Source organism: Pan paniscus, chromosome 19, assembly GCF_029289425.2.
Source record: "Pan paniscus chromosome 19, NHGRI_mPanPan1-v2.0_pri, whole genome shotgun sequence".
In the NCBI taxonomy this organism is placed as follows: domain Eukaryota; kingdom Metazoa; phylum Chordata; class Mammalia; order Primates; family Hominidae; genus Pan; species Pan paniscus.
Genome location: NC_073268.2, coordinates 91,496,354 through 91,618,249, shown reverse-complemented (window position 1 = coordinate 91,618,249; position 121,896 = coordinate 91,496,354). Strand labels below are relative to the sequence as shown.

General features: G+C 55.4%; 4 protein-coding genes across 65 annotated transcripts; 1 reads left to right on the top strand and 3 right to left on the bottom strand.

Moving 5' to 3' along the window:
- Nucleotides 1-222: 222 nt before the first annotated feature.
- Nucleotides 223-49,399, bottom strand: LLGL2 (LLGL scribble cell polarity complex component 2). Of its 8 annotated transcripts, none has more exons than XM_008965849.5 (26): nt 49,271-49,399; nt 31,570-31,674; nt 19,192-19,289; nt 17,096-17,177; nt 16,707-16,822; nt 16,004-16,162; nt 12,244-12,406; nt 11,957-12,089; nt 11,614-11,668; nt 10,914-11,068; nt 6,734-6,951; nt 6,588-6,655; nt 6,296-6,449; nt 6,102-6,206; nt 5,176-5,468; nt 4,921-5,083; nt 4,331-4,481; nt 3,647-3,763; nt 3,366-3,532; nt 2,147-2,411; nt 1,794-1,944; nt 1,452-1,480; nt 1,172-1,219; nt 937-979; nt 764-822; nt 223-561 (listed from the first exon to the last, which is right to left on the bottom strand). In XM_008965849.5, the coding sequence occupies exons 2-26, from the start codon at nt 31,642-31,644 to the stop codon at nt 554-556; spliced, it is 3,075 nt and encodes a 1,024-aa protein (XP_008964097.1). In that variant the 5' UTR covers nt 31,645-31,674; nt 49,271-49,399; the 3' UTR covers nt 223-553. The 8 variants fall into 8 exon arrangements, with proteins under 8 accessions (XP_008964097.1, XP_003813333.1, XP_034798775.1 ...); XM_003813285.6 differs by having other exon boundaries at nt 4,933-5,083; XM_034942884.3 differs by having other exon boundaries at nt 223-558; nt 49,271-49,379.
- A 959-nt stretch (nt 49,400-50,358) lies between these two features.
- On the bottom strand, nt 50,359-59,463 carry TSEN54 (tRNA splicing endonuclease subunit 54). 4 transcript variants are annotated; one of them, XM_034942891.3, is made up of 11 exons: nt 58,771-59,463; nt 58,220-58,384; nt 58,058-58,121; nt 57,895-57,978; nt 57,484-57,582; nt 56,085-56,137; nt 53,598-53,699; nt 52,771-53,396; nt 51,757-51,817; nt 51,313-51,429; nt 50,359-50,830 (listed from the first exon to the last, which is right to left on the bottom strand). In XM_034942891.3, the coding sequence occupies exons 4-11, from the start codon at nt 57,958-57,960 to the stop codon at nt 50,680-50,682; spliced, it is 1,275 nt and encodes a 424-aa protein (XP_034798782.1). In that variant the 5' UTR covers nt 57,961-57,978; nt 58,058-58,121; nt 58,220-58,384; nt 58,771-59,463; the 3' UTR covers nt 50,359-50,679. The 4 variants fall into 4 exon arrangements, with proteins under 4 accessions (XP_034798782.1, XP_034798781.1, XP_054957503.1 ...); XM_034942890.2 differs by lacking the exon at nt 58,771-59,463 and adding an exon at nt 58,525-58,620; XM_055101528.1 differs by lacking the exons at nt 50,359-50,830; nt 58,771-59,463 and adding an exon at nt 58,525-58,620 and having other exon boundaries at nt 51,757-51,842.
- Nucleotides 59,464-59,577: 114 nt separating this feature from the next.
- CASKIN2 (CASK interacting protein 2) lies at nt 59,578-75,127 on the top strand. 4 transcript variants are annotated; one of them, XM_034942880.4, is made up of 20 exons: nt 59,578-59,774; nt 60,963-61,460; nt 66,883-66,934; nt 67,487-67,584; nt 68,039-68,184; nt 68,277-68,372; nt 68,458-68,588; nt 68,758-68,866; nt 69,242-69,350; nt 69,520-69,614; nt 70,098-70,359; nt 70,478-70,599; nt 70,691-70,751; nt 70,865-70,956; nt 71,422-71,532; nt 71,624-71,725; nt 71,857-71,995; nt 72,130-73,605; nt 73,694-73,916; nt 74,214-75,127. In XM_034942880.4, exons 2-20 carry the CDS (start codon nt 61,367-61,369, stop codon nt 74,302-74,304), a joined length of 3,609 nt encoding a protein of 1,202 aa, XP_034798771.2. In that variant the 5' UTR covers nt 59,578-59,774; nt 60,963-61,366; the 3' UTR covers nt 74,305-75,127. The 4 variants fall into 4 exon arrangements, with proteins under 4 accessions (XP_034798771.2, XP_034798772.2, XP_034798774.2 ...); XM_034942881.3 differs by having other exon boundaries at nt 59,656-59,774; nt 60,921-61,460; XM_034942883.3 differs by lacking the exons at nt 59,578-59,774; nt 60,963-61,460 and adding an exon at nt 65,317-65,443.
- Nucleotides 75,128-75,299: 172 nt separating this feature from the next.
- Nucleotides 75,300-118,680, bottom strand: TMEM94 (transmembrane protein 94). 49 transcript variants are annotated; one of them, XM_063599402.1, is made up of 33 exons: nt 117,760-117,873; nt 117,034-117,217; nt 103,138-103,267; nt 89,870-89,989; nt 89,419-89,546; nt 88,991-89,127; nt 87,268-87,470; nt 86,491-86,642; nt 86,014-86,116; nt 85,720-85,806; nt 85,032-85,148; nt 84,625-84,681; nt 84,230-84,334; nt 83,928-84,080; nt 83,531-83,692; nt 82,594-82,909; nt 82,281-82,454; nt 81,793-81,895; nt 81,470-81,687; nt 80,578-80,759; nt 80,352-80,490; nt 79,987-80,102; nt 79,743-79,842; nt 79,312-79,420; nt 78,915-79,104; nt 78,579-78,656; nt 78,188-78,273; nt 77,528-77,609; nt 77,065-77,213; nt 76,850-76,944; nt 76,666-76,759; nt 76,306-76,476; nt 75,300-76,126 (listed from the first exon to the last, which is right to left on the bottom strand). In XM_063599402.1, the coding sequence occupies exons 3-33, from the start codon at nt 103,159-103,161 to the stop codon at nt 76,054-76,056; spliced, it is 4,023 nt and encodes a 1,340-aa protein (XP_063455472.1). In that variant the 5' UTR covers nt 103,162-103,267; nt 117,034-117,217; nt 117,760-117,873; the 3' UTR covers nt 75,300-76,053. The 49 variants fall into 49 exon arrangements, with proteins under 49 accessions (XP_063455472.1, XP_063455467.1, XP_063455468.1 ...); XM_063599397.1 differs by having other exon boundaries at nt 83,483-83,692; nt 83,916-84,080; nt 117,760-117,871; XM_063599398.1 differs by having other exon boundaries at nt 80,578-80,756; nt 83,483-83,692; nt 83,916-84,080; nt 117,760-117,871.
- Between the last annotated feature and the right edge of the window lie 3,216 nt (nt 118,681-121,896).

Here is a 121,896-nt window from a genome sequence, read left to right as displayed (position 1 = left end):
GACTCAAGATGGTTCGTGCTTGCCATGTGTTCCCAGAGAGGGAAGGCACCGCCGGGCTCAGACAAAACGAAGCAGTTTGATTCACACGGCTCCCCAAGTGGATTCTCCTGACACCGGCCCAGGCCAGGGCTGGAGCCTCGGGGGACAGGCGGGGTACCGGCTCCCACTTTCCATTCACATGGAAAATTTCTACACAATTAAAATATTAAAGTAGTGGACCAGTCAAGAGGTAATAGGTGTTTATTAAAAACTTTTTCACCCAGAGGCAGTTAACATTTATAACTTAAAACCCAGCCCACTACAAAAAGGGATGGGAGCAATAAAAACTGTGCAACATTGACCAAAGGACCCAGACAGACGAGGCCCGGGAAGGGCAGCCCAGGGGACTGGGGTCTCTCCTCTCCCGAGGCCCAGAGCAGCTGCATTGTGGAAGCCGGGATGCCCCCAGCCCCTGGCGGGGCCCTGTGCATCGGCCTCTCCGGCTGGGGCAGGGACCCCCGAAAGGCCATCAGTAGTAGTGTGTGCTCATCGCGCAGCCTGGACGCTCAGCCACTCACTCTGCTGAAGGACACAGAGGGACAGCTCAAGATCACCCTGGGCAGGACGGGGTGCCCCAGCCGCCCACGCTGAGCCCAGACATGGTGCTTTCCTGGTCATCAGGGCACGTGTCGGCCCCGTGGGACCCAGGGGAGTGGGGCCGGGGCTCTTCCTCCCAGCCCTTCCCAGCACGGTTGGCAGCTGCACTCAAGCCCAGAGCCCCCACCTCCGCCATTGCTGAGGCTGCACCCCACGGCCGCTCGATGTGAACGCCAGTTGCCGCTCCTGCACAGGCAAAGACAGGGGAATCATGACCTCAGGGACCTCCACTCTCAGCGCTCCCCTGAGCCCTCTGGCAGAGCCTCGGGCCCACCCCAGCTGGCCTGGGCGGTGCCTCACCCGCGGTCTCCCTCCAGTGTGCTCTGGATTTCCTTCAGGACTCCTGCAGGCCGGGTGGGAACAGAGGCCCACTGAGGCCCTTGGGGCGGCTAGCCACAGCCCTTCCACCCCCTTTCTCCGTGGGTGCCCATGGATCTGTACCCCGCCTCAGGGCAGTGGCCTGCCCAGCCTCCCTTGACCCTGACCCCCCTTCCCCACCCCTCCTGCCAGCCCCACCCTCTCCCACCCAACTCACTCTCATCACTGAGCAGAGCGCGCTCCATCACCAGGCCGGGCTGCTTCTCTGGAAGGTAGAGGCCGGGTCAGGGCGCCCCGCCTGGGCCCTCCTCGGCCTGGCTCGCTCTCTCCTTACTGAGGTCAGGATGTGGAAGCCCAGGGCCCAGGGCTGGAAGGAATGCCGTCTCTATTCCCAGCCCAAACACTACCTGCTCACTCGGGACCCTTCCCTCCCGTCCAGCCCCAGGTCTGGGCCGGGTGTGGCCCAGGTGTGCATGGGCCCAGGAGGCCTGTCTTACCCTCGCCATCACTCTGAGTCCCTGAGTTCCTGTGGGGGGAGAGACAGTGAGGACCAGGGCCCCCGGGCTCCCTGCCCGGCTCTGAGAGCCCTGGTCCCATGAAGAACAAGTCAATGGCACAGCCTGTCCTGAGCAGGAGAGCCTGGGAGGTAAACTGAGTCCTGCCCTGGACTGCCAGCTTGCACAGGGGCAAGGGGCACGCAAAGAGGCAAGGAGAGCCAGAGCCTGGGAGGGTGGGCTGAGCTTGTGGGGAGGTGCCTCCAGCCAGGCAGCAGTGGGAGCCTCAGGGTATCTCAGAGAGGGCAGGGAGGGGCGGGAGAGGCCTCTGGCCCTTTCACTCACCTGGCTCGGCTCGGGGCCTTCTTGGGGCCCGCACCGTTACCAGGGCGGTGGTTCTTGGTTTCTGCTGAATCCACCAGACACCGGGGCTCCACCAGCCACTTGGTGGAGAGAGAGAAGCGCTCAAACTCCGAGGGTGAGATCAGGTAGAAGCCTGGGGAGTGGGAGCAATGCTAGCGGCCTGGCCTGGCGGCTGCCAAGGCTGCCTCCCCACCTGGGGGAGTAGGGGCTAGCGCTCCCTCGCAGTTCTCCGCTTAAGGCCCATACAGTCTGGCCGTGGCCACAACACCCCTGGCCACCCTTCCCGTCCGTGCAGTGCCCGGGGCCCCGACATCCACCCAGCCCGGCTCAAACACCTTGGCCATATTTGGTGAAGACGCAGGAGGCGATGCCACTGACGTCCTCCCGGCGGATGCAGCTGTAGCGCACCTGGGGCTTGAGCAGGGGCAGCGAGACCACCTGGATGTCGCCCAGGTTGGTAAGGACTGCCAGGTGGTGCTCCCCGTAGTCCTCGGCTCGACGACTGCCGAAGTGGGCCACGCTGACCCGACGCACTCTTGAGCCCTCCAGGGCCGTCAGCTTCAACTTCAGCTTGGCACTCACCTTGGGCAGCGTGAACACCTGGGGGCGTGGGGTGGTTGTTCATGCCCATGGCCAAACCAGTTCTCCTGCCCTGTGCTGCTGCTGCTGGGCCCTCCCCTCCCCGCATGCCTCCCGGTGTCCTGACAAACCCTTGGCTCTCAGATGCACAGACACGGCCTGGGAGGATGCCGAGGTCACTGACTTCCCTGTCTGGATTTTTTTTTTTTTTTTCCTCCGAGATGGAGTCTTGCTCTGTCGCCCAGGCTGGAGTACAGTGGTGTGATCTCGGCTCACTGCAACCTCCGCCTCAGGCAATTCTTCTGCCTCAGCCTCCCGAGTAGAGCTGGGATTACAGGCGTCCACCACCATGCTGGTTTTTTTTTTTTTTTTTGAGACGGAATCTCGCTCTGTCGCCCAGGCTGGAGGGCAGTGGCGCAATCTCGGCTCACTGCAAGCTCCGCCTCCTGGGTTCACGCCATTCTCCTGCCTCAGCCTCCTGAGTAGCTGGGACTACAGGTGCCCGCCACCACGCCTAGCTAATTTTTTTGCATTTGTTTGTAGAGACGGGGTTTCACCGTGTTAGCCAGGATGGTCTCGATCTCCTGACCTTGTGATCTGCCTGCCTCGGCCTCCCAAAGTGCTGGGATTACAGGCATGAGCCACCGTGCCTGGCCCATGCCGGGCTATTTTTTTTTGTATTTTTAGTAGAGTCAGGGTTTCACCATGTTGGCCAGGCTGGTCTCGAACTCCTGCCCTTGTGATCTGGCCTCCCAAAGTGCTGGGATTACAGGCATGAGTCACCGCGCCCGGCCCCCTGTCCTGCCTCAGTGTCCTCACACGAGACTCCCCCCTCACTTATTTCCTGTACTTCTGCAGCCCCTCAGACACCAACTGCAAACAAGACTGAGTCCCAGCCATCATTTTTGCCCAAGGTCCGAGCCTCCTGGATGTCCCGGGGAGTCCCAGGGAGACCCGCCGCTGCCCGTGTGGCACCTTGAACTGCTCCTCTGATACGACGAGCAGCTGGTGGCTTCCCTGCATGTCAGGGCTCTTCGACAGATCATGGGCCACTTCGAGGGGCTCGGGAAGGGGTACGCTGTGTCCGTCGAGCACCAGGATGCCCACCACCGGCGCCCGGTGCATCAGCTGGATCTCCTTGGCTAGGGGGAGGAGGTGGGTGTTGGGGCCGGTGAGGGGGTGGCGGGGCTGGAGCCACTCCCTGGACCCAGCCCAGGCAGCCCGAGCACCCTCTGCTCTCCCTGCCCAGCACTCACCCTGCTCTGCCCGCACAGGCTCATCCATTCTCCGCTCGGCGGGGGGCACACGCAGGGAGAAGGCATAGATGGTGCCCCCATTGGTGCCAGCCCATAGCGAGGGGCAGTGCCGGGAGCCTGCCGAGAAGCCATGTTTGGGTGTCTGACCCTTAGCGTGGGAGTCGGGTGGAGCTGGGCAACCAGGGTTTACTCCCAGGTTTTCCCTCCTGGGAGAGGCTGGAAGGCTCTCTGACAACCACACAGGCCCCAACATAGAAGACCCCAATCCCAGCTCAGCTCAGCCCTTGCTGCGATACAGCAGGGGAGAACCAGCCAGGGAGAGACACGTCCTCTGGAGACCAGCAGGCTCGGCTGTCCCCGATCGTCACAGCTGCTCTAGGAGGAAGCTGTCACTCCCTCATTTACAGAGAAGCAAGCTGAGGCCCTGAAAGGCTAAGCGATGGGTCTGAGGCCATGCTTCTAAAGGGTGCTACGGCCTGGATATAAAGCCAAGGGAAGCTGACTCGGAGGCTGAGGCAGGGGAGGGGAGTAAGCAGGCAGGGGCTGCAGTCTGCCCCTGCTCACAAGGGGAAACCCTCTTAGCTCCTACCAGCCAGGCAGGCAGCAGCCCCCGGCATGCCCCCAGGTCAGGGGGTGTCTGCTGCCCACTGCCCCCTGCCCCCCAACCCCAGGCTGGCCACTCACTGTCCCTCAGGTAGGTGTCAGCAAAGTACAGGGTCCGGACGAAGCCTGTGAAGGAGTCCTCTGCCGAGCGAGCCTCGATCTTGCGCTGCACAGGCGCCAGCTCCATGTTCTGGAGGCCTGGCCGCTCAGCCTTGGCACTCCCCTCCTGCGCCTGCAAGGGGTGGGTCAGCCTGAGGGTCAGCTCTGGACTCCCCTCCCCAGGCACAGTGCTTCGCTCAGTGCTGATCCTTGCATCGGAAGGCAGGCCACAGCCATGCCAGCCACCTGCCAGGCCTGCGTCTAGAGGGACCCTTGTCCAAGAGGGAGGTGCCCTTGGGGGAGCCTGCCTGGGCCCCCAGCATGTTGTAGAGAGAAAAAGGAAATCACTAACGTTTACTGGGGATTACTTCTAGGATAAGCATTACAGTTACTGCCTTTCTGCTCAGGAAGCTGAGGCAGAGAGAAGCAGCGTGACCTGTCTGAGGTCACACAATGCGACCTGGACCCTGAATCTTGTTTGTAGCCTAGCAAGCCTGGGGAGCAGGGGCCGTGTGGCCCCCCTGCTGGCTGCTCTGAGCCGAACCTGGGCGCGTGGCCGGCCGCAGCCTCACCTCAGGCCTCACCTCTCCTGGGGGGCCAGCCGGGTGCCGCTTCCGGCTGGACACCCGGCTCCGACGCATCCGGCGGAATGACTGACGCAAGGACTTCTTGAGGGACTTGACGCGGGAGAGTGGGCCCTCCAAGGCCAGCTGGTCACTGGGGTGCAGTGTGCACCTTGGGGGGATGGCAGGCTGTCAGTGCTGCTAGGTCCTGGGAGTCCTCGCGGGCCCCACTCCCAGCCCCGGGACCCAGCTGCCCCTGCTCACTTAACAAAGACCTGCCGCCGCTGCTGGTGGTCAAAGAGGCCAAAGCCATGGCTGGTGCCGAAGGCCACGAGCCGCCACTCAGAGTGCAGGGCCAAGGAGGTGACCACAGCCGGGGGCTGACACTGCACCAACACGAAGGGCTGAAAGCCAGGCTCAAAGCGCACGGGCCCTGAGCGGGCTGCCAGGCGCTCGTGCCCCTTCCAGCGGTAGCCCTCTTGGTCCTGCAGCAGGTCGGCCTCCACCTGCTCCACAGCCTGCTCCGCTGCCTCGTCATTCAGTTCCAGTACCAGCACCTGCGCAGGGTGGCAGGTGGCTCAGCAAGCCCTCAGCAAAGGGACGGCAAGGCCGCAGGATGCTACTAGTGGGGACAGCAAAGGAGCTGGGCCCAAGGCTCAAGGAAGGACAAAGGCCTCTGTCCAACCCCAGCTCTCCTGCATTTTTTTTTTTTTTTGAGACAAGTCTTGCTCTGTTGCCCAGGCTGGAGCGCAGTGGCACAATCTCGGCTCACTGCAACCTCTGCCTCCCAGGTTCAAGTGATTCTCCTGTCTCGGCCTTCCAGTAGCTGGGATTACAGGCACGAGCCACAAATGCCTGGCTAATTTTTATATTTTTAGTAGAGATGGGGTTTCACCATGTTGGCCAGGCTGGTCTCGAACTCCTGACCTCAGGTGATCCACCTGCCTTGGTCTCCCAAAGTGCTGGGATTACAGGCATGAGCCACCGTGCCCGGCCCAGCCCTTAATTCTGATTTCTGGAGAAGAAACAACCATCCCAGGGACCTCCCGTCAAGGGGATCAAGCCACCTCCATCCACCGGAAAAGCACAGGACACAGAATGTGCGTTAGGCAGGTGGTTGGCTCCTGTCCCTGCTGTCCCCAGTCATCGACCACTCCTCCCAGCTCCCCCTCCCCAGCCCAGCCTGCTACCTGCCCTGCCGTGCCTGCCACAGCCAGGTAGCCGCTGTACTTGCAGAGGAAGATCTTCTGGATGCCCAGCCGGGGGTCATCACTGTAGGGGTCAAAGGAGCCCACCTGGAGAAGGGGAGGGGCCCTGTGAGCAGCCACGGGGGCTGGACCCAGCTGGCCTCTGCCCTTCCTGGGTCCCAGGCTCCTGGCCTGACCTTGCGGAGTGGGGGCCACTCGTCCTCGCCCTGGGCACTGAGGTTCTCGTTGGGGTCCGTGTCGGTGAGGAACACGCGCACAGTGCTGAGTTTGTAGAGCAGCCGCAGGCAGACACCCGAGGCATCCCAGAACCGCACCGTGCCATCCTCGTGCCTGTGGGCAGAACCCGCCTGCCAGGCGTGAGAGGGATGCCAGCCGGGATGCCCAGGGGCTGGCTCGTCCACCTCAGGGCTCTGCTCCCACCCCACATATCCTACTGGGAAGAGGAGGGGTAGCATCAAAGTCCCCTACCCTGTGAGCAGCAGGTCCCTCTGGGGTGGGGCTGGGGTCAGGCTGGTGCCACCATCAATTGGCCACTCCTAGAAAAAGAGACCAAGAAGTCCATGGGAGAGTTTGGCTTGCGGTGGGGCTGGGGCTGGGGCCAGGGCCGGACCTACCATGGTGGAGAAGTGTGCGTTCTGCCGGCTGCCGGCGGCAATGATCCGCTCCCACAGCTTCAGTGGGATGTTGGAGACGTGGTGAGAGCAGGTGATGGCGGAACAGTGCAGAGAAGCCAGGTAGGGCAGCTGGACCGGTGGCCAGCCTGCTGTCTGCAGGTCAATCACCACCAGCTCCTCCTCAGCCAGCACCACCAGGGCATAGGGGTCGTCAAAGGCTGGGGTACAGGGCAAGGGTCAGGGGCCGGGGCCAGGAGGAAGCTGCCCAGCTCTGTGGAATCAGAAGCTCCAGGGTTGGAGCCAGGGCATCTGCAGATCCAGAAAGCCCTGTTCTTGGCTGCTTGAGCAAAGCCTTTCCATCTCCAGGAGGGCAGCAGGTGTGGGCAGTAGCCCTGGCTCTGCATGCAAAGCTGCTGAGAGCTCCCTGGCACAGGGCTCCTGGGGGGATACACCTGGCTGGAAGGCAGGGTCCCAACCAGGATAGGCACCCCAGAGGCATGCAGCTGTGCCTGCCAACCCTCTTCCCTGGTTTCTCCTCCATGGGGCCTGCTCTCCCTGCTCAGATGCACCTGTCAAGCCTCTCCCCACAGGCAGCAGCATGCGTGGTCTTCAGCACACCAGTTGCTAGGGGTGGCATTTTCTTTACTGCACACAATCACCTCACCTCACTCAGGCCTGGACCCAGCTAGTGCTCAATAAATGTGCGCTGGACGATTAAACCATTTGTCTTTTTTTTTTTTTCTTTTCTTGAGACAGGGTTTCACACTCTGTCGCCCAGGCTGGAGTACAGTGGTGTGATCTCGGCTCATTGCAACCTCCACCTCCCGGTTCAAGCGATCCTCCTGCCTCAGGCTCCCAAGTAGCTGGGATTACAGGTGTGAGCCACGATACCCAGCTAACTTTTGTATGTTTGGTAGAGACAGGGTTTCGCCATGTTGCTCAGGCTGGTGTTGAACTCCTGGGCTCAAGTGATCTGCCCACCTTGGCCTCCCAAAATGCTGGGATTACAGGCATGAGCCACTGTGCCCAGTCTTTTTTTTCTCTTTTTTTTTTTGAGATGGAGTCTTGCTCTGTCACCCAGGCTGGAGTGTAGTGGTGCGATCTCAGCTCACTGCAACCTCCGCCTCCCGGGTTCAAGCGATTCTCCTGCCTCAGCTTCCCAAGTAGCTGGGATTACAGGCACTCACCACCACGCCTGGCTAATTTTTGTTTTTCTTTTTTATTTTTATTTTTTGAGACGGAGTTTCACTCTTGTTGCCCAGGCTGGAGTGCAATGGCATGATCTCAGCTCACTGCAACCTCTGCCTCCCGGGTTCAAGAGATTCTCCTGCCTCAGCCTCTCGAGTAGCTGGGATTACAGGCATATGCCACCAATGCCTGGCTAATTTTTTATTTTTAGTAGATACAGGGTTTCACCATGTTGGCCAGGCTAGTCTCGAACCCCTAACCTCAGGTGATCTGCCATCCTTGGCCTCCCAAAGTGCTAGGATTACAGCTGAGCCACTGCCCCTGGCTGACGCTGCCTCTTTGAAGCGCTTGTCTTCCCTGCTACTCTGGGGTCTGCTGCCCGCTGGCTGCTCCCAGGTGTTCTTTGCCAGATCCCCACCAAACTCCATGCCTCCAAGGCTTGAGGGTGCCCAGGCTCAGCTGTCCCATGGCTTCTCTTCTGTCTTCCTTACCACCTGGGCAGCCTCATCAGGGCCCCTGGTTTCACATCTCTTTTTTTCTTTAAACCTCAAAATCATTGAGCAGCCTTCACACATCTCTGCGTGGATGACTCCAAATGGACACCTTCCCGATCTCTCCCCTGAACTCCAGACCCATAAGCCCCAGTTGTCTACTCAGCATCTCCCTTATGGGTCTGGAGATCAGAGGAGACATTAAGTCCTCAGACTTGATTCCCGCCCAGCTGAGCTTGCTGCACCCTCTTGCCACTACCTTCTCCAGGATTCCTGGTGCTCCCAGCAAACCCTCACGTCATCCTTGACTGATCTCTCCTCCCCTCATTTACCTCTCCCTAGACAAGGGGCCAAGAAATTACAGCCCGAGGGCCAGATCTGGCCTCCTGCCTATTCCTGTCAATATGGCTGTCCTGGAACACGGATACGCCCCTTGTGTTGTCCATGGCTACATGTGCTCTGCAATGGCATTAGGCTGAGTAGCTGTGGGGAAGAAAGCCACCCAGCCCTTTATAGCAACAGTCTGTGAGCCCTGACCTGGCCCCTCAGCCAATGCTGAATGTTAGAAAAGACAGCGTAACCCCAGCCACCTCCTGCCAGTCCCATGGCCTGCACCGCAGCCCAAGCTGAGGTCACCTCTCCCTCGACTCTCACTGGGCTCCCGTCTTTGCTCCACTCCGTGTTCCCCCCATGGCAGCCAGACAGATCCTTCTGGAGCAGAGGCTAGATCATGGCACCCCTGCTCAGGGCCCTCATCTCCCTCAAACCCCAAGTCCTTACCGTGCCTCCACGGCTCTATACGATCTGGCGCTGGCCACATCTGGACCAGCACGGGGGCCATTCTGCCCTCTCTTCGCCCCTACCTCATTGGAGCAAGCCAAGAGCCCTCCCAGCTCAGTCTGCACCCCAGGTCCCTACAGGGCAAGCCTTCCCTCAGACTGTTTCCGTGTCTGCGCAAATACGTCCCCTTATCAGGGAGGCCTTGCCAACCCTTGTCTAAACCAGCACTGCTGTCCTCTGCCTGGCTTTTTTCTTACCTCTGACATTATCTGGCAACCTGCTCACTCTGTCCACATACTCAGATCTAAGTTCCATGGGAACAGGGGCCTCATCTGTTTCTAGAACAGGGCCTGGCATATAGCAGTTGCTCATTAAACAGGAGAGCCTACCAGGGACAGCTGGGTCACAACCCGGCACAGCAGAACCATTACATGAGAGCTTCAGGGTGCCCACATATCATCTGAGGGAAGCACCGCTCATCAGGCACCCACCTCCTGGCCTGCGGGACTGCGGGGAGTTGGGGACACAGAGGGACAATTGCAGGAAGGTGGCCTGTCCTAGAAAGCCCCAGCAGTCTCGAATTTGTAGCTCAGCAAGTTTCTTCCCTCCCTTCCTGACCTTTCCGCTGGGAATCAGGTAACTCAGTTAGCCCGGGGAGTGTGGCCACCATAGCCCAAGAGGCCCCCGCTCTGTGCCAACATGGCCCAAATGTTGTGGAAAGAGCAGAGCTGGGCCCTGCTCTCAGCATCCAGGGTGTGAGGAGGGAGGAGAGGCTGAGAAAGAAAGAAAAGCAGGTTTGGGGTTCCCCTGAACAGGGTAGATAGAGGCCGTGAGTACACAGCCCCGCTCCCTCACCTTTCGGCCTCAGGCCCTTTCAGGCCAGCGTCATTAGGAGAGGGCCCTCCCTCCTGGAGAGCTCCTGCAGGGCTCCTCTCCAGGTTTCAACATCAGCCCTTTCTGGTCTTGCCTGTCACACAATTTACGAGGCTGACTCAGGGCTCTGCCGGTCCTGCTGGAGCTCCAGGAGGCTGCACAGCCACCTTCTGCCCTGCCCAGAAGGCGGGCTTTGCCATCTCTAAGCCAGGACCCTCTTGCCTCAGCGGGGTGGGTGTTAAATCCAACAGTACAGATCAGCCCCCTGTGGGCTAAGTCTCATTACAGTCTGGAAAGGGCAGAGAGCCCGGGGCAGACAGGAGGTGTGGCTGGGCTGGGTCTCTAGCTGGGGAGGGTGGCAGGGAGGCAGAGAAAGGAGCTGTAGGGCTTGATGACACTGCACCTTGGGGTGCAGTGAGGCTAAGGGACTCAGGACAGTGGTAGGCTTAGGAACATCTGTGCAGAGCCCTTTTTTTTTTTTTTTTTTTTTTTTGAGACACAGTCTGGCTATGTCACCCAGGCTGAGTACAGTGGCATGATCCTGGTTCGCTGCAACCTCCACCTCCCGGGCTCAAGTGATCCTCCCACCTCAGCCTCCTGAGTAGCTAGGACTACAGGTACGTGCCACAACACCTGGCTAATTTTTTTATTTTTTGTAGAAACAAGGGTCTCCCTACGTTGTCCAGGCTGGACTTGAACTCCTGGGTTCAAGCGATCCTACCACCTTGGCCTCCCACAGCACTGGGGTTACAGGCAGGAGCCACTGCACCTGGCCCTGTCTTTACTGATGGCCCTGCCCCACGCCTCCCACACCTAACCCTGGGCACCCACTCCCGAAGCTCTCCTACCGGCTGCAGGGTCTGCCTCTGTGAGGACAGTGAAGTCGATGACACGGGAGGTGAAGTCGAAGGCCGTCTGCTGGCCATCGTGGATCACTGAGATGCAGTGGCGGTCCCCGTAGCTGGCCCGTGGCATGCCACCCTGGAAGATGGTGAAGGGCAACCTGGCAGGCACAGAGAAGCGGCAGTGGGCTGGGGCTCCTGGCACGGCCTCAACAGCCACAGGCCGGCAATCAAAGTGACCACTCAGTCAAGGTCCCCAGGAGCAGGGGAGACTGGACCCCATCTCCTTCCAACTGCTACAGCCCAGGAGGACTTGGGGGTAAGGTGAGGGCATCCAGGCTGGGGGCTCTGAGTCTCAGCAGCCACTCCTGCCTCAAGCTGGGTGCCCCCACCAATTCTATTTGAACATCACCCAGAGTGATTTTGTCTGAAGAAACAGGGCTGCCACTAAAGGAGTTTGAGACCTGCTGCTCAGCACCGTCTCTCTGGGAAGGTGGAAGAAAGGAGCAAGAATGAACTTGGCAGGAATTGGGCTGCTGAGAGATGTGAATAGCATCTACCCTGTCTCCCCTCCCTGGTGTCCAAGACCCCAACACAGAACCTGAGAGTGTTCACTGGCACCAACTTCCCAGGCAGAGGCCTAAGTGACCTTTCCAGCCCTCCAGGAAGGCTCTGGAGAGGAAAGAGGACCAGCATGGATACCTACCCCTGCCTAGTGGTCAGCCAGAGGATTCTGGTAATCGCTTTGCAAGGAAAGGGACCTGAAAGGAAAGGAATCGGCTTGAACGGATCCTCAAACTCTCAGACAAGTGTCAGTCCCCACAGGCACAGATCCCTCTAGCTCATGCCACATCCACATGGTAGACCTGTGCTTGGGAATCTTGCTCTGAGAAGTTCCCCAAGAAACTGGGTGAGGCGAACCCTGCTGTGTGGCTTTGGACAAAGCCTTTACCCTCTCTGGCCCTGGAGTTTGCTTCAGAATTGAGCAACCTGCACCTGAATCCAGGAGGCACTGGGGGTGGGCACTGCCCGGCGGGTGAAACACTGACCGTAAGGCACGAGGCTGCGGAGGGGCTCTGGTTGCTGGGCTTCGCTGGACACGGGCCACTGGCAGTAGCTGCCATCAGAGTGACAGCTGACGAGCAGGCGGCCGTCCCGCTGCCACCAGATGTTCTCCAGTTGCTATGGAGGAAAAGGAGAGGGACAGAGGGCAGCACGCTGGACCGAGGTGGCATTCCCATCGCCTGCACCCCATGCCTCTGCACAGAGCATGTATGGGCCATTTGGGGCCCTGGGAGAGCAACATGGCGCCTGCCATGTCCTGGGCACTGCCTACCTGGCTGCTGAGGAAGTGGTAGAGCACGCGGCTGCCCTGTAGGTCCCAGATGACAACGAGGCCTCGGCTGTAGCCGATCAGGATCTGGTTGGGGTCTCGAGGGTGCTCCTGCAGTGCCTCCACCATCTCGAACACACGCCGGTGGCGGGCCTCCTCTGGCAACCTGGGCGAGGGGAGTGCCGTGAGCCTCCGATGCTGTCCACCAGGGGGAATGGCCCCCAGCATGGCACAGCCATGGGGCTCCCTATGCAGAGGTGGCTGCTCCATGTGCCAGCATAGAAATATGGCTAGGGGCTGGGCGCAGTGGATGGCTGAGCGTGGTGGCTCATGCCTGAAATCCCAGCACTTTGGGAGCCCAAGGTGGGCAGGCCACTTGAGGTCAGGAGTTTGAGAGCAGCCTGGCCAACATGGCAAAACCCTGTCTCTACTAAAAATATAAAACATTAGTTGGGCGTGGTGGCACATGGCTATAATCCCAGCTACTTGGGAGGCGGAGGTGGGAGAATTGCTTGAACCCAGGAGGCAGAGGTCGCAGTGAGCCGAGATCGTGCCACTGCACTCCACCCTGGGTGACAGAGTGAGACTCCATTTCCAAAAAAAAAGAAAGAAAGATGGCTAGGACATGTCACCAAGGGGAGAGGGGCAGCATGTAGAACAAGACAGAGACATGGACACGACCTCCAGTGATGTAAACACAGGCGGTAAAATTATAAGGCAAGGCAAGGCAGTGACTTCTGGAAAAGTCAATGCAGGGGCAAGAGGGAGCCTTGACTAGGAAGGGTGCATAAGACCTCCGGAGGGCATCAAAGTTCTATTTCTATGCCCGGCAGGAAGGCTGCAAGGATGCTCTACAAGAATCTGTTAAACTGTACATTCATATTCAGTGCATTTTTGCAAAACGGAGTGTTTAATAATAAGTTTTTTAGCCCCATAAAACAAAACTCTGTGTGAGTTGGCCTGGCCCTGGAGCCTTCACCCCTGCCCTGTCTCCAGGCCTGGAATGCTGCCGTGAGGGCTGGAGGTGTTGCAGCCAACAAAAAAAACCACAAGGCAGCAGGCACAGGACCAACAGCCAACAGCAAGGATGTGGGAAGTGGACCCAGCCTGGACCCAAGCCACACTAAACCCAAGCTCTCCACATTATCTATATCTGGCACATCTACTGCTAGCACTGACCTCACTGGCATTAGAATTTGAATCAAGAGTGAGAGTTGAAGGGGACTTTAATGTTCAATATTTAATTTTTTTTTTTTTTGAGATGGAGTCTCGCTCTGTTGCCCAGGCTGGAGTGCAGTGGTGTGACCTCGGCTCACCACAACCTCCACCTCCGGGGTTCAAGCAATTCTCCCTGCTCAGCCTCCTGAGTATCAGGGATTACAGGCACCCACGACCACGCCAGGCTAATTTTTTATATTTTTAGTAGAGACGGGGTTTCGCCATGTTGCCCAGGCTGGTCTCGAACTCTTGATCTCAGGTGATCCACCTGCCTCCGCCTCCCAAAGTGCTGGGATCACAGGCGTGAGCCACCGCGCCCGGCCTAATTTTTAATTTTTTTAGAGACAGGATCTCATTCTGTCACCCAGGCTGGAAGGTAGTGACCTGATCATGGCTCACTGCAGCCTCCAACTCCTGGGCTCAAGTGATCCTCCCACCTCCCAAGTAGCTGAGACTGCAGACGTGTGCCGCCTTGCCCAACTAATTTTTATTTTTTGTGGGGAGAGACAGGGTCTTGCTATGTTGCCCAGGCTGGTCTCAAATTCCTGGCCTCAAGCAATCCTCCTACCTCAGCCTCCCAAAGTGTGAGCAACTGTGTCCATCTAGATATTCTTAATAAATGCAAATAATGTCTTTACACAGATGAAAACTGTTAGACAATTAGAGGGCTTCCAACTTTTTGCCATTAAAAACAGCCCTACAATGATCATTCTTATCCTATATCTTTAGGACAGAGACTTCTCAGAGACAGAGTTATGAGACTAAAGGGTTGCACGTTTTAAAAACTTAGATAAGTGTCATCAAGAGGACGAGAATTTAAACTGCCAAAAGGGGCTGGGCGTGGTGGCTCACACCTGTAATCCCAGCACTTTGGGTGGCCGAGGTGGGTGGATCACCTGAGGTCAGGAGTTCAAGACCAGCCTGGCCAACATGGTGAAACCCCGTCTCTACTAAAAATACAAAAATAAGCCGGGTGTGATGGCGTGCACCTGTAATCCCAGCTACTCAGAAGGCTGAGGCAGGAGAATCACTTGAACCCAGGAAGCAGAGGTTGCAGTGAGCTGAGATCTTGCCACTGCACTTTGGCCTGGGACAGAGTAAGACTCTCTCAAAAAAAATGTTCTTTTCTTTGTTTTTTTTTTTTTTTTTTTTTTAATAAATAAACAAACTGGGCCAGGCGCTGTGGCTCATGCCTGCAATCCCAGCACTCTGGGAGGCTGAGGCGGGTCAATCACCTGAGGTCGGGAGTTCGAGACTAGTCTGACCAACATGGAGAAACCCTGTCTTTACTAAAAATACAAAATTAGCTACGTGTGGTAGCGCATGCCTGTAATCCCAGCTACTCGGGAGGCTGAGGCAGGAGAATAGCTTGAACCCAGGAAGCAGAGGTTGCAGTGAGCCAAGATCGTGCCATTGCACTCTAGCCTGGGCAACAAGAGTGAAACTCCATCTCAAAAATAAAATAAAATAAAATATAATATAATGTAAATAAACTGGCAGGAGGGGCTCTCAGGGCACTTGGGCCCCCCCGCCAACTAGATTCCCGCCAGCTAACTACAGGGTGAGGCTGGTCACTGGTGTGGCCACCTGCTGGGGCGCAGGTCCCATGCCGTCCTGCCCACAGGCTGTGTCCCACTGTGGTACCTGTCATCCTGCAAAGTGTTCTGCTCTGACCTTGGGCACACTGCCCCAGCCCTACCCTGCTGAACGGGAAAGGCAGAGGTCTGCACTCAGAGGGACACAGCCCCAAGTGGGAATCCTCCCAGCCCAGTCATGCCCTGCCCTGGGCAGACGGGCCCTGCTTCATCACCACCCAGGGCTGGAGAGCTGGGCTGGTCTGCTGCAGGAGTGTGTCCCAGGCCCAGTCCAAAGCCTTGCAGGGCCAGGGGCCCAGCACCCTGGCCTCCTCCTGCCCCTTGGAACCACAGATCATTCCACCATGACCGACCTGGCCCCAACATGATCTTGTCAGATGCTATCTCCTCTCTTTTTTTGGGCCCCATCCCCTTCTCCCACCCGGACCTGATCCAACTCCCTCTCTATTGTAGTATCATCAACAAGGAGCAAAGCTTCTGAAACGATCTCAACAGACCCACACGCCTGTGGCGGTCAAGGCTTTTTAGCCACAGAGCCTGCGAGCAAATGGAACCTCAGCAAAGTGCCCACCGCACAGGGTGGCACCAGGAGCTGCCCCAGTGACGCAGGGAGGTCTGGGCCCGACTTCCCCGCTGCAGAGCCCCTGGGGTTCTGAAACCCATGGCAAGTGCAAAGGACACTGGACTGACAGTCGGTGACATTACACAGTCATTTGGGGCCTTTAGACGAGGGACCCTCAAAGCCCCCTTTTTAGTGCTATGATGCTAACCTATGACAGGCCAATAGGTTCTCAGTAGGTGACAGGTAGGAAGCCAAGAGCCTCCCCTGCTATAGCCCCATGGAATTCCCAGCATAGAAATACAGCTCCTGATAGAGTCCTGGGACCAAGGGGAGAAGCCATGCCTAACTTGAGGGGATGGAGTTAACAGCAGCCGGGCTCTGGGCTCACCGCTGCAGCACCGCGTCCGAGCTGATGGTCCGGTCCTCCAGCGCACGAAAAGCTGGCAGCTGCACCACAAACACGTTGCCACTCTCGGTGCCCAGGTAGAGCAGCTCGCAGGAGGAATGTGGCAGGACCACGGTGATCTGCGTGGCACTGGGGGCAGCCCTGTGACACGAACAGCTGCCCGTGAGCCGACCACTGCCCAGCAGGGGAGATGCCATGGACGGGGTCCCCTGACTCCTCGGAAAACAAGCCCATAAGGCCCTTTAATGAGGTCATAACATTTCAAGCCAGGACAAACATTGGTCGCTTTCTGCCAAGACAGGAGACAGATGGCAGAGAGCCTGGGCTAGGAGGCAGGAAAGACGCCAGGGACCCTCCAGCATAACACAGGGTGCGGATGGAGGAGGCGGAGTGCGGATGGAGGAGGCAGGGTGCAGATGGAGGAGGCGGAGTGCGGATGGAGGAGGTGGGGTGCGGATGGAGGAGGTGGGGTGCGGATGGAGGAGGCGTGGTGTGGATGGAGGAGGCAGGCTGCAGCCCCGCCCACTCCACTTGGAGCACCTGAGTGTGGCGATGCATCGGGCCAAACGCATGCCAGGCACTGCCAGGGGCGCAACAGGCCTCACAAAGGGTGAGCTCACTCCAGAGCTAAGGGCAAGGGTCAGGCTGGGCTGGGAGTGGAAGGGGCTGGGGATTGAGCCCTTACCCTGGGGGTCCACGCAGTGTGAAGCTCTCATCCTCCTGCAGCTCCGATGCCCCGCCCTTGACCTTCAGGCTCCAAAGGTGCAGGCTGTTGTCATCCAGCAGGGTGACCAGCTGGCACTGGCGAGGGCACACGACGGGAGCATGTGGTCTTGCTACCCAGGCAAGGCCTTTACACACTGGGGCCACCCAGCCCGTTGTTTAAAAGACCCCCTGGCCACTCCCAGGGTGGCCCATGAGCCCCAGCTGTGGAAAGGGAGGGGGTCCCAGGTCTTTCCATCAGCAGCAAACCCAGGGCCACCGAATGCCAGCCTCTCCACACCAGCCCTGCTGGAAGCAGTGAAGGCAAGGAGGGCATGGAAGTGGCTTCCTGTCCCACCCCAGGTCCCTCACCTGGCCGGGCAGGAGGTGGATCTGCGTCACCGCGTTGTTCTCCCGGTGCAGCCCCATGAACTCCACGCCTGGGGCTCCGTAGCTAGGAGTAGGCTCAGGAAAGCTCTGGAAGGTCGGACACCATCCCCTGCCTGCCTTGAGTGCTAGGCCCTCGGGGCCCATGTGCAATGATGCAAACACAGAGAGGGGCTGCCCTCCCCCGAGGCAGCAGGACCCATGCATGGAGCCTAGGGTGGGGAGGAGACACAGCAGCCCTGGCCCTGGGGCACCAGGCCAGTGACCTGACCCCTGGGAGATTTTTCCCAGTCAGGCCGGTGGGAGCAACTCCATAGAAAGGTGAAGCCCTACCCTGGCAACTGTCAGGCTGCCACCCTGATCGTGAGCCGCAACAGACATGTTGGCTGTCGCTTGGTAGCACCTGTGGAAAAACACATGGCACCCCAGGGGGCCTATCACCAACAGCCTTGGCCCATAAGTCTTGGCACCAGGGATTGGTAACTAGAGTCTGGCTGTGGCCTGGCAATGATTAACCAGCCGAGGGAAGGCTAAGCCCGCAGCAAGGCCCTGGCCCCCTGTGTACACCAGCCCAGCCTGGAACTCGAGCGCTCCATACCCCTCCCCCACACCGGGCAGAGGGGAAGAGGGAGGTCAGGCTCTGCTGGAGGTGGCAGCCAAGCTATTGGAGGTGGTCCCTCATCTCTCAACTCTCTTGGGCCCTGTCCTGAGGGGAGCACAGATCAGACTGGCGGGGTGCCCAACCTGATCCGGTTTTTCATCTCTGAAAACACTGGGAGCCCCCAGTCGGCCAGAACCAGTGCTCTGGATAAAAGATGACCCAACTGGACAACATCCAGCCTCAGGCCGGGGAAGGACTGTCCCTGCCAGGCAGAGCCCTCTCCACTCTCTGCCGCCTGTGGGAGTCGGGGTGGAATTTGGAAGATGGCTGCCGAGCCCTGCTCTCCTGGCCCAAGGCCACCCCATCTCTGCTTGTGGATAGGGCCCTGGGGCCAGTCCACCTCTGATTCTTATCAAGATAGGTTAAAAAACAAAACTGCAGGCTGGGAGTGCAGTGACTCATGCCTGTAACCCTAGCATTTTGAGAGGCCAAGGCAAGAGAGTTGCTTGAGCCCAGGAGTTCAAGACCAGGCTGGGCAAGATCGCAAGACCCTGTCTCCACAAAAAAAAAAAAAAAAAAAAGTTTTTGAGACAGAGTCTCACTCTGTTGCCCAGGCTGGAGTGCAGTGGCGCAATCTTGGCTCACTGCAACCTCTGCCTCCCAGGTTCAAACGATTCTCCCATCTCAGCCTCCCAAGTAGCTGGGATTACAGGCATGTGCCACCACGCCCTGATAACTTTTAAAATATTTTTAGTAGAGACAGGGTTTTACCACATTGACCAGGCTGGTCTTGAACTCCTGACCTCAAGTGATCTGCCCGCCTCAGCCTCCCAAAGTGCCGAAAAAATTTTTTTAAAATTAAAAACATCCCTAGCGACAAGAGGGGTCCCTGTAACTTGCTTTTCTGGTGGTGAGGTGGGGAGCTGGGGAGCTGAGGGAGGCAGGGGCACAGAAGGGCCTAGGCCTTGCTACTGGCGCACCAGCCAGCCACTCACTGAATGATCACTGGCTGAGACATGGGCATCAGGTCCTTCCCTCTGGATCCACCAATACAACCCCTGCAAAACAGGTCTCTGAGCCCCCCAGCAGCCTCACCCCCTGCCCGGGACTGGGGGATTCCTGAAACCTCCAGGAATAGGTGAGAGGGGAAACTGAGTAAAGAGAGCAGACTACATGAATGGTCCTGAAAGGACACAGGGGACAAAATAAGCCTGTATCTCCTCAGTCCATTTCAAACCTCACTGTCCTCCTGCAAAGGACAGGGTCGCATCCCACCAGGGATGCACTCATGCCCAGGTCCCTGCTCCACCATCAACCATACCCGCCCCATTTTGGAATAAAATCATGTTCAAAACTGGAAATCAGGAAAGTCCCTCATTTTATCCCAACAGCCCATGGGCAAGGAAGGAAAAGATGTCCCTCCCCAAATCTCACCCACCCCAAGGCCCTGCCCGAGTGGGAGCGAGGGGACGGAGGATACAGCTTGATGGCTCCAGAACGGGTGCCGATGGCCAGGATGCGCAGGGACGGGCTGTAGCCGAGGGCGCTGGGCTGGTGCGGGAAGCCATGCTCCACCGTCTGCAACGAGAAGCACGCGGGGTGGGCCTGTAGACCTGTCCCCTTCGCGCCACCATGGCTGCTGGAGCTGCAGCACCAGACGGCCCAGCAGGAAGCAGGGTTTCGTTACCTTTCCGGTTCCTCCCAGACACCTGAGTGTTGGAGCCTAACCCATATTTACCAGGCCCCACCCACTGTCCCTTTGTGACTCTGCCCTTGGCCTCATGGCCACCCCTGCGAGCTGATCTTCCCCGACACCATACCAGCCTCTCAATGCTTTCCAGGAACTGACTTGGTGCCTCCACCACGTGCACCCTGGGTGACGGACCCAGCCCTCCTCAGTGGCATGGGGGCCTTATGGGTGTGGGGTGGGGAAAGTAGGGGGAGTTTGGAACAATGGAGACACCGGTCTCTCGGGAGAAAATCTTGGTTGCACCGCAGCTCCGGGCTCACCCAGGGGCCTAGAGTACCGCGGAGGCCCTGCCCTGCTCTGGGCTCTTCCAGGTCCCTCCAGGCCCCAGTCAGCTGGGTCTCACAGACTCTTACTGTCACCAAATTCCAACCATCTTCCCAGAAAGGGAATTCCTGGAGTGTCGTTGCACATACGTGTTTTTTTCATTTATTACAGAATACACACACACACTGTGAAAAATCTGGGAGGTATAAAGACATTTAAGAACAAAAATGGAGGCTGAGGCAGGAGAATGGTGCGAACCCGGCAAGCAGAGCAGCCTGGGCGACAGAGTGAGACTCCGTCTCAAAAAAAAAAAAAAAAAAGAACAAAAATCACCCAAACTCCCACAACCAGAAGTAACCTTGCTAACACCTAAGTGTACATCCTTTGAGTCTTCTGCACTTGTGAATGTTTGCACGTCTATTTATTTATTTATTTATTTTTGAGATGGAATCTCGCTCTGTCGCCCAGGCTGGAGTGCAGTGGCGCGATCTCGGCTCACTGCAAGCTCCGCCTCCCGGGTTCATGCCATTCTCCTGCCTCAGCCTTCCGAGTAGCTGGGACTACAGGTGCCCGCCACCACACCTGGCTAATTTTTTGTATTTTTAGTAGAGACAGGTTTCACCGTGTCTCTATCTCCTGACCTCATGATCTGTCCGCCTCAGCCTCCCAAAGTGCTAGGATTACAAGCGTGAGCCACCGCACCCAGCCAAAAAAAAATTTTTTTTTTTTTGAGACGGAGTCTTGCGCTGTCGCCCAGGCTGGAGTGCAGTGGTGTGATCTCAGCTCACTATAAGCTCCGCCTCCCAGGTTCACGCCATTCTCCTGCCTAAGCCTCCCAAGTAGCTGGGACTACAGGCGCCCGCCACCACACCCAGCTAATTTTTTGTATTTTTAGTAGAGACGGGGTTTCACTGTGTTAGCCAGGATGGTCTCGATCTCCTGACCTTGTGATCCGCCTGTCTTGGCCTCCCAAAGTGCTGGAATTACAGGCATGACAAAAATTTTTAATTTTTTTTTTTTGAGGGTCTCACTCTGTTGCCCAGGCTGGGTGCTATGGCATGATTTCAGTTCCCTGTAGCCTCGGCCTCCCAGGCTCAAGTGATCCTTCCACCTCAGCCTCCCAAGTAGCTGGGACTACAGGCACGCAACACCACGCCTGCCACGCCCGGCTACTTTTTAATTTTTGGTAGAGACAGGTACTCGTCATGTTGTCCAGCCTGGTCTTGACCTCCTAGACTCAAGCGATCCTCCTGCCTTGGCCTCCCAAAGCGCCGGGATTATAGGCGTGAGTCACTGCAACCTGCCTAAAATGGCTTTTTTTTTTTTTGAGACGGAGTTTTGCTCTTGTCACCCAGCCTGGAGTGCAATGGTGCGATCTTGGCTCGCTGCAAACTCTGCCTCCCAGGTTCAAGTGATTCTCCTGCCTCAGTCTCCCCAGGAGCTAGGATTACAGGCACCCACGACCATGCCCGGCTAATTTTTGTATTTTCAGTAGAGATGGGGTTTCACCATGTTGGCCAGGCTGGTCTTGAACTCTTGACCTCAAGTGATCTGCCCGCCTTGGCCTCCCAAAGTGTTGCGATTACAGGTGTGAGCCATCATACCCGGCCTAAAATGACTTTTAAAACATCTAAAGAATATTCTTTACCTGGAGATATCCTAACTCACCAGAGGTTTATTGTTGAGTATTTACTTTGTTGCTAGAGGGTTTGCAATCCAACAACCATGTTGATGGCATTCTTGGACTCCTATCTTTGTCTGCACCACTTGAGTATTTCCTGGGGCAGATGTCCCAGGGATAGAATTGTGGGTTAAGAAAGGTATGAACATAAACCCGCTACAAATTTAGAGTGATAAACCATCTTCAGGAAGGTTTTTAGTTCAGTTTCTTAATCAGTTACCCCAATCTGACCCCCACCTCCCACCCCGGGGGATAATGACCCTGCAGAGCTAGGTGAGAACAGCACAAAGCAATGCTATGTCAACTGATTGCTTTAAAGACTTAAAAAACAACCACAGAGACTCTGCCTTGCAGAAAAAGGTCCCAACAATGAGGCAGCCTCCTTAGGCCCTGGGCTTTCCTACTTTGCAGCACTGCCAGGCCTCAAAGCAGCAGAAAAGAAGTCCCTGGTGAGATCTAGCAATGATAGCTTAGCAAACCCTGCTACCTGCCTCCCCCATCAGTCAGTCTAGTCCAATGGCTCTCACAAGGAATCCCATGCTGGGGTCAGGCAGGGAGGAGAGCTCCAACAAGTGCCTATTTTGGGGGATGCCTGGAGACAAAAAGGTCGGGGGAGATGGGGGGTGCCTCAGGCCTGGCTCTTTGCTAGGAACAGGGCCTGCCCTGCAAATGGTCATACCTAAATGGGATAGCCAGGGTGACAGATAGGGCCCAGCAGCGGCCCCCAGGCCAGCCCAGGTCCCTGTTCAGCTATGCGAAAAATGCAGAGCCTGGAGAAGCCCTGGATAGAGATAGCTGAGTGTCTGGAATGTAAACATTTCCCAGGAAAAGGGGAGTAGACAGTGGGATAGGATGTGCAGGACAAGCTCCCCCAGGGGCCCCACCAGACCTCAGCCAGCCCCAGGTTGCTGGGGCCTCAGGAAGTCAGCAGCCGGAGCCGTCTCCCAGGACAGCAGCACTTTCCCAGCAGCAGAGGCAGCTCAGGGAACAGCCTCTGGAATTTGGAGGACTCTGGTGGAAATGCCCTACAGGAGCCCGCTGGCCTGGCCAGGAGCAGGCCCCATGCTCCGAGCTGCCCAGAACGGTAGCCATGAGCCCCATGGGGCCACCAAGCACTTGCAGTATGGCTCATGTCACCAATGAGGATTAAGTCAGTTCTTGGAAACCCTTCAAGTATGTCTGGAACAACTCGGGTTCTAGAAGAACAGGGGCTGGACTCAGGCAGGCCACGCTTCAAATTCCCTTTTTCCACTGTAAATCATCCAAATTCTAAATACAGATCTAGTACTTCCAAAAAAGATTTAATGTCTGAACTGAGATATGCCGTAAGTGTAAAATACACCTAGATTTCACAAATTGAGCATTCAAAAACACAAACTGAAAAAATCTCATTAGTAGTTAATCACACATCAAAATATTTTGCATATGTTGGATTAAAAGGAATATATAATTTTTTTTTGAGATAGGGTCACGCCTGTCACGCCTGGAGTGCAGTGGCACGATCACAGCTCACTGCAACCTCCGCCTCCCTGGTTCAAGTGATCCTCCCGCCTCAGCCTCCTGAGGAGCTGGGACTACAGGCACACACCACCACGCCCAGCTAGTTTTTGTATTTTTAGTAGAGACGGGGTTTCACCAAGTTGGCTAGGCTGGTCTCAAACTCCTGGCCTCAAGTGATCCACAGGCCTCAGCCTTCCAGAGTGCCAGAGTGCTGGGATTACAGGTATGAGCCACCTTGACCAGCTGGAATACAGGATTAAAATTAATTTCACTTGTTTAAATAATTTCATAATGCAGCTTCTAGACTTTTTTTTTAAAGACAGAGTCTCCCTCTGTCACCTAATTGGAGTGCAGTGGTGAGATCTTAGCTCGCTGCAACCTCCACCTCCCGGGTTCAAATGATTCTCCTGCCTCAGCCTCCCAAGTAGCTGGGACTACAGGCATGCACCACCACGCCCGGCTAATTTTTGCATTTTTAGTAGAGATGGGGTTTCACCATGTTGGCCAGGCTGGTCTCGAACTCCTGACTTCAAGTGATCTCCTCGCCTTGACCTCCCAAAGTTCTGGGATTACAGGCGTGAGCCACCGCACCCAGCCAGAATATATAATTAAAATTAATTTCACGTGTTTAAATAATTATACAATGCAGCTTCTAGGAAATTTTAAATCACATACATGGCTCATATTATATTCCCATTGGCCTCGACAATTCCGCACACCAGCAGGAAGGTCAGGCCACAGAGAAAACAGCCTGTAACTTTTTGCTAGGCTCTCAGGCCACAGGTCAAGGGCGGGCAGTTCTTCTAACATTTCACCAGAGTCACTACTCCTGTTCGGCTCAGCATCTTTCCTCTAACTCAGAGGAAGACAAAGGGTTGGGCCCACCCTTCAACCACCCGCATTCATTTCTCATTCCCTTCAAGCCTTGGAGTTATCGTGGCCACCCCTCCCTCCCATCCCTACCTTCTTTTCCAAAGGCTGATTTAGAACAGGGACTGAGTCAGACCCACTAAGCTTTGTATCCCTTCCTGCCACGTACAAGGCATCTGGTCGTGGATGAGCTGCTGGGCCTCCCTGAGCTTCATTTCTCATCTAATAAACGGGATGATACTGGTGACTGCACTGGGCAGAGCTGTCCTTGGATTGGAGATGATGGACCTGAGGCCACCCTGCAGCACACACAGGCCTCTGCTTCCTTCCGAGGCTCGCATTGTTCCATAGTATCACCTTGGGCACTTCTCCAAGTTGGCAACTCTGGAGGGACCAGGGCTCCCCCAAAACCAAAATAAGGGCAGTGACCTTCACAGCGACTCTACCTGGACAGGGCCAAGAGAATGGTTTCATGTGTAAATGACGTGTCTCCCAGGGGATTCCTCAGGCAGTCCTATGAGGACAGGGGCTCGGGCTGGGCAGAGAGGCAGGGGAGCCCTAGGTTAGTTATGAGAAGCCCAAGGGATCTTGTTGGGAACAGGGAAGGGATTGGGATTTGGGAACAGGACTAAGAGCAGCTAATAGAAGGGACAGGGAGAAGCTAGAAACCCAGGGCCTAGTGTCCTGAGGAAACCAGTCAGGGAAAGAACGAAGGCTCCATGGGCACCTCTGGCTGTGCCCCAGTTGCCCCCTAGTTTGTGTGTGTGTGTTTTTTTTTTTTTTTTTTTTTTGAGACAGGGTCTCACTCTGTTGCCCAGGCTGGAGTGCAGTGGTACGATCTCAGCTCACTGTAACCTCCTCCTCCTGGGCTCAAGTGATCCACCTGAGTCTCCCGAGTAGCTAGAACTACAGGCATGCGCCACCACAGCTGGCTAATTTTTGTATTTTTTGTAGAGATGAGGTGTCACTATGTTGCCCAGGCTGGTCTCGAACTCCTGGACTCAAGTGATCCACCTGCCTCAGCCTCCCAAAGTGCTGAGATTACAGGTGTAAGCCACCGCGCCTGGCCTGCCCCGCCCCTTACTTTGGTGCCCTTCCCACCCCCTTGGATCCCACCCCCAACTCCTACCAGCCTTGTAAGGCTTAGCTTCCCTGCTGCTGAACAAGGTCTGTATCACTTAGGTGGTGACTCCCCCCTTGTTTAGGGTTCAGGAACAGTTCCAGGTCCCTGTTAGAGGGAGTGCATATGGCCTCCCTAAAAGGAAGTACCCACCTGAGCACAGGAGGTTGGGCTCAGCCCCAGGGCTGCCTTCCTGCAAAGGTACACACAGCAACCCTGAATCGCGGCTGCACTCAGGACAGAGGGCGGGACGGGGCACAGCCCCTGGGTGGTCAAGGAATTCCAAGACCAGCCCTCCCCAGCTATTCTAGGACCCTAGCTATCTCTCCTCAGATTCAAACCAGGAGGGTGACCAAAGCTGCCTGGCAGCCACTGGGGCCTCCGAAGCACGGCATCCAGCCTACCCGGCCCCGCCCACATCTGATACCTGGCTCAGGTGACCTCTGCCAAGGGAGGAGAGAACAATGAACTCTTTTGACAGGGGGGTTGGGAAAGGAGAGCAAAGATTTGCAGAAGCCGCCAGACTGCAACATTAGCCTGGAGTAGGGGAGAAGGCCCGTCTCTCCTGGGCTCTGGGACTCCGGAAGGGGAGGGAGTGGGCAAAGGCTGGTTGTCAGAGACAGTGGGGACTTCATCCTGCCTGCAGCCAGGGAGGACCCTGCCCAAGGGCTAGGACCCGAGGAGGAGTCCCTGGCACTCCTCAGGGGGTGGGAAGGAGGCAGTGGTGGGCACCAGGCCCTCAGAGGCTGCCCAGCGCCGTGGGGGAGCACTCCTGCCTGGCTGGGCCGCTCTGCCCGATACTGGCTGGGTGTGGCCAGCTCAGATTCCTGGCAGTGGCAGCAGCCTGGCCCTCCCTGTGTGGCTGCTGTCACCTGACACCAGGGGCCCAGCCATTCGAAAGCCAATACAGAACAACCTGGCCCGCAGGGGCTGCTGGGTCAGGAACACACTGTCTGTTCAGGGCCTAAGGGGACAGGGGAGGGTGGGCACGGGCAGGGAAGGCCCAGGCAGGTGCTTCTGCGGCAGCCGGGCAAGCACAGCAACCTGTTTGCCCTGATGGGTGTGGCTGCTTGGGGTGCGCCTGGGTTTGGCCGAGGGGAGCGAGCCGGCTGTGAGCAGTTGTCCAGGAACGGGTTTTACCTTGACTTCTCCAGCAGCACTTCCTCCCTCCCGAGGTCCCATGGTTCCTTCCCTTGGTACTCAGTGGCCCTGTCCTGGTGCTGCAGCTGACTTGTCTGTCTGTCCACCCCTCCAATAGGCTTGACGGCCCACCATATATAGCAAACAGTTACTTCACTGGTGAACTGTGAAGGGAGGTGAAGCCACCACTCTAAGGCCACACAGCCAGACCACAGGTGAAACCAGGACATCCTCACCCCAGCCAGTGCCCCCGCCCCAGATAAGCTCCAGCTGTGCAAGCCCTGGGGGCCTTAGTCTCCTCCCCTGCAGAATGGAAGCAACACCCATCCTGAGTTGTTGTGAGGGTGAAACCACAACAAGGCAAGTCCTGGTAAGGCGTCGACCTGTGTCAGGCACCGTTTGAAGCAATTACACTCCCTCAGGGATCATTATGATGCTGTTGGAACTCAGGACATACCACCCCAAAACACCACTGTAGGAGACCAGAATGTGCTACCCCAAAATATACTTCTTTGGCTTTTTTTTTTTTTTTGAGACGGAATCTCGCTCTGTCACCCAGGCTGGAGTGCAATGGCGCGATCTTGGCTCACTGCAACCTCCGCCTACCAGGTTCAAGTGATTCTCCTGCCTCAGCCTCTCAAGTAGCTGGGATTACAGGTGTGCGCCACCATGCCCGGCTAGGCTGATCTCGAACTCCTGACCTCAGGTGATCTACCTGCCTTAGCCTCCCAAAGTGCTGGCATTGCAGGCATGAGACACGGCGCCCGGCCACTTCTTTGGCATACTTTGAGCTGGTTATTCTCAGAAAGTGCAGACATGGGAGTAGCTCTGAAAAGCTGTCCTTTAGCCGGGCGTGGTGGCACATGCCTGTAATCCCAGCTATGCGGGAGGCTGAGGCTGGAGAATCCCTTGAACCCGGGAGGCAGAGGTTGCAGTGAGCTGAGATGGTACCATTGCACTCCAGCCCGGGCAACAAGAACAAAACTCCGTCTAAAAAAAAAAAAAAAAAAAAAGGAAAAGAAAAGCTGCCCTTTTGTAAAATAAATTTACATCCACAAAGGAAAGCTACATTAGTCAAGTACAGGAGGAATATCCCTCATCTAAAATGATTGCGAATAGAGGGTTTTAGATTTCAGAATCTTTTGGGTTTTGGAATATTTGCATTATACTTACCGGTCGAGCATCCCAAATCCAAAATTTCAAAATCTGAAACGCTCCAGTGAGCATTCCCTTTCAGTGTCATGTTGGCACTTCAAAAACTCAGATTTTGGAGCATTTCGGATATCAGATTTTCTGATCATGTATGCTCAATCCATATCTGTATCAGGAAGAAGGCTGCTCCAAGGCAACTTTTATTACCCAGGACCTTCTCTGCATAACAAGACAACCTTCATTCACCTACACTTCCTCCCCTCACCTTCCTGTAACCTGGTCACACTCCACCCCAGTCCTCATTCTTTTTTTTTTTTTTTTGAGACAGGGTCTCACTCTGTCACCCAGGCTAGAGTGCAGTGGCATGATCTCAGCTCACTGCAATCTCCGCTGCCGGGGTTCAACTGATTCTCTTGCCCCAGCCTCCCTAGTAGCTGAGACTACAGGCATGTGCCACCACACCCAACTGATTTTTGTATTTTTAGTAGAGATGGGGTTTCGCCATGTTGGCCAGGCTGGTCTCTAACTTCAGACCTCAAGTGATCCACCCACCTCAGCCTCCCAAAGTGCTGGGATTACAGGCATGAGCCACTGCGCCCCGCCTCTTGTCAATTTAATTCATAGCCCAGCCAAAGAACCTAGAAGGCTGGAGCGAAGCCAGTTTTTGCTCCCCTACAATGCCCATTTTACAGATGAGGAAACTAAAGAACAGAGAGGATAAGTAATGCGTCCACTGTGTCTTACACAGTGAGGAAGCATCAGAGCCCGCATCTAGACCCAGGTCATGTGGCTGCAAAGTCCCTGCCCCTAACCACTACCTGGCCCCTCTGATGCCTGGCACATAGCCCTCGGTGAACTGGAGTTACCGCTCTGACAGCCAGTTCCTGGCAGAGTTCAGAGACTGTTCGCAATCACAGATCCTCTGGAAGTACTGAAGCCAAAGAAACAAGACGTCTCCCTCTCAGGACCCCCGGGGCGATGTCCTTGCTCTCTTTGAGGCATCGGGCTTGGTGTGGGTATAAAGGAGTTGAGCCAGAAGGTGTTGGAGGAAAAGGCCAGAACTAGTTCAGAAGCCAGTGTCTACAAGCCACCTGGGGTCGAGCTGTGATGGCGCCACTGTCCCAGCTGTCACAGTACCCAGCAGACTGGCCTTCCAGGACCACTGGAAGAGATGACCTGAGTTGCCAGCATGAACACTGTCTGGGGCCTGACCCTCGCCTACACCAACAGCCCACGTGCCGCTCCAGGCTCCAGCCCTGGGTATCCCACCGTCCGCTGGACCTGCCCTCCGCCTGTCTGCTGGACCTGCCCTCCGCCTGTCTGCTGGGCCTGTCCCAAGGCTCCCCCAACTCAACCTCAAGCCACATGACACCCACCACAGAACGATGCTGCCGGACACTGCAGCCGCCAGCCAGACGTGGCCTTCGATTCATGCAGGAACTCATGTAGTCCTCACACCAACTCTATGGATGGAGTGGCTCTGATTATCATTATCTCAGAGGCATGTGACCTGCTCAAGGTCACACAGCTGGCGAGCCGGGCAGTCGGCACCACTCACCTCTGGGCAAGCTGCCTCTCCAAAAATGGAGAGCACTGTTGTTGCGATTGTGTCCAAATCAAAACGATCAAAATACATTACTTTTCCTCAAATCTGTTCTTCGCCACTCCTGGCCTGGGCTCCCCCTCCCAAGGCCTGGCACCACCACCTACCCAGGTCAGAGACTTCACGGTCATCCTGCACACCCGCCTCCCCTCCCCATCCCCTCTCTCTTTACTGCCCCATCAGCAGATCTCAGCCCTGAATAGTTCTCTATTCCATGGGTCTCAAACCAGGAGCGATTTTACCCCACAGGAAACATTCTTGGTTGTCACATCTTGACAGGCTGTGTGTGTATGTATGTGGTACTGGCATCTAGTGGGTAGGACTGGGGACACTGCTAAATAATCTACAACGCACAGGACAGCCTCCGCAGCACAGCCAGCCTCAAATATCATCTGTGAGTGCTGAAGTTGAGAAACCCTGCTCAATTCATGCCTCGTTCCCATCCCCACTGGCTGGGCTTCCAGTCCCTTCCTTCTGGGCTGTCACCTATCTTAGTCGGGGCAATGTCTCCTAACTGCTCTGAGCTTACCTGCTTTGCCCAAAGGGTAAAAACATCTCCAGGTTTATCTTTCCTACATTGTAAACGGGACCACTATTCACTCCCTTGCTCACAACCCCTGGAGCCGCAGGGTCAGATCAGGCCCAGATACCAGCAGCCTCCCTGCTTCACAGCCTGGGCTGGGGAGGGGCAGGGCAGACGGGATCCCAAATCCTCTGGGATCTGGCCTCATCCTCCAATCCCACCCTGCTGGCCCCACCACACTCCCCGAGCCCGGATGAGTCTACCCCGCTCCTGAATCCCCCGGGCTCTCCCCTTCCTCCTCTCTACTTCCAAGGCCCGAAATTTCAGGCCATCAGCCTCCTCCCTCCTGCAGACTGTAAAAGTGGAGGGCAGAGGCCTAATCAGATTCCCATAGCCCTGAGCCTTGGGCTGTGGATCCAGTAAGTGCTCAATGCATGCTTCTTGCATATGAATGGAAAGAAGAAGGCAGAGGAGGAGACCCAGGAGCCTCCCTCTGCCACCCCCAGGCCTGGGAGTGGGACAATCAAGTTTGGGGATCACCTCTGGGGGATAGGGGAAAGAAGAAGGGACAACTCCTTGCCCCAGCTCCACCCCAGCCTCACTCAGCTGCACAGACAGAACTTGGGGAAAGGGGGCAGGGGTAGGGGGGTGTTCAGCCCTGTTTGCTGAGCCTGTCAGGTTTCTGCCACCTTTTCAGAGCGAAAGACTGGAGGCAGATGGGGGTCACTCAGTTCCCTTCCATCTCTCGTGGACACTGAAGCTTTGAGACCCAGCACCCATAGGCTACTCCCTCCAGAGCAAGGGTAGCAGGCTGTAGGTGTCCTGAGATCTCCCATTCCCAACACCTGCACCCCCATATCCCAAGGCCCAAAAGCGAGCTGGCAGGAGGCACGTTGGCATAGGAAAGCCCTAATTCCAGAGGCAAATGTCCTCGTGGCAAAGCTCCATCAGGGACACCAACTCCTCCCACAGGCTAAGAAACCCAGACAGAAATGGCAGGGCACATTGGGAGCACTGACCCACCTCTCCCAACGGGGAGGTCAGGGAGGTCCCTCCACCCCATGACCCACCTCTCCCAACAGGGAGGTCAGGGAGGTCCCCTCCAGCCCACAGCAGCAGCCGGCATTCCTGGGCCACTGTGCCTAGCATTTAAGTTACCTCACCCCACGTACGCCCTTAACAAGCCTATGGTGTGGGCGACAGGCACATGGCCATCCAGCTTCTACGTGGCAAAGTTGGGTTTGCACCTGGGCAAGCTGACTTCTACACTTCTCAAATCAACAACAAAAATACAACCAAAGAGACTTCTTCATTCTCCACAGGGAGACATCCCTTTTCCAGACTGTCTGGTCTCACATCCACTGCTTCCTTTCGGGGGCAGGGGAGCCCAAACGGAAGCACCCAATGAAAGCCACATGTCCAGCCCTCAGCATACTGGGAGGGTCCTGGACCCCTGGGGTAAGAGGATCACAGTGTCCCGGTTCCTGCAGCCCATCTTCCCAGCAGAGGCGCAAAGCACAGGTGAGAAGGTCATTACCTCACAAGGCCCCACACTGCTCAGTGGCCCAGGAGCTGAAGAGCCACACTGCACGCCTCCTGCGTACAGGCCTGTCCTGACCTTCTCAGGCCCCAGACTCCTGAAGGGAAGCCCCGTGGGCCTTCTGGTACCCCGGATACAGGTTTGGGATTGGGGTAGTCCGAGGCCAACTCTGGCTCATTCTCCTGGGCACCTCTCCCCACTCACCCCGGCCGGAGCCAGAAGGAATCACGTGTTCAGCCTGCAGGAAAGCTGCATTTTCCTTCAGGGGCAATTTGAGAAGGGAGAAACAGCCATGGCCTGTGACTCCAGGGCCCCAAGGGACCTGGAACATTATCACCCCCTGAAGAGTTCATCCTTTCATCTCCCACGTCCCTAAACCTCCTTGACAACCCTGTGCCGAGGTAGACATGGCAGATCGTTTTATCCCCATGATACAGGTAGGGAAACTGAGGCTCCATGAGGTGGAGTGACTTGCAGAGGTCACACAGCCAGTGAAAGCCTTGAGATGAGAAGTCCCAACTCATGAGGGCAACCTATTCCCCTTTTCTATAAAAGCCCTTTAACCAGGCCCCATTTCCAAAGTCTGAGTCCCAAGAGGCACTGCAGGCAGCCACATAAGAGCTATACCTTAATCCAGGTAAGAGATGCCTCAGCCCCAGCCTGAGCTGCTCGGCCCAAAACCTGGGGGTCATCTTCCCTCCTCTCCCTAACTTACCTTGTTAAACTGGAACAGGTCCCGCTTGAGCCTCTCCCGCACAGGGTCGTGCCCTGGCCTCAGGAACCGCCTCATTTTGCTTAGTCTGCAGCCCCCACTGGAGACCTGGAGAAACAGAAGGAGCTGCAGGGGTCTGTCCTGGCACTCAGGTATCGACTAGGCCCGGCCCAAACAGGTGGAGCAGGGCCTCTCTCTCCGAGTCCAGTAGGCAGCCACCCCGGGGCCAGGCCAGCTTCACAGTGACCGCCCATGCACCCTGGCTTCCCCACGCTCAGATCTAGAGGCCGGCCCACCTCAGGGCTGAAGGCTGTCACCACCTGTGGCCTTATAATGGGGGTAGGAAAAGCTGGGGGAGGAAGCCATTTAGCCTGGCTTTATAAGCACAAGGAGGGCCGGCGGGCCCTGAGGTTAATTAGCTTAATTGTTAACCTGTTTTCTGAGAAACCATGAAACTCCAGCTAAGCAGAAAAGGAAACTTCACAAGTCTCTTCCTCCAAAGTCTTGTGGAAGGTAGAAACACCAAGGCCATCCTTCCCAGATCAGAGCCCAAGTCGGAGCAGGGGAGAGGCCTGCAGTGACTCCAGGCCAGGGCACCGGGCAGATGCTTCCTCCTTCTGACCTCGGGGAAGGCTGTCCAGGGACTCTCGGCCTCAGTCTCTCCAACCAGCCACAGCCACGAGAAACTCAAGTGGGCACGGGTGGCACAGAGCACTCGGTCAGGGGGTGCTGGCCCATGCCACCGTGCCTGGGGTCTCTGCCGGTCCCCTCCCCTCTCTCTGGCTAGCCCCAGTCCAGCTTCCCTGTGCTCTCATGGGGTGTGCTCAGAAAGGTTCTCTTTCCCATGGGCCCTAGTGGAGAATAATCAGGAGGAATCTGCTCCCAATAAAGAAACCAGCTCAAGGCCCCCAAACTCTCCGCCCACCATAGAATCCATTCCCAGCCCAAGGGGAAACCATTTCTGGATTATCCTTGGGGGAAGGGGAAGGAGCCTCTGTGCTCCAGCTTCTGGCTTCCAGTAGCTCAGCCTCCTGCTGACCACAGGACAGCAAGGCCCGTCCTTGGGAAACACAGACAAGGCCCACCCTGGGCACAGCTCCGTCCACTCCCAGCAGGATGGGGGAAGGAAGCAGATCCAGGCCGCACCCTGGAGGCGCGTGCTCCAGGCAGGGGCAGGTAGAGACAGGGCAGCCCAGTGTTGAGTGCTTTGACTGCAGGAGGGAGAGGCAACACCTGGCCCGAAGTGGGAGGCAGCTTAGATACCTTCGAGAAGAAGGTATCTAAGCTGAGGCTTGAAGGATTTCGCGTTCTTGGGAGGTGGCAAAAATTAACCATCAGGTCAGGACTTTGCATATGATAGGATCCCATGTGATCTGGGCAGCGTGGGAGAAGGTAGGTAACGTGCGTGGCAGAGTTGGGGGTGTCTTCGGGCAGAGGAACCGAGGGCTTGCCGTGCTGGGAGGGTGACCCGATTTTACAAAATCGCACTGTAAAAAATGGCAGTCTTGTAATCCCAGCACTTTGGGAGGCGGAGGCGGGTGGACCACCTGAGGTCAAGAGTTTGAGACCAGCCTGGCCAACATGGTGAAACCTCGTCTCTACTAAAAATACAAAAAGTTAGCCGGGTGTGGTGGCGGATGCCTGTAATCCCAGCTACTTGGAAGGCTAAGGCAGGAGAATTGCTAGAACCCAAGAGGCGGAGGTTGCAGTGAGCCAAGATCAGGCCATTGCACTCCAGCCTGGGCAACAGAGCAAAAACAATATCTCAAAAAAAAAAAAAAAAAAAAAAAAAGCAGAGCCACATCCCCCTTGAGTGAAAGGATCTGCACGGTCAGTTATCTCAAAACCGAATACCAGGAACCAGCCCCCAGAGCGCTGTCACCTTCTGGAGAAACTGAAAAAGGGGGTCATTCAGGGACGTTCCTGCCTTCACATTTTGGAGGAGTCAGACCAGAGGTGGGGCTCCCACTTTGCTGGGGAAGAGCAGGTAGCCGGGAAACTCCCAGGGCCCACTTGATCCAAGGTCCCAAGGGGGTTCAGAGAACAGGCACCGGCTGGGAAAGCCCCGAGGGCTTCTGGAATGGAAGTGAGGGGACACCCAGATCTGCTGGCCCAGCGTTCCAGCCTGGGGGAGGGCAGCTCACACTCATAAACCAGTTGGACTCCTGGAGGGCTCACACCCCCACCCGGGGCCCAGGCCAAGGTCATTGGGTCAGAAGTCAGAGGAAGCTTGGTGGGGGCTCCCTGGAGAGTGACCACTGCCTGCAGACTCCAGGGAGGGGACAAGAGGGCACAGGGCCATCCATGCCAAAGACTCCACACAGGCTTAAAAGTGACAAGGCAGAACTGGGGGCTGGGAGGAGGTGCCAGTAGGAAGGAGGAAGACAGGGTGTAGCAATGGCATCAGGACACTGAGCACCACCCACCCACCCAAATGCTCCCTGGAGCACCTGCTGTGCAGCAGGGAGTGAGTGTACCAGACCCTCTGCATCCTATTCCATTTAAAACATTTTGCTCAAGTAATCTGTGCCCATTGTAGAAAAACCAAATACAGACAAGAAAATCCTCCCTAAACCCCAGCATCCAGAGAGTCACAGTCATGGGTCGCTGAATGTCCTGGCCATCTCCTTTCCTTGGCACTGTGTGAGTTTGTGAGCGTGGAGACCCTCACACCACCCTGATCTGGGAAGCCGTCTGAAAGGTAAGCAGAACGTCCCCACTAGACAGGCAAGGAAACAGACCACAGCAGCAAAACACCCTGTCAAGGTCACCAAGTAGGAAGCGGCAGAACTCGGACTGGACCCCAAGTCAGAAGGGCTGTGGGTAGCAGTGATGGATGGATAATACAGAACAAAGGATGCCCAATGACGCCCTTGCAATTAAGAGGCAGGGACACGCACAGACACACTCCCAGATGCTGGCAGCTCAGAGCCGACCCGGCAGTCTGGGGCCTGGGGACTGGCCGCTGCTGACAGGGTGCTGGCGAGGTCTGGCTGGGCAGGGCTGGTGGCCTTGTGTGGACCTGCTGCTCTTCCCACACGGGGCTGGGACCTCATGGGCATGGCGTGATGGAGCCAGGAGGACCAAGGCAGGGTGGGCATGGTATCCCCTCACTCCAATCAACCCACTGCCCAGGTCAAGGCATGGAAAAGCACCACGCTTCCTTGAAGAGGGGCTGGTCTAGACCTGGCGGGCCTCACCTCCAGGTGGCTCCTCAGCTCCCCACCCCAGACAAGCAGGTTCTCTGCAGAGAAACTTCAGGAAGCCAGGCCTAGAGACGCCTGGTATGAACAGATCCTGCCTACTCAGCCCATTCCTGGAGGGAGCCAGGGGTTGTAAGGGAAAGAGCCCTGGGCTAGGGGCCAACAGGCCAGGGCTCACCATCACAGCACCGCACAGCTCCCCCAAGCCGCATGGCCTCCAGAGACAGCTCCTCTGTAAAGGGGGATGGCACTCCCTCCCACACAGATCCTGTAGAAGGAGCAAGAGCTTGGCATGGAGCAGACACTGTCCTAGGAAAGGGATACAGCAGTGACAGGGGAGCAACAGACACTTCACAGGACACAAATCAGAAAATGGGATGATTTCCAACCAGCCGCAGTAACTCACACCTGTAATCCCAGCACTCTGGGAGGCTGAGGCGGGTGGATCACTTGAGGTCAGGAGCTCGAGACCAGCCTGGGTCAACATGGTGAAACCCCATCTCTACTAAAAATACAAAAATTAGCTGAGCCTGGTAGTGTGCTCCTGTAGTTCCAGCTACTCAGGAGGCTGAGGCAGGAGAATCACTTGAACCTGGGAGGTGGAGGTTACAGTGAGCTGAGATCGTACCACTGCACTCCAGTCTGGGTGACGGAGTGAGATTTTGTATGAAAAAAAAAAAAAAGTAACCAGAAAATGGGATGGTTTCTGACAGAGGTCAGGACTATCTCTGATCAAAAAAAAGAGATGGGCTGGGCACGGTGGCTCACTCCTATAATCCCAGCACTTTGGGAGGCCAAGGTGGGAGGATCACTTGAGCCTAGGAGCTGGAGACCAGCCTGGGCAACATAGTGAGACCCTGTCTCTAAAAAAAAAAGGAAAGGAGATTTTTTCAAATTTACATGGAACAATAAAAATTTTGAAAAGAAAGGAGGGCTGGGCACATTAGCTCATGCTTGTAATCCAAACACTTTGGGAGGCTACGGTGGGAGGATCACTTGAGCTCAGGAGTTCAAGACCAGCCAGGGCAACATAGGGAGACCCTATCTCTAAAAATAATAAAAACAAAATTAGCTGGGCATGGTGGCATGCACCTGTGGTCCCAGCCACTCAAAAGGCTAAGGTGGAAGGATTGCCTGAGCCTGGGAAGTTGAGGCTGCAGTGAGCTATGAACCCGCCACTGTACTCTAGCCTAGGTGACAGAGCGAAACTCTGTCTCAAAACAAACAAAAAGGATTAGCCAGGCATGGTGTCAAGCACCTGTGGTCCCAGCTACTTGGGAGGCTGAGGCGGGAAGATCAGTGGAGCCCAGGAGTTTGAGGCTGCTGTGAGCTATGACTGTACCACTGCACTCCAGCCTGGGCCACAGAGCGAGACTCTTGTTTCTAAAAAAAAGAAAAAGAAAGAAAAAGAGGATGCGAAGATCCAGCAACTAGGCTTTGGTGGCCAACAGGTCTCAGTGACCATTCCCGTGTCAGAGCCTGTGCGTTCCCTGTTCCTACTGCCTGGGTCACTTTCCTCCAGATACCTTCACGCCCTCCCCTACCTGAAGCTGCAATCTCCTGGGATGTTCTCTCTTCCTCCCTGTACCGCTTTTCTCCTTGGACCTGGCCACGTTTGGACACACTGAATAGCTTACTTATTAATCTTGTTGATTACCTGTGTAATCCCCTACAAGCAATAGCTTTCTTTTTCCTATTCAAGGCCTTTTGTCCTTTTATTCACTGCTGTATCCGAGTGCACACAGCGAGTCCTCACTCGTTATCTGTTGAATGAATGAATGAACAGAGGAGGCGAGGTCTCCACTGAGACTGACTGGTGGGAAGGGGCCAGCCACAGACAACTTGGGGCACAGTGTGTTAGGCAGAAGGAATAACAGCTGCAAAGCCTCGAGATGAGAGAGGCTTCTATGTTTCAGGATGAAGACAAGTGGGGGACCCAATGCAGAGCTCTGTGCAGATGACACGAGAGAGATGACAAAGTGGGCCTCCTGAACTGTCCTAGGCAGGGACCTGATGGGGCCTGCCCACCCCCCGTTCCCTCCTCCATGTCACTGGCCCTCTCTCCTTGGCCATGTTGGCTGCTCCATCTACTCAGCCCCACCCTGGCCCCATTCACTATGGTCCCTGCCATTCTCTGTCTGAAATACCTTCTTGCCCCCTCAATCAGCCAGGCCCCCCTTCCAGGCTGGGCGAGGTAGCTCACGCCTGTAATCCCAGCAATTTGGGAGGCCAAGGCGGGCTGATCACTTGAGGCCAGGAGTTTCAGACTAGCTTGGCCAACACAGCAAAACCTCGTCTCTACTAAAAAGACAAAAAATTAGCCAGGTATGGTGACAGGCACCATGTGGTCCCAGCTACTCAGGAGGCTGAGGCAGGAGAATTGCTTGAACCCAGGAGGCGGAGGCTGTAGTGAACCGAGATTGCGCCACTGTAATACAGCCGGGGCAACAGAGAGAGACTGTCTCAAAAAAAAAAAAAAAAAAAAAAAAAGGTCACCTTCCAAAAAGCCTTCCCATCTGAACCCATCCTGACCATTCTCCGAGTCCTAGGAGGCTGGGAGGCTGTCCCTGTCCACCATGGTTTTAAGGGATTTTTTTTTTTTTTTTGGAGATGGAGTCTCGCTCTGTCGCCCAGGCTGAAGTGCAGTGGTGTAATCTTAGCTCACTGCAACTGTGTTTCCCAGGTTCAAGCAATTCTCCTGCCTCAGCCTCCCAGGTAGCTGGAATTACAGGTGTCCACCACCAGGCCTGGCTAATTTTTTTGTATTTTTAGTAGAACTGGGGTTTTCACCATATTGGCCAGGCTGGTCTCGAACTCCTGATCTCAAGTGATCTGCCCGTCTCAGCCCCATAAAGTGCTAGGATTATAGGCGTGAGCCACCGCACCCAGCCTGGAATCATTTTATCCTAAGGGGTAAAGGGACCATTTTATCTCAGAGTCCTGAGAATGGTCAAGATGGGTTCAGATGGGGAAGAAACACACCTTAGGATAAAATGATCCATTGAAACCATGGTGGACAGGGACAGCCTCCCAGGCTCATGCATGTCTCCTGGCCTTGATGTGCTGTTTATGAAGCTGTCAGAAAAAATCAGAAGCAACCTAAATGGCCCACAACAGGGGATGGGTGAAGTGTGCTCAGGCCTATGACAAAAGGCTTCCAGTCATTAAAAGGAATAAAAGGGCCAGGCGCTGTGGCTCACGTCTGTAATCCCAACACTTTGGGAGGCCGAGGCGGGTGGATCACTTGAGGTCAGGAGTTTGAGAGCAGCCTGGCCAACATGGCAAAACCCCGTCTCTACTAAAAAAAATTAGCCGGGCATGGTGGTGGGTGCCTGTAACCCCAGCTACTTGGGAGGCTGAGGCAGGAGAACTGCTTGAACTCGGGAGGTGGAAGTTGCAGTGAGCCCAGATAGCGCCACTGCACTCCAGCCTGGGTGACAGAGAGAGACTCCATCTCAAAAAATAAATAAATAAATAAATAAATGGAGAAAAGACCATTTCATGGCATGGGACTATATGTACAAAGAATCCAAGAGTCAGGTAGAATCTATTAAAAATACCTATATTTGACAATGTACTCGGAAGGGTTATGGGATTAGTGGTGATTCTTTTTTCTCCTTTTTGTTTATCTGCCTCCTAGGCAGGGTGGATAAGAGGATCAAAGAGAGAAGGAAAGAGGCCCCAGGCATGGTCAGGTGGGAGGGTGGGTCCAGCCCTGTCCTGCTGGTGGAATGTTCCGGTGCTCACCAGGCCTGGGCTCCTCTCCAGCCACCGCAACCTGAGTGGGGAGAGGTACCCCCTAGAGACACCCAATAGTTAGGCCCGGAAAGCCGGGGAGACAGGCAGGTGGGACTAGCTGTGCGACCTTGGGTTTCAGGGTCCTGAGTAGAAAGGACTTTTCTATTCCATCGTCCCGAGGCTTTAAAGCGGGGCCAGGGAGCAGGCTTGGCAAACTCTCAGGTGCTGTGCACTTAAGTGACACACCTGGGAGGAACGTGGAGAAGAGACAAGTTCAGGAGCCCACAGGCTGAGGAGCCCCCCAAGTCCTCAAGTCTAACACCAGAAATGGTCACTGGGGTTGCCACCTAGCCAGAGCACCACCTCTGAGATGAGGCTTCTCAGGAAAACCTTCCCCACCCCACTAACTTCTAAAGGCCATCCAACCTCAGTCTCCACTCCTGCCTGTCACCAGACCAGCCTCTGAGCCACCCTCCCTGTTCTGCCCTGCTCTGTTCCCTTTTGGCGGGCGCCAGGGTTTAGAGCCGGGCCGCAAAAGGCTTGCTGCCTTGCGGCTGGTTCCCATCCACTTTCTACCCAAGTCTGTGCCTTGCATGTGGAACCAGCCTGAGAGCTCCCTGTGGGCAGCTGATCGACCTGTTTCCTTCCCTCCTCACCGTTCCACTCACCCACCTCTGCACCTGGCCGGCAAAATATTTCTGGGTCTAGGACAGGTGTCCACACACCTGGACACCCACCTGGAAAGAACAGGAGAGCTCTCCACTTGGTGACAGGCCAGAAAATCCACACTCTGGCCCGCCTTCCATCTCAAGAGCTCAAGAAAGAGACCAGTGGGGGCAGAGAGAGAGAATAACCACACAGGGGTGGACTTGCCTTGGGCCCCCCTTGCTCTAAGTGGCAGATGCGATTGTGCCTCGGAGGAGAGGGGATTCCCAGGCCAGACTGCTTCTCCTACCCTGCCACTGTTTGGGGCACCTGGGCTAATTTGTCCCTGTGAGACCAAGGCTTGGCCAAGCCCAGCCAGCCCTCTGGCCTGGAGATGTGGGAGGGGCCAGCCCTCAAGAAACTCCCTCCATAGCTCGGGAAGTTCCATTGATCTCATTGATCTGCTGGGAGAGTCCACACCCAGCGGCAGGACTCCAGACCCAGCCGAAACCAGAGAGGGCCCCCGGGCCGCACCCAGCGCCAGCTGCCTGCTCTCAGGGCGTGCCACCTGATGTCCCATGCTCTCCTCTCCTCTTCGCTCGTGCTCCCCACAGCCCGCTGCTGATTAAGAAGCTGCCTTCCCCTCTGCGACATCCTGTGTGAGGCCTGAGTGTGGCTGTGGCCTCCTGTTTGACGGATGTGAATCCGCCCCTGCGCCTCCTACTCTGATGGCACTGGTGGGCAGGGATCTAAACCACAGAGGCAGCTGCTGACCCCTGCGGCATCTGTGCCAACTCAGATGCCTGTAGCCGCTTTGCAAGTGCCCATGTCGCCCTGAGAAGCCCAATCTCCCAGAAGCACCAGGCAGGTCCCTGGCCAGCAGCTTAGCAACCAAACCTTGGCTGAAAGGCAGTTCCATGGAGTGGGATCTAGGGGAACACAAACCAGAGGGAATGGGGGCATGACTGGAGGACTGTCGTCCCCGCTGTTGTTAATTAAGTAGTAAAAGGGATTGATAGCTAGCTATGGCTGGATGTGACTTTAACACTTTACATTCACCTTATTTAATTCTTACAATTACTTATGAAGTGATCGATTCAGAGTGGCCCCAAGCTCAAACAGTCAAGAGTCCAAGTCCTTTGCCAAACTCAGTGGCTTATGCCTGTAATCCCAGCACTTTGGGAGGTCGAGGCAGGAGAATCCGCTGAACCTAGGAGTTCGAGACCAGCCTGGGCAACTTAGGGAGACCTTGTCTCAGCAAAAAACTTAAAAATTAGCCAGCCATGGTGGCATACACTTGTAGTCCCAGCTACTCAGGAGGCTGAGGTGGGAAGATCACTTGAGCCCAGGAGGTTGAGGCTGCAGTGAGCTATGATGGCACCACTGAGCTCCAGCCTGGGTGACACAGCGAGACCTTTTCTCAAAAAAAGAAAAAAAAAAAAAATCCAAGCCCCAATTTGCATTCCAATCTGACTGCAGAATCCTCTGCTCAGGTCAGGCCTCTCTCCCAGGACAAAGGGGCTGCCTGCTTGCAGGCTGGATGGGCCCCATTTGGGGTCAGCCTCCATTCCCCCCACCATCTATCCTATGGAATCACAACCATCCCACAACCCCAAGAGGATCCTCCCGCCATGCCTAGACTCCTCCTGAAGTTTCCTTTCTGTTGCCCCTCCTGGGCCTGTGAGGATGGGGTGGAAGGTGGGAACGCACCCCAATTCTGGGGGCCTTAGCCCCCTTTCATAATCCAACACCAGACTCTCTCTCCAGGGAAGTGACTGGCAGAAAGTCAAGTCCAAGGAAAAGCAAAACCATTCTGGGGAGAAGATGGACCACCTGACTGGGGCTGGCGTGGGCAGGCCATCCAGCCCATCCAATCAGGCCCCTTTCTAGGGCCTCCTACCTGCCCTAAAACTGGAACAGCTGTCCCCAGAAGCTTCCAGATGTCAGCTCCAGGAGGTGGGGATTGTGCTGGCCTCATCCAGGTGCCTCACGGGAGGGACTGGAATTTTATTTAAACAGCTCCCTCACTTCCTTCAAAGCTTTGCTCAAATGTCACCTTCTGGCAGAGGCCCACTCTAACCACCTGTTAAAAGTTGTAACCTGCCCCCTACCATGCGGGTTCCCAATTGTTGCTCTAGTTCTTTTCACCCTATAGCCCGTATCACCTTTTAACACAATTTATTAGTTACTTTTACTTTCTGTCAGTCAGGCTTCTCACCTTTTAGAAACAACTTTCAACGACGGCAGACATCTTTGCTTTGTTTAAGGATCACATCCAACATCTAGAACCACACAAGAGGCATCAGAAAATACTTGAACGGGCCGGGCGCGGTGGCTTACGCCTGCAATCCCAGCATTTTGGGAGGCCGAGGCGGGCAGATCATGAGGTCAGGAGATCGAGACCATCCTGGCCAACATGATGAAACCCTGTCTCTACTAAAAATACAAAAAATTAGCTGGGCGTCATGGCGGGCGCCTGTAGTCCCAGCTACTCAGGAGGCTGAGGCAGGAGAATGGCGTGAACCTGGGAGGCGGAGCTGGCAGTGAGCCGAGATCGTGCCACTGCACTCCAGCCCGGGTGACAGAGTGAGACTCCATCTCAAAAAAAAAAAAAAAAAAAAAAAAAAGGACCAGGCGCAGTGGCTCACGCCTGTAATCCCAGCATTTTGGGAGGCCGAGGCGGGCGGATCACGAGGTCAGGAGATCAAGACCATCCTGGCTAACACGGTGAAACCTTGTCTCTACTAAAAATACAAAAAATTAGCCGGGCGTGGTGGCAGGAGCCTGTAGTCCCAGCTACTCGGGAGGCTGAGGCAGGAGAATGGCGTGAACCCGGGAGGCAGAGCTTGCAGTGAGCCGAGATCGCACCACTGCACTCCAGCCTGGGCGACAGAGCGAGACTCCTCAAAAAAAAAAAAAAAGTACTTGAATGAATGAACGAACAGTTAAGACTGACTAGGGATTAACTAGAAAAGGTATCTGCCAATCACTGACCCCACGAAACACTAAGGTAGGACCCCACAGGGTTCTCAGGGAACTTCCCTACCCTGTCCTCAAGTCTCCAGCCAAGGCCAGGGCCCTGTGGACGTCATGCCTGGCATCCTGTTCAGAATACCCTTGTGGACCCTGCCTTTAACCAAAGCTCCAGGACCCCCAGAGAATTCCAGAATTATATTAAATGTTAATATTATTTACTAGAGGGCTGGGCACAGTGGCTCACGCCTGTGATCCCAGCACTTTGGGAGGCCGAGGCAGGTGAATCATATGAGGTCAGGAGTTAAGAGACCAGCCTGACCAACGTGGTGGAAACCCCCCCCTGCTACTAAAAACACAAAAATTAGCCAGGTGTGGTGGCGCATACCTGTAATCCCAGCTACTCAGGAGGCCGAGGCAGGAGAATTGCTTGAACCCGGGAGGCAGAGGTTGCAGTGAGCCAAGATCGTGCCACTGCACTGCAGCCTGGGCGACAGAGCGAGACTCAGACTCAAAACAAAAAAACAAAGAAAAAAATTAGCTGGGCGTGGTGGCGGGCGCCTGTATTCCCAGCTACCCGGGAGCCTGAGTCAGGAGAATGGTGTGAACCCAGGAGGCGGAGCTTGCAGTGGGCTGAGATCGCGCCACTGTACTCCAGCCTGGGCAACAGAGCAAGTCTCCGTCTCAAAACAAACAAACAAAAAATTAGCTGGGCATGGTAGCAGGCACCTGTAATCCCAGCTACTGGGGAGGCTGAGGCGGGAGAATCACTTGAACCTGGGGAGGCTGCAGTGAGCCGAGATCATGCCATTGCACTCCAGCCTGGGCCACAGAGTAAGACTCCGTCTCAAAAAAGAAAAAAAAAAATGTGTGTGTGTGTGTGTGTGTGTATATATACATATATATAATTTATTACAGTCATATGGTCCTGTGCCCAGATGTCCCTCTCATCAAACTCTGGGAACACTAAGTCAGGTGTCTCGAGAGAAGGCTCCAGTCTCTGCCGAATTCCTGAAGGGTAGAGTCAGGTGCCTTGCAGCCTCCTCGTCCCCACGCCCAGAGCAGCCTCTCCTAGCTCAAGAATTCGCTGTGGTTCCTGGGAAGAAGAGAGGGGTGAGTATTCAAAGCCAGTTTCCTCTGAGAGGCAGGGCCGTGGGGAAGTCCACCCCAAAGGGACCTGAGCAAATCCATGGCCACGGGCACAGTGAGCGAGGGTCTCCTTGGAATTCCTAGGGAGCCAGGGCTGGGGAGGGCAAACAGTGCTGGTGGCCCCACTGGGGGACGCCCGTCTCCTGCCCCGTCCCCAGTTTTCTCGCTGCAAACTGCTCCTGACAGAGGAAAACAGCGTTGCCAAGCAGACCTGGCGTGCCTCGCCCCAGGAGGAACCCTGAGAACGATATCACCTAAGACAGATAAGAGGGCCTCTCAGAGCTGAGGACTGAGGACAAATGAGTCCAGGCTGCCAGTGCTGCTCAAAGCAGCCGGCCCAGGAGAAAGAACATTGGTCTCTTGGGCCTCCATTCTGGCCCCCAACTCAGGGGTCTCAACAGCTGCTTTTGACTCATCTGGAAAGACCAGGAAGGCCGAATAGCTCCCCGGGGAAACTAAACTCCTTAGATGGCTCCTGGAGGCTCTTGCCAGAGATGCGCAGATCTCCCACAGTGCGGGCAGGGGCTCATGGGCCACCTGGTCCCAGGCAGCACTTCGTCTTCCAAAGGGAGGGTCCCGGGGCCGGGAAGTCCTGGCAGGAGAGGACATCCTCTCCCCAAGCAAGGTTGAAAGGGGGCACAATGGCATTCCTAGAAAGTCTCCTAACGCCAACAGAGCAGCACAGGCCTGCGCTCTCTGCCCTGCCACCCAGCAGGGTGAGGAGGGTGTACCCAGCAAGCACTCCTCAGCTGGGGCAGAACTCACAGCAGGTTTAATCCTGAACTCTCTGACATCCCCACCACAGGAAAGACTCCCAGGCAACTGGCTCTCACTCTTGGCCCTCCCAAGGAGCAAGGGAAGCATCAAGGGCCACTGGAATGCAAGGTCCATTTAGGAGAGGCCGCGCCCTCCACTGCTGCCCTCAATTCCTGAAAAAGGTCCTCGCTGAAAAACTTCTGACCCCTAGAGACTTTTTTTCTTTTTTTGAGTTAGGGTCTCACTCTGTCACCCAGGCTGGAGTGCAGTGGCGCCATCATAGTTCACTGCAGCCTCAAACTCTTGGGCTCAAGCGATCCTCCTACGATCCCATGTAATTGGGACAACAGGTGCACACCACGATGCCCAGCTAATTTCTTTTTTTTTTTTGAAATGGAGTCTCGCTCTGTCGCCCAGGCTGGAGTGCAGTGGCGCGATCTCGGCTCACTGCCAGCTCCGCCTCCTGGGTTCACACCATTCTCCTGCCTCAGCCTCTCAAGCAGCTGGGACTACAGGTGCCCACCACCACGCCCGGCTAATTTTTTGTATTTTTAGTAGAGACATGTTTTCCCTGTGCTAGCCAGGATGGTCTCGATCTCCTGACCTCGTGATCCGCCTGCCTCGGCCTCCCAAAGTGCTGGGATTACAGGCGTGAGACACCGCGCCCAGCTGATGCCCAGCTAATTTTTAAAAAAACTTTTTGTAGAGACGCGATCTCACTGTTGCCCAAGCTGGTCTTGAACTCCTGGGTTCAAGCAATCCTCCCTCCTCCACCTCCCAAAGCACTGGGATTACAGGCATGAGCCAAAATACCCAGCCAGAGACTTTAAAATATCACAAATTCATGAGCTGTCAGCTGATTTCCAGAGAAGACAAATTCCCTAAACCCATCAGGCACTTCCAAAAGGCCCAAGTGCCCACCCAAAGGCCTGAGAGAGACCGATGCCTCTTATGCTTCATGGAAGTTGAGTCCACCCTCACTGGGTGCCTGCTGTGTGGCAGGCCACACGTGCTGGTGACCTTTCTCATCTTCTCATCTGTGAAAACAAAGCTCAGCATGGGTCAGTGACCACACTAAGGTCACACAGCAAGAACTTGGCAAAGAACGAGTCAAAACTACACCTGAAGCCTAGAAAGACACTAAAAATCTTTTTTTTTAAATTATTATTATTATTAGTTTGAGACGGAGTCTTGCTCTGTCACCAGGCTGGAGTGCAGTGGCGCGATCTCGGCTCACTGCAACCTCCGCCTCCTGGGTTCCAGCGATTCTCCTGCCTCAGCCTCCTGAGTAGCTGGGATTACAGGCACGCACCACCACGCCCAGCTAATTTTTGTATTTTTAGTAGAGATGGGGTTTCACCATGTTGGCCAGGATGGTCTCGATCTCCTGACCTCATGATCCATCTGCCTCGGCCTCCCAAAGTGCTGGGATTACAGGTGTGAGCCACTGCGTCCGGCCTAATTATTTTTTTATTTTTTGTTTTTAAAGAGATGAAGGATAGAAGGATGAAGGATGAAGATAAAAGGACTGGCAGGGGCCGGGTGCAGTGGCTCATGCCTGTAATCCCAGCACTTTGGGAGGCCGAGGCAGGCAGATCACTTGAAGTCAGGAGTTCAAGACCAGCCTGGCCAACATGATGAAACCCTGTCTCTACAAAAAATACAAAAATACAAAAATTAGCTGGGCCTGGTGGCGCCTGCCTGCAATCCCAGCTACTCGGGATGCTGAGGCAGGAGAACTGTTTGAACCTGGGAGGCAGAGGTTGCAGTGAGCTGAGATCACGCCTCTGTGCTCCATCCTGGGCGACAGAGGAGACTTCGTCTCAAAGAAAAAAAAAGAAAAGGACTGTCAGGCAGGAGGGATAATTTTTTGCTCTCTTTTTTTTTGAGACGAAGTCTCACTCTATGGCCCAGGCTGGAGTGCAATCGCACGATCTCGGCTCACTACAACCTCTGCCTCCTGGGTTCAAGCGATTCTCCTGCCTCAGCCTCCTGAGTAGCTGGGATTACAGGCGCTCACCACCATGCCCAGCTAATTTTGCATTTTTAAGTAGAGACCGGTTTCACTGTGTGGGCAAGGCTAGTCTCGAACTCCTGACCTCGTGATCCGCCTGCTTCGGCCTCCCAAAGTGTTGGGATTACAGGCATAAGCCACCTTGCCCGGCCTAATTTTTTGCTCTCTAATTTTACACTTTCTACAGTGTTTCCTTTTTCCCACTATGGGCTCCTATTGCCTTTTCTATTTTTTAAATGAACAGCGATCACCTGGGATTATGGGCCATTTTTTGTTTGTTTGTTTGTTTGTTTGTTTTGAGATGGAGTTTCGCTCTTGTTGCTCAGGCTGGAGTGCAATGGCGTGATCTTGGCTCACCGTAACCTCCACCTCCCGGGTTCAAGCGATTCTCCTGCTTCAGCCTCCTGAGTAGCTGGGATTACAGGCATGTGCCACCATGGTCAGCTAATTTTATATGTTTAATAGAGACAGGGTATCTCCATGTTGGTGAGGCTGCTCTCAAACTCCTGACCTCAGGTGATTGGCCCAACTTGGCCTCCCAAAGTGCTGGGATTACAGGTGTAAGCCACCACGCCTGGCCTTTTTTTCTTTTAATGTTGTGGTATATTAAAAAGTTACTTAAGGCCGGGCGCGGTGGCTTACGCCTGTAATCCCAGCACTTTGGGAGGCCGAGAGGGGCAGATCACGAGGTCAGGAGATCGAGACCATCTTGGCTAACACAGTGAAACCCCATCTCTACTAAAAATACAAAAAATTAGCCGGGCGTGATGGCGGGCGCCTGTGGTCCCAGCTACTCGGGAGGCCGAGGCAGGAGAATGGCGTGAACCCAGGAGAAGGAGGTTGCAGTGAGCCAAGATCGCGCCACTGCACTCCAGCCTGGGTGACAGAGCGAGACTCTGTCTCAAAATAAATAAATAAATAAATAAAAATTAAAAAATAAAAAGTTATTTATACTAACGGGTCTGGCGTGGCAGTTCATGCCTGTAATCCTAACACTTTGGGAGGCAGGAGGATCACTTGAGCCCAGGAGTTCAAGACTAGCCTGGGCAACATGGCAAAACCCCCTTTCTAAAAAAAATACAAAATTAGCTGTGCATGGTGCTGCGCGCTTGTAGTCCCAGCTACTCAGAAGGCTGAGGTGGGAGGATCACTTGAGCCTGGGAGGTCGAGTCTGCAGTGAGCCTCCATCTCCCAGTGATTGCACCACTGCACTCCAGCCTGGGTGACAGAGCAAGACTCTGCCTCAAAAAAAGAAAAAAAAAAGTTACTAACAGCTGGGCACAGTGGCTTACACCTGTAATCCCAACGCTTTGGGAGGCTGAAGTGTGAGGGTCACTTGAGTCCAGGAGTTTGAGACCAGCCTGGGCAACATATGGTGAGATCCCACCTCTACAAATTAAAAAACATATTATTAAAGAAAAAAAGAATTTGGTCAACTTAGTTTAAAAAAAAGAAAAAGAAAAAAAGAGAAAAAAGTTACTTTTTTCTATTTTATTTCTTATTTATGAATGTAGTGTCATTTTAATATAATTAAAAGCATATTAATCTGACACCAAAGGGGAAACTCCATTGCCTCAAGGAAGAATGGGGATGCCTAATGACCCTGGACTCCGGAAACCCTGTCCAGGAGCCCCCACAAAGATGGGCCCAGTCTAACTTCAGAGGAAAGGAGTGAACTCTGATTAGAAGCTTAAGAGCTGAGTTTGAGTTCTGTCTGCCACAGCTAGCACTGTGGGAAGATCGCCTAAGAAAACTAAACCCCAAATCCCAGTTCATAAAATAAAGCTGAGACATCTCTCCCACAGTTCTCCTTGTGCCTCTGCTCACACAGACCCGGACAGTTTTCCTCAAATGCCACTTTTTTTTTTTTTTTTTTTTTTGAGACAGGGTCTCACTCTGTCCCCAGGCTGGAGTGTGGTGGCGCCATCATGACTCACTGCAACCTCCACCTCCTGGGCTCAGGCAATCCTCCCACCTCAGGCTCCTGAGTAGCTGGGACTACAGGTGCACGCCACCATGCCTGGCTAACTTTTTTTATTATTTGTAGAGACGAGGTCTCACTATGTTGCCCAGGCTGGTCTCAAACTCCTGGGCTCAGGCGATCCTCCTGCCTTGGCTTCCCAAAGTGCTGGGATTACAGCTGTGAGCCAATGCACCCAGCCTCAACTGCCACTTCTGACCTTGGCTTCCCCCGGGCTGGGCCACAGCTCTTCTGTGGCAGCTCTGCTCTTCCTACCAGCGTTTCCTTGTCACCTTGACACACCCATTCCCTCCCTGCCCGCTCCCTGTTCAGAATCCTCTCTGTAGCCCCTTCAAGAGAACTCAAGGTTCTCTTGAACTACAAACTCCAGCAGGGGGTCCCTGGAGCCCAGGTTAAGGCTGCCGGCAGTCGCATACGGATCCCCAGGGGAAGGGGCGCCCTCCTCACTCAACGCTCACCTACCTGTTCAGGTGAGAGCCTCAAAGCGCCACTCTACAGCTCCCCTGGTTAGGTCAGTTCTCCCCACAGCCAAGGCCCAGTGTGTCCACCAATCGTCCAGCCGGAACAAACTAAGACACACTTTCTTTGGCAAGATAGAATTTTCCACTTCTCGCCAAATCCCACAGCGCAAACCCCACCCGTCAGCATGGAAGGCAGACTGGGTCTCCGCACTGTCATGTGAAGGTGTCCAAAGCCGCCCCAGCTGGAGAAAGGCCGGAGACCGAAGTCCCTCCCGCGGGCTTCCTGCGTCCGGGGATTAGGAGGCACAAAGGGCCGGCAGGGACACAGCCCAGATGGCAGGGGCAGGGGCTAAGCCGCCGGGGCACCGCGCTCCGGCCGCCGCCCGTGGGGAGGGGGTCACCGCAGACGCGCGTCGCCAACCCCGCTGGCCTGGCGCCTGCACGTGGGCCCGGGGACTCCGTCTCTGCCCGCGGTGCCCCCCGCACCCAGCCGGCCCGGGCACCTGTTCTCCTGCTCTCCTAAGCCAACATTATTGTGCAAACCCAAGCCCAAGTTTCAGTCATCGCGCAGATCAGGCAGAGAAGTTCCCCGCAGAACTTTCTACAGGTGTCTCTCTTCCAGGCCAGCACAGCGACGCGGACAGGGGCGAGGCGCGCGGACCTGGGCGCAGCCCTCCCGCCCTGGCCCGACAGCCCAGGGGTCCTGGGCCTCCCTGGCCTCCCCGCCCCAGGTGGAAGCCCCGAGGGGGCGGGCCCGGCTGGGCAAGTCCGGCACGCAACTCACCTGGAACCCCGGGCCAGCCCCCGCCCGAGGCCTCGGCGTCCCTCGGCGCCCGCCGCCGGCCCCGCTCGCTCCGCCGCGCCTGCCCACGGGCTGCTGGGCGGCCGTCTCCTTCCTGCTCACCTCCGGCGCGGCGAGCCTGGGGCGGAGCCGCGCTATTTACATAAAGGGCGAGCCTGCCGGGGCCCAGCGCCCCGCCCCCGGTCCGCCCCCCAGCTCGGCGCCGCAGGGGCGGGGGCACCCTCGGGGGTGGGGGCTGCGCTCCTGCCAATCCGCGGCCCCGGGAAGCGCGGGGCGGGGCCTCGGGAACTGCCTCGGGGTTCCGCAGGCCCGCCCCGGCCTCACCTGCGCGCACCTGGACGCAGAACGGCGCGCCGCGCCCAGTGTCCCGCCGCCTCCCGCAAGCGGAAATAGTTCCCAGAACGCCCGCGGTCCCGGGCCGCCTCCCAGACTCCAGGGGAGCCGTCCCTCCAACTCCCCGCAGCTGCCGAGGGAGGGGCGGATCCGGGCCAGCTCCTCTGCCAGAGCCCAGCCCAGAGAGGGTGACCGGGGGACGCAGGGCCGGGTTTCCAGCCCCACGAGAGGGATGGTGTAGGGACCGGGGCGTCGCGGCGAGACGCCTTTCCTCGGGGGGGTGCGGGGGAGCGCCCACCTCCTCCGTGTCGGCCGGAGGGTCTGCAACAGCGGGTGGAATTTTTAGCACAAGCGAGGGAAGAGGTTGGAGCGACGAGAGGCGGGAGCGGAAAGGGCGCGGAGGCCGGGGCTGCAGCGCGCTCCACCGCCCAGCTCCAGGTGGCGCCTCTCGCCACCCGCACCCCGCTGCGCCCAGGGAAGAGCCGATGGCGCGCCGTCCTCCCTCCTCCCTTCGGGAAGCCTGCGACGTCCCATCCCCTCCGACGCAGGCCCGGGAAAGGCTCAAAAGGTTCGAGGTCGCGTTCCTGCTATCCCGCGGGCTTCTCTCACTCTTAGATCCCGCACCAGAGGAAGCGGATCTCCTTGAGAGGGCAAAGCAGGGGTGAGGGGCTGGGGGCAGTTCCACTGACAACGGGACGGGGGCGAGAGGGGTTTACCCAGTACATACAGAAACAGCAGAAAAGAAATCTATTTTTAATGGCTTTGGCTTTATAGCACGAAGCAGGCACCCTCTCGTTAAAGGCACACAGTCCTCTCTTCTGCTCCACCTCCTGGGTCCTTAAAATCGAGTCCTGAGTTCCAGAGGGGTCACTGCAAGGCAGCAGGGAAGGAAGAGGGTCACAGTTTCACTCTGAGTATCAGACACCCAGGGCCAAGGCCCAGACTGGCCTCTGAAGCTACAGGTTAGAGTCTGGGTACAGGAGGCAGCCGAGATGGTCCCTGAGAACAGACAGTCCCGGTCCCCCGGAGCAAGCTCCATCCTCTGCAGAGCTGTGACGTCAGTGCCCCACATCCTGGGGCAACGTGAAGTCCCTGAAGCTGTAGAAGGAGATGTCACCATGATCCACCAGGGCAAAGATCAGAGGGACATCCCCACTCTGGTAAGATAACCGCTTGAGGCTGCAGAGGTCTGGGACAGGCTCATCAAATCTGCAGGGACAAAGGGTTAGAGTGAGACCCAGCCATAGCCCACTCCTAAGCTCTAGGGCTCCCAGAGAAGAGATTCTACGGAAGGAGTTGGGGTGCAAGAATTCTGAACCATGAGTTCTGTCTCCAAAACACAGGGCTCTGATGAAGCGCGCCCCAGAGCACTGGTTAGGGAGGTGCTAGGAAGAGCAAGGTGCTCACCACTCTTAGCCTGTAAATCCCCACAATCCACATCCCTTCTGCTGGGTGAGTCCTGGACTAAAATGGCATTGGAGAAAGACTACCCTAAAATGCCAGCAACGAGGAGCTCAGAGTAGGGCAGCACAAACTGGCTGTGTGGCCTTGTGTAGGTCACTTAGCCTCTCTGGATCTCATGTTCCTCTCAGAGATTGGCACGCTGGCCAGGGGAGTACAGAGGAGTCCCACTTGGTTCACAGGAGAACTGGCAGCAGCTGGGGGAGGGGCAGTGCTGGCTCACTGCGTACCCACTAATGCACATCCGGGCATAGGGTTTGCCAGGGTTATTCTTTCGGAATGTGGCCACAGCGTCGGCCTGGTAAACATCAAAGATGATTTCCAAGCCCCCAGACTTCTCCAACAGCCTGACAATACAATGAGAAACGTTATGACATGAACTCTTCTCCCCAACCTTTCTTTTCCATCCCACCCTTTCCCTCCACCAGTTCCTGAAAGCAGCCTCACAGAGGTGCCACTTGAGGGTTGGGGGCTCTGAACCCTTGGGCTAACCCACTGGTTGTTCTCCCTCTTCCCTAGACACACACGAACACTAGTTATTGCTCAGAGCTAGGCGTAGGGGTAGGAGTCCCTGAAACAGTCCTCTAGTTTACACCCTACTTCAGGAGCCAGTTCCTAACCACCAACTCCTGGCGGTCAAGGTACTGCAGAGACGGCACTGCTTGGAAACTTACCGGGCACCTCCATCAGGAAGGTGTGTTGTCTGCAGCACAGAGATATGCTGAAGGACCACGGCTACAAGGACACAGAAAACAAGGTACTGGGGAGGGAAGTCACATTTCTCAGTCTGCCATCTAGTTTAGGACGGCCAGATTTAGCAACTTTTTTTTTTTTAAACGGAGTCTCACTCTGTCACCCAGGCTGGAGTATAGTGGCGTGATCTTGGCTCACTGTGACCTCTGCCTCCCAGGTTCAAGCAATTCTCCTGTCTCAGCCTCCTGAGTAGCTGGGATTAGAAGTGTGCACCACCACACCCGGCTAATTTTTGTATTTTTAGTAGAGATGGTTTCACCATGTTGCCCAGGTTGGTCTCGAACTCCTGACCTCAGGTGATCTGCCCGCCTCGGCCTCCCAAAGTGCTGGGATTACAGGTATGAGCCACCGTGTCCAGCCTAGCAACATTTTTTTTTTTTTTTTAGTATAAGCATATCCCATGCAATTTTTGGAACATACTTATACTGAAAAATTAAATTTATACTGAAAGTCAAATCAAACTGATCTGGCAACCCTATCTAGTTACCTACAATCTACCGTGTTCCCATAAAGGCTTTAAGTAATTTGGAATCCATTAACACATTTAGCTTATTCTTTCCCCATTGGTTCCCTGGGCTTAGAGCAGACAGCAAGCCTTTCTTTCACTTGGCCAAGAAGGCACCTCCTTTTCCCATCTAACAGGTTGGGATCACAGCTAGTTGGTGGCAAAGCCATCCACATGCATGTTGTTTATCTTTTTAAGGATATGGTCATAGTTTCCACCCCTCCTTACCTCTCCTGACTCACCATCTCTAAGCCTTCCCACACAGGCCCTGCTGCAGCCGCGGGAGAACTGACCGTCCTTGTGGGTTCACTCCCTCCTCCCACATCTTCCTTAAGCCTCAATCCATCCCAGTTCACCCATGCCCTTTCCAAAGTCCTGTGATTCCTCAGCTGCCAGTGGCCCTCGAAGATGTGGCAGGCTGAGGGGGTACCTGGGGAGCTGGCCTGGCCAGGACTCAGCAGGGGGGTGACGGGCTGGCCCCACAGGTGAGGGGCCCGGCGCTGGCTCCTCTGCACCTGCCGCCGCTGCAGCAGCTCCTTGTACTCCCGCCAGCTGGAGCAGCGCTGCACCTCGGGATCGGCGTTGACGTCTTCCTGGAACCGCGCGGCCTCCGCGTGGTGCTCCCGTTCCCGCCTGGAGAGCTTCTCCTTGCGCTGGTTCAGCTTCTGGCACCAGGACTCAGCGTCTGTCTCCCGCCCAGCCACGTTGGCCGGGAGCAGCTCTGGGGCTGGGGCGCGCAGGAGGGTGTGGCGGCTGTCTGAAGCCATGTTGGGGAAGGAGATCTGCTCGAAGTTCCAGCGCCGCTTACCGGCCCCCGTGACTCCGTTCTCGGCTCTGCCACTCTCCCAGCTGCACCCCACCCCCTCCCTGGCCGGGCCAGGGCTGGGGCCCAGGGACCCCAGAAGCTGAAAGGGGCCCCCTGGGCCCTTCATGGGGCTTGACTCCTGGGGTTTCTCCTCTGGGCATTGGCTGGGCTGGCTGCAGGGAGGTGGGCTGGAGGCTGCCAGACTCTTGGGTTGCAGGGAGTTGTCCAGGGCCTTGGCCTTCTTAATGGACCTGAGGGACGTGGGGGAAAAGCAGCACATCTGCCCCTGGTTGCTAAGGTGCACACGTCCCATTGGAGCTGAAGGCAGGTCCCCTAGTGTCTCCCTGAGCCTGCATGGGAGCTGCCCAAGCCTAGTTCTTAGAAAACCTGTGCATTTTCCAAGGTCCCAGACACCAGCACTCCCTGGGGGGCGACCGTGATGTGGGAGTTACCGAGGGCTGGAGCTGCTCCTCTTTCTCTTGCCATCTCCATCCTCCAAGTGCTGCACGCTGGCATCCAGGTTAAGCTGCCTCTCATACGGGGACAGGACAGAGCTGTGGGGTGAGAACAGCGGGTGGGCCACTGACCCACCTCCTCAGCCTGGGGATCTGGTGGGATGTGTAAGGAAACGGGCCAAGGGGACAGTCAGTGGGCCAGGATCGGAGCCACACCCAAGTGCTAAGGCCCTAAGCAGACCCCCATGAGGGGTACAGGCCCAGCCAGGGGGCCCAGCCATGTGCCTCTGCCTAGGCAATGGCCCAGAGGAGCTAGCAAACTTGGTAAATATAGAAAAATAAAAACCTTGGATAACTATTGTTAACATCTTTCTTTCGTTTATGTATACACTGACTAATCTCTCTCCATATATTTTTTTCTAACAAAAATGGCATTGTACTAGCATACTGCTTTGTGATCTTTTTTTTCACTCAATAATATATTGTGGACACAGCCCCGTCACTGCAGCATTCTTCCCTGCTGTGAATTTTTTCCTTTTTTCTTTTTTTTTTTTTTTTTTGAGACACAGTCTTGTTCTCTCACCAGGCTGGAGTGCAGTGGCACAATCTTGGCTCACTGCAACCTCCATCTCCCGGGTTCAAGCGATTCTCCTGCCTCAGCCTCCCGAGTAGTACCGGGACTACAGGCGCGTGCCACCATGCCCAGCTAATTTTTGTATTCTTAGTAGAGACAAGGTTTCACCATGCTGGCCGGGATGGTCTCCATCTCCTGACCTCATGATCCACCTGCCTCGGCCTCCTAAAGTGCTGGGATTACAGGTGTGAGCCACTGTGCCTGGCCTCCTGGCTGTGAATTAAGGCTTTAAGGCAATGCTGTTCAAAAAAGAGCCACTAGCGACAGGTGGCTATTTAAGTTTGCTTTTTTTTTTTTTTTTTTGAGATAGAGTTTCGCTTTTTCGCCCAGGCTGGAGTGCACTGGCAAGATCTCGGCTCACTGCAACCTCAGCTGCTCAGGTTCAAGCAATTCTCGTGCCTCAGCCTCCTGAATAGCTGGGACTATAGGCGCCTGCCACCACACCTGGCTGATTTTTTTTTTTTTTTTTTTTTGGTATTTTAGTAGAGACGGGGTTTCACCATGCTGTCCAGGCTGGTCTCGTACTCCTGAGCTCACGCGATCCGCCCGCGTCGGCCTCCCAAAATGCTGGGATTACAGGCGTGAGCCACCACACCCGGCCTATTTAAGTTAGATTTAAATACATTTAAATTAAATGAAATTAAACATTCAGTCCCAGTTGCTCTAGCCCCATGTATTAGACATCACAGACACAGAACATTTTCATCATTACAGAAAGTTCTATTGGACAGAGCTGCTCTAAGGGATAACCTCTCATTTGTGTGAGCCTGCCTCTTGTTCAACTCTTGTTTGCAAGTACACTGATTTTGCACAGTGAGTGTGTTCTGTGTGACTCCTCACTAAATGCAAGCTCTGTGAGGGCAGTGATTTTGCTCTTCTGTTCTCAGCGATGTGTACAGGGCCTGACCCCCAGCAAATAATAAATATCGTTGATCATTCTCACAGGTGAACCACTGTACACATCCACGATTATTTCCTTAGGATAGGTTCCACTTTCAGAAAAGAAAAGATGTAGAGCTGGGTGTGGTGACTCATGCCTGTAATCCCAGCACTTTGGGAGGCTGAGGCGGGAGGATCATTTGAGGTCAGGAGTTCGAGACCAGCCTGGGCAACACAGTGAAACCCCATCTGTACTAAAAATAAAATAAAATAAAAAAATTAGCCAGGCATGGTGGCACACACCTGTAATCCCAGCTACTTGGGAGGCTGAGGCAGGAGAACTGCTTGAACCCAGGAGGCAGAGGCTACAGTAAGCTGAGATCATGCCACTGCACTACAGCCTGGGCGACAGAGCGAGACTCCGTCTCAAAAAGAAAAGAAAAGAAAAGAAAATATGTGCCTGCTTGAGAGCTTTTGTGACATACTGTAACTGCAAAAGCTGTACCCGTTTCCACTCCAAGTCTGAAGGTCTCTGCCTTTTACCAATGCTGGATTACTAAGGTGATGAAGGAAAAAACATTTAACCTGGCATGAAAAATGTGAAACCCTACTAATGGTAAATTCTTCACCCAGTCCTTCATTTAAGCATATACTCTACATACCTGCCTGCGCACCTACTAAGTGCCAGACACTGTTCCAATCCTGCCTCTCAGTGCTCACACACACTCAGCTGCAGGCGCAGGTCATCTGAAGATGCGGCTCGAGTTTATAAACCAGAATAAAACAAAATGACCTGGATTCCTCCCAACCTGCCTCTCTCAGAACGCTTCCAGCAGAGGCCCCCAGTCTGTGCCCAAGGAACTGCACTCCAGCCAAGGGTTCCAGGTAAGGAGAAGCCATCTTCTACCTTAGACTAGTCAGCCAGGTCCCAGGACTAGAATATATGGAAGGGGAACAGGAAGGGGATTTACCTTGGTTGGAATCGTCGAACCACATAACCCAACCTCTTCAGGTGGCTGAAGACCTCAAAAGAAAAAAAAAAAAAAATGAAAGCTCAGATGGCCACTCTGGAAAACACCAAATGGTTTCTCCAGACACAGGCCATCCCCACAGCCCTCTCTGCCCCTCCTGTACACCCCCAGATTCTAAACCCTGTGACTAAGGTTGGACCACGCTTCATTACGAACACCATCCCTAAAGATCTCAGGCTCTGAATTCCTGTCCTCCCACTTACCTTACTCGGCACAAATGACATTTAGCCAAATCCAAAAAAACTGATAGCCATGAAACCAGAAAACCACCACGCCCTGAAATACTTGAGTATTCTGATACAAAGCTCACAGGAGTGAAGCTGCCGATCACCATGTGAACAAAATGATGGCAGGTGGTGGGCATCTCTCCAGCCCCACACCTCCACAGATGCCGGTGGGAAGTTTCTGGTAAGGAGCCACATATTCAACCTTGTGTCCCTGCATTCATATCAGAGGAACATAGACAAGAATGTCCCCCATCCTGCTTGATCTCAGCAGGCTTTAGCACAGCTAACCACTTCCTCCTTGAAAGACCTTCTTTTGGCTTCTGTGATGCGACTTTGGTTTTTCTCCTGCATCACCAGACACTTCTCGGTCTGTTTCTGCTTCTTATCTGCCCCCTAACCTACACAGAGAGCCCCAGGGCTCAGACCCAGCCCTCTATTCTGATGGCACTCCCATACAGCCCAGTAGTTTAAATACCATCCATGTGCTCATGGCACCCATATTTACATCTAGCCTTGACCTCTCCTCACGCTCCAGACTTGGATTCCAATTGTCTGTCTGCTTGACACTCACTTGGATGTCCAAGAAACTCCTCAAAATTAACTTATCTGACACAGAGTTCTTTCGACTGGTCTTGTCCTCCCAAATCTGCTCCTCTTCATTCTTCCCACTCAGAAAATGACAGCACCTTCATCCACTGGCGCATGCCCAAATCATGGGCGGTAATCCTGGGTTCTTCTCTCTCCTTAATCCTGACATCCAATCCATTGGCAAAGTCCTATCCATTCTTTCTCCAAAATATTTCTGAGATTCATCTATTTTTCACTCACTGCAACCCTACCCACCCCCAACCTGCGACAAGCCCCTAGCTTCTCTCACCTGAATGAACAGCCCAGTCTCTTTGGATTCTCTTCCCCCACCTTATCTTCTGCCAGCACTGGGGTCTATGTGAAGCCAACAGGCCACCACCACAATGTAAGCCTCGTGACAGCATAGCCCTCGTCTGCCCTGCAGCCCCAGCATGTGACACTGTGCCTGGCACCTTATGGGTACTTGTCAATACTCATTGATTCAGTGGATGGGTGGCTCCCGGAGGCGGGGTGGTGGCAGATACCTGGTACTGCAGGAAGGTCACAGTGTGGTCGGTCAGCAGCAGCTGGTAAGCTTCCTGGATAGACAGTGGCAGGTCTTGGTGGAAGAGGTGGATGGAGCCCTGGAAGTGGGGCCAACAGCTCAGCTTATGAGCCCTCACTACAGTGCCACAGAGGAATGGGGCAACTTCCCAGCTGTGATACCTCCCCCTCCCCCTCTCAGCAGCGCATCAAGAATGTGGCCAACCAGGAAAGTGGGGCAGCATCACTAATGTGGACTGGAATCCCTGCTCCCTGCAACGTACCACCTCCTGCTTTAGAAGTTCGGTTATCAGTTCTCTAAAGACCGGGTTGTGTGTGCTTTTTCTCCGATAAAACGTGTCCTTCCCGTTCTTTGGTCCCAACTCCTTCCCCACCTCCCGGGCCCCACTTACACACTCCAGAAGATACAAGGCCTCTTCCGGGTGAAGCCGCTGCCGGCCCTGCTCTGAGAAGCCCATGGTCTGCCAGAATTTGCCCTGTGTGGGGCCCAGAGCAAGTGTCACAAGGGAGGGAGGGCAGGGAGGGCGGTCCCCGGTCCCCGAGCCCGCCGCTCACCGCAGGAGACTTCAACTCCACGAAGCCCTCTTCTGGCCTCCACTCGGCAGCCACCAAGCTGCCCCTGGCGAGGAGTGGGGAGGGGTCTGCGTCAGTCCATTCCGGAGGCCCCGCGGCCCGCCTCGCCCCCGCTTCCCTTACCCCTGGGCCCGCCCCTCTCACAGGCGCTCCACGCGCTGCTCTGCCAGCAGCTGCCAGAGCTCTTCCCGGCACCGGCGCAGCCGCTCGGCCTGAGCTGCCGAGTCGTCGGGCAGAAAGTCCTTGGGGCCATGCGAGCGCTGGGGCAGCTTCTGCGACCGCGAGCGGGCGGCGAAGAGCTCCTGGGCGCTGGGGGAGAAGGGGACGCGGGGTCAGCGCCGCGCATCGGGGGCCTCCTGGCCGGGTCCCGGGCGTCGGTTTCCCTACCCGCGCTGGCCCCGCGCCGGCCCCGCGCCCCCGACACCCACTCCGGCCGGGCCGCGCCGCACCTGAGCACGCGCCCCGCGGGAACCTCCACGGCCGCGGGCTCGGGCTCGGGCTCCATCCCGCCGCCGCCTGCCGCTGCGCGCGCCGCCACGCCCCGCCCGCCGCCACGCCCCGCCCACCGCCGGAGCTCCGCGCTGCCCTAGTGCCCGCCGTCCGCAACGCCGCGGCAGCCTCGCCCCCTGCACCGCCCCAGCCCGCTCTGCGCCCTCCTGATTGTCCCCGGTCCTAGCGCCCGCCCGGAAGCGCACCCCGACGCCGGGTCTGGGAGCTCAGCCCGCAGGTTGCTGGAGATGCAGAAGGCCCCTCTTTTGCCCCTAGCCCTCCTCGGGGCTTCTCTCCAGTAAAGCCTGAGGAGCCAGCGGCTGGAGTGCAGTGCGAATGGTCACACTTGTGACCGCCCCTCTGCAGCCCCGCGCTGCTTAGTCCCCACCGCCCGGGCTGGGCAAGGAGGGCAGAAGGGCTCAGGGAAGGACGAGCGGAAGGTGTGCAAATTCCGACTTTGCAGGCCGAAGGCCACCCGGGAACTGTCAGGAGCGGTCCGGGGAGGTTCGCCGTTCCTTCGGTGTCTTCCGTCCGGTCCCTACGGCTGGGCTCCGAAGCCAGGTTTCGAGGGCCGGGGGCGGGAGGCGCTGTCCGGCCCACGACGGTGCTGAAGCGCCACCTCCGCCCGGCACGAGCGCCTCCTCGAGGCTGGGGTCCCCGCACCGCCCCCGCGGGCCGCTCTGGTGCCGTCCGCTAGGTGGTGCCATTGCCCGGCCGGCGGCTGCGGGTGGGCGACGCCGGCCGCAGGCGGGGGATACTGCAAGTGGGGTCCCGCGTCTTGGTTGCCAACCCCCTTCACATTACGTCTTCTCTCCCACCAGTCAGACCCGGGGTGTCTAGCCCTTGGGTCTAAGTCCAGAGCCCCAGGTCACCTCTGCCCCCGCGCCCCCCACCCCTCCGTTTCACCTGGGCGCATGCGCTGATCCGGTCAGCGCCCCCGGTCCGGGGGGGCACGAGTTGGGGCGGGATCTGGCGCGGATGGGGGCGGAGCCGCCGGTGCTGACTGACAGCCTGACTGCGCGGCCGGGACGGTCCCTCCGTTCCCGATCCGGCGGGAGGGAGGGGGGAGGGGCGGGATTTCCTGCGGGAGGCGCCGAGCCGGCCTTGGAAAAGGAGAAGGAGAAAGGGGGGCAGGGGGGAGTGGGAGCCACCGTCCTGAGTGCCAGGGACCGAGCAGGGCCAGCCAGACCCCGGCGGGCGGCCGGGAGAGGTGAGGCTGCGGGGCCCGCGCTGGGGGTCAGCGCCCGTGGGGGCGGGCGCAAACTAACTTTTCTTGCCGTGTCGGCGGGCACCTTCATCTCCCCGCTCCTTCAGTCCTCCTCGCGCCCCTTTTCCATCCTCCGCGTTTATACCTCGGGCGCTTGGCCCGCCCGGCTTCTCCCGCCGCTTTGTTCCCCGGTGGGCCTGGGCTGGGCTGGGCTGGGGGGTTGCGAGGCGCTGGAGGGACATTCCGGGGGGCGGGGGAGCCAGCCCGACCCCAGGCACTGCCAAGGGCGCCCTCCGCCCGTGTGGGCCGCGGGCTCCGCGTGGGAGTGCCCCTGGGTTGGGCTTGGGACGTTTGGGGAGTGAGGGGTTCCCGGCCAGGGCCCCAGGCCTGCGCGGATCTCATGCCACAAGACTCCGGCAGTAAATTCGCTGCCACCGAGAAACTGACGTAAGCCTCTCTGCGGTGGAGTCCAGGGTCTGGGCTTCAGGTTCAGGCTTGGTGGGCTTGGGAGCCCCGTTTGTCAGCAGTGCCCCAGCTCTGTCTCTGTTCTCTGCCCAGCTGCTCCTCCACCCGACACAAGGGGCGAGGACGGGTCAGCAACAGGTGCTGTGCAGCTTCCCTCTCTAGCAGGCAGAGCCCCCAGAAATGGGGGGCCAGAAGCACTTCATGCCCTCCGTTCACAAAGAGTCCTAGGACTAGGGCATCCAGCCATTAAAGCGAAGCCTTGAAGCCTCCGTAGGGAGGAATCTGGGGGCTGGTGCCTTTGACAGGGAGTGACCCCTGCCCGCCTGCCTGTGCCTGACCCTCCCGGCCCCACCTCCTGGCCCGCCAGTTGTCTGTGGGTGTCGGAGCCTCGGGCTGTGGAGAACAGGCTGCTGGCCTGGCCTGCCCCAGTATGTCATGCTGCCAGGGCCCCTCCTGCCCAAGGTTGAGGTACTGCCAGGTGCCCTGGGGCCCCAGTGACTCAGCCTCCCCCTCCCAGAATGCCACCTCCCCCCCACCAATACTCCTCTCATGCATAGCAGCTTCCTCCCCACTTTCAGTGGCTCAGCATCACCATCGACTCCGAGGGGAGCCAGGGTGGCTTGGGGGCTCCCTGGAGGTCTTATCCTGCTCATCCTCTGCACTCCACTTCTGGGACCCTTGCAGGCTGTGGCCCAGCATTCGACAGAGGCCCTGTGCTTTTTCCAGAGTCCTGAGACCAGTGCACCGCTGCTGCCTGAGGCCCAAGGGAATGCTGGCTGCTCTCTGGGTGGGCACTGGTGTTCCGCAGCCAAGCCGGGAAGATTGGTGTGCCCAGTCCCAGCCCATCCTGGAGCTGTCGGAAGCCACAAGCTGATATCCATCCAGATTTCCACGTAGTCTTCACCCCCTCAAAGATTAGCTTTCCTTCGTGTGGTGGCAGTTCACGGAGCACCTTTGGGAGTATCCCTCAGTACCTGACGAGGAGCCCACTGCCTGGGACACCAGACTTGCTCCCGCGGAACCGGGAGCCCTCCAAGGGGCTGTGGCATGGCGCCCTGACGCCCCAGCTTGGACCCGTTGCCTGCCTTTGCCCTGGACTCCTGAGTGTAGAGCTCAGCCCAGGAGCCAGTATGGGTCGTGAACAGGACCTGATCCTCGCCGTCAAGAATGGAGATGTGACTGGTGTGCAGAAACTGGTGGCGAAGGTCAAGGCCACAAAGACAAGTGAGTACCGGGTGGGACGAGCATCCCGCTGAGGCCGAGCGCTCAGTTCACAGAGGCTTGGTGGGTGGGGGTGGGTCACTGTGATCTGCATATTTGAGGAGGGTGGACTGTCTTGTTCTCAGTAAGAAGTGCCTCTGTGTGAGAGAGCCAGAGAGAAAGTTGGGTCCCCCTTGCTGTGTGTCCTTAGGCAAGTCACTTAACCTCTCTGGGCTGCAGTTTCCTGGCCTGCAAAATTAGAGGGTTGAAGTACATTCATTCACATTGTTATTGAGTGCCTATAGCTTGTCACACAGGCTGGAGTACAGTGGCAGGATCTCGGCTCACCGGAACCTCCGCCTTCTGGGTTCAAGCCATTCTCCTGCCTCAGCCTCCCTAGTAGCTGGGATTACAGGTGTGTGCCACCATGCCCGGCTAATTTTTTTTTATATTTTTGGTAGAGATGGGGGTTTCACCATGTTGACCAGACTGGTCTCGAACTCCAGACCTCAAGTGATCCACCCACCTAGGCCTCCTAGTACTAGGATTACAGGCGTGAGTCACTGTGCCTGGCTCAGGCTCTGTTCTAAGCACTGGACCATAGTAGTGAACAAAACAGACCCAAATTCCTGTCTTCGTGGAGTTGCCTTCTAGCAGATGGTCTTTCTGATGTGTTCTTTGGAGCCATGAGATTTCTGACAGTGGGTTAGAGAAGACTGAATAGATAGAACTTCATCCCTACCCCCAACCTCAAACGCACACATTTCAACCAGAGCATCTCTATGTTCGTGTCTTAAGAAGATATCTATAAGATAGCTGTTTATTTTTTTTGAGACGGAGTCTTGCTTTCTCACCCGGCTTGGAGTGCAGTGGCATGATCTCAGCGCACTGCAGCCTCTGCCTCCCGGGTTCAAGCTATTCTTCTGCCTCAGCCTCCCGAGTAGCTGGGATTACAGGTGCCTGACACAACGCCTGGCTAATTTTTACTAGAGACGGGGTTTCACCATCTAGGTCAGGCTGGTCTCGAACTCCTGACCTCAGGTGATCCACCCGCTTCAGCCTCCCAAAGTGCTAGGATTGCAGGCATGAGCCACCGCACCAGGCCACGAGATAGCTTTTTAAAAAGGGAATTCTACTGCTTAAAAAAAGTTCAACACTCTCTAACAAGTTGCTAAAGTTTCTCTTCCCCTGACATGTGTGTCCTGGTGGGGTGTGGCCAGAGGTCATTTACTGGAGATTTTCACCTAGCCTCGAGACCTGACCGGGCTGTGGGGGATCCATGCACAAGCGGCCACACCTGAGCCCCATGTCTTGGGTACCTCTGTGGTGCGACCCCCCACAGGGAGAATAGACCTCTGGGCTTCAGGGAGGGCTCTCTGGGCTGTCCCAGGAGGCCACTGGACTTGTCACCTTGAGATCCCAGATCAGCATAGGCAGGAGGTGGTTCCTGCCACCAGACTGAGGCAGGAGGAGTTCCCTGGATGGGAAGGTCTCCTCTGGAGTTCAGGGGCTCTAGCCCCAAGATACACCTCGGTCCTGTGCACAGGAAGGAGTCCCCCAGGCTACCTGAACACCTGGGGTATGGGTGCCAGAGGAAGGGCCTTAACATCATGCATCCACTAGCACACTGGGGCAGGAGACGCAGGGCCTGGAGAGGTGGAGCTGTGGGGTGGTCTCTGTGCCTAGGGAAGTGGACACAGGGTGGGTGCCACTGGGGAGGTGCTAAGGAGGTCCCAGGGGAGGGCCCTAAGGTCCAGCAGTGCAGCCACTCCCCTCTTCTGTCACCTCTGTGTTGTTTTTGGCAACCTGCCCAGTGGGGCCTTGGTCAAGCTGCTGCTGGCCTCACCGCTCTGGGTCCTCAAAGTGAGGCCCTCAGGAGGGCAGGCGGGAGGGGTTTGGAGGCCAGTGGCGGGAACTGCAGAGCTAGGCTCTTAGGCTCCGAGAAGGTCCCTTGTGCCCAGTGGGAAGCGTCTGTGGGGAAGGAGGTCCCTTCCCTCAGTCCCAAAGGGGAGAATTCACCCTGCACAGGCTGTAGGCTCAGGCACAGCGATGACTGGGGCCTGGGATTCCTTATGAGGCCCTGGCACTGTGCCTCCCCTCCCAGTCCTCTGAGAAGCTGGAGAGGCTGGTGACAAAAGTGAGATCACAAGGTGACATTTGCAAACCTTATAGTGTATGAAATATTATAATTTCCTCACTTGCCTGTGAGATAGGTATTTCAATATCCGTTCTGTAGATAAGGAAAGTGATGCTCAGAGAGGGTTAGTGACTTGCCTAAAGTCACATAGCCATAGCATGGCAGAGCAGAGGCAAAGCTGCACCCTGTCCCCTGTGCTCTGCACTCAGCTGCCCATCAGTATTACCTAGGGATTGTTCTGTTCTTTTCTTTTTAAAGAGATAGGGTCTCACTTTGGGAGGCCGAGGTGGGCAGATCACTTGACGTCAGGAGTTCGAGACCAGCCTGGGCAACGTGGTGAAGCCCCGTCTCTACTAAAAATACAAAAATTAGCTCAGTGTGGTGGCAAGTGCCTGTAGTCCCAGCTACTCAGGAGGATGAGGCAGGAGGATCGCTTGAACCTGGGAGGCAGAGGTTGCAGTGAGCTGAGATTGTACCACTGCACTCCAGCCTGGGCAACAGAGCAAGAGTCTGTCTCAAAAAAAAAAAAAAAAAAAAGACAGAGAAAGAGATGGGGTCTCGCTATGTTGCCCAGCCTTGAACTCCTGGGCTCTAGTGATCCTCCTGCCTCATCTTCCCACCTCAGCCTCCTGAGTGGCTGGTACTACAGGCAATGCCACCATGCTGGCCTAGGGATTGTTTCAAAAGTGCAGACTGGGCCAGCCATGATGGCACACACCTATAGTCCTGTTGGCCCTGTGCACAGGAAGGAGTCCCCCAGGACTCCTAGTTAGCCTAGGAGTTTGAGACTGGCCTGGGCAACATAGTAAGATGCCATCTCTACAAAAAAATTAAGAAATGATCTGGGCATGGTGGCACATGCCTGTAGTCCCACCTATTCAGGAGGCTGAGGTGGGAGGATCGCTTGAGTCGGGGAGGTCAAGGCTGCAGTGAGCCGAGATCGTGCCACTACACTCCAACCTGGGCAGCAGAGCAAGACCCTGTCTCAAAAAGTAATAAATAAGTAAAAATAAAAGTGTAGACTCCTTGGACTCCCCTCAAAATCAGACTCATCACAGAGGGCCTGGGACTCTGTGTATCAGAAAGTTCTCCCCATGATTTTAATGCAGTTCTCAGAAGTGAGGCTGGGGACTCTTGCTCCATATCGTAAGAAGGCAAGGGAAACTGCTAAAAGGGAGGCGTCAGGACTCCCCTTTTTTCTTCTGGGGTTTAGCTGGCGCTTTATAGCTATCCAGAGAGAGAACAGGGAGGTGGGAGATGCTCCCTCAGTCTCCTGCATTTGATATCAGGCCAATTCCCTGCCCCCACCCGGGTCGTCTTCAGGGAGCAGGTGGCTGAGAGAAGAGGGGTACAGTTGCCCTCGCCCTGCTCCCCGCCCCTCGCCGCACCACTCCCTTTTCTGAACAATCTCCTTCTTTGGCCAGAGGAAATGGGGTGTGCTGGGGCGGCCGGCTGAGCTCACATCCTCTGCCCGGGAGCCTAAATCAGGAGCCACCCTTCCACCCCCAGCGCCAGGCCCGGGAAGAAGGTTGTACCGCAGGGGAAGTGCCTGGAGTCACTGCCAGGAACCTGGACCCTCTGCCCTCCTGCCAGGGTCCCCAGCCCGGTCACACTGAGCCTCTTCCCCACCGCCTTTCCGGCTATTGTTCTGAAAAGAACGGAGCCACCCAGCCTGGCCCTTGCCCTGTTCCTGTCCTGCCTGTCACATTGTCCTGCTCCTCTCGGGAGGGACTGCATCCCGCCACCCAGCTGCATCATCCCAAACTGTCCAGGCTGTTGGAAGAGGAGGGCTAATGAAGAGTGGGCAGCTTGAAGGGTGCTCTGTGTCTCTTCCCTGCTGACTGCATTGTCTCCACTGGGGCTCAGAGAGGTACCGTGGCAGGCCAGGGTCACACAGCCAGAGTGAGCATTTGAACTGTGCACTTCCGCTTCTAGAGCCCCTCTTCTTTCTACTGCCTCAAATGGTTCTGTATGACAAGGACTTTCCAAGGGGACTGGAGGAAAATGGAGGTCTGTGTTTCTTCCCAGTGGCCACAACCCCTTTAGCGCTTTGTCCCTCCCTGGCTCTGTCTTTACCTTTGTGGCACAGTGTCCTTCAGTTTGGCCCTCAATGTAGCTGTCCCCTCCCTCCCTGTGCCATGTTCCCTACTGCCAGGTTGGTCCCTCCCCTCCCTGTTGGAATGAAGCCCTGTCTTCCCCAGGCTACTGGGGTATTCAGGGGTCCACCGGAGCCTGGGGGGCAGGCCTGGGCCAGCACACTTGGCACTCTGCCTGGCCTGGCCAAGCCAGGCCCACTCCTTCCCTGCAGGGTGGGTTCTAGCAGGAGGCAGGGGCCACCCATGACAGGCCTTCCTTCCCTCCCCAGCACTTCAAGAGCCACTCCCACCAGTTCCCTGGCTCTCGCAGGGAGCACACCTGCCTGAACCCTGCCCCGAGAGGGGGTGGCCCCAGCTCCTCTTGCCACCAACCTGCAGAGTCCTTGTCCAGGGCATGGACATCTCAGCTAAGACCCTGGAGGTGTGGAGTCAGCAGTAGCAGTGACTCCCCGGGCAGTCTGAGCACCCATGGAGATCCCAGTGGGGACAGTATGGGCCCTGTGCCAGCTCTTGTTGGAGGACCATCGCCCTAACATCGGGATGGTATTTGCCCACACGTCAGGAGGGCTAGATGTTGAGAGCTCCTGTCTTTGCATATGACAAGGTCAGGCACTGTACTCACAGCCCCCATGAGCAGGTTCTGATCAGCTCATTTTACAGTTGAGGACACTGAGCATGGGAGGTTAAATGACTTGTCACAGTCACACAGCTGGTGCCTGGCAGAGCCAGTGTTGGGTAGAGGTCTGTCTAATGTCACCTTCCTCTGGGATGCCCCAGGACTGGGCATCGTGGCCTGCCCTTGAATACCTAGTGCCTCTTTCCTTCTCTCTCCCCACCCCTCGGCCCAGTAGGACAACATGACTCGCTGCCTGGCCCATTCAGGCAGGAATGCTAACCATGCACACCGTGGGCCTGTCCACTGAGGGCACATCGTGCCAGTCCCACCCCCCGCCCTCTTTGGCTCTATAAACAAGCGGGACTGGGGCGAGGGGAAGCCAGCCCACTGCCGCAGCAGCATCCTGCCCTCACTGCCCTCACGCTGCTGGGCCGGTGGGCCAGGGTGGGGAGCCACAGGGACGGGACGGGCGGAAGGCCATGGGGCAGGTGCTTTCCTGCACGCCAAGAGGTCAGCCGGGCTGTGACAGGTGGGGGGAGGGATGCTGGGTGAGGGCAGTCATATCATGGCCCTGACACCTCCTGCCCTGACCCCTAGAGCTCCTGGGCTCCACAAAGAGGCTCAACGTGAACTACCAGGATGCTGATGGGTGAGTGGGAGCCCCTGTCCCTCTGCAGAGCTGCTGGGTGGGGGCAGTAGAGCCCAGGGGTGGGGCTGGAGGGAAAGATCCTGAGGCCCAGGGTCCCTTTCCCTCTCAGACTTGGCCCTGGAAGTGTATTTGCTGCGAGCTGTGGGCCCTGTCCCTGGGCTGGAGGGAGGGGGCACCCGCCCGCCCGTGGAGTTAGCCCTGAGTGAGGGGAGGGGCCCTGGTGCCTCTCCGCAGGGCCTCCTGGGGTCAGATTCCTTTGGGGCCCCCTTTTCTCCCTGGAGGGTAGGAGCCCTCAGGCTCCTGCTCCCACGGCCCCCTCCCCTGGGCCAGCTGGGAGGCGGGGGGGGCGAGACAAACGGGCCTCTCAGTGCAGACACTGAGCCCTTTCATGCTGTGGCTCAGCCACTGCGCTCCCACGGCAGGGCTGCTGGGGTTGGGGGGGCCAGTAACCCATCCCTGCCAGCCCCCAGGATAGGTTCGGGTATGGAAGACCAGGATTTGGGGGTGGGGGCTGCCCACCAACACCCCTAACTTTGTGTCCTCCCACATCAGATTCTCTGCCCTCCACCACGCTGCTTTGGGGGGCAGCCTGGAGCTCATAGCCTTGCTGCTAGAGGCTCAGGCCACTGTTGACATCAAGGACAGCAATGGTGAGACCCCCATGTGCCCCCGACCCCCACCCTGGGCAGGTAGGGGCCCTACCCAGACCCTGGGACCAGAGCTTGCTCCCATGACAACGTAGCAATGCTAATAGATGCTAGCACAGCGTCTCTGGGCTTGCAAGTGGCTTTTCCCCGTTTACTCTTCACAGCCTTCTTGCATAGGGGAGTGGTACTAACATCCCATTATTCAGATGAGTAGGTTGAGGCTCAGCGAGGTTTTGTTGCTGTCCTGGGGTCATCATGATCCGCAGTGGGCACAGCAGGACTCTGGCTTCAGCCCTGTCGAGCCGAACCTCTTCCTAACCACACCTGGATAGAGCCAGCATTGCATCCCCGTGGGCTCTCTGCCCTCCCAGCTGGGCTGGCTCCGTACTCTGCTCAGTTCCTCTCCACCCCCAACGCCGTCCCAGGACCTCCCTCAGAAACGCTTTCCTCCTGCCAGGCATGCGCCCGCTGCACTACGCAGCCTGGCAGGGCCGGCTGGAGCCTGTGAGGCTGCTGCTGCGCGCCTCTGCGGCCGTCAATGCCGCCTCGCTGGACGGACAGATCCCCCTGCACCTGGCTGCGCAGTATGGACATTATGAGGTGGTACGTGAGGCTGCCCACAGGGGCGTGGCGCAGGGCGGGGTGGGGTGCCGCAGGACAGGCCAGGCCCCCTCACTCGGCTCCCCCAACCCCAGTCAGAAATGCTCCTCCAGCATCAGTCCAACCCATGCCTGGTCAACAAGGCCAAGAAGACGCCCCTGGACCTGGCCTGTGAATTTGGCCGACTCAAGGTGAGGCCTGCAGCCTTGGGGTGCTGGGTCCTGGACATGTACAGGGTCTCAGGAGGAGGCTCTAACTGGGCACTGGGTGCTGCAGGTGGCCCAGCTGCTTCTGAATAGCCACTTATGTGTGGCACTGCTGGAGGGTGAGGCCAAAGACCCGTGTGACCCCAACTACACCACGCCCCTGCACTTGGCTGCCAAGAATGGCCACAGAGAAGTCATCAGGTACCCTTGGGGTCCCCCCGCTTCCTCATCACCTGCCTGCGGGACCATCGGTGCCCCTCAGTGCCCTCCCCCACTGCCCTTTTCACCTGGGCTCTCCATCTCCCAGGCCCCCAGCAGTCAGCACCCCCTCCTACGCCACCTCCCCCGTGACTCCCCCCGTCCACTGCAGGCAGCTCCTGAGAGCTGGGATCGAGATCAACCGCCAGACCAAGACGGGTACGGCGCTCCACGAGGCCGCACTGTATGGCAAGACCGAGGTGGTGCGGCTGCTTCTGGAGGTGGGTATGGGCCCCTGCTCCCTCGCAGGTGTCCATGGAGCCTCTGCCCTGTGCCCCTGACTGGCTGGGGAGGTACGGGACGGAGGACTCCAGCGTGGTTTTTGCATGGGCGTCAGGAAAGAGGCCTGACTTCCTTCTGAATGGTGCCGAGGCGGTGCAGATGGATCGGGGGCAGACCAACCTGATTGGCACCCCAGATCTGCCTCTTACTAGCTGAGTGAACTTGAGCTTGTCCTTGACTGAGTCCCTGAGCCTCTATGTCCTCATCCGTAAAATCGGAAAATGGTAATAGTACCTATGTCCCGGGTAGCTGAGAGAATCGGGTGAGGGGTGTCAAAGTGCTTAGCGTGTGCTCATGTGACACTGTGCACCCAGGGAGGTGTGGACGTGAACATCCGGAATACGTATAACCAGACGGCGCTGGACATAGTGAATCAGTTCACCACCTCCCAGGCCAGCCGGGAAATCAAGCAGCTACTGCGGGGTGAGTGCGGGGGTGGATACCCTGCCCAGGGGGCCTGGGGCCGCTCAAGTGGTACCAGGATGTGGAGGGGGAGTGGACGTCCCTGGGGGAGGGTTGTCAAGGGCATGAGGGGTGGGAAGATGCCCTAAGGACCCTTAGATGACACCTGTCCCCCACCCTGTTCTCTTAGAGGCCTCAGGGATCCTGAAGGTCCGAGCGCTCAAGGATTTCTGGAACCTCCACGATCCCACTGCTCTCAATGTCCGGGCAGGGGATGTCATCACGGTGAGGGACCCCAAGCAGGCATTCCTTTGCAAATACAAATGATTGCTGTTACTTATTTGGGCACCTGCTACGTTACCACGTTCTGCCCTGAGGTCTCTATATGCACCCTCATTTAATTCTTCCTAAAGCCAGGGAAGGCAGTGCTGTTAGCATTTCTTCTTTACAGATGACAAAATTGAGAATTAAACAAAATAAAATCAAGAGAAATTCAAGTGACTTGCCCAAGGTCACACAGCTAGCAAGTAGTGGAGCTGTGATTTGACCACGGGCTGCCACTGGGGCTCGCCCTGGAGGCACAGGGGAGATTGAGCTGGCTGCTGGCAGCAGGGGCGGAACTTGGGCCAGTGTGGGCATTAGAGGCCAGCTCCTTAGGGGTAGGGGAAGAGCTGGACCAGGGTTGCCAGACCGCAGCTGCAGGGACAACCGTTTGCCACTTGCCTGGTGCTGGGAGTGACCGTCCCCGCCCCCCACCCCTGGCCGCAGGTGCTAGAACAGCATCCCGACGGCCGCTGGAAGGGCCACATCCACGAGAGCCAGAGGGGCACAGACCGCATAGGCTACTTCCCCCCGGGCATTGTTGAGGTGGTCAGCAAGCGGGTGGGCATCCCTGCAGCCCGCCTCCCCTCCGCACCCACCCCCCTGCGCCCAGGCTTCTCCCGGACACCGCAGCCTCCTGCCGAAGAACCCCCGCACCCTCTTACCTACAGCCAGCTTCCTCGGGTGGGCCTCAGCCCAGACAGCCCAGGTACATCCTCCCAGGGGGCAGTGCTGGGCACTGTGTGGGCGTGTGGCCTGGGCAAGCTGCCAGACAGCTGTCAGAGCGACACTTGGGACTCTGACCCCTTGGCTTCTGCCCCCCACAGCAGGTGACAGGAATAGCGTGGGCAGTGAGGGCAGCGTGGGCAGCATCCGCAGTGCCGGCAGCGGGCAGAGCTCTGAGGGCACTAATGGCCATGGCCCTGGCCTCCTGATTGAGAACGCCCAGGTAGGATGATGGGGTCACGGACCAGGTCAGGGCTCACTCCCCACTGCCACTTCCCCAAATGCTGAGTTGGCTCCTGCCCTGTCTCCTCCAGCCACTGCCCTCTGCCGGAGAGGACCAGGTGCTGCCAGGACTCCACCCGCCGTCCCTGGCAGGTAGGAAGGGTCAGGGGACCTGGGTTGGCTAGGAGAGGTGCAAGTAAGGAGGCCGAGGGTGGGCACCCCTTCCTCCTGCCACCTTTCCATTCCATTTTTCTCTCTCCTTGAAGACAACCTGAGCCACCGCCCTCTGGCCAACTGCCGCTCTGGGGAGCAGATCTTCACCCAGGACGTGCGGCCAGAACAGCTGCTGGAGGGGAAGGTGTGACCTCCACGGGGTGCACCGTGGGCCTCGGGGGGGAAGGTGTGACTTCCACGGGGTGCACCGTGGGCCTCCGGGGGGGAAGGTGTGACCTCCACGGGGTGCACCGTGGGCCTCGGGGGGGGAAGGTGTGACCTCCACGGGGTGCACCATGGGCCTCGGGGTGGGAAGGTGTGACCTCCACGGGGTGCACCGTGGGCCTCGGGGGGGAAGGTGTGACCTCCACGGGGTGCACCGTGGGCCTCGGGGGGGAAGGTGTGACCTCCACGGGGTGCACCGTGGGCCTCGGGGGGGAAGGTGTGACCTCCACGGGGTGCACTGTGGGCCTCGGGGTGGGTAGGGCAGGGTAGAGGCAAGAGCCTCTGTATGGACTGAAGCCCCGCTCAGGCAGGTCCTGAGCCCCTGGTGGGGGCTAGGGCCTTGGTCCAGCTCCTGCTAATTCTGCCCCCTTCCCCCACCCCGCAGGACGCGCAGGCCATTCATAACTGGCTAAGCGAGTTCCAGCTGGAGGGCTACACTGCCCACTTTCTGCAGGCCGGCTATGATGTGCCTACCATCAGCCGCATGACACCTGAGGTGGGGGCTGCAGCCGGGAAGCAGCGCCCAGCGGGCGGGGGAGGGCCCAGCAGGCGGGGGAGGGGCCTGATGGCCAGACTTTGTGTGGCAGGACCTGACGGCCATCGGGGTGACCAAGCCTGGGCACAGGAAGAAGATCGCCTCAGAGATCGCTCAGCTCAGCATCGCCGAGTGGCTGCCCAGCTACATCCCAGTGAGCCATCAAGGGTGGCTGGGGAGTGGGGCACGTGCTGTCGCCCTCAGCTGTGGCTTTGCGGTGCCTTTTCTCCTCTGGCTGGGGGCGGAGGCTGGCTGGGAGTTGTTCTGAGGACGGTGCTCTTCCAGACGGACCTGCTGGAGTGGCTGTGTGCACTGGGGCTGCCGCAGTACCACAAGCAGCTGGTGAGCAGCGGCTACGACTCCATGGGGCTGGTGGCCGACCTCACCTGGGAGGAGCTGCAGGAGATTGGGGTGAACAAGCTCGGTAAGGACTGTCCTGAGGCCTGGCTGGGCCCCCACCTGCCTCCGGGGTCTCCAAGAGAAGACAGTATGGGGCCCAGCGGTGACCAGGACAACCCCAGCCCCAGCTAACCTTGCCACTTCCGTCCCCCATCTCAGGGCATCAGAAGAAGCTCATGCTGGGGGTGAAGCGGCTGGCGGAGCTTCGGCGGGGCCTGCTGCAGGGGGAGGCCCTCAGCGAAGGCGGGCGCCGGCTGGCCAAGGGTCCGGAGCTGATGGCCATTGAGGGACTGGAGAACGGAGAAGGCCCAGCTACAGCTGGCCCACGGCTCCTCACCTTCCAGGGCAGCGAACTAAGCCCAGAGCTACAGGCGGCCATGGCAGGGGGTGGCCCTGAACCACTCCCCCTCCCACCTGCCCGCTCTCCCAGCCAGGAGAGCATCGGGGCACGCTCACGGGGGTCTGGCCACTCACAGGAACAGCCTGCCCCACAGCCCAGCGGTGGAGATCCCAGCCCCCCCCAGGAGAGGAACCTTCCAGAGGGCACAGAGCGGCCCCCTAAGCTTTGTTCTTCACTTCCTGGCCAAGGACCCCCACCCTATGTTTTTATGTACCCCCAGGGCTCACCCTCTAGCCCGGCCCCAGGGCCACCTCCTGGCGCACCCTGGGCCTTCTCCTACTTGGCCGGGCCCCCTGCCACTCCCCCAGACCCGCCTCGACCTAAGCGCCGGTCCCACAGCCTAAGCCGCCCTGGCCCCACAGAGGGGGATGCTGAGGGGGAGGCCGAAGGGCCAGTGGGCAGCACCCTAGGCAGTTATGCTACCCTTACCCGGCGGCCAGGACGCAGTGCCCTTGTCCGGACCAGTCCTAGTGTGACCCCAACCCCAGCTCGGGGGACTCCTCGCAGCCAGTCCTTTGCCCTGCGGGCCCGGCGCAAAGGCCCCCCGCCCCCGCCCCCCAAGCGCCTCAGCTCCGTCTCTGGCCCCAGCCCGGAGCCACCTCCACTAGATGGGAGCCCAGGGCCCAAGGAAGGGGCCACAGGGCCCCGAAGGCGAACACTGAGTGAACCTGCTGGCCCCTCAGAGCCCCCTGGCCCACCTGCCCCGGCTGGGCCCGCGTCAGACACGGAGGAGGAGGAGCCAGGCCCTGAGGGGACGCCCCCATCTCGGGGCAGCTCTGGGGAAGGGCTGCCGTTTGCAGAGGAAGGGAACCTGACCATCAAACAGCGCCCGAAGCCCGCTGGCCCCCCGCCCCGAGAGACACCCGTGCCCCCCGGCCTCGATTTCAACCTCACGGAATCAGACACTGTTAAGCGGAGGCCCAAGTGCCGGGAGAGAGAGCCACTGCAGACCGCACTGCTGGCCTTCGGAGTGGCCAGTGCCACGCCTGGCCCCGCTGCCCCCCTGCCTTCCCCAACTCCTGGCGAGTCTCCTCCAGCTTCTAGCCTTCCCCAGCCCGAGCCCAGCAGCCTTCCAGCCCAAGGAGTTCCAACCCCCCTTGCTCCCAGCCCCGCCATGCAGCCTCCAGTGCTGCCCTGCCCAGGGCCAGGTCTGGAAAGCTCAGCAGCTAGTCGGTGGAATGGGGAGACAGAACCCCCAGCCGCCCCTGCTGCCCTCCTCAAGGTGCCCGGAGCAGGTAGGAGGCGAGGCCTGTGGGAGAGTCACTGCTGGCAGGGTTGTGTCTGACCCAGCCAAGTCCCAGGCCAACCTTTTTGTCTCTGCAGGAACAGCCCCCAAGCCTGTGTCGGTGGCCTGCACCCAGCTGGCATTTTCTGGCCCTAAGCTAGCGCCCCGGCTCGGCCCCCGCCCAGTGCCTCCTCCACGGCCTGAGAGCACTGGGACTGTGGGCCCAGGCCAGGCCCAGCAGAGACTGGAGCAGACCAGCTCGTCCCTGGCAGCTGCACTGAGAGCCGCAGAGAAGAGCATTGGCACCAAGGAGCAAGAGGGGTGAGGGGGGCCGGATGGGGAGGGAGAGAAGGCTGCAGAGAAACAGTGCTCCCTGCACCCTCTGCCCAGGGATCATGGGGATGTTGGAGGGGGACATTGCAGGCACTAATGGGATAAGAGGCCAGGTGTTGGAGTCACCTAGATCAGGGAATCCTGGTGGCTACCATTTAAGAGGCACAGGAGCCTGGCCGGTCCCTTGCCTCCCTGAGCCTCTGGGAGCTATGACAGCTCCCTGCCCCAGGGCCAGTGGGGTGCAGGCCACTGGCTGATCTGACCGCATCCTTCCCCTTGCTGCAGCACCCCCAGCGCCTCCACCAAGCACATTCTGGATGACATCAGCACCATGTTCGACGCCCTGGCTGACCAGCTGGATGCCATGCTGGACTGAGCCCTCCAGCAGTGCCCACTGTGACCTGCCGAAGTCCACTGCCTTTGCCCCAGCACAGAAGAGGCCCCTGCCACCCTAGGGACAGGCCAAGGGCTGGTCAGGCTGAAGTGCCCCTCCTCGCAGGGCCCCTTCCCACTCAGCCCGCGGCTGTGGGCACCACAGCTCTTGTGGGGCAGCCCACCTTAGAACCTGACTAGCGAGGGACCTCCGCTGAATCTCAGCAAAGCCCCTCCCAGGGTTTGATCGATTGAGCAGGACAGCCTTGCTCCTGGACAGGGACCCTGGTAAGAGCTCTCTCCTCAGGGAGGAAGTGGGGGTGGGGCTTTGGGGGTGCTTTCTCTGTACCCCCCGGCCCATGTCCCAAGTTGTGCCAAGGGAATGCCTCTTGCCACCCACCATCCTGCCCAGGCCCTGAGAGGCTGGAGGAGGCGTGTGTCTGGCCGGGCCCCCTCTCCGTAGGTGTACAGAGGACATGTAAATACACAGCAGTGGTGCCCAGGCAGCTCCTGCCCCGGCCTTCCCTCACTGAGGCAGGGCTAGCAGGGGTGGGAGGCAGTGGGGTTAACAGATCCCACAAGTCCTAACTTTTCAATTGTAAATGTTATTTTCTAAGCAGAGAGAAATGCATATATTTTAAATGGAATTTATTCTATCTATTAACTGCCTGAGAGGACACAATGGGGGAGGGGCTTCGGACCACAGCAGGAGCCCCGACTGCCCACCTGAGGGCAGGGAGAGCCTGACCCCATTGGCCCAGGCCCTGGCTCTGTAACCATTAACCTCTTCCCCCAACTAACACCAATGAAAACACCATTCCACGTGACTGGGCTGTGTGTTTGCCTCTGTGACATGGGGACCCCTGACCCCAGGGGTCTCGCCTGAGCCAGACCTGAGGGACCCACCCGCGTAGATGGAGGAAGGTTTAGGCCTCCCTTTGCCAGCCACCGCCGGGGGTGGGCAGACCCTGGAGTGGCCTTACAGACCAGCCACAGGTATTTCTTAGCAATTGACACATTTTAATACAAACCAGTCTACATTCATTCCTAAAAGGCTCATTTCCAGTAAAAAATATACACCAGTAGAAACTTCTCCCAGAACTGGGGCAGAGGCTGAGGAGACCTGGGCCAGATTCCCCAAGACTGACAGGCAGCCAGCTTGAGCCAGGCACAGGAAGAGGCTCCAGGGCGAAGCGGGGGCCCTGCTCCATCTTCAGGTTCAGGCGGGAGACTCCCCCACAGAGGGAGGGAGGGGAGGCACTCGGGGCCACATCCAGGCAAGCACCACCCCCCTGCCCTCCACGGCAGCCTTGGGAGTTGGACGCGTCGGCCAAGGCTGCTGCTCTTGCTCCTCCAAAGAAGGTTGGCTTCAAGGCCGTGTCCAGGGACCCACGAGCAGAGGCACTGGGGGGCAAGGGATCTCCAAGGGGGCAAGGGATCCCTAAAGGGGGTAGCTCACAGGTGAGGGGGTTTAGGGCCCCTCTAGGGAGCGCCTGAGGCCATACATTCAAGAGTGTCCCTGGTGAGGCCCAGGGAAGAGCCAGGACTGGCCAAGGGCCCAGGCCGTCAGCTCCTCCACAGTGAGCCCCAGGGCTCAGGAAGACAGCGGGGTCTGACACGGGGAGCTGGGTTTCCAGTGCCACGGGTGCAGGAGCAAACCTGGAAACATTCATGATACAAACTCCCCTGTTCAGAAATGGGTCTGGCTTTAGCCCCAGGGACGGGGGCAACTACAGCCACCACAGCCAGTGGCTCAGAAGGGAGAGTTCATGCCCAGCTTAGTTTCAAACTGCAGCTTCTGTCGCTTCTGGTAGCGGACTCGGACCCTGGTGGGGCAGGAGATTAAAGTACAGGTTGGCAAAGATCCTTAGACCAGGGGCCGGGGCAGGACACCAGAGGAGGAGGGAGGGATGGGCAGCGGAAAGGTTGGCGAGTGTCGCCAAGGGAGTAACAGGTTTAGGGAACAAGCCTGAGCCCAGAGGGAGGCGCCCTGCTGACAGCTCACCGAATCTCATGTAGCTTCACGATCTCATTGGTCACCACCACAAGGACCAGGGACAGGCAGCCCAGGAGCCATGTCAGCAGGGGCACGTCCTCCAGGCCAAAGTGGACGTGGCTGTCCCTGTGTGTCCACAGCTGCAGGTCCACAGCCGTCTGGACCACCTGACCCAGCAGCCTGCAGGAGGTGGCGGCCCCGTGTGAACCTGACACTGCTTGCTTCCTTCCCTGCTCTTCCCAGTACAACAGTTAGCTCAGGCAGGATACAGTTAAACCTCTGGCCCCGGTCCCGCCCTCCAATCCTAGCCCTGCAGAAGGCCCTCTCCTCCCCAGCCCACACTCCGCCCTCCATCCTAGCAATACTCACACCACAGGCACTGTCACGGCCCACCAGAGGTTGGTCAAGGGGCTCTTTCTCCACAGGGGCTTGGTGCGATGCACATGGGTGATGGAAATGAAGACTGGGGAAAGTGGGGCGATGTGGGGGTCAGACTTCCACAGTGGGGCTCCTCTCCCACCATCATCCACGCCCTCCCAGGGAGCCCTCTCACCAGTGTGCAGGACAATCAGGGCGGCCGTGAGCTTCTGAGCCGACAGCAGTCCATTGGCAAAGTCCTCAAACCAGGCTGGAGCCCTGTCGTCGTTGCTGCCAAAGTGAGGCATGGGCTCAGCCCCTCTGGGGCCGCAGGGAGGTAGGCTGGGGTGGGGAGGGAGGAAGCCTCGAGGCGAGGCAGGCGATGGGTGGATCTCTGGGGCTGGGACCCACCTGGGCAGCATGACGGAGGAGCAGTTGGTGAGGTTGCGGTCCCGGGAGCTGTCACAGAAGCTCTGCAGTGTGAAGCCAAAGCAGATGAGGCAGGAGCTGATGGTGAGGCTGAACTTGAGCAGGAAGCAGAGCAGGAAGTAGTGCTGGGTCTGCCGGGGAACAAGGCCAGTCACTCCTGGGGCGCACAGCCCCTCTGCCGGCTGCTCCTAGCTCTTCCACGTATTCAACGGGCTCTTAGTAAATGGTCAGGCCTGGGGGGATAGGGAGCTCAAGCCCCAGCAAGGGTCTTTCCCAGCTCTGTGCCACTACCTCCTCTTTGATCTGGGGGAAGACTAGGAACCAAGTGCCGGAGTTCTGCTGGAATCCCCCATCCAGAGCCTTCCAGATTAGCCCCTCTCTCCTCCCCCAATCCTCAGTCCCTTCCATGCTCACTTGCAAGGCTCACAGGGTCTGTTTCGCTTACCTTCTTGGGAATGGACTGGAGGTTTTTCCCCGTTGCCATAGACATGATGGAGCTATGGGGGGGCTTCCCCAGCAGAGAGATGCTGAAAAGCAGAGATCAGGTAGAGGGATGGTCTCAATGACCCTCTGTCCCTCAATTCTCACAGAGGGAGCCTCTAGGGAGTCTTGCGCGTGAGGTCGAGTCTGGTGAGGGGATGGAATAAAACAAAGGCCGGACGGCAGTGGCTCACACCTGTAATCCCAGCACTTTGGGAGGCTGAGATGGGCAGATCATTTGAGGTCAGGAGTTCAAAACCAGCCTCGCCAACATGGCAAAAACCCATCTCTACTAAACATACAAAAATTAGCCAGGCATGATAGTGGGTGCCTGTAATCCCAGCTACTCAGGGGGCTGAGGCAGGAAAATCACTTCAACCCGGGAGGCAGAGGTTGCAATGAGCAGAGATTGCACCATTGCACTCCAGCCTGGGTGACAGAGCGAGACTCCATCTCAAAAAAAAAAAAAAAAAAAAAAAGACAAAGGAGGTTCCCTCCATGCCTCCTGTACCAGAGGAGGTGAGCCCTGAGCAGTTCCAGAACCTTGGGCTCCTGGGGCTGCACAGTGACATTCAGACACCTCCTGCTTAGGCATGGGGTGCGGGGAAGATACATGGCGTCTCACCTGAGCAGAGGGTAGCAAAAGCAGGACAGCCACAGGATGTCGGTGGTACTCAGGAGTGGCGGCAGCTGGACCAGGCAAGAAAGGAACTAGACCAGGAAAGAAGCCAAGAGCCACAGTTCGATTCAGGCAAATAATAAGGGCATAGGAGCCCCCGAGCTCCCTTGCCCTGGGCCCAGACAGATGCTCACATCCTGCCAGAGGGAACAGGGGCCGGAGGGAATACTCTTCTGCCAATGAGGGTCAGCTCAAAAAGCCCAGGGGCTTCACAGAGGCTCTGGGGGGACCCCTTGACTGTACTGCTAACCCCAGCCTCCTTCCTCAGATTTTCAGCTGGCCCCTGAGTGAAGGGCTGAGTGGCACGGGGGCAATGCCTGTGCGGGCCCCACCTCACCTGGATGACCACAAGAGTCAGCTGGCACTGCAGCAGGAAGAGGAAGCACTTACGGATGCCATAGGTGGCATGCCGAGCCTAGGGACCAAGAGGGACAGATTATGGCCTGGGTCTGCCTGGCCTCTCCCAGGCCCAACAGCTGACACACTTTAGCCAAGAGCCAGACGCCCAGGATGCTTCTACGAGGGGAGCAGAGGCGAATGTAACTGCCTGGGAGAGCCCGCTCGGAGGGCTGGGGAATGAGGTCCCCGGGTTCAAACAGGTCCTTTGCTGCTACTCCCACCCCAGGCGGGTCCTGTCCTGCGTCTCTCCTCCTTTGCCTGCCGAAGCACCCACCTGTTCGATAAGCCGGATGATGCTGATGGTCTCCTCCTGGCGAAAGGTCAGGGAACAGGGCAGGCTGTTGAGCTGCCCTGACAGCTGCAGGGGAGAAAGGCCATCCGAGGCCTGGGCCATGCTGGTGCTGGTGGCGTAGCCAAAGGTCTCCCAGGAGCAACGGGATGGGTACAGGGGATCCAGGGCAATGCTGCTCAGGGTGGGGGACACACACACTTCAGCTGTATCTCCCACAGGACTGGGCACCCCACCCTCTTCTCCCACCATGCCCAGGTGCATTGGTCCCAGCCAGGGCGAGGTCGGCTATAGTACACACCCCCAGCCCCACGCAGGCCCATCTGATCCTCCGGTCTGGGAGGTAGAGGCTGGCCCGCAGGCTCCAGGGTCCCGCCCTGACCTGATGTCGCTCTGGAGGAAGAGGCAGCTGTTCCGCAGGTTGGCAGAGCTGCCCAGGCAGCAGGTCACCTCCCCGTACTCTTGCATGATCTTTATCATCTCACACATGGCTGAGGACAGCGTATAAGGGCACCAGAGTCAGGCAGGCAGAGCACCAAGTGGGCACTGGGCAGAGACCCATGGGACAGGAGAGCAGGAGGCAATGGGAGGTGGGCCCCTCTTTGAAACAATCCCACCCCCGGCAGCGGGATCATGTGAACATTGGCACTTCTGACTCCAACCCACAAGATTCCCCAGCTGATCCCAGCCCAGGTTCCTTTACTCCCTGCATGGGAAACCTACATCCCTCCAGAGCCCACGGGGTATCCAGGCCCAGGCTGAGCTCAGCCGAAGGGACCAGGTTGCCCAAGTACCCATGGCCACAGCACTCACTCTCTGGGGTGCAGTCGGTGAAAAGGGGCACTAGCAGGGGCACGTTGTCAATGTTCTGCAGGTGGGGCCGTACTTGGTGGATACCCCGGGGCAGCTTGGCCTGGAGAAAGCAGAGATGCCAGCGGCTTCGGGATGGGGATCAGCATCCCTCCCCGCCACCGCCTGCCCACCACCTCTCTACCTCTCCCCTGGACCAGCTATGGGACCACTACAGGAACACGTGAGACAGATCCTGCCATCGTACCCGGTTGGAGTCCTCCAGGAAGCTGGGGATGTCGCTGTCCGTAGGCTGGAAGCTGATGAGGTCCGAGTGGCCCTCCTCCTCCATGAGGAGGAGCCCTTCTGCATCATCTCGGGACACTGTGGGGACAAAAGCCTCTCCCTCACCTTGGGACCAGCCTTCTGGGAACCTGTCCTTGCCCTGCAGAGAATTTTTTGCCTGTGTCCACTCCTTCCTGCTGACTACTGTTTCCCGCAGGGACATCAGAGCCATTTCCCAAGGGAATGTACTTAACTGGAGGGCTCTCCGGAGGCTCTTCCTGGCTGTGGCTCTGAGGAGGGGAATCCTCCCACCGCCACCCCGTCCCCACCCCACGCCTTTGCCCTTACCCTGATTCAGGTCATCATGCAGGGAGCCTGCGTGGCTGGGGCTGGAGGGGGGGATCTCGGAGCCAGGCATGTCACCATTGGGTGTGAGGGAGATGTGGCAGTTCCAGCCTGTCTCCAGGCCCATTTTTTCTGCAAACACCTGTGAAAGGCAGACGGCCATGAACATACGGGCCCAAAAGCCCGTGGAAACAGAGTTAGTGGTGGCAGAAGGGATGGCTCTCCCCACCTTGCTTTTGAGCTCATCCTCCAAAGAGAAGTAGACAAAGCGGATGCAGGCGTTGACAAGCCCATCAATGAGGCGCACGATGTCCAGCCGGGCCTGGTACTGGGAGGACACCATGCCCATGAAGATCTGGCCGCTCAGGGCCTGCATGCAGTCTTCCTTCTCCAGCACCTCCCCGATCCCTTCTTCAGGCAGGACACACAGGACACAGCCCGATCAGGACACCCAGGAACCAGCCCAGGGCCACACACACAGATGCCACACCCAAATCAATGAGCATATGGGCCCCAGGGGACCACACACAGCCAAGACACACGAAGGAGCCGACAGACACAGGAGAAAAGACAGCGAAAGGTATGCATCGGTCAGGTAGCCGAATCTGAGCTGGAAGCTACGACAAGGCGTGGCTTCAGCTCCTGCCCAGGGGGTACTGGCCCTACCCTCAGCAACTGCTTCAATTCACAGTCTCTTGGGTACAAAAAACCTGGGAAGTGTGCGTGTCTGGTGGGAATGGGGTGGCGTGGTGGAGCTTCTGGGCCCCTCTGCACCAGCAGGGTGACAGACCTGATCTCCTGTCTGATCCTACTAAGCCTAATGCTCTAGGAATGCTGCTTGGTAACTTCCCAGGAAAGCACTCTGATACGCGTAACCCACTTGAGCATCACAACCAACCAGTGAGGCAGGCCAAGTGAGCACTCACTGATAAGGGAGGAAACTAAGGGACTCCCCATGTCCCCGGATAGAGTGCCACACTGGCGTCCCAGCCTGGGGCTGTGGCCACTGTCCCCTTTGCTGTGGGGGGTGCCGGGGCCCTCCAGACGCCCTCCCTGCTCCTGGCCTTCGGCAGCCCAGGGGAGCCCCAGCACCAGCCCCGCTGGACAGACCCATGAGGTACCGTCAGAGCTCCAGCTGCTGCGGCGGGCGTTCTGCTTGATGGGGATGGTGCTGGGCAGCTCGCACATGGTGAAGATGCTGCTTTGGCCGGGCACCTGTACCAGCTCGATGCACTTGCCGTTGAGCTGAGAGGACAGGGCGCAGTTCATGGGCTTGTAGGCAAAGGCAGAGCAATACCCAGACAGGCAGGCTCGCTGGTAGAAGTCCAGCACTTTCTTTCTGCCAGGGAAGCAGGCGGAGGTGAGGTGAGTTTTCCTGCCTGTGAAGGGCAGGTGCCCCGGCAGCGCGACTGCTCTTGCTGCTGGCATGTGCTTCCTCACCCACCTGTCAGATCCCGAGAGAGGGTAGATGTCAGCTCCGTCCCAGAAGTCTGTGCAGGCCTCTAAGACCACATCAGCGGTGCCATGGGACAGCATCTGCTCTGTGCCTGGGGGAGAGAGTTCAAACCCTGAGTGTCGCTAACCAGCCCCCTCACGCTGACCTGACAGGCAACACACTGTCCTCCTGGAAAAGGGAGCTGAGGAGCCCCTGCCAGAGGAGGAGACTCCCTGGGACTCACGGTCAGCAAGGCTCTGCAATGCCACTGGGCTTGGAATGCAGACACCATATTCCCATCCTTTGGACAATCCCGGCCTCTGCAGCCAACATCCCAGCCCTGGTCCCCAATTCCAGCCCTGCCAGAGTGGAACACTTGGAAGCAGTCTACTTTTCATCTGCCCAGGCCTCCCTAGCAATGGGTGGGGCTGGGCAGAGCCCCCCTGCCAAGCTCTGGAAGGTCTCGCCTGGTGCTGGCCAACGTAGCCAGGGCTCACTGGTGGTGGTGTCTTTAATGAAGAGGCTGATCATGTGGCTGAGGGGAGGCCGCCGCTTGGTGACACAGGAGAGCCGCCCCAGCGATGTCTCCTTCATTGTCTCGGCACTGGGGAGGCGGTACAGCGCCAGATGGTTCTCCTGCTTGAAAAGCTCCTTGGCCCCAGGAGTGAAGCCTGCAGGGCGGGGAACAGGAACTTAGGGCCATGCCCTGGCAATACCCTGCCAGGTCCATTAAGTCCCGTGAGGAGTTGGTACTGGGCCTCTTCTAGGAGGCGGGTCCAGCCAGCCATCCCCTGCCATGGGGACCCGTACCAATGAGGCGGGCAAGCTCGCAGAGGCCCCAGGGCACATGGACGGGCAGCACGGCGCTGTGGCTCTCTTGCAGGGCGATGTTGCACAGGTGGTCGGAGAATCGGCACAGGCGCTCGGTGACGCTGGCATCACACAGGTTCAGCAGCACATTGAGGCCCAGGGGTTTGAGGGAGGTGAGGTGCAGCTGCCAGTTGGAGTCATCAAACTGGATGCAGGAGGGGTTCTGCTGGTCCTGGGACAGGCTCAGCATCTCCAGGTGGTAGTCACACACAAAGTCCTCTGCTTCGTAGGGGTCGCTCTCCATCCCAGGCTGGGTCTGGGGGAAATGTGGAGGAGAGCCTCAGCCCGGGATAGGGTGTGGGGAAGCCAGCGCTGGCTCTGCCCACCTCCCAAGGCTGGGGAGGGCTCCTGCCCCTGAAAGGCGCCCTTCCCAGGAGAGAGCTGCTGCTCACCCTCTTCCACCCCCTCCCTCCTGAAATCCGCTTCCTGTCCTTCTTGGGCTCCCGTCTGCTTCTATGGACTATTAATATATCTCATGACACTGGCAGGAGCTAGAAAGAGGGGTGGCCAGACCAAAGAGGACACAGTTGAGGGATCTTCTGTGGCCAGGGAACATCTCTAAGAGGGAGCCCTGGGCTGTGTATATTTGGAAGGTTCCAATAGGGACACCAGTGATTGCGATTACAAGAATGGAAGGGTAGGGGGAGGTTCCACCTACTTCGCAGCAGACTGGGGGAGGGCCTCAGGGACCACTGGCCTAGCCTGGAGGTGCTGGGACAGAGGGCAGAGACGCCTGCTCTTTCAGACCTTGTGAGGCCAGGCTGGCCAGGGAGGCCAGGACAGCCTGTGGCCAAGGGTGTGGCTGCCCCGTGCCACCCCCTCCCGTCACCTTGCTGGGCTCTTCTTCACCACCCTCGGTGTCCCTGCTGAAGCTCACGTTGGAGCCAGATGGGTGTTTGCTGCGGCCATGCGCTTTGTGGTGTGAATAGGGCTCGGGGGGCTTGGGAGCCTCGCCAGGCCAGTCGCCACGCTCCTGCTCATTGGAAAGGTGCAGGGTGTTGTTCAGGGAGCCAGCCAGGAGGGCGTCTCGTTCATGGGGCTGAAGAGAATGAGGAGCACAGGCTAGGACCAGTGGCTCCCATAGCCTGGGGAGACAGGATGCTTCTAGGTCCCCTGGCTGCCTTGTCTTCACCTCACCTGCCCAGAAGCAGATCCTAATGGTGCCCAAACCCTCCTTCGCCCTCCGAAACCTCACCCTCCCTGGCCAGGCTCCAAGGCTAAACAGCCTGGCCCAGAGTCGGGCCCATGGGAGCCGGCCGTACCTCCTCCTCTACCTCGGGATGGCAGAAGGAGCGGGTGGATAGGCCATCGGTGAGGTCCTCGTGGCTGCTGTGAGGGGGCTCCACCTTCCCGCTGAAGAACAGTACAGTCTCTGGGCTGGGATTTGGCCATGACAGGATCCCCTGTTTGTCCACACAGCACAGGACCTGCATGGAAAGCATTTGAGATAGGAAAGGGGCCTGGCATTAGCCTATCCTGCCCAGGGGCCACTCAAGCGGCAGGTGGGCAGCCCAGGCCCAGCCAGAGAGCAGGGCGGGCATGACAGTTGCCTCCTCCCCGCAAGGCCCACCCTCACCGTGACAGAGCCCAGGCTGTGCAGCAGGCTGGAACTGTGGCTCAGCGTTGGCGATGTCCCCCCGAGCACCCTCAGGAAGTGGCCCCAAATGCAGCGCAGCATTTCCTGGTGGGAGAGAGGAAGTCTGCAAGGCCATTTAGGGCTCAGCCTCATTTCCCTGGAGACGGCCTCTAGGGGAAAATCCAGGGGAGCACCACGAAGTTGGGGTGGAGAGGCACTTCTCTGGGACAGGGTGTGGACACGTTATGGGAACAGGTCCAGGTTATGTCCACATGTAACGGGTGGACATGGGGCTCTAAGAGCCTGGTTGGAGGCTTTAAGGCCATAAATAGGGGAGTCCCAGGGTTATGGCTCTAGGGACCTGCGAGAGAAGCCATCCCGGGTCAGTGTTGTACCTGAGAGGAGACAGCCTCCGTATAGCTGCTGAGAGTATCCTCTGAGAACTTAGCCAGCTGCACGGAGAGAGGGTGAGGTCCTCAGTGAGGAAAACGCCGCCTTCACACAGGCCTCTCCAAGCTGGCAGAGGGGGGCCCACACCAGCGGGGCTCCCAACCCCTTTGGTAAAGGGCCCAGGCCGTTCTGACTCCCCACCTGGTGGAAGCCAGGGTAGACGCTCACTCACACCCAGGGCCTGGCCTGGAGGCCCTTCTGGAATGGAGAGGGCCCGAGGCCTGGAGAGCTGCCCAGGCTGACCAACATGCCGAGCCCAAGGTGGGGCTGGACTTCTGCCCCCGTCCTCTGGCACAGCCAGCTCCCTCTTTTTGTTCCTGTGACTTCCCCCAGACACCTTGGAAGAACCTACCAGGGAGCTGGGTGAGGCCTTGCTCATCTGGGCCAGGACACGGGCCTCTCCACAGGCAGTTGCCAGAACCCAGAGGACTGGAAAGAGCAGGGGGAGGATGGGCAGGACGCCATTCACCTGGGAAGGAGCGGACCACACAGATGGCTCCTGAGCTCCGGGCCTGGGGAGGAGGGAAGGGAAGGGCTGCCCTGGCCCCACGGCCATTCCCTGGGCAGGAAGGGCCAGCTCTCTCAGGGGCAGGAAGGGAAAGAGGTGTTCTTTTTTTTTTTTTTTGAGACGGAGTCTTGCTCCGTCGCCAGGCTGGAGGGCAGTGGCGTGATCTCGGCTCACTGCAACCTCCACCTCCCAGGTTCAAGGGATTCTCCCACCTCAGCCACCTGAATGGCTGGGACTACAGGCACGTGCCACCACGCCCAGCTAATTTTTATATTCTTAGTAGAGACGGGGTTTCACCATATTGGCCAGGATGGTCTCGATCTCTTGACCTCATGATCTGCCCGCCGTGGCCTCCCAAAGTGCTGGGATTACAGGCCTGAGTCCCCGCGCCCAGCTGGAAAGAGGTGTTCTTCAGCTGAAGCGTGAGGGGGCCTCTGGGCTGCAGAGAGGGAGGGACAGCCAGGGTACTAGGAGAAGAGCCAGCCCTGCGGGTCGGAGGGAAGCATGAGAGAGAGGACAGGGTGGTCCTTGCCTGGAGCTGGAGGAGGGTGTACTGCCAGGAAGTGACCCCCGGGGCACTGAAGATGAAGCGCAGGGCATTGGTGATGAGGAAGCCGGCCTGTTGGGAACAGCAGAGGCACAGCCTTGACCCCGCCCCTCTAGAGGGACCCAGGCACTGCCATTCCCCTTCCTTTGCTACTCCACAGGCTGGCTCACTCTGGGACCCTCTGCATTCACCCCCGCTCATGTGAGTGGCCCTGAGACCCCCCCGTGTCCAGCCCTCTCCTCTGCCCCATGCAGCCCCGCACAGCCCCGCCACACGCACCAGGACCACGGGCACAGCATAGTGTAGCATCACCGATTGCACTGTGAACCGCTCATTGTCCAGGGCAGTGACTGGTCGGGACAGGGCCATGTCCAGGCACCATCTGCAGAAAGAAGTGACTGTCAGTCTCACTTGGCAGAGAGGCTAGAAACCTACACCTTGGGAGGATTCTGGGCCTCTCTGCCAGATACCGCTTCTTCAAGCACCGTGAGTCCTGCAGTTCCACGTGAGTCCTGCAGTTCCACGCTCTGCCCTGGCCCTAGCCCGTGTTCACCTCCAGAGCTGTCCCCTCAGAGTAGAGACTGGGAGAGGGCACCACTCAGTCTAAGAATTCTCACAAGATGTTAAGGACAGGAGCCTAAGGAGATGCCTGCCCTCAAGAGAACCTCGAGATGAACGGGGCCCCTTCCTTGTCAGTCCCATTCCCCTCTTCACGGAAGACACCAGGGACAGGAGGAGGCGGGGCAGCACCCCTACCTGACGTTGTCGATCACAGGGGTCTCAAGGACACGGAAAAGCCGGTGCTGCTGGGGGCTCTGTGGCCCTCTCTCCACTTCTCCCCGGGGTGAGGGTGGAGGGGAGAAGGGGGGGAAGAGGTCTCCCGGCTCCAGGACGATGTGCTCGTCATCCTGCCGGCAGCAAGTGGGAGAGTGGGAACGAGAGGTCCTATCAGAGGCCACTCTTCCTGGACAATTCATCTAAGTACAGACATTCCCTGGGGTTAGGAGCCATCGGTTAGCCCAGAGTCCACTGGGACAGGGCCTGTGGGACTAGACTTTTAGCGAGAATAAAGAACAGCACAGGGGGCCAGGCGTGGTGGCTCACACCTGTAATTCCAGCACTTTGGGAGGCCAAGGCAGGTGGATCACCTGAGGTCAGGAGTTCGAAACCAGCCTGGCCAACATGCCGAAACCCCATCTCTACCAAAAAATAAAAAATAAGCCAGTTGAGGTGTGGTGGCATGTGCCTGTAATCCCAGCTACTGGGGAGGCTGAGGTGGGAGAATCGCTTGAACCCAGGAGGCAGAGGCTTCAGTGAGTTGAGATCGTGCCACTGCACTCCAGCCTGGGCGACAGGGTGAGACCCTGTTTCAAAAAAAAAAGAACAGCAGGGTGGAGGAAGATGTTCCAGAGCCTCTGCCAAAAAGCCAGTAAGCTGGCCGGGAAGCTTCCGGATGAAGTCTGGGGACCCTCCCATCATTGCCTGTGGATGTTCCCACCGCATTTCCAAGGGAGAAGGAAAGCCTCAAGCTACCTTGATCCCCCTCAGAGAAGCAAACGATTCCTGGCCAGGCCTCAAAGCTATGATGTCTCCTTCAACCAGCAGGCTGACTGGCAGGTTGACCAGGTGTCCGTCTCTGTAGGCCCAGTGCAAGGACCAGGATGGCGCAAAAGGCATGTGGAGGTCTGGATACATGGCATTGGGCCACTGGATCTCCCTGCCATCCCTGAGGGCATCTGAGGGGAATGGAAAGAGGGAAACAACCCTCTCAGCCACGGCCCTGCCCCCCAGTCAGATACAGCAGCACTTCCGGAAGCACTGTCTGCCCACTTCCTCTCCCAGGAGGTCTGCGTCAAACCCCTCCACTCGTTCCAACACTTCCCTGCTTTCAAGGACGCCTCCCTTATAAAGCCCTACCCGGCCACTCCAGCCCCAGAGCCTCTACCTCCTCTCAACACCTGGAGCTCTCGTTCTTTGTACCCCCATCCCATTCAGATACACTTCACAAGCATTGCGGAGGGCCTGTGAGGGGTGCAAGGTGGAGACAACAACATAGCTCCTCAAGGAGCCACAACCCAGTGGGGCAGATGAGACATGTGGACAGATAATGCGGTGTTAGCCTTGTTTGGACAAGGCAAACACGGCTAAGCATTAACAAAGATCCCTGTGCTGCAGGAGTCCAGAAGAGGGAGCAAACCGATTTGCTGGGGCGATCAGAGGTGGCTTCCTGAAAGAGGAAGCACTGGGGATGGGCCTGGAAGAATGGTTTTGTCAGCTGGAGATGAGTGAGGGAGAAGCTCACCAGCAGAGAACAGTGGAGAGAGGCACAGAGGCAGAGGCTGATACACAGTGGGCCTAGGACTGGTGAGTAGTTTCAGCATCAGAATGAGGAGGAAGAGAAGAGGCTGGAGAGGAAGGTGAGCCTGTGTTGGAGGCTCTGGGAGGCCACGCGTGCCTCTGGGATGGCTTCCATAAGCAAAAGGGAGCCACTGATGCTCCTGGGCAGGAGACTAAGCTCCGGAAAGCAGGGCCCATCTTTTGCCATCACCATTGCACTCCCAGTGCCTGGCACATGGTGGCAATTAACCATCTCGGAACGAAAGGACAAACTCACTTAGCATCTAAACGTCCACTGCCCAGGTCTGTTGGAGAAAGGTCTCATGAGTGGGTGCTGCTTCTCCCACAGCACCACATGCCCCTGGACAGCAGGAGCCACCGTCCCTCAAAAGAGCCTCAACAACCCTCAATCCGCAGCCAAGCTTCATAAACACCGCCTGAATGAAAGGCCAAGCAGAAATCCAAGCCACTCCCCTCCCTTTTGGAACTGGGCTGCTCCATCTCAGGCTCCCGGCCCCTACCCCACCCCAATTCCTGCAGGTATGTCTGCCCACCTTCCCATGTCTCCCAGCACAGTACACCAGACAAGATGGACTTGAACGAGAAAACTTCAATCATCCTCCTGCCATGTGAGAGGACTTCCCTGTTGGTTTCCCAACGTGAGCCAGCCTGCAAGCCCACCTGCCACTGTTGGCCTTCCTGCCTGCCCAGCCCTCTGCCTGGGCACCCACCACCATCCCACAGCTCTCACTGCCCTGCTCAAAAGAGAGTGGGCATCCTTCTAACTCCCCAGATGACAAGAGCCCCTGCAATGCTGGCCACAGGCAACCCGTCTGTGCTGGGGTGCAGGAGGGGAGCCCTCAGGGCTCTGATATGTCCGGTCATCTTTTCCCACCAATATGCCTGCCCTTGACCTCACCTTGGATTTGATCAATGATCCCTCGCAGCCTCCGTTCTACCTCCCGACGCTTCAGCCGGTCTTGCCGCCCGATGAGCACAAGGTTGAGAAGCAGTAACAGGAACAAGGCCGAGGCATTCACCAGCCCCACCCCACGGCTGGTGGGAGGAAAGAGAGGCCGCACCCACAGGGAGTGAGGGCTCGCCCACCCAGCAGCCCCCAGGCCACAGCTCCCCTTCCCACCCCAGTCCCTTGTGGAAAGACTGTCCCGTTCTGGTGCCCTGACACCAGCTAGGCCTCTGACCCCATTCAAGGGACTGAGGAGGTTCCCTTACATCCCAGGAGCAGCTTGGGGGTGACAGCCCCCAAGAGCCCTGGTCTGTCCCAGGTGCCGCGGCAGGATGGACAGCACAGCTGGAGAGGTTGGGGAGTAGCCCCTGGGCGCACACCTCCCAGCTGGCTGTCCCCCGCAGCAGCCCAGCAGCAGCAGCACGGCCAGTAGCATGAGTGAGGCCCCCGGCCAGTGGAAGCAGGAGCAGCGGTTACTGTGGTGGAGGAAGCTGCTTCTCCACACCTCCTGGGAAGTTCGGACAGGGAGGGGACAATGAGAGGCCTGTCCCACTCCAATCTGGCTGCCTCCCCCGGCACCCTTCCCAGCCCCCATGGCCGCCTTGGTCCCCTCTCTTTGACCTCGGCTGGGCTCCAGCCTGTTGGGCTCCTGCAGCAAGCAGGCTCAGGAGCCACTCTGAGGGGAACCTTGGCTTCTTTCTGATATTTCATGAGGCCTCAGTTGGGTCACACTGTCCAGGGTGACAGGGTACATCAGAGTCCTGAGAAGGGGCCTCCCACACTTCCCTGCCATCCCAGCCAGGCCCTGGTAGCCCCGAGAAGAAGCTTCACCTTCCACGTCAGACACTTCTTCCGCTCCCTGAGATGTCCTTCCAGCACTGCCTCCAGCTGCTCCTTCAGGACGCTGAGGGCCTTCCGCGTGGACAGGCCCAGGGCTGAGGGAGGCTCGCCCTGCAGGCAAGCAGGAGGCGCTGGGCGTCACTGCCAGGCCAAGGCTATGCAAGGCACGCGGGCCCCAACCCTCCCCTTCCCTGGCCCTTCATCCTTCCCCTCCTCTGGGATCCTCACATCTCTTCCCCTACCAGCTCTGGCCTCTCAAGGTGTGACCATGTCCATCTCCACCAAATTACAAACTGTTCAAGTGCACAGCCTCCTACCCTACTCTTTACAGCCAAATTAAAAAACAAAACAACTTTTTCTTTTATTCCATGTTCCCCAACTCACTTTCCCCACTGCCACTGGCGAGCTCCCTGCCCACCCAGGCTGTGCTCACCACTGATCTCCCAATTTATTGCAAGGGGGCCAGTCTTTGATTGCATGGACAATTTTTTTTTTTTTTTTTAGATAGAGTCTTGCTTAGTCTCCTAGGCTGGAGTGCAGTGGCGCGATCTCGGCTCACTGCAACCTCTGCCTCCCGGGTTCCGGTGATTCTCCCGCCTCAGCCTCCCGAGTAGCTGGGATTACAGGCACACACCACCATGTCGGGCTAATTTTTTGTACTTTTAGTGGAGACGAGGTTTCATCATGTTGGCCAGGCTGGTCTTGAACTCCTGACCTCAAGTGATCTGCCCGCCTTGGCCTCCCAAAGTGCTGGGATGACTGGCGTGAGCCACTGTGCCTGGCCTAAAATATATCTTTTTTTAAATGGAGAGAGGGAAGCTAACATAGAGATGCTATCTTTTGGCCAGGCGTGGTGGCTCACACCTGTAATCCCAGCACTTTGGGAGGTGGAGGCAGGTGGATCACTCGAACCTAAGAGTTAAAGACTAGCCTGAGCAACATAGAGGAACCCCATCTGTACAAAAAATCAGAAAGAAAAAATTAGCTGGGCATAGTGGCATGCACCCAGCTACTCAGGAGGCTGAGGCAGGAGGATCACTTGGGCTCAGGAGGTCAAGGTCGTAGTGAGCTGTGATTGTGCCACTGCACTCCAGCCTAAATGACAAAATGAGACCCTGTCTCAAAAAAACAACAACAAAAAAGAGATGCTAGCATTTCACTGTTCCTAGGAAAGACATGAAGGAAAAAAACCTTCCAGCTCTGTCAGGGAGGGAGAGAGGTTGGGAGGGAGGGAGGGAGGGACGGAAGAAAGGGGCAGGGAGGGAAAAAACCCACCATCTTCTATAACTACCATTTCATGAAAGAGAGGATATTGTAACACTGAAACATTAGGAAGGACATAACAGAAAAAAAGGCAGCTATTCCCAGGGCAGGACTGTGTGGAGGCACACTCCCATCTCACCAAAGATGAATGGGACAAGGTGTGGACGGTGTAGGCCCCGACGACGCAGGGACCAACCACATCATCTTAGGCGACCTTGTGGCCCAGCCTCTCCCTGTCAGGACTCCCCCATTCCTGGCTTCTCTCCTGTTTTCTCCGTTGACTCTGACTGTTCTTCCCCATCCGTCTACCCCATAGGCCACCTAGGACACGTTACCAACCTCTGTAGGTTTCCAGAGCAACCTCATCCACAGTCACAGAGTCACCTGCCACCAACAAGCCTACAACTCCTATTTTACTTCAAGTCTGACCGCTACCCTGAATGTGGACCCGTCTGCTGAACGGGCCTACAGCTGCTTCACAGGGACCTAGGAGTCAATGTGTCCAAAAACCTGAACTCGGGCCGAACTCTCGCCTGTAATCCCAGCGCTTTGGGAAGCTGAGACGGGTGCGCTACTTGAGGTCAGGCATTTGAGACCAGCCTGGCCAGGCCAACATGGTGAAACCCCATCCCTACTAAAAATAAAAAAATTAGCTGGGCATGGTGGTGCATGCATGTAATCCCAGCTGCTTGGGTGGCTGAGGCATGAGAATCACTTGAACCGGGAGGCAGAGGTTGCAGTGAGCCAAGATCACGCCACTGCACTCCAGCCTGGGTGACAGAGCTAGACTCTGTCTCAAAAAAAAAAAAAAGAAAAAAGAAAAAAACTTGAACTTGCCACCTGGCTCTAGTGCCAGAGTCACCTTTCCTCCCACAGTGACTGTCTCACCCAATCACCTCTAGAACATTCTTGACCCTGGCCTTATGCTTGCCCAAACTCCACCCCACACTGTCTCTAACTTTTCCAAACCCACTGGAACACCTTGGCCAGAGCAGGGCCTGCCTGGTTGGTCAAATGACCTATTTACCCTTAAAATCAAGTCCGATTCTTGTGTGTGCTCCTGGAGGCCCTTCAGATGTGCCAGCCTCCCTGGCCTCCTTTCCTGCTCCTCCTGACACGAGCCGAGCCCCTTCAGCTCATGTTCACATACTTGATGTGTTTCCCAGCGAGAAACACGTGCCCCACCCCAGTCAACTCTTGCTTCTCCTTCAAGACTCAGCTCAAACATCACCTCCTCTGGGACATTTTCCCAAAACCCAGGGCTGCACTTCAGGGGAGGTTTACATGTCAATGGTGTCCTGGGCAACCTGGCCTGCAGCCTGCACCTTACAGAACTGTAATCACAGATTGACACAGCTGGCTCTCCCTCCAGACTGCAAATTCCTTAAAAACAGGCTCTGAATTCTTCCATTTCCACACACCCTCACCATCCAACTGCTGAGACAGTGCATGGCACACACAAGCTCAGTGAATACTTGCTGAATGAATGAATGAATAAATGAATGAATGAATGAATGCAATGATCCCAATGAAACAGCAACAGGAACAACCCGAGGCATTCTGCAGCTTAGTCAAGGCTTCACCTTAATCGGGACTGTCAGCCCAAAATCTTAGACACCACAGCTTTTAAAAATGTGGTGGATGTCTAGGCTCCACTCCGGACCTACTGAACCAAAAGTTCTGGGGATGAAGGGAATTCCAGGCCATACATACATATATTTTTAAATTGAGACAGGGTCTTGCTCTGCTGCCCAGGCTGGATGCAGTGGCGTGGGCATGGTTCGCTGCAGCTTACACCTCTCAGGCTCCAGCGATCTTCCTGCCTCAGCCTATGGAGTGGCTGGGACTACACTCAGCTAATTTTCTTTGCTTTTTTTTTTTTCTTTTTTGAGACAGAGTCTCGTTCTGTTGCCCAGGCTGGAGTGCAGTGGCGCAATCTCAGCTCACTGCAACTTCTGCCTCCTGGGTTCAAGAAATTCTCCTGCCTCAGCCTCCCGAGTAGCTGGGACTACAGGCACATGCCGCCACGCCCGGCTAATTTTTTTTTATATTTTAGTAGAGACGGAGTTTCACCATGTTGCCCAGGCTGGTCTCGAACTCCTGAGCTCAGGCAATCTGCCCGCCTCGGCCTCCCAAAGTGTTAGGATTATAGGCCTGAGCCACTGTGCCTGGCCCTTTGCATTTTTTTGTAGAGATGGGGCCTCGATATGTTGCCCAGGCTGGTCTTAAACTCCTGACCTCAAGCAATCCTCCCTCCTCAGCCTGCTAAAGTGCTGTGATTATAGACGTGAGCCACCACACCCCAGCTCTGAGGCCCTGGGACAAAGAAGAGCCCCATGAAAGGCAGCGCCTGAAGGAGAAGTGAGTCTTTCCAGGGCCACCTGCGAAGCATCCACGTGAGCTTCCCTCCGGAAAACCTCCTGAGCAAGAGGAGTGAATCCCTAGACTTCAGGCACCAGGAAAGGGATTTGGGGCAGCCATGGAGGAGGCTCAGCCACAGGCTGTGGGGCTGGTGACCCCTGGCTGCCTCGTCTCACTGCTCTCCCCACCCTCTATGCGGCCCACAGTTCTGTCTCCCAGAGTCCTGCCCTGGCTGTGCCCTCTGGCCTTCTGGGCTTACTCCTTCCTGCCTGTCTCCACACATACCCCCTCCTCGGCAACTGAGCCTCAGCCCTGGCAGGGCACACATCCCATAAGTAAGAGTGGCTCCTGGGCCCGGGGATGCTGCCCCCTGCCACAGCCTGGCATCACAGGAGGCACTCAAGTGGAGCCCCCAGTGCTGGCCTGAGGGACGGGGCCTGGCCCCAGGATTCCCCAGCTCCCTTCCCTAAATCTCACCTAATCCCGCTCTCCACAGTGGCTTTGGGGGATTATAAAGATAAGAGCTGCCTCTTCCCAGAGGGGATAAACTGGTTATTTCAGCTCAGAAAGAAATGGCCCTCCCGGCGGGGGCCTCACACCCCCACATGGGTAAATACTGTGCTCCAACGCACCCACCTCCCTTTGGCAAGGATCCTGAGGCCTCCCAAAGAGGCCATGGTCCAGGGCAAATGAATGCCTGTACCTGTCCTACTGCCTCCCGGAGCTCCTGACATGGAGGGAAGGAAAGCTTCAGGGAGGGTTGTAAGGGAGGAAGAGAAACAGGAAGAGGAGACCATAGGCCCTCTCCTGTCTGTGGGCATGGACGTCTGTTCCTCCCACCCCAGGGAAGAAGAGGATCTAGGAGACAGGCGGCTGCACACAGAGACCCCAGGCCTCCAGTGTCTTCCCCTCAGGCTCAGCCTTCTGAGCTTCCTCGCCACAGAGAGGAATGTGAGTGTTCCCAGGACAGAATGGCCCATACCTGGGCCAGGCCTCCAGACATGATCAAGTGAGAAACACACTGAAGGCAGGAAAAGCTGGCCTGCATAGGGGGAAGGCTGTCCACCCAAGAGATGGAGACTGGGAGGGAGAAAGAGAGGAACGACCAGGCAACTGTACACAGCTGGGAAGATGCTCGGCCTAGAATGAGGACCACACTCAGGAAGGTGACAGTTTCCAGCAAGGCAGAGAAAAGGCTAAGAGGAGTAGTCAGAGAGCCAGGGAGGTGTCCCTCCTTTGGTCAGGCCTGAAGATCTTGGACATTCATTGATTCTCGTGGGCCACATGGCAGCTGTCCTGACACCTGCTGCCTCATTCCAAGCAGCCAAGACCTCCTCACCCCGCCTGGCCATCATCTGCTCTCTTGCTGTCTCTACCCCAGGAACCTTGAAGCTGCGCTCTGCTCCCCTCCAGGTGTGGGAGGTATGGGCCAGAGGGTGGCAGATACTCCCAGGCAGGGCGCCTGCAGAGCTGTCTGTGTGCATCTGCCCCTGCTTGTTATGTCTGGTCAGGGACACCAGCTCCAGACTGGTGATTAAAGAGAGCACAGTAGAGGAAAAATAAGCCATTCTGTAATTACGTGCTGCCCAAAGGAAGCTCTTGCCCGCACAGGCCAGCCCTGCGGTGAGGACCCAGCGTTCTGGGCCAGTCTGTTCTTTGCAGCCTTCAGCTGAGCTTATCCAACTGCCCAGGCATTCACCTCTTCCCTCTCCAGCAGGGGGTCGAAATTAAGGGTCAAGTCACTGCTCTCTCTCGCTCTTTTTCTCTTTTTTTTTTTTTTTCCTTTGAGACCGGGTCTTGCTCTGTTGCCCAGGCTAGATGGAGTACAATGGCACAATCTCGGCTCCCTGCAGCCCCCACCTCCGGGGCTCAAACAATTCTCCCACCTCAGCCTCCAAGCAGCTGAGACCACAGATGTGTACCACCAAGCCCAGATAGGGATTTTTTTAGTGTTTTTTTGAGATGGTCTCACTCCTGTTGCCCAAGTTGGAATGTCATGGTGCCATCAGGGCTCACTGCAGCCTTGACTTCCCAGGCTCAGGTAATTCTCCCACCTCAGCCTTCCAAGTAGCTAGGACTATAGGTGATGCCACGACACCCAGCTAATTTTTTTGTATTTTTAGTAGAGATGGGGTTTCGCCATGTTGCCCAGGCTGGTCTTGAGCTCCTGGGCTCATGTGATCTGCCCACCTCAGCCTCCCAAAGTGTTGGGATTACAGGTGTGAGCCACTGTACCTGGCCTTTTAAAATTTTTTTGTAGGCTGGGCTCAGTGGCTCATGCCTGTAATCCCAGCACTTTGGGAGGCCGAGGCGGGTGGATCACGAGATGAGGAGTTCGAGACCAGCCTGGCCAACATAGTGAAACCCTGTCTCTATTAAAAATACAAAAATTAGCTGGGCATGGTGGCGGGCACCTGTAGTCTCACCTACTCGGGAGGCTGAGGCAGGGGAATCGCTTGAACCCAGGAGGCGGCGGTTGCAGTGAGCCGAGATTGCGCCACTGTACTCCAGCTTCGGTGACAGAGCAAGACTCCATCTCAAAAAATAATAATAATAAATGAAAAATAAATTTTTTTTTGTAGATATGAGGTCTTGCTATGTTGCCCAGGCTGGTCTCGAACTCCTGGGTTCAAGTAATCCTCCCGCCTCCCATAGGGCTGGGATTATAGGCGTGAACCACCGTGCCTGGCCTGCTTTCTTGCTCATTGTGCCTCAGCTTTGACATGTGACATAAGAGCAGAAGACCTTCATACTTTCTGAAGGAAGTTCAGAATGGGTTGGTGGGTGAGTGGGCTCTGCCAGCCTTTCCCAAAGCATGGAGTTAGGCTGGCTACCCAATGTACCTGGGCACCAATGGCAGGGCATAGCGAGGGAACAGGCGCAGTTCTTATTATCTGAGAAACAGAAATCCGGGTTGACACACACAAGCTGAGGTCGCCTTTTCTTGCCTCCTGGGGCCAAGATGACCGAGAAAAAATCTAACCTGGCCTTAAGTACCCAAGGGTGACATGAGATTCTCAGAGCTTCCCACATGCTAGAAACTCCCACCACACCAAGGGGAAGGGAGGCCCTACTTCTCAAATTACACGGATGCTTTTCAGGCAGAACAAACCCCATTCCGCTGTTTTCACTGCTCAGGCTTAACTGGAGCAAGAGGAGAAAATAACACGGCTCTAAGGAAGTCCTGACTCGGGAGAGGCAGGCAACAAACGCCCAACACAGGGCTTGCTCTCTCTGTTCTATCATCAAAGAGGGACGCTGGCAGGGCGTGGGGATTTGGAGGAAGAGCAGGGTGGTGAAAGAACTCTATCCATCAAATCAGAACCACAAGGAGTCTGCCCCTGAGCAGGCCCAGCTCTGGAGGTCTGAAGCTGAGCACCCGGATAGGCTAAGGCGCCTTGGAGAGCCGATACACCTGAGCTCTCCTGTGCCGCTTCCGTCAGGTTTCTCAGGTGACCCAGAGTCAGAAACCCTCAAGCCCCAGGCCCTGTCCCCTTTCCTTTTTCTTTTTCTTTTCTTTCTTTTTCTTTTTTTTTTAAGATGGAGTCTCGCTTTGTTGCCCAGGCTGGAGTGCAGTGGTGCTATGGCTCACCACAACCTCCGTCTCTCGGGTTCAAGCGATTCTCCTGCCTCAGCCTCCAGAGTAGCTGGGACTACAGGCATGCGCCACCATGCCTGGCTAATTTTTGTATTTTTAGTACAGAGAGGGTTTCACTATGTTGGCCAGGCTGGTCTCAAACTCCTGACCTCGTGATCTGCTCGCCTCAGCCTCCCACAGTGCTGGGAATTCAGGCGTGAGCCACTGCGCCCGGCCGCCCTGTCCCCTTTCACAGCTCCTGCACGGCGTTCTGGGCACAGCAGCTGCTCTCCTTCCTACTCCAGCTGTTTTAGGAGCAATAGAATCAAGGTCCCCTAAGCTCAGGTAGACAGGTTATGAATTTGGACCTTGACCTTCAGCCTTGACAACAGCAGATAACTACTAATTAGAACGGCTGGCTGGGCATGGTGGCTCATGCCTGTAACCCCAGCACTTTGGGAGGCCGAGGCGGGTGGATCGCTTGAGCCCAGGAGTTCGAGACCAGCCTGGGCAACATAGTGAGACTCCATTTCAGGCCTGGCCCCCTCTCTGGGTCCCCACTGTCGTCGTCAGTGCAGGTATGGAAGGGACACAAAGCTGGACTCCACACAATGCCCGAATCACGGAAGCAGAGATTCAGCCACTATACACTCTTCTGAGTTGGGCCAGACACAGATGGACTGTCTGCAGCCAGGCAAATCAGAGCCTTGAGCAGAGCTGCTTCCTCCTTTTCCTGGCTCATGCTGACCTTAGTACTTTCACCCACATTCTTCCCCACCTCCTGTAGCCATCAGGACCTAGGAAAAAATCCTCCCCACCCTGGTGGCTCTTGTCTTAGTTCCCCACGTGGTCCTTCATTGTGCCTTCAAAGTGCCTTCACTGGCCCTGAGGAGGGATGGCATCCTGGCCCTGAGCTTCTGTCACCTGTGCATGGAAACCCAGGTCCTCACATGCCTTGGCAGGGTATCCCCTGGGAGGCTTGGGTCCAGTCCTGCTCTGGGTGACTCGGGCACCTGGCTGGCAGCTACCCAGGCACACTGGCCTTCTGGCTCTCATTCCCAATCCCCTTCCCAGGTCCCAGCTACCCATGCTCATTCAAGCAGCCTCCCATATTGCATTGTCTTCAGGACTCTCACAGCAACCGCTAACCCGAAGACTCCCACACAAAGCAGGGAACACAGCATTTTAAAGAGAAGCGTAAAAGCCCCGCCAGCATACTCACTTTGTTGCCTTTGCCCTGATGGGGCATCCATAGCTCTGCCTGCTTAAAGAGCATGGGCCAGAGCCTGAGCCACAAGCAGTCAGCTGCAAGAACTTCCAACACCTCCCTCAAAGCGGGGAGGGTGAAAAGAGAGAGAGAGAAGAGGAGAGAAGAGACGGAGACAGCTGAGAGTGTGTGAGCAAGAAGCCGGGTGCTGCAGAGAATCAGGCGCAGCAGAGCAGAGCTTCAATCTGCTGATTAATTCAGCCTATTTCTAGTCACGCTGCAGATTCAGGGAGGGAGGAGGAGGCAGCAGCCCTGGAAGGGCGGGAGGGAGGGGAGAAGAGGAAAGAGAAGGAGGGAGGAAACAGGAGCATTGAGAAGAGAAAGTTTGTCCGACGCGCTGCCAGATATCCAGGAGCTTGGCCTGTTCTTCAGAGGAGGCCACAGTGGGGTTAGCTGAGGGGCACCATGCAGCCAGGATATGGACAGACAGAGGGACAGATGGAGGAGAAACTGCCCCTGTCCCAGAAACCTGAAGACAACTGCCAGTATTAAGGGGAACCCTGGGACACACAAATCCCAGCTCTCTTCCCAAACTACCTGTCCTTTGTCCCCAAGTCACTGGGTGAGCCCATCATCCATGAGAAGCCCCCAAATCACACGGCAACTCCCCAGCATGGAGCCAAGCCAACAGCCCTTTCCATAGTTACAGCTGCAGGAAGGAGGGGAGAGGGGACTTGTGGGTTATTAATAGTAGCACATCCTGTGTGGAGGGGGACGGGATGGACTGGCCGCTGAGAAGATTTGAGCAGTGACTTCTAGGAAGGCAAAGCCCAAGGCCAGGCAGCTGACAGAAGGAAGGATCCAGTAGGGAGGGAAGAGCCAGCCCAAAGGGCCTCTGAAGACTCCAACACCTTCCTGCCAGGTAACATGGAGACCCTAACAGCCATGCAGGGAAGAGCCGGGCCAGCAGCCGGTGATGCCCCAATACATTCAGACACACCGGCCCAAGTGCTGCTGGGCCCATGAGGCTGCCCGGGAATGCCCAGGCCCTGCATCCCCCAGGCAGAAAGGAGGCCAGATACCTGGGGCTCCTGCCTCAGCACATGCCAGAGCATCAGGCAGAGCCTGAGAGAGTCATGGCTCCAGAGGCATCATTCAGGGACCGCGAGTTTGACATACAGGATGCTCTCAGCACAGGCACCCTGGGTGAAGCAGGGGCCGAGGCATGGGGAGTGGATGGGACACTTCTCTGCCTAAAACCATCCTTATAATGGGGTTACACACCCCAGGGGAGAGGAAACAGCCTAATAGGTCCCAGAGCTGGAGAGTGTGAGCTGGAGCCTGAGCATGTTTCTCCAGGGCCCTCCGTTTCCTAGACGACACCATCTCAAGCTGCAGGGAAGAAGGAGCCTCAGCAGCCCAAGCCAGCCTCCCCATTCCCTTTCATGAGTGCAACTCCCTGTGGGGCCCCCAAACAGAGTGCTGAGTGAGAACAGAAGGGAGGGCCCGGGCAGTCCAGAGGTTAAGAACAGGAAGACTCCATGGAGAGAAGGAAAGGTTGGCAGTGGGGGTCAGCTTCCACGCCAGCCACTGTGAGGATGCTGCTGCTCTGCAATCTGGCTGTAGCCAAAGAGAAAGACTCCTGTCCCCTCTCTCCTGTCCCTGAGGCACTGCTCGGGTGGGAGCTACAAGTCCACAAACACTGTCCCTTCTATGTGACAGGCCCCAAAAAGAACAGCACACAGGGACTAGCCCACGTGCTGTGCAGGCCCCAGCACAGCCCTCTCTGGGCCCTGCCTCCCTTCCTACACTACCCACCTCAGCAAATGGAGAAGAGAGCCCTGCACCCAAGCAGCAGGAACCCAGGCTGTCACTGCCACAGCAGGGCCACTGTGGGCTGGAGGACCGGGGACAGGGGTGAGGGCTTTGAAGGAGAGACAGAACTGATGGATCAGAAGCAGAGAACCATCAAGAGCTAAACCGCTCCTGAGCTAAGCCGCTCCTGAGCTAAGCCAGGGGACGACAACCCTCCTACCATCAATGACCACTATGCCAGCTCCTCCAAAGCCTACTCCTCCAAGACACCTTCTGACTGTTTTTGTTTTTGTTTTGTTTTGTTTTGTTTTGTTTTGTTTTTTAGAGATTCTGCTCTGTCCCCCAGGCTGGAGTGCAGTGGTGTGACCTCAATCTCGGCTAACTGCAACCTCTGCCTCCCGAGTTCAAGAGATTCTCCTGCCCCAGCCTCCCAAATAGCTGGGATTACAGGCATGCACTATCATGCCTGGCTAATTTTTGTATTTTTAGTAGAGACAGGGTTTCACCATGTTGGCCAGGCTGTTCTTGAACTCCTGACCCTAGGTCATCTGCCCACCTTGGCCTCCCAAAGTGCTGGGATTACAGGTGTGTGCCACCACACCCAGCTAATTTTTATATTTTTAGTAGAGACAGGGTTTCACCATTTTGGTCAGGCTGGTCTCAAACTCCTGACCTCAGGTGATCCACCTGCCTCGGCCTCCCAAAGTGCTGGGATTTACAGGTGTGAGCCACTGCACCTGGCTGAGATCATCTTTATAAGTCCATTTATACAACTCATGAGTTACCTCAGCTAGAGGCCCTACCAGGTCCAATTACTTAACTGCTTGTACTATCCATTTTGTTTGATGTTGTTTTGAGACAGTCTTGCTCTGTCGCCCAGGCTGAAGTGCAGTAGTGCAATCTGCTCACTGCAACTTCCGCCTCCCGGGTTCAAGCGATTCTCCTGCCTCAGCCTCCCAAGTAGCTGGGATTACAGGCACGCGCCACCATGCCCAGCTAATTTTTGTATTTTTAGTAGAGACGGGATTTCACCATGTCGGCCAGGCAGGTCTCGAACTCCTAGCCTCAAGTGATCTGCCTACCTTGGCCTCCCAAAGTGCTGAGATTACAGACGTGAGCCACTGTGCTCAGCCTGCTTGTACCATCAATTCCTCTACTAGACAATAAGCCTCTCTAAGCCGGGGCCACCTCCCTGGTGCCTAAAGCTCTGCCAACCCAAAGCTGCCATTCCACAATATGGTGACTGCCAAGGATGACTGACGATGCTTTCCAGGTCAGGGCTCACCTATCCAGAAAGAGGAGGAGGACAAAGAGAAACCCTCCAGGAAAAATGGCCCCTGAGAGCTATCCAGCTGGGTTCTCAAGTCTTCTTCCTCAGGCTGGAGAGAGCACCCAGCCCTTCGATACAGAACTTTGTTTCCCCCATACACTAGGCACTAGTGTTCAGTGGTTCTGGCTGGAACCAGAAGACAATACCATCCTCTGTTTTGGGGGATTCAGCCTCACCCAGGCAGGCCACCGCATTGCATAACAGCAGAGCCTCTGGGGACGTACTCCTTCGAACTGAGCAGTGCAGAGCCCTTGCAGCTGTTTGCAGCAGCCTTAACTCCCAGCTAAGAGAGAGGCAAGTGTAGCTTTCCCTCTGTGCCAATCACTGCTAGGGTGGATATCTGCTGAGCACCCAGAGGTGGCTATGAACAGGAGGCCAAGCACACCTGCTTCAAGTTCAATTCCAGAAGCCTATTGCACAGCTGGTCCAGAGACATAGGAAGCCTGGAGCTGAACAGAAAGCAGTCAGCCAGCCTGGTGCCAGCAGAGGCCCAGGGAGTGAACCCACAGCCCCCTCTCTAGACCTTCCCAAGATCTCCCTGGAAGCAAGATCACTGTTCAGAAGTTCAGGTCAATAAATATGTACTAAGCCCTTGCTACATGCCAGGCTCAGTGCTGTGAGCTAGGGATATTGAGATGAAGTGGAAGAGATGAGTTAATTTCAATAGAATAGCGAGTACAATGGTGGAGGTACTACGAATGCTGAAAGGAAGGACCTCTGGAAGGAAGGAGGACTTAACTGGAGAAAATGATGTCAAAACTAGGTCTTGAAGGAAGAACAGAAGAAGTTTCCAGAAAAAGGGGTGGGAAGCATTTTAGAGGTAATTACTAGTGCTAAAGTCAAAGCAGGAAGGCTAGGAACACCAAATCCATGGGCAGGAGCAGGATTCTGGAGGGCTTTGTACACACTAAAGGTTAAGTAGGTGGTGTGGAACCACTGACCAGTTTTGTGGCAGCCATGTGGAGGCTGATGAGCAGAGAGTGCAGTAGTGCAATCTCTGCTCACTGTAACCTCTGCCTCCTGGGTTCAAGCGATTCTCCTGCCTCAGCCTCTCAAGTAGCTGGGATTACAGAAAACAGAAAGATCTGTTAGGAAGGTGTGGCAGAAGCTAGGCAAGAGACAAAAGGACTTCCTCTGGGGCAGTCTTTGTCAAGGGAGAGGAGTTTTCTGATTGACAACTTTACCTCCATCCAAAGATAGTATACATGGAGGCTGGGCCAAACCAGGCTGGGAGGAGAAGACCAATCTTATGGATGGCCCAGGCCACCTGGCTGCTCACCACCGGCTGATTAGGCAGCTGTGTTTGAAGTCTGATTGGGGCGCTCTTCTCTAACCACAGGGAGGTGCCCAATAGCCCTCAGCATGGCTCAGCAGGTTAGGACATCGCCCTAGCAAAGGGCAAACAAACTAAATTACACACCCCTGGGCAAGAAGTGGAAGACTGGCTTGGAGCCAGCCTAAATCAGAAACCCTGCTCCCATGCAGTTGTGTTAATAGGTCCACCTTCATCCTTTATTCATAGCTCTGTGAGTCTGTGCTTTCCAGCCAAGAGGTCACAGTCGCATCCCCCAAGACTCAGAGCCTTGCCTCCTCTCTCAACTTTTGTTTAAAGCCCCCAGTTAAGGATCTCCCAGGCAAAAACAAGTAGGAAAGAGTTCAACAGAGACACACAGACAATACCTATAAGGTAATAGGATATGGCCTACCAGGTGCTTCTCCTTCAGGTCCATGGGCCAAGAGTACTGCAGGCATGCCCAGATGAATGTGGTCACCCCTGAAAGGAAGGCTCCTCCCCAGCATGTACAAACCCCAGTGAGTCTGTCACAGTCACAACATCTGGGGAAAAAGAAGAAAGAAATCACTCAGGTTGCTGGAACAGGCAGCTACTGTGAAACACAACAGCATCATTTTTTTTTTTTTGAGACGGAGTCTCACTCTGTCGCCCAGGCTGGAGTGCAGTGGCGCGATCTCGGCTCACTGCAAACTCTGTCTCCTGGGTTCAAGCAATTCTCTTGCTTCCGAGTAGCTGGGATGATAGGTGTGCATCACCACGCCCAGCTAATTTTGTATTTTTCAGTAGAGACAGGGTTTTGCCATGTTAGCCAAGCTGGTCTCAAACTCCTGACCTCAAGTGATCTGCCCGCCTCAGCCTCCCAACATAATAGTATCATCTAAACCACAGTATGGTACGCGGAAAAGTACTGAACTCACTGACCATCAGACGGAGTCAGCCTCATCGAGCAGCAGAGCTTCCCCCAGGCAGTCAGCTCTAGATGAATTCCACTCTCTGAATCCAGGAGGGAGAGGGCTACAGAGAGGATTCTGGAGGGGTACAAACTTTCTCTCTTTCACCCTTCATTTTCCTTCTTTCTTTCTTTTTTTTTTTTCTTTTTTTGAGACGGAGTCTCGCTCTGTTGCCCAGGCTGGAGTGCTATGACCCGATCTTGGCTCATTGTTGCAACCTCCACCTCCTGGGTTCCAGCAATTCCCTGCCGCAGCCTCCCAAGTAGCTGGGATCACAGGCACTTGCCACCACGCCCGGCTAATTTTTGTATTTTTAGTAAAGACGGGGGTTTCACCATCTTGGCCAGGCTGGTCTTGAACTCCTGACCTTGTGATCCACCCGCCTCGGCCTCCCAAAGTGTTGGGATTACAGGCGTGAGCGACCGCGCCCGACCTTCATTTTCTTTATTATTATTATTATTATTATTATTATTATTATTTTGAGACAGAGTCTCGCTCTGTTGCCCAGGCTGGAGTGCAGTGGCGCAACCTTTGCTTACTGCAACCTCCACCTCCTGGGCTCAAGTGATTCTCCTGTCTCAGCCCCTCAAGTAGCTGGGATTACAGGCATGCACCAGCATCCCCGGCTAATTTTTGTACTTTTAGTTGAGACAGGGTTTCACCATGTTGGTCAGGCTGGACTTTTTTTTTTTTTTTTTGAGACAGAGTCTCGCTCTGTCGCCCAGGCTGGAGTGCAGTGGCGCGATCTTGGCTCACTGCAAGCTCCACCTCCCGGGTTCACGCCATTCTCCTGCCTCAGCCTCCTGTGTAGCTGGGACTACAGGCGCCCGCCACCACGCCCGGCTAATTTTTTGTATTTTTAGTAGAGATGGGGTTTCACCGTGTGAGCCAGGATGGTCTCGATCTCCTGACCTCATGATCCGCCTGTCTTGGCCTCCCAAAGTGCTGGGATTACAGGCGTGAGCCACCACGCTCAGCCAGGCTGGTCTTGAACTCCTGACCTCAAGTGATCCACCTGCCTCGGCCTCTCAAAGTACTGGGATTACAGGCATGAGCCACCACGCCCAGCCTATTATTATTTTTTTTAATTTTGTGTGGAGAAGGGGTCTTGCTATGTTGCCCAGGTTGGTCTTGACCTCCTGGCCTCAAGCAATCCTCCCCACCTCAGCCTCTTAAAAGTTCTGGGACTACAGGCTACAGGCGTGAATCACTGTGCCCAGCCTCAACCTTCATTTTCAAAGGCACACTGTGTTTTGTTCCATATGTACTCTGTTTATCACTGAATTACAGCATGCAGGAAAAGCCTTGGTTTATTGGCTTTTTTTGTTTGAGACGGAGTTTCACTCTTATTGCCCAGGATGGAGCACAATGGCATGATCTCTGCTCACTGCAACCTCTGCCTCCTGGGTTCAAGCGATTCTCCTGCCTCAGACTCCTGAGTAGCTGGGATTACAGGCATGTGCCACCACACCCAGCTAATTTTTGTATTTTTACTAGAGACGGGGTTTCACCATGTTGGTCAGGCTCGTCTCAAACTCCCGACCTCAGGTGATCCACCCACCTCGGCCTCCCAAAGGATTTATTGGCATTTTTATTTATTATCACTACTTCTTTGGTAGAGATGGGGTGTTGCTATGTTGCTCAGGCTGGTCATGAGCTCCTGACCTCAAGTGATCTGCCCGCCTCGGCCTCCCAAAGTGCTGAGATTTCAGGCATGAGCCACTACACCCAGTCAGCATTTTAAAAATTTAGGGTTAAGGCCGAGCACAGTGGCTCACGCCTGCAATCCCAGCACTTTGGGAGGCCGAGGCAGGCAGATCACTTGAGGTCAGGAGTTCCAGACCAGCCTGGCCAATATGATGAAACCCCATCTCTACTAAAAATACAAAAATTAGCCAGGCGTGGTGGTGGGCGCCTGTAATCCCAGCTACTCAGGAGGCTGAGGCAGGAGAATCACTTGAGCCTGGGAGGCAGAGGTTCCAGTGAGCTGAGATTGCGCCACTGCACTCCAGTCGGGCGACAAAGTGAGACTTGGTCTCAAAAAAAAAAAAAAAAAAAAATTTAGGGTTAAGGTTAGCCTTAACATCAAGTGAAATCTAGATATGTAAGTTGGATAATAAGGGGGCAGCTGGGACAGCAGCAGGGTGGACGTCCACTGCATCCCCAGAACGAGGCACTGACTTCTTTCTACGTGCTGGCAGTCAGACGCCACACTCACCAGCATGTGCAAGCCCGCAGCCCCTCACGTGGCTGAGTGCAGTGCTCAACAGGCACCTGAGCAGATGAACACACGATGGGCAGCCCAATCTGACAACAGGTCCGACAAAAGCGGGCTGGTTACCTGGAAAATGAGGTTTGCCCTACCTCCCCACCTACCCTCACCAGCCCTCACCCTCCCGTCCTGCCAGCCGTCACTCTAATGATCTCAGACCAGGGTGTGTTTGAGTAAAGAGTGACACTGAGTAATCTGGTTTGATGCCAAGCGACTCCTCTTGGAGAAAGCACTAACCTACTGACTAAGACAGCTCTTTTGGGGGCCAGGAGCAAGCCTTGTCAAGGGGTGCCAGGCAGAAACCCAGAACTGACCCAGAAAAAAGCTGTCAAGAAACAATAAAAGCTGTGTCCGGGGGACCCAACCAGAAGGCCCAGGTTCTGCCACCAACTCCACTCCAAAACCCCGCCCAATTCCTCTCAAGGTGGCACCCATGCTGGTGCCCTAGTCTGAGCAACCACGTCTCTTCCACCCCTGCCTTTCAAAGCTGAGCCAGCCTCAAAGGCTCAGATACAGACAGTGACGCTGGAAGTGGCCTTGCAATGCAGTGACATTCAGTCTTTGGTCGCCAACTGAAATGGGATCCTGAGGGACCAAATCCACTCCTCCCCAAGGCCACTGTCTGACTCAGGCTGCCCCAGTCCTGTTTACGACTGCAGCTTGAGGTCCCCATGACACCCCATCCCAGCAGGGGCTGGATGAGATCGTTGCCACACAGGGAAAAACACCAGGAGCCAGATGGGGACTGTGCCTGTTAACTCCTTCTGCCAACGCTGCAAAGGCAAAATCACTCTGTGGCCAGCTGGAACCACAGCAGTACAGAGAGGGCAGCCAGGAACAGGACATTTTTCTAAGAGTCTCTGTTTTCCCATCATTCCATACATGGGATTCTGGGAGACAGCCATTCTTAACTGTCTGATCTGAAACCCGTAGCAGGGTCCTTAAAGGGCCAGTTCTGCTCCTAGCCCATTGTGAAAAAAAGCACAGGATTCAAAGCCAAATATCCCCGGGTTCAAATCCTAGCTCCAGTATGTCTCAAACGCCAATGACCTTGGCAAATTATTTGTCCCTCTGAGCCTCAGTGTCTTTGTTCATAGAATGGAAATGACAATATCTATTTCACAGAGGAGCTATAGAATTATGAAAAATAGTATATGCAGGGGGTCTAGTATAATATTTGACATATAGTAGGTACTCAATAAACAACTGCCATTACTATCAGCAGCAAGCAAAAAATATGAACCAAGTGCCACTTAGGTGAAGAATAAGGACTCAAAAGCAAGGTGGAAGAAAAAGAAATGGATGGCATAATGATGGGAAAAAATAAGTGAAACTGTCTTATTTGCAGAAGACAAGATCAATTGTATATGGAGAAAATATTAGGGAATCTACAAATAAGATACTGAAACAAATAAAGGTGCAAAGCTGCAGGATATAAGGTCAAAATACAAAATATAAATATATTTCTATATACTATAATCAAATATCAGAAAATAAAAATTTTAATATCACTTATAACAGTATAAAAACAGCATGGCCGGGTGCGGTGGCTCACACCTGTAATCCCAGCACTTTGGGAGGCTGAGGTGGGTGGATCACCTGAGGACAGGAGTTCCAGACCAACCTGGACAACATGGTGAAACCCCATCTCTACTAAAAATACAAAAATTAGCCAGGCGTGGTTTTGGGTGCCTGTAATCCCAGCTGCTTGGGAGGCTGAGGCAGGAGAATCACTTGAACCCGGGAGGCAGAGGTTGCAGTGAGCCGAGATCACGCCATTGCACTCCAGCCTGGGTGACAAGAACAAAACTCAGTCTCAAAAAAAAAAAAAAAAAAAACTTTAGAAATTATTCTAATAAAAATATATGTAAGACCTGTACACTGCTGAGAAAAATTAAAGAAGACTTAAATAAATGGGGAAATATACAATGTTCATGGATTGGAAAGCTCAGTATTAAGATGGCAATTATCCCCTAATTTATAGATTTAATACAATCTTTTTTTTTCCCACTCTTGTTGCCCAGGCTGGAGTGCAATGGCACAATCTCAGCTCACTGCAACCTCTGCCTCCTGGGTTCAAGTGATTCTCCTGCCTCAGCCTCCTGAACAGCTGGGATTACAGGTGTCCACCACCACGGCCGGCTAATTTTTTGCATTTTTAGTAGAGACGGGGTTTCACCATGTTGGCCAGGCTGGTCTTGAACTCCTGACCCCAGGTGATCCCACCTGCCTCGGCCTCCCAAAGTGCTGGGATTACAGGCATGAGCCACCATGCCCAGCCTCTCAATACAATCTTAATGAAAGTCCCAGCTGGGACTTCCATAGAAATTGGCAAGCTGATTCTAAAATTTGTATGGAAAGATAAAGGACCAAGAATAGGCAAAACAATTTTGAAAAGAGAAACAAATTCTGAGGACTTACACTACCTGATTTGAAGATTTAACATACAGCTACAGTAATCAAAACATGTGGTACTGATACAAGGAGAGGCATACAAATCAATGGGACAGAACAGAGAGTCTAGCACTAGATTCACACATACTGACCCTTACTTCATACCATATACAAAAATTAACTTAAAATGCATCACACATCTAAACATAAAGGTTAAAACTATAATACTTCCAGAAGAAAATATGCAGGAGGGGTGAAGGCAGGAATCTTTATAACTTGGGATAAGCAAAGATTTCTTAAAACATAAAAAACATAAACTATAAAAGAAAGCAACTTTAGCCAGGTCTGGTGGAGCACGCCTGTAGTCCTAACTACTTGTGAGGCTGAGGTAGGGGAATCACATGAGCCCAGGAGTTGAAGGTTACAGTGAACTATGATTGTGCCACTTCACTCCAGTCTAGGCAACAGAGTAAGATCCTGCCTCTAAAAAACAAACAAACAAATAAAAGAAAACAACTGATAAATTGTTCCATAAAAATAAAAAAAATTTCCACTCTTCAAAATATGCCATAAAAAAAATTGAGGTTGGGCACAGTGGTTCATGCCTATAATCCTAGCACTTTGGGAGGCTGAGGCAGACAGATCACTAGAGGCCAAGAGTTTGAGTCTAGCCTGAGCAACATACCAAAATCATGTCTCAAAAAGCAAAAGTAGTTTTGAAGTCTTTGGGATTAAAAAAAAAATATATATATATATAAAATTCTTATAGCTCAGTAACAAGACAAACAACCCAATTTTAAAATGAGCAAAGATTTCAGCCAGGCATGTTGGCACACACCTGCAGTCCTAGCTACTTGGGAGGCTGAGGCAGGAGGATCACTTGAGCTCAAGAGTTGGAGGTTGCAGTGAGCCATGATCTCGCCACTGCACTCCAGCCTGGGCAACAAAGTGAGAACTTGTCTTTAAATAAATAAATAAATAAATAATAAACAGGCAGAGATTTGAACAGACATTTCACAAGATATATAAACAGTCAATATGAATATGAAAAGATGGTCAACAACATTAATTATTAGGGAAACAAAAATTAAAACCACAATGAGAAGGCCAGGCATGGTGGCTCACGCCTGTAATTTCAGCACTTTGGGAGACTGACGGGGGAGGATGACTTGGGGCCAAGAGTTGGAGACTAGCCTGGGCAACATAGCAAGACCCTGTCTTACAAAAAATTTAAAACCACAACGAGAGACCAATACACACCCATTAGAACGACTAAAATGAAAAAGACTGAGAATATGGCTGAGGCAGGAGGATCTTGAGACCAGGAGTTCAAGGCTGCAGGGAGCTATGATCACGCCACTACACTCCAGCCTGGGAAACGGAGTGAGACCCTGTCTCTAACAACAACAAAAAAAAGAGCTGGGTGCAGTGGCTCATGCCTGTAATCCCAGCACTTTGGGAAGCTGAGGTGGGTGGATCACCTGAGGTCGGGAGTTCAAGACCAGCCTGACCAACATGGAGAAACCCCATCTCCACTAAAAATACAAAAATCAGCCGACCGCACCTGTAGTCCCAGCTACTTGGGAGGCTGAGGCAGGAGAATCGCATGAACTCAGGAGGCGGAGGTTGCAGTGAGCTGAGATCATGCCATCGCACTCCATCCTGGGCAACAAGAGTGAAACTCCGTCTCAAAAAGAAAGAAAGAAAGAAAGAAAATGAAAAAATACACAGGGATAAGGGGCCATAATAGAGAGGCTCTGAGGAGTCACTGAAGAGTCTGGGTTTCTGAGTAGGCCCCAGGTTGGTTTGTTTGTTTGAGACAAGGCCTCACCCTATTGCCCAGCCTGGAGTACAGTGGTGCGATCACAGCTCACTGCACCTCAACTTCCCAGGCTCAAGTGATCCTCCCACCTCAGCCTCCCGAGTAGCTAGGATCACAGGTATGTGCCACTATGCCTGACAATTTTTTCTGGAGACAGGGTCTATGTTGCCCAGGCTGTTCTCAGTATTTTAAGAGGGTAGAAAATGTATCAGAGGGAAAAGGAAAGAAATTATAGGCAGAAGAGTTAGAAGAAAATGACGATAATCTTGGTTTGCCATGCCAAGTATCTAGACAAAGGTGGCAACAGTAGCCATGAAGACAAAGGGGTGGATGCCTCCTGCTGCCAAGCGCAGAAACAAGGTCAAAAAGAACTAAGTGGGAGCCCAAGGCTCAGGTTGAGGGCAAGATGAGGAGTTGGCTGTCCTTCTAATCCCTTCTAGCACAATCTTCATTAGCTGTGCTTGTAAGCCAGCCATGCCCAACACACCAAAAATGCAGTTAGGTGGATCTGTATTCGGTTTAATAGTTGTGCCCACAGGGTACTAATTGATAGATCTGTGTTAAGCTGGAGGGAAGTTTTTAATAGCAAGCTGTAGGATTCTATTCTTGGTGGCATTACAGTCAATATTTTTATCAATGACTTGGGTGAGGAAACAGATGGTATGCTAATCAAATTCTTGGATAGCATAAACCTGGAAAGGAGATCAAAGTCAAAATCCAAGAAGCTCTCAACAGGCTGAAGTGATGGGCCAAATCAAAGGGGTTCAGTTTAACTGGAAAAAATATTAAGTCCTGCACTTAGGTTCAAAAACTACTGTCTAAAACTACCACAAATGGCTTAGTTAGATGCAATTTCAATATGAGTGTATGCTCACTCAAAGTTCATTCACATTTAGGCTGCATTAACAGATACCTGTGTCCCTAACAAGAGACGAGGAAGTCTGATTTCTGTACATGTCAGAGCATACCTGGAATATCTTGTTCAGTTGCGCATCACACACTTTAAGAAGGACACTAACAAAACTGGAAGGATTTCAGAGAGCAGCAACCAGGTTGGAGAAACTAAGATGTGAGAAATGGCAGAATGAACTGAAGATGCTTAGCCAGTACCCCAAAAACACACTTCGGGTGCAAGCAGGGCTAGAAAGGTATAATGGCTACAAGCAGTGAGAAGGGCCAGGCTTACTCTGGGAGGCCCCAAAACAGGAACTAGGATGCTATAAGAAGTAGACTGAGACTTAAAATGTACAGTATCTTTCTACATAATTTAAACTGTATATATATATATACACATATATATACATATGTGTGTGTGTGTGTGTATATATATATATATATATATATTTTTTTTTTTTTTTTTTTTTTTTACTTTTTTTACTTTTGGAGACATGTCCTCATTCTGTTGCCCAGGCTGGAGTGCAGTGGCATGATCATGGCTAACTGCAACTGCAGTCTCAAACTCCTGGGCTCAAACAATCTTTCCACTTCAGCCACCCGAGTAGCTGGGACCACAGACACATGCCACCATGACCAGCTTTTTTTTTTTTTGCAGACACAAGGTCTTGCTATGTTGCCCAGACTGGTCTAGAACTCTGGGGCTCAAGCAAATCCTCCCACCTCAGCCTCCCAAAGTGCCGGAATTACAGATATGAGCCACTGAGTCAAGCCTAGAACTGTATATTTTTAATTTTTTTTAATAGAGATGGGGTCTCACTTATGTTGACCAGGCTGGTCTCGAACTCCTGGCCTCAAGCGATTTTCCCATCTTGGCCTCCCAAAGTGCTGGGATTACAGGTGTCAGCCACCATGCCCAGCCTTAGAACTGTATATTTTTAAAAATGGAATAGGCTGCCCTGTGAAGCAATGAGCTCCCATCACTAGAGGGAACCAAGCAGAAGCTGAGAAATTATGGAGATAATTAATACATGAGGTGGAGGGTAGGAAGACAATTCTAACCCTGAGAGAATGTGAAACCAAAAAATCCAATAGCTTCTCCATATGCAAAAATGCTCAACTCTGCTTATAAAAGACATTCAGGCCAGGCGCGGTGGCTCACGCCTGTAATCCCAGCACTTTGGGAGGTCGAGGCTGGCAGATCACGAGGTCAAGAGATCGAGACCATCCTGGCCAACATGATGAAACCCTGTCTCTACTAAAAATACAAAAAATTAGCTGAGAGTGCTGGTGGGCGCCTGTAGTCCCAGCTACTTGGGAGACTGAGGCAGGAGAATCACTTGAACCCAGGAGGCAGAGGTTGCAGTGAGCCGAGATCGTGCCACTGCACTCCAGCCTGGGCGACAGAGCAAGAAGACTCTGCCTCAAAAAAAAAAAAAAAAAAAAAAAAAAAAAAAAAAAAAAAACTGTAAAACTTATATAGGAGATAGGAAAAAATCTTTGTGACTGTGGGTTACATTTCTTTTCCTTTTTTTTTTTTGAGATGGAGTCTTGCTCTGTTGTCCATGCTGGAGTGCAGTGGCACGATCTCGACTCACTGTAAGCTCCGCCTCCCGGGTTCGCGCCATTCTCCTGCCTCAGCCTCCCGAGTAGCTGGGACTGCAGGCGCCCGCCACCACACCCAGCTAATTTTTAGTAGAGATGGGGTTTCACCACGTTAGCCAGGATGGTCTCGATCTCCTGACTTCGTGATCCGCCCACCTCGGCCTCCCAAAGTGCTGGGATTACAGGCGTGAGCCACTGCGCCCGGCCTACTGTGGATTGCATTTCTTAGATTCAGTACCAAAAGCATAATCCACAAAAGGAAAAATTAATAAATTGGAACTGAGTGGCTAGGGAATGGTTGGGAGCAGGAAGAATTTTTACTATATATACTTTTTTAAAAAAATTCTTTTTTATACTTTTTTCTGCCCTTGAATACATATACTTTTGTGCCTTTTGATTTTCAAACCATGTGAATGTATCCAATATCTTTAAAAGATCAGCAACTTCAGGCCGGACACGGTGGCTCATGCCTGTAATCCCAGCACTTTGGGAGGCCGAGGCAGGCGGATCATCTGGGGTCAGGAGTTCGACATCAGCATGGCCAACATGGCAAAACCCCGGCTCTACTAAAAATACAAAAATTAGCCAGGCACGGTAGTGTGCACCTATATTCCCAGCTACTCGGGAGGCTGAGGCAGGAGAATTGCTTGAACTCGGGAGGCGGAGATTGCAGTAAGTTGAGACCACACCACTGCACTCCAGCCTTGGGCAATAGAGCAAAACTCTGTCTCAAAAAAAAAAAAAAAAAAAAAAAGCCAATCGCAAAAGGACAAATGTTGTATGATTCCTCTTATATGAGGTTTCTAGAATAGTCAAAATCACAGAGACAGAAAGTAGAAAGATGGTTGCTGGGGGTGGGAGCAGGTGGGAAATGGGGAGTTAAATGTTTAATGGTGACAGAGTTTCAGTTTGGGAAACTAAGAAAGTTCTGGAGATGGATGGTGATGAGGGTTGCACAACAATGCAAATGTACTTAATGCCACAGAACTGGTTACAATGGAAAATGTTATACTATGTATTTTTTTCCTTAATTTTAAAAATCGGCAACTTCTGGCCACCTGTAATTCCAGCACTTTGGGAGGCCGAGGCAGGCAGATCCCTTGAGCACAGGAGTTTGAGACCAGCCTGGGCAACAGGGCAAGAACCGTCTCTGTAAAAAATACAAAAATTAGCCAGGTGTGGTGGCATGTGCCTGTGGTCCCAGCTACTCAGGGGGCTAAGGTGGAAGGATCACCTGAGCCCAGAAGATCAAGGCTGCCGTAAGCCGTAATCACACCACTGCACTCCAACATGGGCTACAGAGCAAGTTGTGTCTCAAAAAAAAAAAAAAAAAAATCAGCAACTCCTGATTCTGATTTTGCAATAGGCTCTGCCTTATAGCTAAGCAACATTCCCTACTTGGCTTTCATGTCAACATAATGAAGGTTTACGCTCTTTCAGTACACCTGAGTCTTTGTCCAGCATACATCTTTTTTAAGTGTTTCCCAGTATTTTTCTATTCACCTCCCTACCAAGCAAGACTGGTACCATGAACCCCTTTTTCAAGAAGCCCTTGAAGTTATGAAAATTGGGTTCATTTAATTATAGTACACTAAAATTTCTGGTTCCTCAAATACCACTCTAAGCCTTTCAAGGTTCTTCTCTCTGACACCCCTCACCCCTCTCCCATCACTTCTGGCCTTGGGAGCTAGAGAAACCCAAAGCAAGCAGTGTGTGGTTTGCTCCTCCTTACGCAGGCCATCAGTGTCTAAATCTGGCCCTTAACCTACTTGTCATGCCATGTGACCCATACTGTTTACTACCGTCTCAGTGGCCACAGGCAAAGCTTATTATTACACAAACCCCTGATCACCAAACCACACATTCTGGCTGGCGGGTCTGCTCGGAAGAAAAGCATTCCTGTTTCAGCCATGGCCTACCCTCTAGCTCACCTGTGCTGCTATAAACAAACCCAGGCCTGCTTGGAAATGGGCTTTAAACAATATTTTTAAATCCTATCATTTTGGTAAAGAAAGACACCATCGTAAAAACAACACTAACACAATAGTAAGATAAGAAATATGGACACATATTTACCAACCAGTGCCACGCCTGACCCGGAACCTTCTCACTTCAACACCAGGAATGGACTTAAAGGCTTTATGGCGTTCAGGCTTAGACGGCTAAGGTACGAGTTCAACCTGATTCATCAGATTAAGCTAAATACATACAGCCTTGGGTGTAGGTGGTATTTACATTAGGACTCCTCCCTCTCCTATAGAAACTGTTTCTCAAGCCCAACTTAGGGAGAGCGCAGCAGGCAGGAACAGGACGATCACAACCTTCATTTCTCATTAGTTTCTACAGGAGTTAAGGTTTCCAAAAGGCTGGTTCTCAGCACTAGGAGCTGGCACACCTAGCAACTTCTCAAAATAGAAATGCCATGGGGTTTCTCTTCCATTTCACTGTCAAGGCCTGGCTCTCCCAGTCTCATCCGATGTCAAGTCACCACAAACAAGGGGCATGGTGGTCTGGTGGTTCAAGGGCAGTTAACTCTCAATTATTTGGGGGCTGATGATGAAGAAGATGGTTTGTACTTCACCTCCCTGGTCATTGCACTACTCCACAGTATCCACCAGTTTCCCTGTTTGCAGTTTTGACAAAGAGAACCAGTGAGCAAGGAAGTTAGAGCTAACATAGCAGCTAAGACTTGCAATGTTTGAGGATTTTATCTGAACATGCTGTCTCCTGTTCTAGGGTTAACCACCATAGTCTACATTTTATTTGTTTTTTTTTGTTTTGTTTTGTTTTTTTTGAGATGGAGTCTCGCTGTGTCGCCCAGGCTGGAGTGCAGTGGCGCGATCTCGGCTCACTGCAAGCTCTGCCTCCCGGGTTCACGCCATTCTCCTGCCTCAGCCTCCCAAGTAGCTGGGACTACAGGCACCCGCCACAATACCCAGCTAATTTTTTGCATTTTTAGTAGAGACAGGGTTTCACCGTGTTAGCCAGGATGGTCTTGATCTCCTGACCTCGTGATCCGCCCGCCTCTGCCTCCCAAAGTGCTGGGATTACAGGTGTGAGCCACCGCGCCTGGCCAATAGTCTACATTTTAATGTGCTCTGATCTTTACAGTGATTTTCAAACTTTTTGATTCCATGACTTTTTTTTTTTTTGGAGACAGAGTCTTGCTCTGTTGCCCAGGCTGGAGTGAGTGCAGTGGCATGATCACAGCTCACTGCAGCCTCAACCTTCTGGGCTCAAGCGATCCTCTGGCATCCACCTCCCAAGTAGCTGGGAACACAGGCACATGCCACCATGCCCAGCTAATTTTTTGGTTTTCTTGTCCGTGTGTTGCCCAGGTTGATCTCAAACTCCTGGGCTCAAGCAGTCCTCCCACAGCAGCCTCCCAAAGTGCTGGGATTACAGGCATTACTTTGACTCTTTTGAACCTTACTAGTGCCATTGCTTTAAATTTTTTTATTTATTTGTATTCTTTTAGTTCTGCCTCAGGATCTAACTTTTTTTTTTTAAACTACCTCTTCAGAATACCAAGATCAGCTCTTCTTTTGCCAAAAGTACTATAAAGAGATACCACAGTGCCATTTCTTCTCTCTTCAATGGCTCTCAATCTTTTTCTGCCTCCACGCTGTTCCTGTATGCAATGCGTTCCTGTTAATAACATCTCTAATGACACTGTAATGGTTCCCAAAAACCAAGGAAGAGGCATACCTTCCTCTTACTCTGCCTCTCGCTGCCCTGAGAATCACTAAAATAATTTACGCCGCCAATACAGACAGAGACTACAATGAATATTAATACAAGAAGTCTGCCAGAGAACTACCTGCTGGCTTCTTAAAATTACTGAATGCAAACCAGGTATGAAGACCCTAGTCATTGCCAGGAAGCATAGGAGGATCCTACTTTTAATGCCCATCGCTTTTAATGCCCAGAGCCACCCTGCAAGAGCTCAGGGGAGTCAGGGAACTTGATCTCCTCAGGTCACACCTAGGAAACAACTAGGTCTAGTGGATAAAGAACTCAAGCCCCTGGACTTTCGGATTCTAGTTTGGCTCTAGGTGACCCTGGCCTTGCCTCTCCGAACAATCTCCACATCTGCAAAATGAAAATGTTAAAACTGCCCCCTCCCTGCTTCCATCTTCCAAGATTACCTGCGGAATAACAACTATGTCACTAAAGCTGAGCATCTTGGATAAATCATGAGAAAAAGATCCTTCTCTCCAATGCATACACCCACATAGCAGAAGGAAAACAGATTCCATAACCAGCTCCCTCCTTTTTTCCCTCAAGAGCCACCGAAAAACTCAGGAGAGAGGGTGGGATGTAGCAGCACGTGACCAAGGCAACGCCAAAGTTTAGCCCGCGGTGACACACCAATGAAAGAGCGGGGCTTTGCTTGCATCTGGCGCTGGGCAGCGGGCAGGGGCCGCATCGTGGCATGCTAGGAACCAGGAGACCTGGGCTCCAGGGGTGTGCGGCACAGGAACGAGGGCATTCCACAGGAGTCACTTTATCCGATGGCATGGATGGTGAGCTTCCGAGGAGCCTGAAAACGCTTCTGGAAAGGCGGAAAGAAAAAAAAGCCCGCTCCAAACTGCAAGATCAGGGATGGCTGCCAGGAGCCCCTCGGCCGGCTCCATCCAGCTGGGGACGGCCGCGCGAGGACCCCGGGCGGCTGCGGAGAGCGCGCGCAGGCGGGACAACGGTCTTTATTTAGGTCGGGGATGAGGACTCCCAGGGGCCTCGAAATAAATACTCAGGGCGTCGGCGTTGGGAGCCCTCTGGGCCAGGGCCTAGGCACGACAGACCTGGGGCAGGGATTCTTTGTTGGCGAGAGGCTTTATTTCTGGCGAGAGACCCCACGATGGACCAATCCAGGGCTGAGAGCAAGAGTCTGAAGACTCGGGGGAAGGCAATGGTCAAGAGCTGGAGACTAGAGCCAGTCCCTGGACTCCCCCTCAGGAGGCATCCCCTCAGGCCGTTCTCTGGGTGCAGACCCCAGACTCCCCTTTCCTTGGCCAAGAATCCAAAGGACGCGCAAGGCCGAGCCCCACGCCCCCTTGCTCCCCACTTTCGGGCCACGGGCCTTCTCGTACTTACCGGGGCCCCGGGGCTGGTCTTCCTCGCCCGCGTCCTCTCCCCTCCCAACCCCCTCCTCACTTCACGTCCCCTCCTCCGGGGGCCGCAGCCATGTCCGTTACTGGCAACTCTAAGGGGGGCTTGCCTCCCTTCCGGGCAACGGAGGCGCCGGCCAGAGAGCTAAAGTTCAGGCCACCGATTGGTCAGGATTTGAGAATAGGGGGAATTCTGGCTTCTTATTGGCTACGCGGCGTGCTAGGCTGTAGCTGCAACCGCCCCTCTGGGAGCCTGGCGGAATTAGGTGCCGAGTGATGCGGCTCGGAGAGTGAAGAGCCACTGTCCTTTCCTGTGCGTAAAGCTCAGGCAGTTTCTAGTCCAGAAACGCTGACCAGAGGGTATGGCTTTACCTCCGATTCGTTTTCCTACAGAATTATTCTAAAAAGATAGACGGCGCGCCCCACCTTTTTTCCCTTTCTTTTTAAAATAAGCCCTTTGCAGAGCTCCCCGCCTCTCTTAAGTTCTTCTAAGCTCCCTCCTTGTTGCCTTGAACAAATGCCTAGAGGCTCCCCGCTCCGAGAGGCCTTGGAGGGACTCCCTCAGGACGAATATTGCGTCCAAACCAAATCTAGAAAATCTAAGGCAATACTGCAATTCCCCCCTCCCGCTTCCAGCTCGGCTGAAATCTAAAGGGAAAAACAAGTTAAATTTTTTTTCTAGGTAATTAGATAAATCGCCTGGGAGACCTCTCTTGGGAAAACAAAGCAAGCCTGTGTCAGTCAGTATTTACTTCTCTTTTCCCAGAGATCTAAGTCTGGAAGGCTTGTTTAAAAAAAACAAAAACAAAAAAACAAACAAAAACTTGTTTATATAATTGGGAAAGAGCTGAGGTTGGCCTTGTGAAGTAAGAGCCCCTTCCCACATTCATGAGTTTAATTACGTAATTAAAATCCCTTTCTCAGCTGGACAAGAAGATGGCATTTTAGTACCTAATCTTGTATGATCCAGTTTAGCTGTTGCCTAAAACACCATAAGAATCATGTCACTAACCTGCACACAAAAACCGATAGTTCACCTTTGCAAATAGGTCCAAATCTTTCTGCCTGATGTTCAAAGTCCTTCATAAATTGACTCAGACATACATTTCCAGGTCTAACTCCCCACAGGCTAAACTATTCCTGCAGCCACATAGATTAACCACCATTCTTTAAACGTGACAGAGATCTTTCCACCTCTGCTCCTTCGTCACATGGTTCCCTACGCTTTGCTTTAAAGGTTCTTTTTTTCTTTTCTTTCTTTTTTTTTTTTTTTTTTTTTGAGACGGAGTTTCGCTCTTGTCGCCTAGGCTGGAGTGCAATGGCTTGATCTCGGCTCACTGCAACCTTCACCTCCCGGGTTCAAGTGATTCTCTTGCCACGGCCTCCGGAGTAGCTGGGATTACAGGTGCCTGCCACCATACCCAGCTAATTTTTGTATTTTTACTAGAGACAGGGTTTGAACATGTTGGCCAGGCTGGTCTCAAACTCCTGACCTCAGGTGATCCACCTGCCTCGGCCTGCCAAAGTGCTGTGATTACAGGCGTGAGCCACCGCACCCAGCCTGACGGTTCTTTCTTATCAGTAAAGCCAGCATGCAAATAAATACTTACTCAACCTAAAGGCCCACCTCAAATGCTACCTTCCTTGACTTTTATTTTTTCTTGTATGTATGTACATATTTATTTATTTTTAGAGCAGGGTCTCACTCTGTCACCCAGTCTGGCAAGTGCAGTGGTGCCATCATAGCTCACTGCAGCCTCGAACACCTGGGCTCAAGCAATCCTCCCACCTCAGCCTCCTGAGTAGCTAGGACTACAGGTGTGAACCACCACACCCAGCTAACTTTTTTATTTTTTATAGAGATGGGGTCTTGCTATGTTGCCCAGGTTAGTCTCAAACTCCTGGCCTCAAGCAATCCTCCTGCCTCAGCCTCCCAAAATGCTGGGATCACAAGTGTGAGCCACCACTCCCAGGCTTTCCCTGGGTTTTAGTCATTGACTCTCTCTATATATAATGCTGGGCCTCCTTCTCTGTGTCTGCATTGCCACCTTTGCAAAAGTCTGCCTTATACAGCATTGCTCTTTTTGTAAGACCTCAAACTCCCTGCAGGCAGCTGGCTTATCTTAGCAGTTTCCACAGCACCTTACTTGCTGCCTTGTATCCATTAACATTTGTTGAATTGAGCTAGCAGGCTACCTATATATTACATCTTTCCACTTGACCCCTTAAGATCTAGTTGGCTGCCTTTGGAAGATTAACAAATGTAGCACAGTCACTTCACTTTGAACCTCTCAGCCCCCTCTGGCCACACTGGTTTTTCAGCTCCACTGGGTTTTATGAATATCACTCAATGAAATTGCACTGAATGCCTGCTAGTTTCAAGGGCTCTGCAACTCTCCATCTGCCTGACCACTTCCTCTGTCAGTCCCCTCAGCCATAAAATTTTGCTACATGAGTAAATCAAATCACTCAAGCGAGAACATGCCAATGTGCCCACTCTAAATTCACCCTGAATTAACTTTGCAGATCTGAGGTCCCTTAACCAAGTCTTGTTGGTTGTCTAGCAACCCCAAGCAGCTGTACCAATCCTTCTTCATTTTTCTGAAGCTTCCCATGTCTTCAGATGAGTACCAAGATGAGTCTATTGAGAAGAAGACCAAGGCCTTCCCTTGGAGATTTCTCATCTACTTCATCCACTTCTCTTTCCCTTTCTATGTTCCTGCAGGAAGACAGCCTTTTCCTCCTTTTCCCCATCTGTGTTCTCAGTCCCTCCCCCTCCAGCCTTACATGCCATTTCCCTTAGCTCAGGAGTGTTCAATCTTTTGGCTTCCCTGGGCCATGTTGGAAGAAGAATTGTCTTGGGCCACACATAAACTACACTAACACTGCTGGGCACGGTGGCTCACGCCTGTAATCACAGCACTTTAGGGGGCTGAGGCGGGCAGATCATCTGAGGTCAGGAGTTCGAGATCAGCCCAGCCAATATGGTGAAACCCTGTTTCTACGAAAAAATACAAAAATTAGCAGGGCATGGTGGTGCATGCCTGTAGTCCCAGCTACTCGGGAGGCTGAGACAGGAGAATCACTTGAATCCAGGAGGCGGAGGTTGCAGTGAGCCAAGATCGCGCCACTGCACTCCAGCCTGGGTGACAGAGCGAGACTCCATCTCACAAAAAAAAAAAAAAAAAAAGAATAAATGTGTTCAAGAGATAGTTAGCAGGTAGAACAGGCACAGTCTAGTGGCTGGACTTAAGGTTTAGGGTGAAGGAGGAAGGGATAACTCGATTTCTGCACCTCAGATCTCATATCATCTGAGTTACAATGACAGAAGCCTCTGCCAGCTCCAGATTACCTGGTCAAGGCCAATTTAGAGCATAGTACTGGACAAAGCATCAGCGAGAAAACACTCGTTTATCTATAAGATTTCCCTTCATCTAAACAGAGATATGAGAAGTGAGTCAGAAACGAGAGTGATCCAGCAGGACTCATTCAGGCTGTTGAGCCAGGAATGATGTGCAGAATCACACGCAAGCAGGGCAAGGTCCTCCCATACCCCGACCTCAGCATCCTTCCTCATTGCACCTTTCTTTTGTTTTTTTTTTTTTGAGACTGAGTCTCGCTCTATCACCCAGGCTGGAGTGCAGTGGCGCGATCTTGGCTCACTGCAACCTCCGCCTCCAGGGTTCAAGTGATTCTCCAGCCTCAGCCTCCCGAGTAGCTGGGATTACAGGCATGTGCCACCATGCCCAGCTAATTTTTGTATTTTTAGTAAAGATGGGGTTTCACCATGTTGGTCAGGCTGGTCTTGAACTCCTGACCTCGTGATCCACCCACCTTGGCCTTCCGAAGTGATGGGATTACAGGCGTGAGCCACCGCACCTGGCAGCCATCTTTTCAACCTAGTCATTTGTTTAAAAGTAACAGGAGTAGGCTGGGTGCAGTGGCTCACTTCTGTAAGCCCAGTCCTTTGGGAGGCTGGGGTGGGTGCATCACCTGAGTTCAGGGATTCCAGACTAGACTGGCCAACATGGTGAAACCCTGTCTGTACAAAAATACAAAAATTAGCTGGGCGTGGTGGTGGGCACCTGTAATCCCAGCTACTCCGGAGGCTGAGGTGGGAAAC

Excerpts from the sequence above, each read along its gene's own strand:
- LLGL2 (XM_008965849.5), bottom strand. The coding sequence starts at position 31,644 with ATGAGGCGGTTCCTGAGGCCAGGGCACGACCCTGTGCGGGAGAGGCTC. Across the intron at positions 19,290-31,569 it reads ACCTGTTCCAGTTTAACAAG|ACGGTGGAGCATGGCTTCCC; the intron begins GTAAGTTAGGGA and ends TTCTCGTTGCAG. Across the intron at positions 11,669-11,956 it reads CCGCAGCCTCGTGCCTTACG|GTCCCTTTCCTTGCAAAGCG; the intron begins GTCAGTGTTTCA and ends CTTTCCTTTCAG.
- TMEM94 (XM_008965858.4), bottom strand. The coding sequence starts at position 98,355 with ATGCTCTTTAAGCAGGCAGAGCTATGGATGCCCCATCAGGGCAAAGGC. Across the intron at positions 89,128-89,418 it reads GGGGGACAGCCAGCTGGGAG|CCGTGGGGTGGGGCTGGTGA; the intron begins GTGTGCGCCCAG and ends TCCTCCCACCAG. Across the intron at positions 85,149-85,719 it reads ACACCCTCCTCCAGCTCCAG|GTGAATGGCGTCCTGCCCAT; the intron begins GCAAGGACCACC and ends GCTCCTTCCCAG.
- CASKIN2 (XM_034942880.4), top strand. The coding sequence starts at position 61,367 with ATGGGTCGTGAACAGGACCTGATCCTCGCCGTCAAGAATGGAGATGTG. Across the intron at positions 70,600-70,690 it reads TCCTGATTGAGAACGCCCAG|CCACTGCCCTCTGCCGGAGA; the intron begins GTAGGATGATGG and ends TGTCTCCTCCAG. Across the intron at positions 73,917-74,213 it reads GGCACCAAGGAGCAAGAGGG|CACCCCCAGCGCCTCCACCA; the intron begins GTGAGGGGGGCC and ends CCCTTGCTGCAG.
- TSEN54 (XM_034942890.2), bottom strand. The coding sequence starts at position 58,580 with ATGGAGCCCGAGCCCGAGCCCGCGGCCGTGGAGGTTCCCGCGGGGCGC. Across the intron at positions 57,583-57,894 it reads CCTTGTATCTTCTGGAGTGT|GGCTCCATCCACCTCTTCCA; the intron begins GTAAGTGGGGCC and ends CCCCACTTCCAG. Across the intron at positions 56,138-57,483 it reads TGACCTTCCTGCAGTACCAG|GTCTTCAGCCACCTGAAGAG; the intron begins GTATCTGCCACC and ends TTTTCTTTTGAG.